Source organism: Salmo salar, chromosome ssa29 (genome assembly GCF_905237065.1).
Source record: "Salmo salar chromosome ssa29, Ssal_v3.1, whole genome shotgun sequence".
Classification (NCBI taxonomy): domain Eukaryota; kingdom Metazoa; phylum Chordata; class Actinopteri; order Salmoniformes; family Salmonidae; genus Salmo; species Salmo salar.
In genome coordinates this window covers 19,730,314-19,862,332 of record NC_059470.1, presented here as the reverse complement: position 1 = coordinate 19,862,332, position 132,019 = coordinate 19,730,314, and the positions used below count along the sequence as shown (strand labels likewise).

The following is a 132,019-nucleotide window of genomic DNA, read 5'->3' as shown; positions in this document are numbered from 1 at the left end:
CACCAGTTCTCATACTTCGGTAGCTTCTTCACCATGCCCTCCTTCTCCAGGCCAGCTAGGATGTGGGCCGACTCTTCTGCACTCCCCGTCACCACATACACATTGGCAGGCTTGCACTCATCCACCGCCCCCTTCACAAAGTCAGCCACCGCTGGGGGCAGAGAGGGGATCGAGGCCAGGGAGCGGACCCCCACAGATGCCCCCACGCCAACCCGTCTGTACCAAGACACAGGGAGGTAGAAGTGGGTGTGTTACAGAGGTTTACAGGGGAGGAACTGTATTCAAACATACTGTACCATACAGACATGATATTAGGTTGCTGGCTGATAGCAGCTGTAAGACGAGCAATACTATGATAATTTAGCAACTCGCAAGATGTGCCCCAAATGGATATCAAATTTAAATCTGGTGTTAAAATAGGCAACACAATAGGAACAACATTTAAATACCGGGTAGCAAGATGCACAATCAACCCCTTCAGTATGGTTTCAGGGATGCAATTCTATTGAGAGTAGATTACAGGAAAATGTGTCACTACATTCTTACTATTAGTGCTAGTATTAGAGCAATCCACAGGTAAATAATGCAATGGGGTAATCGACTAATGTAGTGTCACTGAGGAGTAGACTTGGGTTCTTCTCCAAACACATTCTTGGGAATTTTGTTTTACCTAAACCCCGGCAAGCACTGTGAATGTGTTACTTCTGAACATATTCTAGAATAACATTTCATTATCAGGTGTATGGTTAGAAACAAATAATACCCATACATGTTCACTATTATTTAATCATCTGCACGAGACAGACATCACTATGACCTAAAACTCAAATGACTTTTAAGAGGACAGGCCATCGACAGACCCTGACATATGCCTAACCAGCTTGGCTTTCCTGCTCTTCCTTGGGCTCCTTAATTATATAACTGAGTAGCAGGAAGTTGCCATTGGGATGCAAACTACAGCCAAGGGCAGTGCAACCTGAGACTTTAGCTCAGAGCTCTTTATAATGGTGGTGGCACGTAGGGGGGCTTTCTTTTGTTTGTTAACAGCACAGTGTTCACAAGCAAGGCTAAAACACAATCAGTTACAACATGTGTGAGAGCTCTGGCTAGCTGACTAGAAACACCAGGCGAGATGGTTGATGGTCTGACTTAAAGACAATTCTGAGGAGGATTCTATGTGTGCTCAGATGCACTCTTCAATTGAAACTTTGTTAAAAAAAAATACAAAATAACTCTTTATACTGACTTGTCTAGGAACCTCTGGAGCTGGTTTGGCTTCCTCTTCGTCTCTAGGAGCTGCATCATAATTTGACTTGCATTCCAACTCATGGCTAGGTCTACTGACTAATTTGGCTAAGAATTTAAATCACACTATTCTTCCTTGGTTGCTAGTTAAGTGAAAGACAGGTTCCGGTAAAAGGGCTGACAAAGTCTGTCCCAATTGGCTGCATTGTGGGTGTCATTAAACTTCCTGTGTAAACAACGGCCATTTCTAAAGGAAGGCTTAAAGGCTGCCCAGTGTCCTAGGTGCAAACTGAGAATATAGATTGTTGTTGATGGGAAAGTGCCCAATGTCACAGGGAACAAGTATTGTTTAAACACTGTTTAACCATTTATGTGATGAGAAGTCATCTTAGATCTTCTCCAGTTTATGAAGTCTATTATAAGTGATTCATTTCTGCATGCAGTCGACCAGATGTGTGTATTGAGAAACTTCAGACTGGGAGGGAAGGAGAGAGAGACCTTTTGCCCACAAAGTACTGAGCAGGAAAAGAGAGAGCAAGCAAGAATACAAAAAATGAACCATAAGAGGAGAACTGTTAGGCTTTCCACCCTTTCCTCTGTGTAGATTGCCATTCTCAGGAACAGGTCACTGCAAGCAGACTACTGAACATCTATTGAGTACATACTGTAGGAGCTTTTGTCCTTTCATGTTGAGCCCAATTGTTAGAGTAATCACTTGAGCGTCTGTCTATAACTTAACTCACAGTAAATAAGAATTAGGGAGCCAAGAGTGAGTGGAGGTTGGTTTCTCTTTTTCCATTAAACCAGGGATCATCAACTAGATTCAGCCAAGGGGTGATTTCTTTTCTTGAGCAGATGGTCAGGGGTCCGGAACATAATTACATATCATTTGTAGACTGCAAATTGACCGCAAGAAGCCCAAACAGATATAATATTTGACTAAAATTTCATAATTTCAAACCTTGCTTACATTTCTATACATTCTCGCTATAATACTTGGGAATTCTTGAGAACAGATTTTCAAAATGTAAATAACTTGGAGCTGATTTCCTGGTGTTTTTACAGTGTTTTATGTATGTCCAACAATGAAAATAAAAATGAATAAAATAATATATATTTTGCTCAGAAAACTTGGGGGCCAAATAAAACCACCAGTGGGCCAAATTCGGCACACATGTCGTCAGTTGGGGAACCCTGGTTTAAACTTTCTTCCTCTTTTCTTACTTTTCAAAGGTCTCCCTCTCCTCCGTTTCACCTTTGACCTTTGATAGCTTATTTCATCCTCCTGCCCTCTCTCTCTCTCTCTCTCTCTGCCGCCCCATCAGTCCTCTTTATCCATCCCCCACTTTTGACAGATTGCCATGGTAGATTTATAAGGTAAAGGGAGGACTGTGCTCAACATATAACATGTGCTCGTATGTATTGTATAAGCGCAACATGTTTCCATTTAAGGGTATGGCAAAAGTCCCAGCTTCCACTACAAGTACCATAGCAGCACTTCTGTAGAAATCTGCTTGTGTAATTTTTCAATGTAGCTCACCATACCTATGTATGATATGTTACGAATTGCATTTTATAAAAAACATTTGGGTGGTGGTATGTGCTTCAATATAAAACACTTCTTTGGGCGAATTCACTTACACCCAAGTTTTCAGTCACAATTTGCTTATACCACATAAAATGACTTGCATGATATTAATAAAAATGAAGCGTGGTTTGTTGAAATGTTGTAAGATAGGCCTAATGCACTTTTATATTCGTATGAAAGGGTTAATAGTTCCTTTTTGATAGGCTAACGTTACTTGATGAAGACATGCTGTTATAGCAACTCTGTGCTTTTGCCTTGAAACTAAAAGGTAATGAGTGTAGCCTACAGACAAGAAAATAAACCCTTTAACTGTCTGCACACACATGCTTGTGAATTGTTGCATTATTCAAGAGTGTAATATGGTTTGGTTGCATTAGATTGAACTTCACTCAACTTTCTAGAGTTTTCCCCATTAGTTAACACTATCAATGTTTCCCTTTACTGTGGGAATTGTGATCGAATCAACGCAATATTAGCCACTTTCAATGCAACATACCGAAACAAAACGAACTATACAAGATTTAGTATGCAAAACTAACTATGCAAGAGGTTTTGTTCTAGGCAAAACGCATCGGAGTAGGATTCTATTGCATTGACAGGCGACTCAGGCCCATACTCTACACAGACAAGTGTGTCAAAGCCAATCAGAGCTGCAGTAGGCCAATATATGCAAACAGACCATTGCCATATATGGATTTGTACCATTCACCAGTGGTGTAAAGTACTTAAGTACAAATACTTTAAAGTACTACTTAAGTCGTTTTTTGGGGTATTTGTACTTTACTTTACTATTTATATTTTTGCCAACTTTTACTCCACAACATTCCTAAAGAAAATAATGTACTTTTTACGCCATACATTTTTCCTGAGACCCAAAAGTACTTGTTACATTTTGAATGCTTAGCAGAACAGGAAAATGGTCCAATTCACACACTTATCAAGAGAACATCCCTGGTCACCCCTACTGCCTCTGATCTGACAGACTCACTAAACATAAATGCTTTGTTTGTAAATGATGTCGGAGTGTTGGAGAGTGCCCCTGGCTATCTGTACATTTTAAAACAAGAAAACTGTGCTGTCTGGTTTGCTTAATATAAGGAATGTGAAATTAGTTATACTTTTACTTTTGATACTTAAGTATATTTTAGCAAGTACATTTACTTTCGATACTTAAGTATATTTAAAACCAAATACTTTTAGACTTTTATTCAAGTAGTATTTTACTGGGTGACTTTCACTTAAGCCATTTTCTATTAAGGTATCTTAACTTTTACTCAAGTATGATAATTGGATACTTTTTACATCACTGCCATTCACTTTGAACTTGACTGTGTTTACAGCATGAGCGGTCGTGAGTAGATGAGCTTGTTTTAAGATAAAAGCAAGAGCTACAGTACCGTTCAAAAGTGTGGGGTCACTTAGAAATGTGCTTGTTTTTGAAAGAAAAGCAACAAAAAAATTGTCCATTAAAATAACTTCAGATTGATCACAAATCCAGTATAGACATTGTTAATGTTGTAAATGACTATTGTAGCTGGAAACGGCTGATTTTTTATGGAATATCTACATAGGCGTACAGAGGCCCATTATCAGTAACCATCACACCTGTGTTCCAATGGCATGTTGTTTTAGCTAATCCAAGTTTATCATTTTAAAAGGCTAACTGATCATTAGAAAACCCTTTTGCAATTAAACAAAGAAATCTGTTGTCCTGATTAAAGAAGCAATAAAACTGGCCTTCTTAAACTAGTTGAGTATCTGGAGCATCAGCATTTGTGGGTTTGATTACAGGCTCAAAATGGCCAGAAACAAAGACCTTTCTTCTGAAACTCGTGAGTCTATTTTTGTTCTGAGAAATGAAGGCTATTCCATGCGAGAAATTGGCAAGAAACTGAAGATCTCGTACAACGCTGTGTACTACTCCCATTACAGAACAGCGCAAACTGGCTCTAACCAGAATATAAAGAGGAGTGGGAGGCCCCGGTGCACAACTGAGCAAGAGGACAAGTACATTAGAGTGTCTGGTTTGAGAAACAGACGCCTCACAAGTCCTCAACTGGCAGCTTCATTACATTTCTTGCATGGAATAGCCTGTAGATATTCCATTAAAAATCAGCCGTTTCCAGCTACAATAGTAATTTACAACATTAACAATGTCTACACTGGATTTCTGATCAATTTGATGTTAATTTAATGGACCAAACAAGTGCTTTTCTTTCAAAAACAAGGACATTTCTAAGTGACCCCAAACTTTTCAACGGTAGTGTACATGTTGCGACTTGTGCACATTTGTACATTTCCTTTGCTAGTTAGTGAGTTATTAGCCCAGTTATAGCTAATTTGTAGTCAGCAATGGCACAAAACATGAGCACAAAACATGTGCATTTCTTGACATCTTTGAAAAGCGAGTCAGGTAAAGAGCTTTTTTTGTCTTAAAGGGGCAGTGTTGTATTTTGAGACAGGCTAAAATAAGCTAAGTAGCCAATAGGCAGAGGGTAGCATAATTTGGATGATTCTCTGTAATAATGGTATGAGAATATTTATGCATTTTATTTTGAAACAATATTTTCAGTCACATCCTTGTCTGAATGACAAGTGGATAAACAAGTTAATGTCACGCCCTGCATGTTTTTTCAAAATTCGCATGGAATGTAGGCCTACATTGAACACCACGCATTGGCCGGCTCTGTAGGCTGAACGATAGAACAACTATTTCCATGTTAAAATGTTATGGGACGCATTTTCTCCATAGTTTTTTATGGTAGGCCACTCTGGTAGGCCTACATTATGATCAAATAGCCACAGTAGCCTACTTGAACACTGTTAAAAATTACTTAAAGCGGGTACAGCCTCAGTGTTCACAGTAAATGTGCCCCGGAAGTTACACAGAATTCTCACAACGTTCAAGTTTGCACTCAGCAGAACGGAAGTTTGTTCAGTGACAACAACAACAAAAAAGAGGGAACATTGCTTGTGACTACTGTGATATTTACAGTCAATTTGAGCTGTGGACCAAGAATGTTGCTTTGCCAGCGAAAACTAAAGGTAAGGCAAGGATGTAATGTGAATTGAAAAGTAGAATTATCTTTAGCCACCACGCTCCTCAGACTCTCCTTCAGATCTCGTAGTGGGAATAGGGCCTAGTCAGGGAGAAATGCGAGAACAAAGATAGCCATGAAAATGTATAATTTCTCAACCCCTGTGGCCCTCTCTTTGGGTTCCAGCTGGGCTTTGCTTAGTCTCATTTCCACAAGGACAATGCAACACACCTCCAAAAATGTAGACCAATCACTGTGCACCACACACAGTCACACCCACACTCCCCCCAAATTGAATGTTAATAACTTGGTCCATAGTGCATTTTCAGGAACTGAGCAGAAATGCACATATCACATGCAACCTACATACAGAAAAACATATTTCATAACACATAGACATGCAGAAGTAAGGCATTGAAACTTCTATGTCAGGCGGCTACACAAATCCTGACAATCTCGAATTCACTATGATGCTGTTTCAACACACACACACACACACACACACAAATAGAACCCTCTCAAGTTTGTAAGACTGACAGTGTCATGCAGTTCACTCTGAAAAGTAAGGCAAGATGCACTCAAGACTGCTCACATACTTGTTAGTCTCTGTGTGACGTCACCAAACAGCCTAGAGAAAGAGTGGTGAAGAGAAAGTGGAATGACAGAGATTCAAAGCAATAGGATCTTGAAATTCTGTCCGTCATTTTCTATCTCAGAGGCGAACAACTTTTGAAATCTGTCCGGTCAGGTTTGTGTACCGCCAAATCGGTCAGACACAAACCAAGACGCACAAAGTTGTGTGTGCTGTGCTATATGTCTGTGGCATTTTCTATTAAGATCTTTCTTTATAGTTCAGTGACATTGGGGTCATTCCATGTCATTTCAGCAAGCCATTACACCCACCATCTCAGATTGTTTTGAAATCATTTCTGCAGTTAGAAACAGATAAGATTAGCATTCCTGAACCATTATTTTGTTGAAATTTAATTTGATTTATGAGAAATAAACTATTTGATGGCACTCAAATTGTACCTTTGAATTTATAGGATTCACATAATATTCAACAAATTATAGTACCCAACATCTGATTTGGACCAAACTTAATCCTACCATTGAGTAAGACATGAGGAATCCAATAAAATGGTCAAAAGCCTGAGATCTGAGATGGTGTGTGTCGAAATCCTCTTTCTTGTGCTTTTTGAGGTGGAATGACTACTCATTGGCTAGCTTGGACTTATTCTTTCCTCTGATCATTTTAAAACAAGACTGTCAATTTAACAACAATTGACAATCAAGTTGGAGATGAATGGCAGTGCCTTGCATAGTCTTCAATATGACTTTCCATTCAACAATGAGGATATTTAATCCTAACTTTACGGAGATGTAATCTCTAGTTTATGTGTCCTTAACATTTGGTTACAATGCATCTTTGATATTCCCTGAGTTTTCCATCATAAATGTATACCCTATCATCATAAGGATGTTTACATAGGATTGCTGCCAACAGCCATATCATGAGCGAAATTGAGATAACTGGTAAAAGTATCCTATCCACTATAGTGATATTACTAATTCATGACAACTCATTTTATACCATCATCACCATTTAATAATTTGCCTACTGCAGTTGCAACATTTTAAATGTAGCAAGGCTGGGAACAGTTCAAATAGACATCGAATACACTATGTACAGCATACTGTGCCATGGTTAGTCAATACGGAAATAATAAGTTTCAAATTGCAATATGCTAGATACTCACCTTCTGATAACTCCAAGCAAAAGACACGACATCTTGTAAAATATGAAAATTAAATAGATATCTTTACAAAAAGAGGAGAGACGTGTGCGCTTTAGGACCAGCCACAACTCATATCGTATTGGCCTATGAAAAATAACTCCTATGTTGAGGTAACCTGGTGTAGGCTAATGAGCAACGAGAGAACCTTGTACTTTGCAACACGTGTAACTTATCGGAGAGGCATACGCCTTGATCCAGGTTCTGCGCTTCGTTGTCCAAACAGCAGCCTATTGACGATGCCTGATAACTTCAATGCAAACAAATAGCCTACCGATTGCATATATACACCAAGCTAAATGTATATTTCTTTCGTCAAGTAATCCAGCAGTAGTCTTGGCTATTGATAACGCTGTCCGTTCAGCAAAGGTTAGGCTATTAAACAGGACTGTCTGAAAACAAATAGGTCTGAGTGGTGTCTCTCATGTTAAACTTGTTTGTTTTCTATAACACTGCAAACAGGAAAAACAAAGTAGATCATTTCATACAACTATCTTATCCTGTCCCTGCTCCTACTGTACATATCCACTGTTTACAGCCCATGCAACAAAAACGCCTCTACCGGCTGATGCAAGTTCTGACGTTTCTGTATCAGCCAAGACAGAACAGCCACCGTGGTGACTGGCACGTACGGCATATGGATGGAGAATCAAATGTTTTGGAAGATAGTTGTCCACTTTTGGGTTGTGCTCGAAAGGGACGTGAAGAGTCAGCTGAATAAATGCAAAGTCGTTGAAAAAGTAGTACAGCGGAAGGATGTCTCATAATGACAACTGGCTATTGAAATTCTCTTGACCCAGATGGTCTAGATGCGGGCAATCCAAAAGTGTTATTTATAATGGGCATAAAATAGTAGGCATAACTGCGTTATTACACCCGCGACATATCCAGTGCTTAGGTTTAGCAGGATTCTGTCCGAACAGGATCATCCACCTCTCTGTTTTGGCCTGTTTCGTTCCGGAACCGGTACCTCTCGTGGCATGAAAAATTATTGTAACTTTTTGCAACGTAAAGTAGATTATAATAAACGCGATCAAAGTTCATTCGAGTTGCCTCTTCGTTAACCCCCCCTCAATAAAGAATGTATTGAAAAAAATGGCTAGCTGTGGAGAGTAACCCAATAACACCGTAAGGCCTGCAGTCAAAACGCGCGGAAAATATCTCAGTGAACAAACAGCATGCAGAAAAAACAGGCCTTTCGCAATGTTTCAAATAGTCTACAATCGCGGGAAAACTCAGGTTGGAAAGCATATGGCTCCTGCTGAGAAGACTCTCAGTCTAATCTGTCAATTGTAGGTTACCAAAACAGTTGACCAACTTCCAAATATTGTTTTACAAAGTAAAACAAGAGAGAGGGAGAGTGTAAGAGGAGTGTGGCGCAGAACGGAGCACATATGCCGTCACTAGGCAGTGAGATGTGCATCATTGGGTGAGTCAGTGAAACTAGAAAGCATTTTTAGGATTATAATTTCCTCCTTATATTGTAGCATTTAATACGTCTCCACACACATAGGCTATTGATGGATTCAAGACAGGGTCGTTTTCATTGAGCTCAGTTTGTCAGTGTCAAAGTAGCCTGTCATTTACGATCATGCAGTATTATGGTGCTTTCAGGACAACTGGTTGGAAAGTCGGAGCTCTAGAAAGAGGCCAGAGTTCCCCACTTGGAATTCCGAGTTGGATGACCGTTCAAAATCAATTTTCCCAGTTAGGATATTTCCCAGTCGTCTTGAACGCAGTAAAATCAGAAGTTGGAGATTTCACAGCTCCGAGTTCCCAGTTGTTTTGCCAGCATTAAAACAAGATTATGCCGAAGTCTTCAGTCATGTAAAATGACGTAGAATTGCATGAAATGCGTTTATAAAAGACCAAACATTTCCCGGACCCTAGGTCACAGAAAAGGTTTCAACTACGCAAATGTCATGATGTGCATGCAATGATTTAGTATAACGGTTCCGGTACCTCAGAGCTCCCAATGTCATCCCCCTCTCACGCTCACTTTTTGTTCCAGCAACAAACCGATTTACAAATGAAGCACAGCATATGCCAACCTGTAAGATACATGGGCCTAACAAATTACCTAGGCTATGCCATCATGATTGACACCTGAGTTATGGACAGATAACGCCATAACCAATCTTTTTTGTTATTGTTAACCTTTAATTTCAGCAGGGGGTCATGCGGAGACCACGGTCTCTTTAGCAGATGAGCCCTGCATGAACACATCAATAAACAACAATTACACTATACATGAAAAACAAAACACGAAAAGCAAAACACAATCATATGAAATAAACATATTCTTCAGTAAAAAGGCCCTCTAACATCCACCGGAATTACCCTAGAGGCACCAACTTTAAGGACTTTAGGAGATCGTTCCCCATGAGGCGCAAAAAAACTTCAAGCAGATTTACCTAACTCGGTGGAGATTGAAGGGATCTCCAGGGTTAGCGATCCCTGAGTCCGGGTCTGGTAATTTATACATCTGAAGGTTAACAATGAGGTACTGTAAGGTATGGTGGAAGTTTATGCAAGAGGGCTTTATTAACCTAGGGCGTTATAGACAAAAAGAGCGCAGTGCATCGATCTACGAGACTTCAATGAGGGCCAGCCTACTTTCTGTTACAAAATGCAATGATGTGTACTGAGCCTATTGCCCATAATAAAGAGCAATGCGCTATGATAAACCGCGTCCAATGGTTTCAATACAGTGGCAGCTGCATTCAAATAGACCAGGGGTCCCAAATTACATTCAGCTGTCTGCCGATTTTTCCTTAAGGCCAGAACATACACTACCGTTCAAAAGTTTGGGGTCACTTAGAAATGTCCTTGTTTCTGAAAGAAAATACAATTTTTTGTCTATTAAAATAACATAAAATGTATCAGAAATACAGTGTAGACATTGTTAATGTTGTAAATTACTATTGTAGCTGGAAACAGCAGCTTTTTTATGGAATATCTACATAGGCGTACAGATTCCCATTATCAGCAACCATCACTCCTGTGTTCCAATGGCACCTTGTGTTAGCTAATCCAAGTTTATCATTTTAAAAGGCTAATTGATCATTAGAAACCCTTTTGCAATTCTGAGCACTGATGGAGGGATTGTGCGTTCCTGGTGTAACTTGGGCAGTTGTTGTTGCCATCCTGTAACTGTCCCGCAGGTGTGATGTTCGGATGTACCGATCCTGTGCAGGTGTTGTTACACGTGGTCTGCCACTGCGAGGACGATCAGCTGTCTGTCCTGTCTCCCTGTAGCACTGTCTTAGGCGTCTCACAGTACGGACATTGCATTTTATTACCCTAGCCACATCTGCAGTCCTCATGCCTCCTTGCAGCATGCCTAAGGCACGTTCACACAGATAAGCAGGGACCCTGGGCATCTTTCTTTTGGTGTTTTTCAGTCAGTAGAAAGGCCTCTTTAGTGTCCTAAGTTTTCATAACTGTGACCTTAATTGCCTACCGTCTGTAAGCTGTTAGTGTCTTAACGACCGTTCCACAGGTGCATGTTCATTAATTGTTTATGGCTCATTGAACAAGCATGGTGAAACAGTGTTTAAACCCTTTACAATGAAGATCTGTGAAGTTATTTGGATTTTTACGAATTATCTTTGAAAGACAGGGTTTTGAAAAAGGGACGTTTCTTTTTTTTCTGAGTTTAGTATTTGACATAACAGAATAATTTCAAACTTTGATTAATCTGTATTTAACTAGTCAAGTCAGTTAAGAACAAATTCTTATTTTCAATGACGGCCTAGGAACAGTGGGTTAACTGCCTTGTTCAGGGGAAGAACGACAACTTTTCACCTTGTCAGCTCGGGGATGCGATCTTGCAACCTTTCAGTTACTAGACCAACGCTCTAACCACTAGGCTACCTGCCGCCCCAGATTGGGATAAGAAGTCACATGTGCCCCTATTTATGCATGGGAATACTTGGGAAAATCACTTTGAGCTGTATTCCTGGTGATTTTAGTCTTATGTCCAACAATGAAAACTATTTGAAATAATTTTGTTCAAAAACTATCTCAAACCCTATTTTTATCCCCAATAAGACTTGAGGCTGTAATCTCACTCAAAGGTGCTTCAACAAAGTACTGAGTAAAGTGTCTGAATACTTATGTAAATGTGATATTTCAGTTTCTTATTAAATTAGCAAACATTTCTAAAATCCTGTTATTGCTTTGTCATCATGGGGTATTGTGTGTAGAGTGATGAGGGGGGAAAAACATTTAATCCATTTTAAAATAAGGCTGTAATCTAACAAAATGTGGAAAAAGTCAAGGGGTCTGAATACTTTCCGAAGGCACTGTACATGAGATTCATCTTCAGGTAATTTCTATCCGTTATACCATTATGTTTTTTTTTTTTTCAAAGTGTAGTAGGCCTGAACTGCAACCAGTTCTGTCCACAAAAGTATTGTCTCCTTTTTCAGAATCTGCAACGCATTGTCTGAGAATGATGCAAATTGCACATTTCCTGTTAATGTTTCCAAGTTAGAGACAGAAGGAGATAGGAAAACATGAAGGGGGAGGGGACATTGTATGGACAAAGAGAGAGAGACTGACAGGTGGGTAGACAGGGGTCAAAGTAAGAAAATTCCACAGTGCCTCTGGTTAAACTTCAGCCTGTAAACAGTGAAATGGCCTGCAGAATCAGCAGCCATATGCTTTTCAGGCACGTGGAGAACACCACGCACATTTTGAATTAATGCACTCACTCAACCGCCTACAGATGCAGTCCTCAGTTATCAAAGAGAACATTCAGAAATGCTGCTGCTGGCAAAAAAAGGCATTTGAAGCTCAAGTAATGGTTGCAGTGTGGGCTAATACACTCCTCTTATCTTACATTGAGAGTCCATGAGCGAGGCCTAAAGAGGCCCATCATAGGAGGTTACATGTAGGCTGATATGGGATCAACAACTGCAACAAGTAAAGTCTCAACCAGACCCTGGTCAGGCCAAGGAATGTCTGTTGTTCATTTGTTTGCATTCTCAAATCAGGTCACAGAACCAGGAAAGAAACTCAATTGTCATCTTCAAATACACATTCAAAGAGAGAAGGCAGAGAATGCTATTATGAATCTGGTTTGGTTGAAATATTTTTTTAATGTTTGCCTTTTGTTTTGAACCAAAAGGAAAACTATTGGGCTGAGAATCAAACAATAATTCTTGATGCTTGTACTTTCATAACGTGACTAATGTGTCAATAATTAAACTTGATTCAGAATTGCATTTTTTGTTTGAAGGTATACTATTTCATTGAACACGTTTATGGTACAGAACACAACTTATATTAACATGTCAGTCAACCTTTGCCACTCCCCTTTGTTTCTCTCCTAAATGCTCCCCTCCCCTTTCTCATCTGTCATCCATTGAGGAAAGACCTTTGGTCAGTATATTTCGCAATCAGGCAAAAGTGAAAAACAACTCAAGTTTGAATCACTCACTCAATCACATCAATCAATAATTAATGGTTTCGCAAACACTTCAAGGTGACTTTTGCCCTTTGGATTAAATGCATCACAAAGTCTAACAAAATGTTCTGGCCCAGGAAAGGAGAGGAAAGGAGATACACTGAGTGGACAGAACATTAGGAACACCTGCTATTTCAATGACAGAGTAACCAGGTGAAAGCTATGATCCCTTATTGATGTCACTTGTTAAATCCACTTCAATCAGTGTAGATGAAGGGGAGGAGACAGGTTAAAAAAGTATTTTTAAGCCTTGAGACAATTGAGACATGGATTGTATATGTGTGGCATTCAGAGGGTGAATGGGTAAGACAAAATACTTAAATGTCTTTGAACAGGGTATGGTAGTAGGTGCCAGGCGCATCGGTTTGACTATGTCAAGAACTGCAACGCTGCTGGCTTTTTCACACTCACCAGTTTCCCGTGTGTATTAAGAATGGGCCACCACCCAAAGGACATCCAGCCAACTTGACACAGTTATTATTATTTATTTGACTAGGCAAGAACAAATTCTTATTTTACAATGACGGCCAACCCCGACCAAATCCTCCCCTTACCTGGTCGACACTGGGCCAATTGTGCGCCGCCCTATGGGACTCCCGATCACAGCCAGTTGTGATACAGCACAGGATCAAACCAGGGTCTGTAGTGATGCCTCTAGCACTGAGATGCAGTGCCTTAGACCGCTGCGCCACTCGGAGCCTCGGAATGTGGGAAGCATTGGAGTCAACATGGGCCAGCATCCCTTTGGAATGATTTTGACACCTTGTAGAGCCCATGCCCCAACGAATTGAGGCTGTTCTGAGGTCAAAAGGGGGTGCAACTCAATATTAGGAAGGTGTTCCTAATGTTTTGTACACTCAGTGTACACGTTAAGTACATAACCAAGAGAAAATTCAAGACATTTTCAAGGAATTTCCTTGTGTGCTTGTAATGGTTTGCATCTTTCTCCTTGGACTGAAATTGATTATGAATGTCAGCCAAATTAGATAATTCCATCATTGCAACACACCATAGCAAAACAAGGACCCTCAGCCAATACAGTCCTATATGATAAGTAACTAAACTGCTGATGCTTTATTGGAGGCCTGGAGCAGAGAGGGGGTCGTAATCACTGTTGCCTGGTATACATTTCTGGTCTTGTCTCATCGTTCTGTAGGGTAAATACTGGATGTCTGCAAAACTGATATGCTCCCACAAACATGTTTGAATACACTCTTAGAAAAAATGGTTCCGAAAGGGTTCTTCAGCTGTCCCCATAGGAGAACCCTTTTAGGTTCAATGTAGAACTCTCAGTGAAAAGGGTTGTACATGGAACCCAAACAGGTTCTACCTGAAACCAAAAAGGTTTCTCCAAGGTGTTCTCCTATGTGGACAGCCTCATAACCCTTTTAGGTTCTAGATAACACTTTTTTGTCAATAACAATTGTAGCTACACTCTTAGAAAAAAAGGTTCTGGAAAAGTGGTTCTATGTTGCTTCATATATGGTACCCTTGGGTTCCTTAAAGGGTTCTATATGGAACCAATTTCAGTTCTAGAACCGTAAGGGGTGCCATATATGAAGCAAACATAGAACCCTTTTTTATAACCATCTCAAAGATGTTCCTAGAGCACAACTACTGAGCAAGCCCAGAAGCCCTAGAGCTAGACCCTCCATTCAACTGATCACTACCTACACCCTGCAAAGTCCAGAACTACTAGGCATCATCAAAAACATTGGGATATTCTACGCTCAGACCCAGCACTAGGTAATACATTTCAGCAGCCTCCAGCAGTGCTTACTGTAGAGCTAAAAACATTAAATACAGTGCAGCCTGGTTTCAGAGCATTTCTTATTATTCTGTACATAAATCCAAGACACTCCATTTAAGATTTTAGCTAATTAGCAACTTTTCAGCTACTTACTACTTTTTAGGTACTTTGCCACTACTTAGCATGTTAGCTAACCCTTCCCCTAACCCTTTTAGCTAACGTTTCCCCTAACCCTAACCTTAACCTAATTCCTAAACTTAACCCTAACCCCTAACTCCTAGCCTAGCTAGCGCTAACGTTAGCCACCTAGCTAGAATTCGTAACATATCCTACATTTTGAAAATACATAACATATACTGAACAAAAATATAAACGCAACATTTAAAGTGTTGGTCCCATGTTTCATGAGCTGAAATTAAAGGTCTCAGACATTTTCCATATCCACAAAAAGCATTTTTTCTCTCAAATGTTGTGCACACATTTGTTTACATCCCTGTTAGTAAGCATTTATCCTTTGCCAAGATAATCCATCCATCTGACATATCAAGAAGCTGATTAAACACAGGTGCACCTTGTGCTGGGGACAATAAAAGGCCACTCTAAAATGGGGCGTTTGTCACACAACACGCCACAGATGTCTCAACTTTTGAAGGAGCGTGCAATTGGCATGCTGACTGCTGGAATGTCCACCAGAGCTGTTGCCAGATAATTGAATGTTAATTTCTTTACCATAAGCCACCTCCAATGTTGTTTTAGAGAATTTGGCAGTACGTTCAAGTGGCCTCACAACTGCAGACCAAGTGTAACCATGCCAGTCCAGGATCTCCACATCTGTCTTCTTCACCTGTTGGATCGTCTGAGACCAGCCACCCGAACAGCTGATGAAACTGTGGGTTTGCACAACTGAAGAATTTCTGCACAAACTGTCAGAAACCATCTCAAGTAAGCTCATCTGCGTGCTCATCGTCCTCACCACGTTCTTGACCTGACTGCAAGACCGTAGTGTCTGTGACCAACAGATGCCTATCTGTATTCCCAGTCATGTGAAATCCATAGCTTAGAACCTAATTAATTTATTTAAATTGACTGACTTACTGATATGAACAGTAACTCTGTAAAATATTTGAAATTGTTGCATGTTGAGTTTATATTTTTGTTCAGTGTATAATACTAATTGTAATTTGTAACATATCATATGAAATGGGTGATGGACATCCACAAATTAATACATACCATACGAAACGTAACATATACTAAATGGACAGGCACGGATTTACGTACAGAGTAATACGAAATGCTCTGAGACCAGGTTGGACAGTGTCGTCAGATCCAATGTCAGCCAAAGCTCAAACAAGACCAGGTTCCTGCTTATCCACCCTGGCAATTGTGGCAATTGTACCCAATGCCAGTACACCAAATGTATGAAAAGTTTCTCGCACTGGTGGAAAAAGTACCCAAAAGTCATAGTTGAATAAAAGTAATAGAAAGTTACTCAAGTAAAATGAAAGTCACTCAGTAAAATACTACTTGAGTAAAAGTCTGAAAGTATTTGGCTTAAAATAGACTTAAGTATCAAAAGTAAATGTAATTGCTAAAATATACAGTTGAAGTCGGAAGTTTACATACACTTAGATTGGAGTCATTAACTCTTTTTCAACCACAAATTTCTTGTTAACAAACTATAGTTTTGGCAAGTTGGTTAGGACATCTACTTTGTGCATGACAAAAGTCATTTTTCCAACAATTGTTTACAGACAGATTATTTCACTTATAATTCACTGTATCACAATTCCAGTGGGTCAGAAGTTTACATACACTAAGTTGACTGTGCCTTTAAACAGCTTGGAAAATTCCAGAAAATTATGTCATGGCTTTAGAAGCTTCTGATAGGCTAATTGACATAATTTGAGTCAATTGGAGGTGTACCTGTGGATGTATTTCAAGGCCTACCTTCAAACTCAGTGCCTCTTTGCTTGACATCATGGGAAAATCTAAAGAAATCAGCCATGACCTCAGAAAAAAAATTGGAGACCTCCACAAGTCTGGTTCATCCTTGGGAGCAATTTCCAAACGCCTGAAGGTACCATGTTCCTCTGTACAAACAATAGTACGCAAGTATAAACACCATGGAACCACGCAGCCGTCATACCGCTCAGGAAGGAGACGCATTCTATCTCCTAGAGATGAATGTATTTTGGTGCGAAAAGTGCAAATCAATCCCAGAACAACAGCAAAGGACCTTGTGAAGATGCCGGAGGAAACAGGTACAAAAGTATCTATATCCACAGTAAAACGAGTCCTATATCAACATAACCTGAAAGGCCGCTCGGCAAGGAAAAAGCCACTGCTCCAAAACAGCCATAAAAAAGCCAGACTACGGTTTGCAACTGCACATGGGGACAAAGATTGTACTTTTTGGAGAAATGTCCTCTGGTCTGATGAAACAAAAATAGAACTGTTTGGCCATAATGACCATCGTTATGATTGAAGGAAAAAGGGGGAAGCTTGCAAGCCGAAGAACACCAACCTAAATGTGAAGCACGGAGGTGGCAGCATCATTTTGTGGGGGTGCTTTACTGCAGGAGGGACTGGTGTACTTCACAAAATAGATGGCTTCATGAGGGAGGAAAATTATGTGGATATATTGAAGCAACATCTCAAGACATCAGTCAGGAAGTTAAAAGCTTGGTCGCAAATGGGTCTTCCAAATGGACAATGACCCCAAGCATACTTCCAAAGTTGTAGCAAAATGGCTTAAGGACAACAAAGTCAAGGTATTGGAGTGGCCATCACAAAGCCCTGACATCAATTCCATTAGATAATATGCGGGGAGAACTGAAAAAGCGTGTGTGAGCAAGGAGGCCTACAAACCTGACTCCGTTACACCAGCTCTGTCAGGAGGAATTGGGCCAAAATTCACCCAACTTATTGTTGGAAGCTTGTGGAAGGCTACCTGAAATGTTTGACCCAAGTTAAACAATTTAAAGGCAATGCTATCAAATGCTAATTGAGTGCATGTAAACTTCTGACCCACTGGGAATGTGATGAAAGAAATAAAAGCTGAAATAAATCTCTCTCTACTATTATTCTGACATTTCACATTCTTAAAATAAAGTGGTGATCCTAACTGACCTAAGACAGGGAATTTTTACTAGGATTAAATGTCAGGAATTGCGAAAAACTGAGTTTAAATGTATTTGGCTATGGTGTATGTAAACTTCTGATTTCAACTGTACTTAAGTATCATAAGTAAATGTAATTGCTAAAATATACTTAAGTATCAAAAGTAAAAGTGTAAATCATTTCAAATTCCTTATATTAATCAAAGCAGAAGGCACCATTTCACATGTTCTCTTGATAAGTGCGTGAATTTCACCCTTTTCTACTGCTAAGCATTAAAAATGTATTTTTGGTTGTCAGGGAAAATGTATGGAGTAAAAAGTACATTATTTTCTTTAGGAATGTAGTAAAGTAAAAGTTGTCAAAAATATAAATAGTAAAGTACATATACCCCCCAAAATTACTTATGTAGTACTTTAAAGTACGGCAGTTAGCCTAGTGGTTAGAGCGTTGGGCCAGTAACCGAAAAGTTGCTGGATCAAATCCATAAAAATCTAAATTACCATAAATTGAAATTCTCGCATTGCGATCTGCCAGTGCGGGTTAATTTGTGTCGGAGAGACCTCAAGGGAGTTACACACTAGAATGTGTGAGCACCGAAGTGCCATTCAAGGTGTTGACCCCAACAGCCCAGTGGTCCTCCGTTTCATTTCCCCATAGCCTTTTTGCCAACGAGCCATGGCAGCGTTCGTGCCTACAAAAAGACGCCATTACTATTGCTTTCTATAGCAGGGGTGTCAAACTCATTAAATGGAGGGCCTAGTGTCTGCAGGTTATTAAAGCCACAATTAAACTACAAATCCCACGATGCTGCATCTTGAGCTTCAAAACTGGAAAGTACGGAACACTGAAAAGTGTTTACCTACTTTCATTTTCACTTTTTGTGCTGACTAACTGCGACTGTTTTCCGCGTTGTGTACCATTAGACATTTAGGATAATCGCGCATTCTGTCAACTATTTAATTCTTGCCTATTATTGCATTGAAACGGGTATTTTTTTGACTATCAAATAAATATATTCCCATCACACAAGATGACTTCCATAGACATTCGCCCGGAGTCCAGGAAGATGGTAGGTTGTCAATTTAAATTGTGTAATAACAAACAGAAGCCAAATGTAACCTATAATCATTCATGGCTGTAGCCTACCAATATCGTGTGTGTTTAGATAACTTACCAGCCCTGATAATCTTCAAGGCGTTTTGATAATTAGACCAACAGTAGATCCAGGTGAGGCCACATCAGGTGACCCTTACCCCGGCTATCGTAGTCAGGTGTAAAGTAGAGACAGTGGGAGTTGGGTTTGCTGCTGTGCCTTGCATACAGTTTCATTTACAAAAATAAATAAATCGTATTTCTTTGGTTTCAATTTCCTAGGTCGATGACTTCTGCACTCGGCTCACTAAAGAGGTAACTGACATATTTATTTTGATAGTCTAATAAGCACATTTTAGATGGTAATCATGACTATGTCCAACGTTGGTAACTGATGTATTTCCTGCGCGTTATAGGCAGAGACCCTGGTCACATCATTCTTCCCTCAGAAGATTGCAGAGATGGAGATGCTATTGAAGGTATGGACAGATGTTGACTATGAAAAAACACCTTTCGAAAAAACACCTTTCGATTTCAGTCCAGATACATTGACACAGTGCTATTGTAAGTAGGCAAATACGAGCTGTTTGTCAATGCTTTGTTTATAATTCATACCCCTTGAAATGGACCCCAGAAATCCTTTAGCACTGATGGCCTGGCAGCTCTGAAGTCACCTCTGGACATCCCAATGCCAGACCCAGCAAAAGAAGAGGCAAAGAGAAAGAAGAAAGAGGAGGTACAGACATTTCACTAATTCAGCATTATATCATGATTAACCCCTTGGATTACACTGGAATCATTAAAAGTAGTGTCAACCATGCAAATTGATGAATCTTGCAAATCCTTTACCCCATTCCTCTTTTCACTTTTTTTGTCAGAAAGAAGCAAAGGAAGGAAAGAAAGAGAAGGACAGCGATAAAGAAGATGAAGATGCAGGTAAAGACACAATACCACTGATGTACCACCACAGTTGGATGTTAAATTGCCGTATGCACAGATCTGGGATCATCTCCTAATTTAAAAAATGTCCTCCAGAGATTTTTTTACTTTTACTGTTGAAAAGCGATATCCCCACTTGTGCTATGTCATGACATACCTTGACCATCTTTTGAGATATACATTTTATTAAGTAAATCAGGTTAAATGAGGTGAAAATTAGACTAGAGTGACACTTTAAAGGCCCAATGCAGTCAAAAATGTGTTTTACCTGTGTTTTATATATAATTCCACACATAGGTTGAAATAATTTCAGCCTGTTTTGGTGGGATGGAGTTTTGGCCTGCCTGGTGATATCATCAGGTGGTCAATTTGGGAATAGACCAATAAGAAAGAGTTATAAACCTCTCTGCCAATAACAGCTAGTTTTCCCCTCCCTCTTCAGACCACTGCCAGACGGCCCGAGCAAAATTCTTTCTTGAGAAATAGCTTTTTGCTAAGAAGCTACTTTTGTTTTACATTCAAATGGTCAAAAATAAACAATCACAGTAAGGTACTTAATTGTTACCCAGAAATGGTTTGATATTGAGATACACCAAACATTAGGAACAACTTCCTAATATTAAGTTGCACCCCCCCTTATGCCCTCAGAACAGCCTCAATTCGTCGGGGCATGGACTCTATAAGGTGTCGAAAGCGTTCCACAGGCATGCTGGCCCATGTTGACTCCAATGCTTCCCATGCCCCTGCTTCCCACAGTTGTGTCATTGGCTGGATGTCCTTTGGGTGGTGGACCATTCTTGATACACACAGGAAACTGTTGAGCGTGAAAAACCCAGCAGCGTTGCAGTCTTGACACAAACCGGTGTGCCTGGCACCTACTACCATGCCCCGTTCAAAGGCACTTAAATATTTTGCCTTACCCATTCACCCTCTGAATGGCACACATAGACAAACCATGTCTCAATCGTTTCGAGTCTTAAAAATCCTTCTTTAACCTGTCTCCTCCCCTTCATGTACTGATTGAAGTGAATTTAACAAGTGACATCAGTAATGGATCATAGCTTTCACCTGTATTCACCTAGTCAGTCTATGTCAAGGAAAGAGTTCTTAATGTTTTGTATGCTCAGTTTAAAGTAGCTGCGTCTGAACTTTTAACCATTAGAGGGGACACTCAAATCTTAGATCAGTGCATTGGGATAGCTTCGTCCTACTCTGGGTTTTCTGATGGTGTTTTTCCCTAGGGCCTGCCTGTGGTCCGATCCCCTGCAACGAGAGAGTGGAAAGTCTTCTGAAGGAGATCAAGCCTCAGATCCAGATACTGAAGGAGAAACTCAACACCGTCAGTCAGCCTTTTGTCTCTGTTACTCTGTATTGGCCAAACTGTTATTTTACATCTAAGATTCACTAGCACATCTCTATTGCTAAATAGGTGAGAAGGCATGTGTAATTGCAAGGCAAGTGTGTATAGAAATGCATACATTCTATAATCTCTTGCTCTGGCAGGTGTCAATGTGGGTGCAACTTCAGATTCCCAAAATTGAAGATGGGAACAACTTTGGGGTAGCTGTGCAGGTCAGTCTTATGACTTTCTGAGATGAATAAGATATTATTGTCATATCTGTTTTATATATATATATATATATATATTATAGCCATTCATCAGTTATATTATGTTTGTTACCTGTGCAGGCCTATATTCATGAATGTTTTTCCACAGGAAAAAGTGTTTGAATTGTTGACCAACACTCGCACAAAGATTGAGGGATTCCAGACACAGATCTCAAAGTAAGAGACTTAGACCAAAATATCAAAATGATTTCAATTTGTTGTGTAATTACTCTTTACCTACATACTATCTAATTTGTTATGTAATCAATGTGTTAATGTGACTAACACACACCTTCATTATTTGATGTGTTGTCAGGTACTACAGTGAGAGAGGGGATGCTGTTGACAAGGCCTCAAAAGAGCCACATGTGGTTAGTATAACTCTGTGTTTTGTGTGTGTGTGTGTGCATGCATGCACATGCTCACTTTCATTGGTGTGTGTGTTAACCATATTGTGTATACTTATAACTCAAGGGAGACTACAGGCAGCTGGTGCATGAGCTGGACCAGTACCAGTACTGTGAGCTGCGCATCGTGGTTCTGGAGATCCGCAACACTTATGTAAGCCAAGATGCCTTATGTATCATTCCTTTTTTCCCTTCATTAGAGTTCAAGTGCTCAGCATCCCCATAATGTTCAACCCAGAGTTGAATAACATTTACCAGTGTGAACAAGTATTAACCTCAAGAGACCTCAAGTTGTCATTGGAAACCTTACCCTGTTAAGAAATTGATTGATTCGATAATTACAATGCCTCTCCTGCTATTTTCATTGTACTTACCTACCCTGACATCTTCCACTGTTTGATGCCCTTGTCATGAAAGGATGGTGTAAGTGATGATGATGAAATATTTCAGTGATGTAATTACCCTGCTATTTCTGTCACCCACTCACCAGGCCGTGCTGTTGGACATAATTAACAAGAACTATGACAAGATCAAGAAGCCCAGAGGGGACTGCAAAGCCCTCATCTACTGATGATCAACTGACTGTTTTATGTGCACTGGAGACGGCAATACACCTACTCCAACGCAACCATTCACTGGTTATGATACAAATCGTGTAGTGTAACATGTTAAGATGGTTGTTGGGTAACTGAATACATTCAGACAGTTCATTTAAAAACGTTTTCATTTTCATCAATGATAAAAATAACCCTGCTGTATTACACAATCATTTTTATTCAGATTTCAAAATAAAGCAGTGATAACTGACATAACATGAAGTGAGTTGTGCTTTTTTGCCTCAAGGTGAGATTTGAAAGTATTTAAATATTTTGTTTAGGAAACATGATGTGAAAAGTTTGAGACTTCACTCAATCCTGTGGTAATGTACGTCATCGTCCTGTTATCATCCAATTCGATCTTATTGGTGTTAGGAGTTATCCCATTGAATATAAAGCACCAGAAAAGCGCAAACAAAAATGATAACTTACAGTTTTTATAAAATATCAAGCAGAGACTTTTTTTTGCTGTGGAGTGGCAACCATTCTTATCTGAAGACATACATTTTTTGGTCAGTGCCTCCACACGTCATGGACATCTCTCTCACTGCTCTCTGAGTGGTGGTGAGTAGTCCCTCTCCAGGCCACCCAGGACAGCATCAGCTGGGTTGCAAATGATACCAGCCCTGGTACAGCCCCCTCCAGACCAGATATCCTAGAGCTCCCCCCAGCAGCTGGGAGGGGAACCTATGGTAAGTGAGCCAGCAGCCAGAGCAGCATGATCAGCCACAAGCCCAGCAGGGAGACACAGAGCAGGAAGAGCAGGCACCGTGGGGCCCCCTGAGGGACCTCCTAGTGCTAGGTAGGGCCTCAATATGGCATTCTCTTCAGCCAGGAGCAGGCAGCAGAGGCAGAGGGTGTCCTCGGAGACCTCCCAGCCTTGTAACAGCATGTCCGCTTTCAGGCATGAGGCCTTGCCCTCATGGAGCAAGAGTAAAGACTGCCCTGGGACACTGGTTCCCTGGCCCAGATTCAGGCCCCCATCCAGGGTAGCAGGCATTGGCTTGTAGCCGCTACCTGCTGCATTCTCCAGCAGTCAGAAGATGGTGACAGCACCACCACAGCACTCACATGACAGCTATCCGTGAGAGGTGGCGAAGGGAGAGAGGGGGATCGACGGATGGAGAAGAGGAAGATGAAGGAGCCCGTGAAGACACAGGCCCAACCCCAGCACGATCACAGGAACATCCTGAGAGAATTCAAAGCAGACTTCTACAGTAAATGTAAGATGGCTATATAGCTCGGGACAGAACTAGATGGTATAGATACTGGGTGAATATTATCTGTGTGAAATCAGGTAGCATAAACAACACATTCATTATCACAAAGCAACAGTAAGAGAGAAAGAATGTAACTTTTATGTACTCTCTCCAATATTCTATATCATGCCCATTTAATCCCCATAATACTGTTGGGTGTTGGTCTATGTCGCGACAGTCTTCTCACCTGCAGAGGTAGTGGTTTCTGTTTGCAAAGATGCTGTACTTGGACACCCACAGACTCAGCGCTGGTCCAAACAGAACCCCGCCTGACAACAGGAGGTGAAAATGGTGTCTGAATATGGCACTACCAAGCAGTCCAGCCCAAAGGTCTGTCACAACCACCAGAACTGTGTTGAGGAACATCATGACGAGCTTCCCTGGTCGGCTCTGTTCCTTAGCCACTGGTGTAGTTTACATATGTTCATTTTCAAAAATTCCATTTGATTTTGTTTTCAATCTTTCGGTCCGTTGTTTCTATTCACTTTTCTTCAGTCACATCTTTATATTCTTTCATTTTTTTATCATCCTCTTCCTACCTCTTCTTGTTGGCCGAGAGTGTACTCTGTTATGGAGTATGTACTGCAGCTTTATCTGTTCAGTGCTGTGCTGTGCACTCCTATCCTTGGTGTTCCAGTGTTCCCTCTACTTTATCTCTATACATTTAAACTCAGAAATCCTAAAAATGCCTCTGCTCAACTGTAGCCTATGCCACATTGCAAATGTTATCATGGCTTTATTATAAAGTGCCTTTCTCTTCAACAGTAAATTTTACCACACATTGAATTGCATCTTGGTGCACATATTTGTTTACAGAAAATGGTGGTGTGCCTGGGCCTATGATTTCTTAATCTGGCTCTGCACACAGGAGCAGCCTAATTGTGAAATGTTTCCAACCAGAGTTGGTACTGTACTAATACAGTACAATAGTCTTCATACCCCAGTATTGTGAAGTAAGTATAATTGTGTCATGTCACAAATGACCATATAAAATTGTTAATACATTTAGAGTAAAAGCCAGTCTTTTTTTGGCCAAGTCCTCTTTTCTAGGTCCTCCATTCAAAGGCTCAGATATCGATGTCAAAGCTTATTTGAATCCATCCCTGTTGTCTGTGTTTGTCACAAGCAACACATGCCTCACAGAGCGTTCTCTAAAACTCATTCCACCACTTAACATTCCATTATATGCTGCTCCATGTATCCCACCACTTAACATCTGCCTGTATTCATTCAGATACGAGCCCCTGGTGGTTTATCAGAGATACTTACTAATAGCCTCAGAGGCCAGTCTCCAGACAGCTCCCATCCTATATTTGTGTTAATTGTTCACTCGTTCTCCTCCCTCGCTCTCTGAGAGTGCCAAGAAATCTGACTCTAATATTAGAGTATAAACAACATTCCTGCCGTTACAATACCCCCCCACGGAACTATGATGTGACTCTATAGCAACTAATTGTCTGTTAGCTGTGGTTGGCTATGCACTAATTTAAAACTGTTGTGTTCAACAAAAAAATCCCCTCTTGCTTCTTATTGCTCAAGCAGCGACTTTTGTGAAAACCCACCTGTAAAGCAAATTACTGCAAAGACAGGTGGCTTAAGTAGTAACAATTACAGTTGTTATCAGATAACTTTTCCTGATATCAATCTGGCAATTCCCTTCATATTATTTCTGACGACTGTATTTGGCAGGTTATGTACTTCTACAAAATAACTCCGGTGAATATGTTCAAATAAATGTTTTATTGATATTGTAAAACAATTGAGATTGGAACATGAACATCGATATAAACACACAGTCAAACAACATACACACATTAATATGCGTGTACCCACTGGGCAGACGTCTAGTTTTGATTTACAATTGGTTGAGTTGTCAGCAAATGTGAATTCAACGTGAAATCAAAGCATTTCATCATTGGATTTAGGTTAAAAGTTTGGTGAAAACAATATTAAATTCCCTTAGGTTGATGACTTTTTGTAATTCCAAATCAGTTTTCTACGTTGATTCAACTTCACATAAATTGTTTAACATTTTTTAGTATGCGGAAACAATGTTGTTTCAACCAGTTTTTGCCCAGTGGGTATCCACACGTGCACACACACACATCCCCCAACCCTTCACTGTGTCTTAAACCCCAACACACATTATTCACACATTCAAATATTTGAATTGGAATTGTTGGACTCCAAAATAAGTTATTCTTACCCATGGACATTAATACCGTTAAAGTATTATATCTTATACAGAATTGTCATAAGTCTTGGTGGCTGTTCACAATTCGCCTGTAATTTATAACATTGTTTTCGTCTACATACAGTATACATTATTTGGGTGATGCTTTTTACTCAAAGCAACAAAAACATACTGTTGTTAAGAGGCTTGTTGGGGGCTCTCGGAGCAAGCATTTAGTTAGCTTTGAGCTTTAATAGGTTCTGCATAAAAGACACCAGCCCAACTTAGAAAAGGCTTTAGCCTTCTTTAGCCTATACTTGCATGAGAAGAGACATCAACTCTCCTTAACTGTCATGGTCTTAAAGTTAGATAGCATGGTTCCGTCTGCACTGTCGGTGGATGGACTAGTGCTGTGTAGGAATAACACCACCTGTCAGAAGACAATGCCTCAACTGTCTCGCTAAAATTTTGCCGTTCTCTGCAGATTGGCGAATACGGGGGGTAATAATGGCTTCTGTACCAACACAGAGAAGTAAGAAGATAGAATTGGGAGATTAACACTTCACAATCACACTATAATTATTGTTATCCAGCATTGAATCAATGAGATTTCACGGTTCGCTCTGAGCTTGTTGTTTCGCTCTCTCCCTCTTATGGTTCCGCCTCTCCCCAGAGTGATGTCACTGACTGACACGGTCAGGCTATCCCATACCTATGACATCATCACTTCCAGTCCTTCTTTCAGTCCCTCTCCCTCTCCTCATCCAGTGGGTGGGTCTGCCTGTGCTCCCAAACACGCACTGCTCCGTCCCACTGTGAAGAAAAAAAGAAAGATTGAGGGAGAGAAATAGAGAAAAATAAAGAGGGAAGTGGGAATTAGAGGGAAGAAAAGGAACAATATGTTAAATGACAGGAAAGATAAGAGAACTTACAAGCACATTGATTTAATGAGATAGGTATTCTGAATGGTCTAAATTAACTTCCTGAATTGATGCCAACCCCTCAGTGGAGTGGAGCAGAGCCAGCTAGAGAGACTTACGGAGCTGCTGATGATGTTGTCCTGGTAGGGATGCCAGCTGACATCCCTCACACACGCGTCATGCTCAGAGAGTCTGGTCACCACGCTGCCCGTCAGCACGTCATAGACTGGACACACAGACACACAGTCCTTTATACCCCTTTACAATGCTTTTGACTCCCTCTAGCACACGTGTTGGCAAACACACGTCACACACACAATATTTCTCTCTCCCACAAATACAGACCAACACACGTACACACTTTACATTCTACACAAACAGAATCAAACTATATTTCTCTCTTCAACACACACACACACGTCACCCACCAATGATCTTCCCAGTGGAGCAGCCGGTGTAGATGAACCTCTGTCCGGTGGTGAACTCCGGGGAGAAACGGCAGCGTATGAGTGTGTGCAGAACACCGTGACCCCTGTAGGTCATCACCGAGGTGTCGCCGGTCAGCTTGTGTCTCTTCAGGGCTGGGTGGACAGGCGATAGACGCACAGCAGGCAAATGACAGGTCAGTCAACACCGCCTTCTATTTACACAGTCAAATACAGCTGCCTTATGGCCAAAAATTTACAATAGGACATGTAGTAGAGGATGAATGCTCAAAAGATACTGTAGGCAATGTTCCCTCTAATTGTTCCCGGCACTGAGCAGATTTTCAGGTCTTCCAGCGCATGTTTACTGTGAACACTGAGGCTGTACCTGCTTTAAAGTTACTGTTAACAGTGGCCACGTGGGCTACTGTGGCTATTTGATCATAATGTAGGCCTACCAGAGTGGACTACCATGAAAAACAATGGAGAAAATGTATCTCATAACATTTTAACATGGAAATAGCTGTTCTATCATTCAGCCTACAGTAGCAGACTGCGTGTGGTGTTCAATGTAGGCCTACATTCCATGAGACTTTTGAAAACAACACGCAGGGCTTGACATTAACCTGTTTATCGACTTGTTCTTCAGACAAAGAGGTGACTGAAAATGTGTTGTTTGATGCAGGAAACCACTTTACTAAATAAAATGCATTATTCCCATTATTCCCATACCATTATTACAGAGAATCAGACAAATTATGCTACCCTCTGCATATTGGCTACTTAGCTTTTTCAAGCCTGTCTCAAAATTACAACACTGCCCCTTTAAGACAAAAAAAAAAGCTGTTCACCTGACTCGCTTTTCAAAGGTGTCTAGAAATACACGTTTTGTCCTCTCGTAGGAAGCAATCACTCCCCTATTGCTGACCACAAATGATCTATAACTGGGCTAATAACTCACTAACTAGCAAAGGATAAGAACAAAATGTGCACGTGGCTACATGCAGCTCTCGCTTTGATCTCAAAACAACTGCATCTACTCACGACCGCTCATGCTGTAAAACACTGTCCAGTTAAAAGTAAATGGCACAGATCCGTATATGGCAATGGTCTATTTGCATATAGGCCTACTGCAGCTCAGATTTTTACACAGAGCGGTGCGGCATAGAGTATGGGCTGTGTAGTGCATGTCAATGCAATAGAATCCTACTCCGATGCGTTCTGCATTTCTTGCATAGATAATTTTGTTTCGGGATGTTGCATTGGAAGTAGCTAATATTGCGTTGTTTCGATCACAATTTCCACAGCAAAGGGAAATGTTGATAGTGTTAACAGGGAACAATCTAGAACAGTGGTCACCAACCTTTTCTGAGTCAAGATCAGAGTCAAAATGCAAGCCAAGATCAACCGCTCAGATTTGACTTCAAAAACATAAGCCTATGCAACATTAACCAATTAAAATAAAAATTAAAAGTACTGTAGCAATGAGGTTTGTGCAGTAAGCTATTGGCCTAATACATTATCACCGCATATTAGCTTTGCTTGAATTGCCCTGCCAACGCATTGATGTTTGTGCCATTATATTTAAACATTTATGGTAGGCTATATGATCACACCGGTAATAGATCTGTTGTTGTATTACTTATGAGGCACATCTGAGTGAGCATACATTTAAATAATTAGCTTTTTATTTTACTGGGCTGATGGTGCCTGCATCTGATGGTCGGTATCAGCGGAGGGAGAGAGCAGAAGACTGAAGGTTCGGCACTCAACATCCCTTCGCTCTCCCTGACCAAAAAGGGTCAGTCTTCCAGCTGATGGCGCAACACGAGTCGCACTGCGTTATTCCTGCCTCATGCACAAATTCATGTTGTTACTCCTATGAACAGAGAACGTGAAATATTCCTCGATATTAAAAAAGATTCTAGCCGCTAATAATAACACAAGCCTATAGATACACTTCCCTACTAATTCATTACTGCTGCACTGCTTTTTTATAGCGTCGAGTGTAAATTACATTTACATTTTAGTCATTTAGCAGACGCTCTTATCCAGAGCGACTTACAGTAGTGAATGCATACATTTCATACATCTTAAGAAGACATCAGAACAATCTAGCTAAAAATCTACCGCCTACATCAAAATAGACTCCCTTTTGACATTGACTTGATCTCTGTACTGATAGGAAGACGTTGGTTCTTCACAACAGCCACCCCAGATAAGAGCATGTTTCTCTGGCAGGACCAGGAACACGAGTAACAGTCATGATAAAAACCTATCCACTAATTAAAACGGTATGAATAACATTCAAATTAGGCTAGGTGTTCTATTGGTCAATGGCCTAATAGTGGAAAAAACATAAAGAAGCTTCAAAGCTTGCCCTGAAACAACTTTAAAATGTTGAAAATACTTATCCAAAAAAAATTCTAAATAAGGTCAACCAAGAGACACGAGCATTATACTGAGGAGACAAGTCGACTCATATCCTTACAGATCTTTGCTTAAAACCATAACAGGAGTAAGCTGCTTAATTACTTACACATAGGCCTAACTAAACACATAGGCCTAACCCACTTCCGGGTTCGATCCCAGGCTGTGTCGCAGCCAACCGGGAGACCCATGAGGTGGTGCACAATTGGCCCAGCGTCGTCTGGGTTAGGGGAGGGTTTGGCTGACAGGGATGTCCTTGTCTCATCATGCTCTAGCGACTCCACGTGGCGGGCCGGGCACGCTGACTTCGGTCACCAGCTGTACAGTGTTTCCTCTGACACATTGATGCGGGTGGCTTCCGGGATATAAGAGTTGTGTGTCAAGAAGCAGTGCGGCTTGGCAGGGTCGTGTTTCGGAGTACGCATGGCTCTCAACCTTCACCTCTCCCAAGTACTTATGGGAGTTGCAGCGATGGGACAAGACTAAACTACCAATTGGATATCACGAAATTGGGGTAAAAAGTAACAAACAAAAAATATATATATATATTATATATAAAAAACACACACTTGAAGTCAGAAGTTTACATACACCTTAGCCAAATACATTTAAACTCAGTTCTGCACAATTACTGACATTCAATCCTAGGAAAAATTCCAGTTTGCATCACCACTTTATTTTAAGAATGTGAAATGTCAGAATAATAGTAGAGAGAATGATTTATTTCAGCTTTTATTTCTTTCATCACATTCCCAGTGGGTCAGAAGTTTACATACACTCAATTAGCATTTGATAGCATTGCCTTTAAATTGTTTAACTTGGGTCAAACGTTTCAGGTAGCCTTCCACAAGCTTCCAACAATAAGTTGGGTGAATTTTGGCCCATTCCTCCTCACAGTCAGGCCTCCTTGCTCGCACACGCTTTTTCAGTTCTGCCCACTATTTTTCTAGTGGGATTGAGGTCAGGGCTTTGTGATGGCCACTCCAATACCTTGACTTTGTTGCCCTTAAGCCATTTTGCCACAACTTTGGAAGTATGCTTGTGGTCATTGTCCATTTGGAAGACCCATTTGCGACCAAACTTTAACTTCCTGACTGATGTCTTGAGATGTTGATTCAATATATCCACATAATTTTCCTACCTCATGATGCCATCTATTTTGTGAAGTACACCCGTTCCTCCTGCAGCAAAGCACCCCCACAACATGATGCTGCCACCTCCGTCCTTCACGGTTGGGATGGTGTTCTTCGGCTTGCAAGCCTCCCCCTTTTTCCTCCAAACATAACAATGGTCATTATGGCCAAACAGTTCTATTTTTGTTTAATCTGACCAGAGGACATTTCTCCAAAAAGTACGATCTTTGTCCCCATGTGCAGTTGCAAACCGTAGTCTGGCTTTTTTATTGCGGTTTTGGAGCAGTGGCTTCTTCCTTACTGAGCGGCCTTTCAGGTTATGTCGATATAGGACTCGTTTTACTGTGGATATAGATACTTTTCTACTGGTTTCCTCTGGCATCTTCACAAGGTAATTTGCTGCTGTTCTGGGATTGATTTGCACTTCTCGCACCAAAGTACGTTAATCGTCTCCTTCCTGAGCGGTATGACAGCTGCGTGGTCCCATGGTGTTTATACATGCGAACTATTGTTTGTACAGATGAACGTGGTACCTTCAGGCGTTTAGAAATTGCTCCCAAAGATGAACCAGACTTTCTGAGGTCTTGGCTGATTTCTGTTAATTTTCCCATGATGTCAAGCAAAGAGGCACTGAGTTTGAAGGTAGACCTTGAAATACATCCACAGGTACACTTCCAATTGACTCAAATAATGTTAATTAGCCTATCAGAAGCTTCTAAAGCTATGACATTTTCTGGATTTTTCAAAGCTGTTTAAAGGCAGAGTAAACTTAGCGTATGTAAACTTCTGACCCACTAGAATTGTGATACAGTGAATTATAAGTGAAATAATCTGTCTAAACAATTGTTGGAAAAATGACTTGTGTCATGCACAAAGTAGATGTCCTAACCGACTTGCCAAAACTATAGTTTGTTAACAAGAAATTTGTGGAGTGGTTGAAAAAAATAGTTAATGACTCCAACCTAAGTGCATGTAAACTTCCGACTTCAACTGTGTAATAAATAGAAACAAAATGGTTGGATCGATTTAATCATGTATACTTGCATAGTATCTTATGATTGAAGATTGCAATTGGAGTGGCCCACTTGCTATCTAATGTGCAAGCTAGAAGAGGAACCAGTAATGTATAACAACCTTTTTGCCTCAAACGTCCCTAACACCCTGACCCCCTTCCCCAGGCCTCTCACCTCTCTGGGGCACCTGCTGCCAGCGGTAGTCCCAGTTCTGCTGGGTAACGGCCAGCCGCGAGGCCGCCAGGCCCTCCTTGGGGGAGAACTTCCTCACATCCCACAGCTTGATGGACTGGTCCTTGGAGTTACTGATCAGATAACGTGCATCGCCCTGCCAGATGGAGAGGGCAGATTAATGATAGATGTGTATCTTCCTGACAGAAATAGTTGTCCCTGCGGGTGATTTGTGCAGTCAACGGACACACAGAAGTTTTTGTTACCACAGAATGAGGGTAAAAATACTAATACATCCTTCCTCACTGATCGAAACCCTTTCTGATTGGTGAAACAGCACAGCATAGCTTTGACCTGTCCAGTTGTGTATAAAAAATACATTTTACCATGTACAGTGCCTTCAGAAAGTATTCACACCCATCGACTTATTCCACATTTTGTTGTGTTACAGCCTGAAATCAAAATGGATTCAATGGTTTTTTTCTCTCTCACCTACCTACACACAATACCCCATAATGACATGTTTTTAGAAATGTTTTTTTGAAGTACAGAAATGTCTAATTTACACATACAGTACCAGTCAAAAGTTGACACCTACTCATTCAAGGGTTTTTCTTAATTTTTCTACATTGTAGAATGACAGCTTTTTATTCTCTCAACCAGGTTCATGAAGAATGCTTTTCCAACAGTCTTGAAGAGTTCTCACACATGCTGAGCACTTGTTGGCTGCTTTTCCTTCACTCTGCGGGTCAACTCCTCCCAAACCATCTCAATTGGGTGGTCGGGTGATTGTGGAGGCCAGGTCATCTGATGCAGTACTCCATCACTCTCCTAGCCCTTATACAGCCTGGAGGTGTGTTTTGGGTCATTGTCCTGTTGAAAAACAAATGATCGTCCCACTAAGCGCAAACCAGATGGGATGGTGTATCGCTGCTGAATGCTGTGGTAGCCATGTTGGTTAAGTGTGCCTTGAAATCTAAATATATCACAGACGGTGTCACCAGCAAAGCACCCCCACACCATCACACCTTCTCCTCCATGCTTCACGGTGGGAACCACACATGCAGAGATCATCCGTTCACCTACTCTGTGTCTCACAAAGACACGGCAGTTGGAACTCTGGGTCTTCCTTTCCTGTGGTGGTCCTCATGAGAGCCAGTTTCATCATAGCGCTTGATGTTTTTTTGCGACTGCACTTGAAGAAACTTCCAAAGTTTTGAAATGTTCCGTATTGACTGACCATGTCTTAAAGTAATGGACTGTCATTTCTCTTTGTTATTTAAGCTGTTCTTGCCATAATATGGACTTGGTATTTTACCAAATAGGGCTATCTTCTGTATACCACCCCTACCTTGTCACAACACAACTGACTGGCTCAAACACATTAAGGAAAGAAATTCCATAAATTAACTTTTAACAAGGCACACCTGTTAATTGAAATGCATTCCAGGTGACTACCTCATGAAGCCGGTTGAGAGAATGCCAAGACTGTACAAAGCTGTCATCAAGGCAAAGGGTGGCTACTTTGACAAATCTCAAATATACAAATGTTTTGGTTACTACATGATTCCATGTGTTATTTCATGTTTTTGATTTCTTCACTATTATTCTACAATGTACAAAATAGTAAAAATAAAGAAAAACCCTGGAATGAATAGGTGTGTCCAAACTTTTGACTGGAACTGTAAGTACTCACACCCCTTTGCTATGACACTCCAAATTCAGCTCCGGTGTATCAAATTTCTTTTGATCATCGTTGAGGTGTCACTACAACTTGATTGGAGTACACCTGCGGCCAATTCAATTGTATGGACATGATTTAGAAATTAACAACTGTCTATATAGAAGGTCCTACAGTTGACAGTGCATGTCAGAGCAGAAATGATGAAGTCCAAGGAAATGTTCGTAGATCTCCTAGATAGAATTGTGGAGGCGGCATATATCTGATTCAGATATGGTCCCATGTGGCTCAGTTGGTAGAGCATGGTGCTTGCAACGCCAAGGATGTGGGCTCGATTCCCACGGGGGACCAGTACAAAATAAAAAGTATAAAAATGTATGCACTGGCTACTGTAAGTCGCTCTGGATAAAAGCATCTGATAAATGACTCAAATGTAAATGTACAATTCAGAGGGGTTGAGTTAAATGTGCAAGACACATTTCGGTTGAATGCATTCAGTTGTGCAACTGACTGGGTATCCCCTTATATCTCGTGAGGGTAAAAAACTATTTTTAGAGTGTTGAAAGTTTCCAAGAGCACAGTGGTCTCCAACATTGGCCATCTGACCAAACTCTGCAACCGGGCAAGAAGAACCTTGGTCAGGGAGGTAACCAAGAACCCAATGACCACTCTGACAGAGCTATAGAGTTCCTTGGCTGAGATGGGAGAACCTGCCAGAAGGACAACAGTCTCTACAGCATGTCACCAATCTGGGCTTTATGGGAGAGTGGCCAGACAGAAGCCACTCCTGAGAAAAAGGCACAACATCACACCTGGAGTTTGAAAAAAGGAATGTGAAAGACAGAACATAAGTCAAAATATTCTGTGGTCTGATTAGAAAAATGTTACTCTTTGGTCTGAACGCATAACGCTATGCCTGGAGAAAACCAGGCACAGCTCATCACCCGTCTAACACCATCCCTACCGTGAAGCCTGGTGGTGGCAGCATCATGCTATGGGGATGCTTTTCAGCAGCAGGGACTGGGTGATTGGTAAGGATAGAGGGAACAATGAATGGAGCCAAATACAGGCAAACCCTTGATGAGAACCTGCTTCAGAATGCAAACGACCTTGGACTGGGGCAAAGAGTTACATTCCAACAGGACAATGACCCAACTATACAGCCAAACCAACACTGGAAAGGCTTCAGAACAAAATTGTTAAAGTCCTTGAGTGGCCCAGCCAAAGCCCAGACTTGAATCCCATTGAAAATCCCATTGCTGTTCACTGCCACTCCCCATCTAACTTAACAGAGCTTTAGAAAATCTGCAAAGAAGAATGGGAGAAAATCCCAAATCCAGATTTGCAAAGCTGATACAGACACCAAAGACGACTCAAAGCTTTAATCGCTGCCAAAGGTACTTTTACAAAGTATTGACTCAGGGGTGTGAACGTGTATGTCAATGAGATATTTCTGTAATTAATTTTCAATAAATTTAGAAAAACGTGTTTTCACTTTCTCATTATGGGGTATTGTGTGTAGATGAGAAAAAAAATATGTAATCCGTGTTGAATTCAGGCTGTAACATAAAATGTGGAATAAGTCAAGGGGTATGAATACTTTCTGTGGGCACTGTACGTATTCAAATAGTGCTTTGATATGGATGATCACATACACTGTATCCTAATGTGTAGAGTGATTACAAATGCTGGACACATACACACGCAGCTAGTGTTTTTTTCTATTACCTTGCTGTGTATGAAGGTGATGCCATCTCTGTGTCCAGACAGCTGGCCCACGGGCTGGGGTCTGTCCTCCCGCAGCGTCCGCCTGTCCCACACCTTGCAGAGCGCGTCGTCGCTGCCTGAGAACAACAGCTGGGACGAGCTGTCAGCAAAAGCCACCGCATTCACGTCATCCTCGTGAGCATCAATCTAAGGAGAAGGAGAGGAGGGAAGAGAAAGGGGGGAGAAAGAGTGTGTAAAAGAGTGAGGAGGAAAGAGATAGCAGAGGTCAAGAGTGAGGTGGGTTGTGATATACACAGAGGGGTTCCAAGATAAGAGGGACGCTCTGTATCGTCAGCAAGGCGATAGTGTGATGCTTGGTGGGCAGACAGAGGGTGACCAGGGTGTAACTAAATACTCGCAGTGCCAATGTCAACAGCAACAGCAAATATGGTCTATAAGCAGACACACACACAGACCTTAAGGGTTCTCCTATTCTGTTCACGATCAAAGACGTAGAGGCAGCCATCATTTGCTCTGTGAAGAAAAAAAAGAAACGGAGAGTGAGATATGCACTGTAGGCTATTAAACGTGGCCCTAACCAACTAAAAAATATTAGAAATTGATCTGAAAATGTACAATTGGGATGAAGAAATTGGGTGCACTAACCCTCCAAGGATCTCTTTTCCGTCTGTGGAGGCAGCCAGAGAGAAGACACAGAACCTCCTCTCGTCTGGGCTAAGAGGGAAGAACAGAACATTAACCAGCCTCCTCCACTGAGACACATCTCCAATTATGGAACATCATCTACAATCCATGGAAATAATTGGCCTAAAATGGTGCTGCTCTCAAAAAGTTGAATCCTAGCTTCAGAGAAACATGCGCGTATCTCAAAGTTCAGTGCAAGTGTAGCCTCACGAGCCACCCTGATGCAGTGAACCCCTTTTACACGAATTCATATAATTTAAGTAAATGTTGAAGTTACAAAGAAGTTAGGATTTAGCCCAAACAGCAGGAAATAAAAAATCACATAAATGGAGTCCCTCAGCTTTTCATGTAATACATTATGAACTCATCTAATTGAAATGGTTCCTGTTGCTCCATTAGAGTGGCACACAAAATGAACAATGGCTGGTTGAAATGATAGCTAGTTCCAAGGTCAGGCATCCTTGTGAATGAAGAGGATTGCCGGTAGAACAGTTTATTACCCGATTGGTTAAGCTATAAGTACTATGAGGGGAAACACTAACTTGAGGTCCAGGGCGGTATGGGTTTCACTGTCTCCATCTACACTGCAGACATGAACTAGAGGGGTACAAGAGAGCACACATCAGTACAAAATACACCCCAGTGACATGACAAGAAGCCCAAAATAGATATATTCTGGTGAAGATCGTGATGGCAAAAAAAACATCAGTTTTAATGTTTAGAAATCATTTATTTCCAAATGAGTTAGAGTTGAGTTCTTTTATATTAGATCGACATAGCTGTGATAACCGACTGCGCCTCGTCTCATGTTGGTTGAAGCGCGGTCCTTCCACCTCACTATCTTCAAATTAAGTTATAATCCTACCCATTCCTTCATCTATGGTAAGGTCAGGGTGACTAAAATAGCAGCACCCCCCAGTGTGGGTGGTATCTTTGCTCTGGTGGCCTAGCCTTACTGTAATCAGACCAGCTGGAGTAGAGCACGTTGTGGGAGTCGGGGGTGAAGCATACGTCCAGCACGCTCCAGCCCACGTCCCTGGCCTTCACAGTCTGCTTCAGGTTAAAGCGCCCGCTACTGGTGTCATACAAACGGATGTTCTGGTCTAGGAAAGCCAGGGAAGGATGCATGTTTTAGAAATCAGTGGTCACTACAAATAAAAATGTGAAATTGTTTGTACATGTAAACACAGCGATGTGGTTAAGAACTAAAGGAATTTCAATCATTTCCCCAGTCTACTGTAACGGTTGTGTTCACGTCCTTACCTTGGCAGGCAGAGAGGAACATGTTGCCATCGTCACTGTACACACCACAGAACGCTTTCTGCTGGTATGTGTCCTTGTGTGTCACATGATTGGGCAGGAAACTGAGGAGAAGTGCAAACGGAACACCAATGGATTTCAGCAACAACAGGCTCCTCATCTGTCAACATTCAGGTTAATGGTCCGATAAATAAGGCTTTATTCATTACAGCTTTTAAGTGGAACAATTCATAACACATCCCCTTTCACTTGTTTCTGCAATGAGTTTACGGTGCTTAGTTTTAGTGTGTGGATGTGAGGCGTTTTGGTAATACTCACTGTGAGCGAATGCGACTACACTCTCCGTGAGAAAAACTGGAGCCTCGACATCGGCCTTGTTCCCTCTGAGAGAGTAACACAAATCAGAATCACCCTCTAGACCTGAGGAACACAGTAGACCCAACATGCTTGCCCAACAATGCTTGCCCTCACCTCTGTTAGCATGTGGGTGAAGCTTTGCCTGCCTTTCAAGTCAGATGAGGCCGTGGTCAGGAGGATCCGAGTCCGGATTTCACTCCGGTCCAACTCCTGAGTGTCTGGCTGGGAGTCCACTGACAAGACACAGGAGCAGTGAGCAAGAGACCAGTGAGGCATGCAAGTAGGTATACATTTGTAAACACACTTGTGTAACAGAAATGCCAATACTTTTTATTTTAACTGTGATGTCAAGTGCATTGGAATATCTATATGAATAGCACTATATCAGATAGAAGGAATAGCGTTATGTTTTTTGGTCATTTTTCTTCCATTGCTTGCACACAAAGTAAAAAGTAGGATTAAATGTGACTAGTGCACTCAATGAAACCCCGCTTGGTTTACCGGGAGGGTTGTAACGGTCTCCTAGACGCCCCTCCCAAGCCCCATCGCTGTCCTCGTCAGAGTCTGAATACGACTGGACGAGCTGCAGGCCTGTTGCTCCACTCCCATGGACCAGCCTCACCTGGCCCCTTCATGTACACACAAAGATGAGGAGAGGGATGGGGAAACACTTGTGCTCATTGACATGAACTAGGACTAGGCTACACATAGGACACAACTCCAGTGGAGAAAGCACTCCATTCTGCATTGGCATGATTTCCTTATAAGTGCAACGATGAAGGAAAAACTAAAGTTTTCCCCTCTGCTGAGAAGCAGTAATGTGAGTTTGTGTTGAGTATTTATTTAAACTTGGAGCAGAGTGAACTTCTTTAGTGCTAGGTCTACTCTTTGGCTACTGTATAGGCTATGGTCAGACTGTCTCCCAGTCCCAGCTTCAACTTACCTCCTCAATAGGTAAGCCAGCACTTGAGCTAAATCGACGTCCTCCTCTGCTGTTGACTGCCTGTCAACCTGCTGCCCCTCAGCCGATCTGCGACTTCTACTGCTGTTACTGTTATTACTGCTGCTGCTCTGGTTGGATTCCGATTCAGACTGGTCAGGGTTGCCGCTGGAGCCCCGACCGCCGGACATCCCAGAACTAGACTGAGAGCCCATATACCGAGAGCCTGCCAGGGAAGTCAATAATGTTGTCTATGAGAAGTGAATAATGATGACAAATGCTTTAAAGGCCCAGTGCAGTGAAAAACGTTATTTCCTGTGTTTTATATATATTTCCCACACTAAGACGAAATCGCTCCGCCATTGCCTAGTTGCAAAAATTCTGATAGTACAAGGATTCCATACACTATACTTGTTTTGTCACATAGTTCGATTCATTTCAGTTTCTCTAACACTGAAATATCTTTTCCATAACCAAAAATATTGTTTTCTCATCTGTTTGAAGCTGGTGTACAAAACTGAAAATAAAATATGCAAAAACTAAACTTAAGAACGGGAGCATAGAAATAGTGTACATAGGACAGATCTACCGCTTCTTAGACTTGCTTCCAATGAAAATGACAGATCGAGCCTTCCGAGTTGCACAGCAGTCTAAGGCGCAGTGCTAAAGTAGTCACTACAGATCCGGGTTCGATACAGGGCTGTGTCGTAGCTGGCCGCGACCGGGAGACCCATGAGGCGGCACACAATTGGCCCAGCGTTGTCCGGGTTAGGGGAGGGTTGGCCGGCTGGGATGTCCTTGTCCCATCTCGCTTTAGCAACTCCTTGTGGCGGCCAGGCGCAACCACGCTGACTTCGGTCGCCAGCTGTACGGTGTTTCCTCCGACACATTGGTGGGGCTGGCTTTTGGGTCAAGCGATTAGTGTGTTTCGGAGGACACATAACTCTCGACCTTCACCTCTCCCAAGTCCGTACAGGAGTTGCAGCGATGGGACAAGAATGTAACTACCAATTGGATATTACGAAATTGGTGAGAAAAGGGGTAACAACCACCCCCCAGGCAGCGCAGTGGTCTAAGGCACTGCATCGCAGTGCTAGCTGTGCCACCAGAGATTCTGGGTTTGAGACCAGGCTCTGTCGCAGCCGGCCGTGACCGGGAGGCCCATGGGGCGGTGCACAATTGGCCCAGCGTCGTCCGGGTTAGGGAGGGTTTGGCCGGCAGGGATATCCTTGTCTCATCGCGCACTAGCGACTCCTGTGGCTGACCGTGCTCAGTGCACGCTGACTAGGTCGCCAGGTGTACTGTGTTTCCTCCGACACATTGGTGCAGCTGGCTTCCAGGTTGGATGTGCATTGTGTCAAGAAGCAGTGCGGCTTGGTTGGGTTGTGTTTCGGAGGATGCATGGCTCTCGACCGTCACCTCTCCCGAGTCCGTATGGGAGTTGCAGCGATGAGACAAGACTGTAACTACTTCCAATTGGATACCACGAAATCGGGGAGAAAAAAGGTGTAAAAAAAAAAAAAAATACCCCCCAGTAATTTTTATGACAGATCTATAACGCAAAAAGTGACATATTACAGCTGTAAGCCTGGAGGCAAATAAAACATATGTTGCCATTCAGAGGGTGAACGGGCAAGACAAAAGATTTAAGTGCCTTTGAACGGTTTGAGTGTGTCAAGAACTCCAACGCTGCACGAAAAAAAGGCGATGCAACTCAATATTAGGAAGTTGTTCCTAATGTTTTGTACACTCGGTGTATATGGCTCTGATGCTTGCTAATTCCTCATAGAGGATGTCATCCTCCTAAGGAGAATGAACTGGCAAATCAGCTGTCTACACGCATGAATATTTTTCATGACATAAAACCACACCATTCTGTAGTTGGGTTACACCCCACACCATTCCAACACAGAAAAGCTGCTTATTAACATAGTTACTTAAAAAGGTAAAATATGCAGAAATCGCTCCGCCATTTGCTGGTTTTTAAAATTCTAATAGTTCATCTAATATCAGTTTATGTGACAAAACAAGTAACGTTGATGTCGACAAATATTGTCAAAACCGCTGTGAAATAGCTTTTCAATGCGAATTTTGTCGTGTCGCCCCAAAAAGTTACATATAGCTGCTTTAATTAACATTTTGGGGAAGGTAAACTATTTAATTCATGTTGTAATTAATTATAAGTAATATTTCATAACAATCTGGAAACACAGGATAGTTACTTTAACATTAAATCTGTTCACCTGTATGGGTGAGCTGCCTGACGTGTAAGAGATTGACCGTGTCTTCTTGACACAGACATACAACTACTATCAAAGACTTAGTTTGCTAAAAAAAAATGCAATGGCAAAAATCATCAAGCGACTTGCTCTAACGGTCGTTACAAAAAACGAGGTAACCATCGCATGAATTGTCTGACTAGCTAGCTAGTTAGCTAATACAGCTAGCCTAGCCTAAAGATACCTACACTGTTCTAAGTATAAGGTTACACGCGCTTGACAGTTATTTGTTGCTGTATATTAAGCTAAATAACTTGCCAGTTATGTTGTCACGAGTCCGTTTAAGAAAACGGTTTTTATCTGTGGATGATACGCCGTTTTCGCTGCCGATGTTTTCAAGATAATACCAGACCGAAGTTGCGAAGTCCGTGATGCGCCATGTTGTTTACAACATAGAAACTCATTATTTTTTCTATGGTTTACAATACTGGAGCAACCTGCGCGAGAACCCCAGCCCTTTTGGTGTCACATGACCTTCTCCCGCGAGAACAAGCTACCAAGTCAGTCAATTTGTGCCAGTGAAAATTGACAAGACATGTCGAAACTTGGATGTGTCGAAAATTCACCTCACGCCTACAAAACTCTACACATGGATGGCATTCTCCACAGGAAAACTCTGCAATGAGGACATCCATAAAACCGCAGGGATAGCAACACATTATAGGGATGACATAAGGTTTAGCACTTTACCTAGCACTTCCCCTTTGCTAGCCAACTGATGACTAGTATTGATTTGTTTCAAACCATGTGCAAATAACCAAATAATACAAAAACGGTGACGATTTCAAACGGGTATATAAGCAAGAAAATTATAAAATCGAATTATTTTTATATCTAAAAAATGTACTGTATTTTCTGACATGAGCTGAAGAATTGTCAGGTCATTGTTACAAAACTGGAAATATGCTAGTTTTAGGATAACATTTTGATTTCATAATCTCATATGGCTGCTATACATTTGTTTTTGATAATATTTCTTAAAAATATATATTTTTAGTTTATTATAGATATACAGTTAAAAGTCAGAAGTTTACATACACCTTAACCAAATACATTTAAACTCAGTTTTTCACAATTCCTGACATTTAATCCCAGTAAAAATTCCCTGTTTTAGGTCAGTTAGGATCACCACTTTATTTTAAGAATGTGAAATGTCAGAATAATAGTAGAGAATGATTCATTTCAGCTTTTATTTCTTTCATCACATTCTTAGTGGGTCAGAAGTTTACATACACTCAATTAGTATTTGGTAGCATTGCCTTTAAATTGTTTAATTTGGGTCAAACATTTCGGGTAGCCTTCCACAAGCTTCCCACAATAAGTTGGGTGAATTTTGGCCCATTCCTCCTGACAGAGCTGGTGTAACTGAGTCAGGTTCGTGGGCCTCCTTGCTCGCACACACTTCTTCAGTTCTGCCCACAAATTTTCTATAGGATTGAGGTCAGGGCTTTGTGATGGCCACTCCAATACCTTGACTTTGTTGTCCTTAAGCCATTTTGTCATTGTCCATTTGAAAGACCCATTTGCGACCAAGCTTTAACTTCCTGACTGTTGTCTTGAGATGTTGATTCAGTATATCCACATAATTTTTCTCCCTCATGATGCCATCTATTTTGTGAAGTGCACCAGTCCCTCCTGCAGCAAAGCACCCCCACAAAATGATGCCCCCACCCCCGTGCTTCACGGTTGGGATGGTGTTCTTCGGCTTGCAAGCCTCCCCCTTTTTCCTCCAAACATAACGATGGTCATTATGGCCAAACAGTTCTATTTTTGTTTCATCAGACTAGAGGACATTTCTCCAAAATGTACGAGCTTTGTCCCCATGTGCAGTTGCAAACCATAGTCTGGCTTTTTTTATGGCAGTTTTGGAGCAGTGGCTTCTTCCTTGCTGAGCGGCCTTTCAGGTTATGTTGATATAGGACTCGTTTTACTGTGGAAAAATATACTTTTGTACCCGTTTCCTCCAGCATCTTCACAAAGTCCTTTGCTGTTGTTCTGGGATTGATTTACACTTTTCACACCAAAGTACATTCATCTCTAGGAGACAGAACGGGTCTCCTTCCTGAGCGGTATGATGGCTGCGTGGTCCCATGGTGTTTATACTTGCGTACTATTGTTTGTACAGATGAACGTGGTACCTTCAGGCGTTTGGAAATTGCTCCCAAGAATGGACCAGAGTTGTGGAGGTCTCCAAGTTTTTTTTCTGAGGTCTTGGCTGATTTCTTTTGATTTTCCCATGATGTCAAGCAAAGAGGCACTGAGTTTGAAGGTAGGCCTTGAAATACATCCACAGGTTCACCTCCAATTGACTCAAATTATGTCAATTAGCCTATCAGAAGCTTCTAAAGCATGACATCATTTTCTGGAATTTTCAAAGCTGTTTAAAGGCACAGTCAACTTAATGTATGTAAACTTTTGACCCACTGGAATTGTGATACAGTGAATTATAAGTCAAATAATTTGTCTGTAAACAATTGTTGGAAAAAGTACTTGTGTCATGCACATTGTAGATGTCCTAACCGACCTACTTCAACTGTAGGTACACAATTATCTTAAATGTATGATTGCACAGATGATCTTTTTTTTTTTTATATGTCTTGTATTTCATTTTTGCAAGGGAATTATATACTATACTAACTCAATGGTATTAGTTTATTTGTTTTTTTCAAGGTTGGTAAGCAGGACAAGACCAACCACACCCTATGGCGATAAGAGGTTGGAAGACATTCCCATTCCCAATCATCCTATGTCTCCAGCAAAAGTGGATCCAAAAAATGCTGAATGGCAGATGTGATTATCATTCAGTGACTCTGCAAGTGGACAGGGTGGTAGTTCATTATTCTTTAGAAGTGGTTGAATACCATGTACTAGGCCTATGACACCCAAACAGCATAGCAGGACATATGAGATTATGAAATTATAAAGTCTTGTGAAAGCAAAATCAAGGGCACCAACCATAATAACTTCTCATTGTTTATTGTAATAACAAAAATAGACCATCATTTTTGTGTTAACCACTTGAATTAGATAAAGTTAAGGACATGCAGAATTTTCAATGACATTAGTCAGCTACCTTCCAGCTACTATTTCTTACAATATATGTGCACTTAGTAATTTTGCATAGTGTTCTGGGCAGTATCTTTGCAGGTACACATCCATTTTTCCTTGAACCCTCTGATGGCCAGACAGACCTAAAGATGAGGGGGAGAGGGTGAAATAGGGAAAAATAAAGAAAATATTAAATATTTCTAACATAAATATAACATATAAATACAAAATGAACAGTAAGATGTGACATTACAGCACAGAATAAAGTTGTAATAACATGGTAATGATATGGTAACAAGTTATAGTTACTCACATTGAAACGTTATTTGCCCAGATACCCCGTAATTTCAGTATAATTATATTCTTATTTTAGGGTTACACCACATACTTTGTGCCATAGTATAAGGGGTAACAATACAGAGCCCTTTTTCCAACCATCTTTTACTATTACCATGTTATTACCATTTTATTCCATGCTGTAACATAAAGTGCTACCAAATTATCTTTAAGAAGCCATTAGTACAATACATATATGCCATCAATCTGTATGATGCATGCTTTCTGGCAGAAACAACCATTACCATGAAAATTAAAAGAGAAAGAATAATGCATAAATGTGCATAAATGACTGATACCCAGCATCCCCTGCTCACCCAGTCTTTGGGCAGTCTTTTCAATCTTCCTCAGTGCAGACTGAATATCTTCTCCCTTTGGCACGAGAACCTCTATTTCCCCAACACAATAGCCAAAGTCGGCCTGGTCAAGGTCTACACGCACTCCACTTTCATCTCCTTCCCCCCCAAAAGTGAATGAACACCTCTGTGTTGTAAACTCTGCAAAGCAAACCAGATTCAGCTCCATCAGCCAGGATTCATTTCCTGTGGGGCAATTCTTTGCACCTTCAGTTTTGGGTGTGTCTTGATGGACCACTGGGTGCGTCTGGTTGGCAGTTTTTTTCTCCCCATTACCTTCTTTCATGACCTCTCTCACTTTCAATTGAATTTGGGACAGATTGGTTATCTCCTGATAGCGTGAACACAGTTCTGCCTTCTGAGGCTCACCCACTCTGTCTTCTGCCTTCGTAACTGTGGCGCATTTGAGTTCCCAACATCCCTGGCGACAACGCAACCACACATCTCTCAAGGTGAGAAGGAAGTCTGGGGTGTCAAAATACTTGTCTTGGAATTGTTTCTGACCAATACACACCGCTGGTGAGAGAAAAGTTGCAAGAAAGAGGGAAGGGTGCATAGAAAATGTATTACATATTGTTTGAATGAATAGTTTTCACTGCTGAAAAGGATGCAATTTTGTTTTTAATTTGTAAGTATACTGAGAAATGATATCAAGTAAGTATTAAAAATAAAATCTGTCCCGATAAAACTAAATTAACATTGTAGTCTACATTTGAGTTTTCTTTACCAACCTTCATCAGCAGCATTCCACTATAATTAATCTAGTAGTTAGCCCACATTATACATTCAAATGGTGTATTCTATATTGTAAGTAGCCTACATCAATCATATTTTTTTGTGTTTTTAATATAAAATCTAGAGTTATGGAGATGCCCTCTGGGCACAATGGTACAACGTGGAGGCTACACACCTCCTATCTCTTCCAATTGTTTCTGAATGTCAGCGTCACAGACAAATTTCCTCTCCACTTCCACACTCATTGTACTCTGTAATGACACAAATTTATCAGCATCAAAATGCTCACTGTGAAATAAATTAATCTAACAACTACACATGATAAATTCCATTTGGGAAATAGTATATGGTCCCAATATTGGCCTTGCTGCCGTGTGGAAACGTAGCTACGATCTGTAATAAATACAGAGCGCGTGCAGAAGTAACACTAGACTAGTACGTTAGCGTTATACATTTCATATAGGCTACCCCTCACCTCCATTTAACGACCGCTATTACCGATTCAACAGTCATGTAAAATAGGTTCAAGATTGTTGATTGAGCTTTCACTAAATCACTGACAGCCGCAAGTATTTTAGACAGGCGCAGTGTGGACACCTAGGTGCTTACTGCATTCCCGAGCATCATAGCCCGTCATAATAACGCAGAACAATTACTTTACAGAAATTGGAAAACCACTGTAGTACCGTTTTTAAACCTATAATCTATACTATTTGTATCTTTGTTATAACCGTAATCCCCCATATTTCGTGAATAATTAAACTATTGTCATGCAGTACTACACAATAAAATGTACAGTAATATAAAAGGGCTTGGTGAACATACTGTAACAAGTGTCCTAATTGGACAGGGGTCCTATTAGGCCTAATTGGAAAATGCCAATCTCATTCAATAACCTATTGATGTATTGAGAAATTTACCAGAGACCAAATAGCTCTAATCAAAGACATATATTGTCTCACCATGATTATAAGTAAATGTAAAACTTTACGCAACGGTTTGTCTAGATACATGTCCTATACATGTTGTGATTGTTTAACATTTCAATCTGTAGGCTGTTCGCTCTGCTTGTTTATTTTCATCCTAATCTGATGACCCCATAGAGGATCAGGATTTTGGGTATGCATTCTGATTCAATCTGGCTGATTGAATTCTACAAATGCTTTTTCAGATCAAGGGACATGACTCTGGAGAAGCCCTCTCATCATGCTTCATTACATTAAACTGCAGAACTGGCTCGACGAGACAAATATTAGGCTATTTGAATCAACTAATATTGTTACATAAAGGTTTTATATTGACGCCAAATGTATTCTTCCCTGCTGAATGTCAGAAATCAGCCTTGGGGGGAGCTGTCGTGTGTTTACCAGAGGGAAGAGGGGAAAGAGAGAGGGCGAATGAGGGAGGGAGAGAACAGGCGAGGGAGGGCGAGCAAGAGAAAACTTTTCAGTTTTAAAGAGCGAGAGGAAGCGTGCGCTGGAGCGACGACCATGCAGGTAAATGCATTAGCTAATTGCTCTGAAGTTAATTAAACGATATTGGCGTTTGCTTAATTGCGATTGTGTGTTTGAAAGATTGCTATGCAAATGATAGTTTCAATCGAGCGATGAATGTTGTATATCCAATGGTTCTATTCACCGGATTCGAACATTAAATTCCAAACTTTTCAACCTCCGTCCGTTTCTCTTCACCCCACCACCCCTTTTGCCGTGCGCAGTGTGCAAGTAGTCTGTTTCAAGTAGCTTAGCATTTGATTCTTTTGTCAATTATTGCACGAAGCCATCTAAAATGGTTGTTAAGATGTTCATGAATACTAAATATTTTGTATAATGAAGTAGATCATTAAAATGTGTTATCAGGTTTTGTGGAATGGTGGGGGAGTAGGGGGCGCGCCGTTTTTTACACATCTGTAAAGGGAACCCATATTCATTAATTAAATAGCTTAGTCCATGTAGGCCTCAATTTGCGCTGTTGAGCAGGCAGCGGGTGGTGTAATACTGGATCCCCGATTGGCAGCCCACAATCCGAGGGATAAGGGAAGCACTCGAGGCCGATGTTTTGGACGGAATAACTAAAGCCTACAGTGTATATATTTGTAGTAGATCGGTATACTTCCGAATGTGTAGCCATGTACACCTGGGGTTAGTTTTTTTTTTCAGACTAGTTGAGGAAGGTTGACAGCGACGGGTTAAGTTCTTGTTAGCTAGTAGGCTAAGTGCCACGACTGTTATTTTGGTCCTTTTGTTTAATTTCGCAACGTTAATGAATAGACAATGCGGTACGTAGTTTCGAGTCTCTGTTTTTAACCGTCTTTATAGTTGCAGGACAGAGTTGGTGTGTTTCTTGCATTTCATAACATAAGCTAGAAACAACTATTGCGACGTTGATAGCTTGGCTAACTAACGTTAGCTAGCTTGCTAGCTAATTGATTCAACACTTCGGCGTAGCTAATTAGGTTGGACGTTAATTAGCTAAAGAATCACGAGCATTTGGGCATTTTTATCCACACCGTTGTTATATAAAGCCTTAAACTATGTTTTATTACTCACTGCACTTTCTCAACAATAATAATCATGCAACCTTGCTGGTAAAACGATATTTTCTGGGCACGTCTAGATAATTGGTGAGGACGGAAGTGGGCAAATACAAGTGTTGGTATTTGGGATTTGTTTTTGTTCTTATCGCGCCTCGATTAATTTAGTAGTATTCAAATTTGGATCTTAATAATAGCGACAATGTAAGTCGTTAAACCTAATCACAAAATTCAATTTCTGCCGAGTAGCATTGGAAAAGGACAATACTGCATTGAGTTCTCATGGTGAGGTATGTTGGCCATTAGGCTGTTTTGTTAACGTTAGTGTGTGTATGATGTTCAAATGGCCATTATTCGCTTATTAGTTATAAAGCGACATAATATGTTTTGCATGACCCTAAATATCATGCTAGTCGCTGACAGTTTATGCTGGTCAAGGTCAATAATCAGGCCATTCACTTACATTTTAATTGAACTGGTTTAAATGTTTCTTCGTGTCACATGACATTGCAATTACATGTCAGAAATATAAAGTATTTTTATTGCACTCTGTTAATTTGTTAATTGGTAGTCCTCAGAGGAATTTAATTTGAAGTTTATTAATTGATTTGGAGCAAGTTTAATTGATACTATTTTGGGTAGGTCTAATGTAGCCTAAACAATTAGGCTATCTATTTCTGTTATCTAATAGTTAATTATCTATATTGAGGCTGAACTTGGATTACTTTCTGTTTAGGTTTATTTTTATTTCCAACATACTTACTGAAAACATCTGTACTGTATAGATTATTTTATTTTGGTTCTACCGAGAAACAGCCCTGGACATGGTCATGATTTAAAAGCAATATTTTTAATTCCACTAAAATACATTTTCATCTTGCAGGAGGAGTCTGGTGAGACAGTGTGCGGTGACAGCAACAGAGTGGCGGTGTGGTTGTGCCCCCTGTGTCAACAAGGGTTACCAGACAGGGGCTCCCTTGCTCTGCACCTGAATGATGGGCATAGTGTGCTTCCTAACTGTGTAGACAAGCTGCTGGACATTGTAAGTAGCGCAATGCAAGTTCATTCTGGACGAGTGTTTCTCTTTTTTTTACCCATGTAGACTACATCGCACGAGGCAACAACTTGACTTTTTTGTCTTTATGTTGATGTATTTAATTAATAATTCTTGGATGACGTCAAACATAATACATTATCAATTATTGTACATGCATTGTTTGTATATGTTATTGTAGGATTTTAGAACGTTTCCCAAAAGCCTCTTAAGAATAAGTTTAACTAACTTAGAATCTTTGTAAGAACATTGTTAAATCTTCGATCTGTTTCCCAAAACCATCGTTACTAAAGCTGCATTTGAAAACGCTTGTTATTTACGGACTGCCTTAGACCACTCGTAGAACAGCTAATTGCATCGTAAGCAGTTTTTTTTTTGTGTGTACCGTGCCACTTTATACACAGATCTCCACTAAACATAGAATCAAGATGTTTCTGTCTGACTGTTAACTTCACAACGAAGTTGCAAATGTCTTTAACTGTTACAAACAAGCAAAGGATAAAAATATGCTTCAAAGGAAACCAAGATGACTGCATTAAAAGATAAATAGCCTACAGTATAAGCTATGTAGACCAATATAATTCAAGAATATTTAAAAACATTTAATGTTCATTCAATTGAGTTCTATTTTGCTACTGTCTAATTTTGCCTCAATATACAGTACCAGTCAAGTTTGGACACTTACTCATTAAAGAGTTTTTCTTTATTTTTACTCTTTTCTACATTGTAGAATAATAGTGAAGACATCAAAACTATGAAGTAACACCATATGGAATCATGTAGTAACCAAAAGTGTTGAACAAATCAATATATTTGAGTTTTTCAAAGAAGCCACCCTTTGCTTAGATGACAGCTTTGCACACTCCTGGCATTCTCTCAACCAGCTTCACCTGGAATGCTTTTCCAACAGTCTTGAAGAAGTTCCCACATATGCTGAGCACTTGTTGGATGAGTTTCCTTCACTCTGCAGTCCAACTCATCCCAAACCATCTCAATTGGGTTGAGGTTGGGTGATTGTGGAGGCCAGGTCATCTGATGCAGCACTCCATCACTCTCCTTCTTGGTAAAATAGTCCTTACACAGCCTGGAGGTGTGTTGGGTCATTGTCCTGTTGAAAAACAAATGATAGTCCCACTAAGCACAAACCAGATGGGATGGCTTATCACTGCAGAATGCTGTGGTAGCCATGCTGGTTAAGTGTGCCTTGAATTCTAAATAAATCACTGACAGTGTCACCAGCAAAGCACCATCACACCACCTTCATGCTTCACAGTGGGAACTACACGTGCGTAATCATCTGCTCACAAAGACACGGCGGTTGGAACCAAAAAAGGACAGATTTCCACTGGTCTAATGTCCATTGCTTGGGTTTCTTGGCCCAAGCAAGTCTCTTCTTCTTATTGGTGTCCTTTAGTAGTGGTTTCTTTGCAGCAATTTGACCATGAAGGCGTGATTCACGCAGTCTCCTCTGAACAGTTGATGTTGATGTGTCTGTTACTTGAACTCTGAAGTATTTATTTGGGCTGCAATTTCTGAGGCTGGTAACTCCAATGAACTTATCCTCTGCAGCAGAGGTAACTCTGGGTCTTCCTTTCCTGTGGCGGTCCTCATGAGAGCCAGTTTCATCATAGCGCTTGATGGTTTTTGCGACTGCACTTGAAGGAAGTGTAAAAGTTTAGAAATTTTCCGGTTTGACTGACCTTCATGTCTTAAAGTAATGAACTGTTTCTCTTTGCTTATTTGAGCTGTTCTTGACATAATATGAACTTGGTCTTTTACCATATAGGGCTATCGTCTGTATACCACCCCTACCTGGTCACAACACAACTGACTGGCTCAAACACATTAAGAAGGAAAGAAATTCCACAAATAAACTTTTAACAAGGCACCTGTTAATTGAAATGCATTCCAGGTGACTACCTCATGAAGCTGGTTGAGAGCATGCCAAGAGTGTGCAAAGCTGTCAAGGCAAAGGGTGGCTACTTTGAAGAATCTGAAATGTAAAATATAACACTTTTTTTTGTTTACTACATGATTCCAAATGTGTTATTTCATAGTTTTGATGTCTTCATTGTAGAATAATAATGTCAAAAGTAGTGAAAATAAAGAAAAACCCCCTTGAATGAGTAGGTGTTGCCAAACTTTTGACTGGTACTGTATTTCATGATGCGTAACGTGTGCAATGTGCCAAATCTTTATTTAGTGCATTATTATACAGACCTTCCTACATGCACGCATTTTGCGTACCTACTACGCAATTCTCTGTCCATGTACGAGATCTGAGTTAAAAGTACGTAGAAATGAATAGGGCCTGGTTTTTTTTCTGGTTTTTTTCTTAATTTTAACAGAAAATGTATCACTGAATAAATGTAACATCCCGTTTCTCGAGTGGCAACACACGTACAGAGTTTGTGAATGGAGGTGAATACATCATTATTGGACGTAGCTACCCCGTGTCTGCCCCTCCTGTTTGTTGTGATGCTGAGTTTGCCGACTGTCAGCTGTATGTAAACACATGGACAAATCTCTTTTCGACTCCATGTGTTGTGGAAAGGTAAACACTAATTGTTTCAAGCAAACATAAGATGGACATTCAGTGGGCTCTGAAGTGCCAGCACTTCACTCGCATTTGCTAGTGAAAGAAATTAAATTCAAATACGAATAATAACTTGTTGCATTTGCGAGTGTGATATACATTTAATTCTGCGTCCCATTAGTTGTATTTTCCACAACATTACGAGGATCATGCAACATGAGACTAACTTATTTGTTTAATAAAATAAAAACTCCAAGAATAAAGGCCCTTTGTGTTCTTTCTAATTAGATCTTGTTAGTGATTTTTACCATCTGTGTAAATGGAATGCTGTCAAAGTATTCCAACTTCTTGTAGACTTGATTTGGTACAATTCTAAAATTGCGATCAGACTCACAAACAGCGTGCTGGGGGAAAGAGAACCCCAATTCGGCGCATTCTGTGCGCGAGTTGAATCTCCAATTTGCCGCGCGCGTCTGATACTCTAAAAAGTTGGACAGGGTTGGCGGATCATAGAATGAGTCACCAATTTATACCAAGATGCTCTCTTGTTGGACTGTAGCACTAAGCAGTGGGTTCCTGTGTCAGCAAAATTGAGTCTTAAGGTAAAATGTTAGTTTTCTTTTCTTTTACCAGGCTGCTCCCAAACAGGGGGCGAGTGGAGTGGACACCGATGTTAAGCATGATGCAGGTGAGTTTGTCCTCTGATTAACGGCACTACCTATGGTTTTGCACTGTCTTTATGAATTTGAGTTATGCATTATTTGAATAGATACAAGCACATTGACATATTGAGTAGCCTAAACAATTAGCTTGTGTTAATTGTAAACGCCTATCCCTTGAAGGTTTAGACCTTAAAGTATCAATATGCTATGACTGTATTTGTGTTGTCAGTTAATCAGGATCTGTCAGTGTTCCATGGACCAAAACATCTGCTGAAATATCTTGTCTTTCTGCTTCACATCAGATGCTGCATCATTACAACTGAAGCTTTTAGAAGTTTCAGCCTCCCTCTCAGACCCATGTCAAAATAATGAGAACTCTGAAGGACCCCAGCAGAATTACAACAGTAGGCACACTCTCATTGGGTCTGGCGACAAGGATAAAGAGATGGATAAGGAAGTCGGAGTGAAAGACCCGGAGGGAGGTGGAGTTGTCTTGGAGTCGGATCAGGAGATAGATCAGTCCACACAAACACCTGTCGACAATGAAAAGTCCACAGGAAAAAATGGTGTAATGGCTGATGGCGATGACAGCCGTCCATTCAAATGTAATGCGTGCTTAGAGGCTTTTCCTACCAGGACCACATTGTGTGTTCACTACAACTCTGCATCCCATGTGCAACGGATGAGAACAGGATCCCTAAAACAGGGTGGCGAAAATGACACCCCTGCTCCCTCAGTCCCTTTTCTGTCTCGGCCATATTTATCAAACAAGCCCTACCAGTGCGCTGTGTGTCGAGTCTCTTACAACCATGCCATTACCCTGGAGAGTCATTTGAAATCTGTTTTGCATCAGACCCGCAGCAGAAATGCAGGAGTCTCTGCCAACAGTGGAACTGGAAATTCGGGAACTAACAACATGGCTACTAACTTAGTTGTTACCTCTGGGGGCAGCACTGCACAGTTGGTTTGCACCACCAGCAGCAATTGTGTCATCCCGGCAAGCCTGACAGCAGCAGCAATGACTACCAAAGACGGAGAAACTATTCAAACTCAGCCGGCTCCCTCGCTGCTTTCCTCCCCTGTAGCCTCTGCTCAGGCAGTCTCTGCCTTTCTCACCCTCCTCACGTCCAGCCCAAGCTCTCTCTCGCACTCCCTCCTCCCCTCTCTGTTTGCGGCTGGGGCGTCCCCTGCCACAGCCACACCTCAGCTCATACCCCAGCATCAGATGCTCATGCCCTTTATCGTGAATGGGCTCCAAAGCCAGAGTCTAAACCCAGAGCTTTTGACACAGTCTGTTCCCCTTCTAGGTCTCAATGCTGCCCAGCAAGCTATCCTGGCCCAAAGACTCAGTAGCTTACAGAACCAGTGGCCAGCTGTCGGCCTCCAAGCAACCACACAAACCTGTTCAGAAGACAACCAAACAAACAAGAGCAAATTGAAGGAAGAGACGAACGAGACGACAATTGAGGAGAAAAGGTCACTTAAGGCTGAAAAGGGGAAAAATTGGCCCCTGGAATGTGATGGAGAAAGAGATATTTGTGAGGAGGATAGTGAAGGATATGCACAAGAGCTCATCAGCGCCTTAGTAAGCAAAAATAACAGGGTTGAGTCATGTAGGATAGATGGAGATAATGAAGTGAAAGATGGCACAACATACGAAGGGAACTCAGCAGATGGAAAAGGGGAGGACATTGACAAGTGTATTGACCGCTCACCGTCTGTTACCAGCAACTCAAGCCTAAGTCCTACCACTTTAAATCTTATGCTTATCCCTGATTGTACCCTTCAAAAATCTCAAGTTGGCACAAGCCCTTGTGCCTCTGTCTTGTCACCAAAATTGAGCCCCTTTAAACGCGCCTTAAATTCCTCTGATCCAACTCATCCCCATGCTAATTTGAGGGCTCGGCACTTCTCCCCAGGGCCCCCGATACTGTCAGAGTTCCAGATACAGGTTCTGCGTGCGTTTCTGGAGTCGCGTAGTGGGGCTGACGCAGCCAGTCCTCCCCGTGATGACTGTGAGTCGTTGGGCAGGGAGGTGGGGCTCACCGAGGCGGAGGTACACAAGTGGCTCACTGACGCCCGACGTGCCAAAGAAAAGCAGAAAGCTAGGGGCGCAGGGCACATGCGCAGCATTGCAGCCTACGGTAAAAGATACAACCGTCTTGATAACGAAGAGGAGGAAGGTGCCCTTACAATAAATATGCTTGAGGGAAGGGACAGCGGTGAGGCCTCTGGCAGTCACGCAATGGATCTGTCCAATAGTGGAGGAAGGAGGAAAGAGTTGGGGAGGGAGAGCCAAGGGGACTCGTGTCTGGCCTCTGATTCAGACAATGAAGAATTCTACACCTCTGTCATCGTGAGTGAGGAGGACAGCCTGAGTGGCTCCATGAGGGAGGGGCCAGGCAGCCCTGCTAAAGAGGAGGCTCTGGTAGAACTGGCAGGAGACAAGGGCTCGGGAGGAGGAAAGGTGCTGCGCTCCACCACTGTGTTTCTCTCAGACGCCGAGGATGACGATGATGACGAGGAGGCTGCATCTCAGAGAGCAAAGAGGAGAAAGAGAAAGAGGGAGTTGGAGCGGGAGGAGGTGGAGGTCAAGAAGGAGAGATTAGACCCCGACGTGGATTTGGAACTAGAGGCCCAAGCTGATCCTCCTTCCCAACTTTCTATCGCCATTGACCATCGAGGGCTTCCAAGTGGCATTCTACACTCCCTCCCTCTGTCTTTGTCCCTGGCTCCATTCTCTACTCAATTCCTTAGCCCCTATGTTCTCTCTCTCCCTCCCTCAGTGGTTGGGCTTGGAGTTGCAGAAGGAGATGGAGGCAAAGTACCTGCCTTTCCAAACCCTCCTAACATCACCCGGTTCTCTGACCCTCTCATTACATCACCACTCTCCCTTCATACCCACACCTCCCACTACATGTCTAATGGTGGAGACTGTGAGGCTGCTTTAGATCTCAGCATCAGGAAAAGCCACAGCTCAACATCTGCTTCCTCCACCTCTCTCATGGGTGACAAGACTTCAGCACAAAAGGGCCGTCTGCTTGACGGGCTAGGTCTAAGGCCCACAGCTTTTGGGTTACCTGAGGAAGGGAGACTCGGTGTGGTCAAGTTCAAACCTGAGCAAGTAGCGTCCAACAGCAGTGGCTTTGCCCGTGGCAATAACATGGCTAAGGCCAGCACTGTTTACATGCGGGCAGCAGAGAGGTTGAACACCTCCATCATTGAGAGAGAAAAGGAGCGGGAGAGGGAAAAAGAGAAGGAGAGGGACCAGAAAGGCAGGCCCAAAGCACGACGGTACAGGGACATGAGACGTTCCAGGACCATCATCCAGGCTGAGCAGCTCGATGTGCTTTATGGCTGCTATTTCAAAGATCCAAATCCTGGGAAACATGAGTTTGAGCAGATATCAGAGTGGGTCCATCTCCCAAAGAAAGTTGTACAGATCTGGTTCCAGAACATGCGGGCTAGGGAGCGCAAGGGTGAGGTTCGCTTCGTCAGTGATGGCACTCTGGCAGCTGTGGGCAAACCGCTCATCAAGTTCACCTGGCCACTGTCACAACCCATCTTCTCCAGCACCCCCAAATCAAACACCAACAGTAGCGTCTCAACTGTAGCCAATCCAGTACGGGCCCTCCCAAAGACTGAGGTGAAAGAGGAAATTGTCAAAATCAAAAACCAAGTTCCTAACAGGCCCAAGGAGGTGGCCTCTTCCATTTCCTCCGTGAGCAGCAGTGTGTCTGCAGTGCCAAAGACCAAAATGGAGGTGACAAACAATGTCACAATGGTCAAAATTGCCCCCAAAAGCATCGCTCTATCTCTCCCTGTCGTACCCAAGGAGACCCGTCCTACTCCGCCTTGCCCCCCTCCCAAATATGCACCTGAAGAGGATGTTGGGGAAAATGACTCTGATGAAGAAGTGGATGATCATAACCAAGAGAAGCCACTAGCAGGGCCTGGATCCACTAACCGCATGGTACCAAAAATGCCCTCCACTCCAATTAGCAAGTCCCTTGCTGCGACATCTCAAAAACAAAATGGGCTCAACTACTGGTCGGCCAAAGGCCCCTTTAAGATCAACAAGCTTTCTAGGGAACAGTTGGGTCTGTCAACCCCCCGTGCTCCCACAGTTGTTGGCGCCACTGCTGCCACCACTGCTCTCAATATTTCTGCTGCTGCCTCTACCGTAGCAACCACCACCACCACAACAGCAAGCGCAAGCCCTCAGACCACTGTCAGCATTGTCACCATCGCCAAGACTGCTCCATCGGAGGGAAGCTTCCTGCACCACTCCACCACCCGCAGGCCGCGCACACACCTGTCCTGTCTGCAGCTGTCCATCCTGCAGTCTTGCTATGAGACGTGCGCCCACCCTAACGCGCTGGAATGTGAAGCAGTAGGGACGGAGCTGGGGCTGCCACTCAAGGTGGTGCAGATCTGGTTCCAGAATACCCGCGCCAAGGAGAAACGCTGGAGGCTGCAGCAGGAGAAACTGGTGAGACATTTGACTGTACAGTATGCTATGCATTGGTGTGTGTGAAGTTATTTTTACTTTAAAGGCTATTTTCCCAGACACAGATTAAGCCTAGTTTTGGATTAAAAAGATATTTCAATAGAGATCTCCACTGTGCAGGATTTTTGTTCTAGGACTAGGCTTAATCTGTGTCTGGGCAACCGTCCCTAAAACTTTGCTCCTTGTCTAGAAGTGTGTATATGTACATTGAGGTAACTCACCAGTAACCTTTTTTGTTGGAGTAATGTCTTTGTCTCTCTGTCCCTCTCTCTCCCTCTTCTAGTCTCCAGTGTCGTCAGATCCCTCCAAGAAGGTTGACATGAGCTCAGGCAGCTATCTGCAGTATAATGCTCTGCGAGCCCACCGTCCTATCCTTCCCAAACCGGTTCAGCTGACGGTCCTGGAGCCATCTTCTCCCCCAGCCAGGGGCCAGCCAGCAGGTCGAGAGATGCTGAGAGGCAGGTGCGAGGCCTGCAATGCAGGCTTTGAGTCCAGAGCAGCAGCAAGATCCCATGTCTTCTCCCCTCGACATCTAGCCACTCTGAGAACCACTAACTTTGGCCAGCCGGCGACCGTCATCAACAACGGATCTGATACCGGGTCCAGTTCTGTCTCCGCCTTAGGGTCTGTTGTAGAGGACCCTCCAGCTTCCCCAACCCCACCCCCAGCCAGCAGCACCAGCTAAGGCACCCGTCGGTGCTGGTAGAGACTCGGGACCCATTGGGCTCCTTACATTTTAAGAAACAAAAATTGGGCACTGGTCTTCCAAGCTAATATTCTTTGGTTTCCGATGTTTGGAAAGGCCCGGTTGCCCCTTCTCCCTCTCCTTGGATGTCTTTCTGCCGAGTTCTTGTTTCCAAACTGGACTCATTTGGATACACTATTGTTACACTGCTTCACGCTTAATCAAAAGTTATCAAATGACTGATGAACATGTACGAGTCCCCTTTGATATTTTCCTGGTCTGCAGTTATAATCCTTGTCTCATCCTTGTCCTTAAAATTACTCTTACAATACTTGTGTATTATCCCCTGAAGACTGCTTATGCAAAACGATTAGGCCATTATATGACTGACTGCAAGATTCTTATCCTCATAAGTGCTCCTAGAAATTGAAGTTTTAATAGTGGACCAGGCACTTGTGTTTGAGACTGGGTCGGATATTACATTTCCCACAGTATACTCCTTCCCAAGTCATTTTGTTAGTCCAACTGCATCCTATAAGACTGGGACTGCTGGGATTGACTGTACATGGATAGATTTGACCAGAACAAATGAGAAGTAGCTCTGTTTTAGTGGCTTTGAACAAAAGCGGTCTTGATTTTATCTGTATCCCCAACTTTTTGTTAGGATACAGGTGGAGTGTGTTCAGTCAGAGATGGTGTATTTCACTTTTACTTGGATTTTAAAGGTACTTTTAACTGGTTGTGACTAGAATTGGGCTGTTAAACTGAACAGATTATTATCCCCTCCTGTTAGCACATTGCCTGCAGCTGAAATCGTATCATATTCCCTATATAGTGCACTACTTTTGACTAGAGCCCTATGGGACTGGAGACCAACCCACTCTGTTTTCATGACAATCCTCTACAGACGGGGGGAGAAGAGGCTGAAGAGGGCAGACTCTCATTATACAGCACTTTGATGCGTTTCACATTGTATGAAACGTTTTTATTCTTAAGCATTCTTATGCAGAGCGTATTTTTACTTAATGAAATATGCGCATGTTGGATGTCTTATGGTGAGTCACAATAATTAAATTGAAACATTGTTTTGTTGCAGTCTGTCAAAAAAAGGAATGTTTTGGCTTATTAAACTCCAAACAAAAAATGGATCAGACCTTAATGCCGTGCAAGGAGAGTCTTAGTCCAGTCACTATTGTTAAGTTATTTCCAATCTATTAATTCATTACTGGTGTGCAAGATCTATTGAATGAGTATGTGGAGCAAGAAAATTGTATGTTTCCTCCCTTTTTTCTTATTTGGTCAATGAAAATATCCACAACGGATCATTGCATAAGATTGGAACAAGTGCTATCGCTTATAACCGTCAATATACATCAACTTCCTGTGGAGGTCAAATGAAAGACTTGACTAAGAAAAGAACAGGGTTTGAATTTTTGGGGTTTAATTTATGTATTTTTTTTGTCTTGAAACATATGTGGTTGCAAGCTAATACTCGTCGTCTTTGTACTGGGTAGAAATAATGCAACTTGCCCAGAAACCAAGAGAAGGGAGTCAGTTTGGTACTCTAGTCACCTTTTGTAAGCAATAGGGACATACAAAATGTCAAGACGGAGCTAAAAAGAAGGTGCTGTTTTGAAGGACACATAAACTACTAAATATGTTTCCCTTCGGTTTTATGTTGTATATTATTGTTATTAATGTTACTATTAATAGTTTTAACAAAATGCTAAACTAAATGATTTTTTTAAAAGAAATATATTACGAAAAACTGATATTCCAAAGTTACCCTTCCTTTTGCTTTCTGTCATTTAAAAAAACCAAAAAGCAATCTTGAGGTTGGCAGAGAGCAGGAGAGATGTTCTTCATGCAAACTGTAAAGTAACTCCCATGGCTTGACACTTGAGCCAGTCCAACATTTTTACCATGAGCTACAGATTAATGCATTTCAGCCTTCACAACATGAGGAAGGCACTTTTATTAGGCTCAAAGACTAAAGGTTTTCAAATGTCCTCCATAATTACTAATCATTTTTTAATGGTGTGGAGCTGTAGCATTTGTCTAAAACAAGGACTGGGTTGCAGGGCTTCAAGTATGGGATTACCCAATGTTGCATTGTCCAAGGTAGATAAGTTTTATGGAGATCTGCTTTTTATTCTAATCATTTTTCATCGTCACTTGATTATCACAATTGTTATAACTGTACTACTTCTGCTATTGTTATCATTACTCTCATCACGGTTTTGATTATTATTGAACCATAACGGTTTTAATGATGCCTCTTTTCACAAGAAAGATGGTATTGGTATGAATATTGAACAATAATGGTGGCAGTGTGTTTTAAAAGATGTTTAGAATATTGGCGACGCTTATATTTTTCCTCACTTGTACTTTCATTTTGTGTTGGATCTCCCATTCTGTTTTCTTTTGGTATACAGAAAACAAATAAAATAAATTGAACAACAAAACCAGTCTACTTAGCAAGTTATGGGTATGTCAACCAGGTTCATTGCTTGGTAAATTAATTTCACTAGTCTCTTGTAATAGGCTACATGTTATCATAGCCAAAAGAGTTGCTGTATTTGTAAATTCATGATGAAAGTATAGCATAGCTGACTTTTTGACATGGTTGTACTCCGCTGCATGTAAGGTGTGACTAGTTATATGGTAATGAGAGTTCTGTCTCCATCAGGAACCTGGTGCCTCATTTATCAATAATATGTAGGCACAAATCTGCATAAACCATGCGTTGGATAATTTCCAAGCAGTGAGTTTTCTCAATATGAACGTTGGCTTGAGTGTACGTAAATTTACACATCGCCATGACCATTTGTTAGCACATTGCCAAGTGTAGGATGAACTGACTGGGCAGTGGTGTTGCCATGGGTGAGCCTTGGAGGGCATAGGCCCACCTACTTGGCAGCAACGGCCAGCCAATCAGAATAAGTTTTTTAAATACTCCTCAGCACCCGTCCCCCTTCAGACGATCCCGCAGGTGAAGAAGCCGGATGTGGAGGTCCTGGGCTGGCATGATTACACGTGGTCTGAGGCTGTGAGGCCGGTTGGACGTACTGCCAAATTCTCTAAAAAAACAGTTTATGGTAGAGAAATGAACATTAAATTCTCTGGCAACATCTCTGGTTGACATTCCTGTAATCAGCATGCCAATTGCACACTCCCTCAAAACTTGAGACGTGTGGCATTGTGTTGTGTGACGGAACTGCACATTTAAACAGCATGGTCAAAACATAGATGCACCTTGTGCTGGGGACAATAAATGGCCACTTTAAATCAGCTACTTGATATGCCTCACCTGTCAGGTGGATGGATTATCTTGGAAAAGGAGTAATGCTCACTAACAAGAATGTAAACAAATTTGTGCACAGAATTTGAGAGAAATAAGCTTTTTGTGTGTATGGAAATGTTCTGGGATATTTTGTTTCAGGTCATGAAACATGGGACCAACACTTCACATGTTGCGTTTATATTTTTGTTCGGTGTAATTTGATCACATCAGTGCATTTGTTACGATAATCCATATACAGTACAGTCATTTGTTAAATTAGAGGTACATGTGAAAGTGAAACCATTGTTGAAATACTACGAAAGACTGAGATAATGGGAAGTTGAATGAGAGATGGCAGATCTTGCTTGATTTGGCACATGCTGCATTTCGCAGAGAGCATGTTTTAAGAGACAGATGGGACTTTTTCTGCAGAAAGTACAGATTTGCTCATTAGATATAATTTCCCTAAACCAATCTAATAGGGTAGACCTACTTTAAGAAGGCAAACACATGCCACTCCGCTGCACATCCAGGTGGACCATTAGGACAATTAAGTTGCTTTGGCAAATATACTTCAAATGACTAGGCACCACTCATCAATAAGCATCCATCTCCAACAGCTCCCTCCTGTAGGTGTATAGGTCAACTTTGCTGTTCTGCAGAATGAACGAGTCGTGCGTTCCACCTTGCCACCTCATTCAGCAGCGTCTTTTGCGCATCACATAACCTATTACCTGCACATAAAGAGTGGAAGCCTTTTCTATTCACATAGTTAAACTCGTTTTGGGATGGTGCTTTTATGGCGATGTAGGTGCTGTCTATTGCTCCATTCATATTTGGGAACCCATTGATGCCCTCTTGACTTAATTAAAGCTGTTGTGCTATGGTGTATAAAAATGGTATGTTACAGTTCGCTTTGCTGATGATTGCATCTGAAACATTGGATCATCGAGGGATGTTTTTCAGCTCCCGCTGAAAAGTGTCGTTGCCAAAAGCCCTTGGATGGATAGCACCAGTGGTGTAAAGTACTTAAGTAAAAAATACTTTAAAGTACTAAGTAGTTTTGGGGGGTATCTGTACTTTACTTTACTACTTATATTTTTGACAACTTTAATTTTTACTTCACTACATTCCTAATGAAAATAATGTACTTTTTACTTCTTACATTTTCCCTGACTCCCAAAAGTACTACATACATTTTTTTATGCTTAGCAGGACAGGAAAATTGTCTAATTCACACACTTATCAAGAGATCATCCCTGGTCATCCTTACTGCCTCTGATTTGACAGACTCACTAAACACAAATTCTTCGTTTGTAAATGACGTCTGAGTTTTGAAGTGTGCCCCTGGCTATCCGTAAATGTAAAAAACAAGAAAATCGTGCTGTCTGGTTTGTTTAATATAAGGAATTTTAAATTATTTATACATATACTTTTACTTTTGGTACTTAAGTATATTTTAGCGATTACATTTACTTTTGATACTTAAGTAGATTTTAAACCAAATACTTTTAGTGGGTGACTCACTTTTACGTGAGTAATTTTCTAGTAAGGTATCTTTACTTTAACTCAAGTATGACAATTGGGTACTTTTTCCACCACTGGATAGCACTTTAATGTGCACCGGAATGGCATGTGTTTGCCTGTCTATAGTAGGTCTTAAATCTTCGCAAATATCTCATAAGATTGGTTTGGCAAACGATATCTGATGAGCCAATCTGTACTACAAAAAAAGCCCCACCTGTCTCCAAAAACGCGCTCTCTGCTAAATGTAGCGTGTGCCAAATCTTCCAAGACAGCAAGATCCAGCCAGCTCGCATTCGATTTCCCATTATCTCAGTCTTTAAAAAATTGTATTTCAACAATGGTTTCACTTTCACACATGCCTCTAATTCAGTGGTTCCCAGACTTTTTATAGTTCCGTACCCCTTCAAACATTCAACCTCCAGCTGCGTACCCCCTCTAGCACCAGGGTCAGCGCACTCTCAAATGTTGTTTTTTGCCATCATTGTAAGCCTGCCACATACGATACATTTATTAAACACAAGAATTAGTTTTTGTTACAACCCGGCTCGTGGGAAGTGACAAAGCGCTCTTATAGGACCAGGGCACAAATAACAATATAATAATACTCAATACTTTATCTCTTTATTTAACCATCTTTTTATATAAAACCTTATTTGTTCATCAAAAATTGTGAATTACTCACCACAGGTTAATGAGAAGGGTGTGCTTGAAAGGATGCACATACATCTGCAATGTTGGGTTGTATTGGAGAGTATCAGTCTTAAATAAGTTTCCACACACAGTCTGTGCCTGTATTTCGTTTTCATGCTTGTGAGGGCCGATAATCCACTCTCACATAGGTACGTGGTTGCAAAAGGCATGAGTGTTTTAACAGCACGATTTGCCAAGGCAGGATACTCTTAGCGCAGCTCTATCCAGAAATCTGGCAGTGGCTTCTGATTCAATTACATTTTCACAGAACTGTTGTTGCAATTTCTATGAGCCTCTCTTGTTCAGATATCGGCAAGTGGACTGGAGGCAGTGCATGAAAGGGATAATGAATCTAGTTGTTTGTGTCATATGTTTCTGGAAAGTACCTCAGGTGCTTCGCTATATCACATTTGATATTGTCCGTAAATTAATTTGCACACAAAAAATCATAAAATGATGGAAAGACCTGTGTGTTGTCTCTGTGAAAACAGAGAAGAGCTCCAACTTCTTAATCATAGCCTCAATTTTGTCCCTCAAATTGAATATAAATGTGGTGAGTCCCTGTAATCATAGATTTAAATCATTCAGGCGAGAGAAAAAATCACCCAGATAGGCCAGTCATGTGAGAAACTCGTCATCATGCAAGCAGTCAGACAAGTGAAAATGATGGTCAGTAAAGAAAACTTTAAGCTCGTTCCTCAGTTAAAAAAAAACGTCAATACTTTGCCTCTTGATAACCAGCGCACTTCTTCTGTATGTTGTAAAAGCGTTACATGGTTGCTGCCCATATCATTGCATAGTGCAGAAAATACACGAGAGTTCAGGGGCCTTGCTTTAACAAAGTTTGCCATTTTCACTGTCATGTCTAAAACGTCTTTCAAGCTGTCAGGCATTCCCCTGGCAGCAACAGCCTCTTGGTGGATGCTGCAATGTACCCAAGTGGCGTCAGAAGCAACTTCTTGCATGGGTGTTACCACTCCACTATGTCTCCCTGTCATGGCTTTTGCGCCATCAGTACAGATACCAACACATCTTGACCACCAAAGTCCATTTTATGTCACAAAGCTGTCCAGTACCTTAAAAATATCCTCTCCAGTGGTTTGCAGAAGAGGATGTCTTCCTTAATTGACCCCCCATAAACTTAACAGACATAGAGTATATCAGGAGCTGTGCCAGGCCCGCCACGTCTGTTGACTCATCCAGCTGTAATGCATAGAATTCACTGGCTTGTATGTGAAGCAGTAATTGTTTCGAAACATCTCCTGCCTTGTCACTGATGCATCGTGAAACAGTGTTGTTTGATGAAGAAATTGTCTGTATAGTTTTTTTGGCCTTTTCCCCCAGCATTGTCCCAGCCATATCCGTGGCAGCAGGAAGAATTAAGTCCTCCACAATAGTATGGGGCTTGCCTGTCCTAGCCACTCGGTAGCTCACCATATAAGACGCTTCTAGCCCCTTCTTATTAATGGTATCTGTTGCTTTTATATTTGTCTAATTACTTGAAAGTCGTCTTAATTCTCGCTCAAAAAACTCCTGTGACTTATTTTTCAAATTGGCATGTTTTGTTTCTAAATGTCTGCGTAAGAGTGAAGGTGTCATCGAGTTGTGAGATAGTACTTTTGCACATATAACACACTGTCACCGAGGAAAGGCACTGCTCCCAATATAAGTGAACCCCAAATCAATGTAGTTCTCATCATATTTGCGCCTCTTCGATGGTCCAACGTCCCTGTCTGTTGTTCGGTGCTTTCCCGGGTAAGGGCAGTAGCTCTTCGGCTGCATCAGATTCAGAACTGTCAGTGTCCATGCTAGCTGGGCTAACAACAAATGTAGAATTACTGATGCTAGCATTGGATGTGTTCATGGAAGCAGAACAACTTGTGTCGTCAACAGGTGCAGGTGTAGTAGAACTGCTGGTAGTAGCAGTACTATCAGTAGAGCTGGTATGTGTCTCTATGGATGCAGGCCTTACTTTTTTTTTAACCATTTATCAATTTTAGAGCAAACAGAATGAGCAGCAGCTACTTTTGGCTACATACATTAGTGGAATTCCCACGAGAGAGTGACGGTTAATGTGATTGGATGTTAATTATTTGACTAGGCTTCCTGTATTTGACATTGTGTTGTTATTTCGCTGAACACTAGATGGTTTAATTTGATTTTTGGCAGTGAAACGAGGCTATTCAGGCGAGAAAAAAACCTCACCAAAATGTATAGCCCTGTTGGAAAATATAAATAGACAGTTTGAAAATGTGAAAAAAAGAGTAAGTTTTCTTTTTTCTTTTAAAAATCTGAATCACATTTTTATTTGGCGTACCCCTGACGGCATTGCTCGTACCCCTTGGTTACGCGAACCCCAGTTTGGGAATACCTTTTCTAATTGAACAAAATACTTTACTTTATATGGATTATTATCTTAACAAATGTACTGATGGGGTCAAATTATACATAGCCTGTTAAGATACAGTATGTTGCATGAATTCACAAATCGAAAAATTATTTAATTATTAGGCCTACTCTCACAATTTCACACATTTTCAACACCTTTTCCCCATTCTATGTTAGACAAACAGTTTCACCACTTGGCACTGTGCATACACAAACGGTCATATTGATCAATCTCACATTTTGCTTGGAAATTATCCCACGCATGGTTTACGCACAGATTTGTGCCTACGCATGATTGATAAATGAGGCCCCTGGGCTGTTGGTGTGGATGGTAGAGCTCTCGTCTCTGGACCGCAGGATAGTACGATAGCACCCAACTACAGTATTTATGTGTACATCAGTCAGCTACACTGGTGGCAGAGGTGAAATACCTATAGGGCCTTTGTGAAAACTCATTTGGATAGGCCTGTGGGGTCTGGGCACATGGATGCAGTAGCATAAACTGATGATAGTTCTACTGCGTCTGTGAGGAGCTCTCAATATACATTGGTCGTCTGCAGTTAGATATTTACAGTTATTACACATCCAGCCATTTATTTTCTAGATTACAACCTAATCTGTAACCCAACCTGATCTGGTAGTTTAATAAAAACAAACTGTATAAATTACATGGTAAACATTTAGCTGTGCTTTATTCACAACACTTTATCTCACTACACTTTTCTTGCAGTAACATCAATCCCCACCATTTCTGAGAATCTTTGTCATTTTTATTATTTTAATATTGAAAGTGTGTATTGCTGTTAAAGATAGGTCATTGATTGAGGTGGATTTACCTGACTCGAAGGTGTCACGCTAGCAGCAAATATTTATATAACTAAACCAAGATAGACCACAGCCTGTCGTTTCCAATGGGAAAGAATTAGTCACAGTGGGCAGAACAAGCAAGGAGGTGGGAAGAGCCAAGCACGAGCAAACGAGAGCCTTTTGGCCCGTTCTAGCATGCGTCGGTTAATTTCCGTTAGGGAACACCTACTCTGTGAAGTGCGCGTGTGCAATAACTCAATTCGCCTTTGCACTCCTTCTAATTAACGTGATTTAAAACAAAATATTGGCAAAGAGTAAAGTGTACAAGACTTTGTCCACTTTGTTCATAACATATTATAGTTTTGGGAACAGAAAACTGTATTGAGATCAAACGTTTAATCGATGAGAAATGTTGCAGAATGTTCCATCTTTCCCGTTGCCGGCCACTGGGCTTTTCCTCAATACCAGATTTGGTAGTTTGTGCAAATGCCAAGCGGATGCTTCACATGTATACATCCGGTGAAATATCTGTCTCATTGTTCTATCTGTGCTAGTGGAGTAGCGGAGAATTAATGAAAATACAGTCATAGGTCGAAAGACAAATTGGGTGGGCTTTGTGATTGACATACTTCTAATCGAATCCGAGTTTGAAGTGTAAGGCGAAATTGGTAAGAACGCATAAATGTGCTGCCATATATCCAATAGACGACAACGAATGACGGTAGAAGGTGTGTCTACAATGCTTAATTGAGTAATAAGATTGCGAGTTTACGCCCGCAGTACGTAACTCCACCCCCGACTTCCATTTCTGAACTGAGGACACAGCACTCGAGAAGAGAATCTTTTATGTTATGTATATTTCTTAATGTAAATAAACTGTAACGTTAGGCTCTCCGCTGAAACTTCGATACACACACACACAACTGAAGTAGCCTTTGCAATTGTAGTAGGAACCCGTTCGGACAGTGGCTAGAGTCGAAGCTGGCCTTTTATTTCACGTTTTAACTTTCCTAAGCGGCGGTTTCCGCCGTTTTTTTTCTTTCGCCCCACTCACTCTCCCGCTGTGTGAGTAGGGGCCTGTAAAGTTGGTTTAAGCCACGAGGCGCGTCGGATAAACCGGAATTGGGAGATGGCGGAGTTCGGTAACGGAATGGACTCCGGGATGACGGAAGAATCCCTGCTGGACTCAGACCCAGGGCACCCAGAACTAGAAGACCCGGGTGTTGGCGATGAGGAACCTGGATTAGAGGAGGGAGAGGCCGCGATCGAGGACCCGGTAAGTGAAGGGCATAGTTTATGCCCAAAACCTCACTCAAGTTGAAACAATACATGTGTATTGTACGATAGAGTTGTGGGTGTGAACACGTTATTTTAAGCTGCAATCAGCTATATCTTTTTTTATTCCCGGTGGTGTCTTTTTTTTATCTCTTGGTTGATATCCGACATTGAGGCTCAGTAGAAATGTGTGGTGACATGCGTGATTTTGGCGGCCATGTTGGCGCAGCAGCGTTGGTAGTTTCTCTGCGCCAGTGCTGTCGACCTAGTGGGGGAAAATATTCGTCGCAAAAATGCAAGACGGAGATGTAGACAGGGGCGAGGGTAGGACAGGCCGCCATTAGCCGCCGGATTGCGAGTCCATCCGTAGACACTGCGAGAGCTCACGGTAAACACGCCTCCTTTCTTTTCTCATACGCTGACAGCTGCTGTAATGGAAGCGCTGATGCGCATACGGAACATGATCGTCAACTCCGTGAAAATTTAAGTGATGACTAGTAAAAAAGCTTTAATGTTTTGAGTTACTATCTATCTAACTGTTATATAGCTAAAATGCTAGCAGAAAAGTATGCGGCACTTGCTCTGTTGTAGTAGGGATGAATGGATATGGATATTTGGGCTGGATATAACGTTAGTGGGAGGGAGCCGACGAGTTAATGGTAGTTGGCTGGCTAGTTAGCTAGCTAATAATTGGGAAGTTGCAGACATGCACCTGACACGCATGTTTATTCTCCCACTAAAGGCATTGAGTGACTTGCGAAACGCAAGCATTTTTAAATATGTAATTTTGAGTATTATGAGTAGGTATTATCGCTTGATTAAATTAGTGGGTTATGGATATTACTGTGGTAGTGTGCAAAGATGCGGATTGAAAATATTCAAATTAAAGCTGTTGGCTTGCATTTAAATGTTATCTACAATGTTTCTGATTTGTATATGCATGTGTGATCGTGGTTTTTGGCATAGAATGTGTTCGAAAGCAATTCTGTCAGCACGAGACTGGGGGTGCAGTATTTTTTTTAGGGCTGGGCTTGCATCCTTCGATATTTTCAGGAGGGAAGAGACTACAGTAAATATGCGACAAAATGCAGCCAGTCATCACCGAATCAAATAAGCCATGTAGTTTCCAGGGATTTCACTGTTTCTTCTTGAAGCCTGTCGAAGCTGTTGAATTTGTCTATTGGTTATGATCAATGGGGCCATGTAAGACATCCCCAAGACCTGGAATGGATTAACCTGCAATGCAAATAGTGTCAGTAGTCCAGGATGGATTTGGAGCAACTCCCATTGCGCTGCAATGCAGCAATGTCAAGGAGGCCAGAACCCAATAAGGGATCCCACCCAACAGGATGTATGGCACCACCATCTTATTGGCCATCACTGGGGCGGTGGGGATTCTTGCTGAGCGAGCAGTCTGTGAAATGAATGGTGAAGCCTGATACAAAGACCCCGGGGCGATGGTCATGTGCTGCGAGCCTGTTCCACTCAGCAGCCAGTGCAGGAACAGGGTCATCTTAGGCTACTGAACTGCCAAGTGTGTCATGCGCTTGCACGGCATGGATGAATACAATGAAATCATTCCTTTGATACATTTTTCTTGTTTTATTCCCATGATGTCTGTCAAGGCTGCCGACTGGTGTGGTGTGTGTTTCAATTGCTGATTATTGATTATTTTTATTTTTTCAGGAGCTGGAGGCGATCAAAGCTCGGGTGCGAGAGATGGAGGAGGAAGCAGAAAAGCTGAAGGAGTTACAGAACGAGGTGGAGAAACAGATGAATCTTAGCCCTCCACCAGGTGAGTTTATTTGGGAAGAAAGAGTGATAAGGTGCCTCGGAACATGTCTCCCAAAATGACTGTTTGAGAAGACCAAATAATTTTTGTATTTGACAGAAGTTTCCAGAGCAGCTACAAGACAGAGATTCATTTAATATCAGACCCTTCCAAATATACACTACTGTTCAAACGTTTGGGGTCACTTAGAAATGTCCTTGTTTTTGAAAGGAAAGCATTTTTTTTTTGCCTATTAAAATAACATCACATTGATCAGAAATGCAGTTTAAATGTTGTAAATGACTATTGTAGCTGGAAACGGCAGGTTAAAATAAAAAAAGATAATCTACAGAGGCCTATGTAACCATCACGCCTGTGTTCCAATGGCATGGTTGTGTTAGCTAATCCAAGTTTATCATTTTAAAAGGCTAATTGATCATTAGAAAACCCTTTTGTAATTATGTTGGCACAGCTGAAAACTGTTGTGCTGATTTAAAGAAGCAATAAAACTGACCTTCAATAGACTAGTCGAGTATCTGGAGCATCAGCATTTGTGGGTTCGATTACAGGCTCAAAATGGCCAAAAACAAAGAACTTTCTTCTGGAACTCGTCAGTCTATTGTTCTGAGAAATGAAGGCTATTCTATATGAGAAATTGCCAAGAAACTGAAGATCTCGTACAATGCTGTGTACTACTACCTTCACGGAACAGGGCAAACTGGCTCTAACCAGAATAGAAAGAGGAGTGGGAGGCCCTGGTGCACAACTGAGCAAGAGGACAAGTACATTAGTGTGTAGTTTGAGAAACAGATGCCTCAAGTCCTCAACTGGCAGCTTCATTAAATAGAACCCGCAAAACGCCAGTTTCAACGTCAACAGTGAAGAGGAGACTCCGGGATGCTGGCCTTCTAGGCAGAGTTGCAAAAAAAAGCCATATCTCAGACTGGCCAATGAAAATATTAAGATGGGCAAAAGAACACAGACACTGGACAGAGGAAAATTGGGGGAAAAAAGTGTTATCTAAGTTTGAGACAAACTTAGTGTTATCTAAGTGTTATCTAAGACAAATCTAAGTTTGAGGTGTTGAGATCACAAAGAACATTCGTGAGACATTGAAAAGATGCTGGAGGAGTGCTTGATGCCATTTGTCTAGCATGGTGGAGGCAATGTGATGGTCTGGGGGTGCTTTGGTGGTGGTACAGTGTGAGATTTGTACAGGATAAAAGGGGCCTTGAAGAAGGAAGGCTATCACTCCATTTTGCAACGCCATGCCATACCCTGTGGACGGTGCTTAATTGGAGACAATTTCCTCCTACGACAGGACAATGACCCAAAGCACAGCTCCAAACTATGTTAGAACTATTTGGGGAAGAAGCTGTCAGCTGGTATTCTGTCTATAATGGACTGGCCAGCACAGTCACCAGATCTCAACCCTATTGAGCTGTTATGGGAGCAGTTTGACCGTATGGTATGTAAGAAGTGCCCATCATGCCAATCCAACTTGTGGGAGGTGCTTCAGGAAGCATGGGGTGAAATCTCTTCAGATTACCTCAACAAATTGACAACTAGAATGCCAAAGGTCTGCAAGGCTGTAATTGCTGCAAATGCAGGATTCTTTGACGAAAGCAAAGTTTGAAGGACACAATTATTTCAATTCAAAATCATTATTTATAACCTTGTCAACGTCTTGACTATTTCTTATTCATTTTGCAACTCATTTCATGTATGTTTTCATGGAAAACAAGGACATTTCTAAGTGACCCCAAACTTTTGAACGGTAGTGTATATAAATTTGTCTCAATTTTGCTCTCTCTAGCCGGTCCCGTCATCATGTCCATCGAGGAGAAAATGGAAGCCGACGCGAGATCTATCTATGTTGGAAACGTAAGGCTTCACCCCCTCCTTAACCTCAGATGGTGTTTCTATTTTGGGTGTATGTGGAATTCACCTGGTTAGGTGTTCAAGGTGATTCTATCATATGATGAGTGTAGCAGAGTTTCAAATTGACATCATGCATGATTTCACATTACTTTGAATGCAAAAACCTCAATTTGGGGTTTGGCTCTGAGTTGATTCTGTATGCGGAATTGACTAGGCACTGTGTCAGCGGTATCTCACCGTTCTCCCTCTCTGGACAGGTTGATTACGGCGCCACGGCGGAGGAGCTAGAAGCCCACTTCCACGGTTGCGGCTCCGTCAACAGAGTCACCATCCTGTGTGACAAGTTCACAGGGCATCCCAAAGGGTAAATGCCTACACCCTCATTCCCTCCATGTGCAGTAGTGCTCTTTCACTTACAGACCTGTGAGTACACTATGCAGCGTTCTTCTATCAGTCATCTAGAGTAAATAAGACGTTTACAGCCTCCACCCTAAAGATTGTGTAGACACCATTTTACTAGCTATACCCTCTCGGCATCCCAGAGGGTAATTGCCTACATTCCATGTGCGGGTTAGAGAAGTAGTGCTCTTTTATTCACAGGTACGTAAATACATTGTCCTAGTCATCTAGAGTTAAGACTTTCAGCAGGGGGGGTGTTGTCAACAAATTGCATATCTGCATTCACTTGACATCTTCATAGGTTTTCGAAAACCGATCAGAAATAAACAGCACAATGCAGAAGTGTCTATCACTTAGCAACAGCTAAGGAGGAGAAAGTGGCGCTCTCGGAAGACTGAAACCGCATTGCCCTAACTTTCTATAGAGATGACTCGGACTGCATCACAGAGGATTTCTTCACTGACATGGTGGTCTAGCTCACTCAAGTGCCCATGTCCATTTTATAGCCAAGCGCACAGGTGTACAATTCATGACTAGTATAAAAGCTTTTATCATTCCCTTTCCACTTGAAGTAATGCAATAAAACTAGCTAATATTATTCTGTTTGATTCAGGTCTCAGTAGTGTTAATTGAAAGTAACTGCTTATTCTAATAGCCTGGAGTTATTTTCTGAAGCTTCTCATTTGTGTATGAGAGAAACCAGTTAGGAGGATGATGATGATCAGGTTGCTAAACTGTTGCTCATCAAACATTTTATTCTCATTATTAGGGAATTATTGAAAAGAGGTGTCCATGATTGTTCAGTGAATTGTGCACTGTGATTTTAGTGCTTCGTGACGCTAATTATATTTCTGCTGCTGTTGCAGGTTTGCCTATATTGAGTTTTCAGACAAGGAGTCTGTGAGGACGGCCATGGCATTGGACGAGTCTCTGTTCAGAGGAAGGCAGATTAAGGTGAGGACGCAACACTGTTTCATAAACCAGGTTTCCATCCCAACCTTTTTTATGCAAGTAAAGTACATGTTGGGGGAAAAATTCCCACCTGCCATGGCAACTACAGATATTTATGTGCAAATACTGATATAATAACCATCATATTGAAGTAAACTTGGGAGTCACGTGATATGCTGTGTGGTCCTCCCTCTATGACTACAGTTTATTAGGTTACAGATGAATTAAGTTATGAACTTCCCAGGGTGGTGAAAGTGCATGGTGAGGAGTTTGATGCGCCTTTGCACGACATCATCACGCGCAGCCTTTTTTGTACGCAACAAGTCAGTTTGATGGAAACAAATCTCTGATTTGCGTATATTGTTTTTATGCAGATTTTAGAATATTTGCATGAAAATCTGTCGCCAATTGGATGGAAACCTAGCTACTGTCACGGTCAATTCCGTTTCAAATAAACGAAGGAAATGGGGAAAATCTAAATTCTGAGCAATTTATCTGTATGAACCGAATTTCAGTTTCATTTCCTACATTAACTGGGTGTTAAATGGGACTGACCCCTGTGCCCTTCTGAACTCTGTGGCCCCTGTGCTATTGTCTAACCTGTGGTTTCCTGTTTCCCCTGTCTTGATCCTGCCAGGTGGGTGTGAAGAGAACAAACAGGCCAGGTATCAGCACCACAGACCGCGGGTTTCCTCGGGCCCGCTTCCGCTCACGAGGAGGGAACTTTAACCCGTCGCGCGCACGTTACTACAGTGGCTACACACCGCCCAGAGGCAGAGGACGGGCCTTCAGGTGAGCACCCCGGGACACTCATACCCTGAGACTGAGAGACAGCTGGCCATTACCTGGGGGAGGGGAATAGTATGGAAAAGTGAGGGAGAGTTGAAGGGCAGTAGAATGAGTGCTGAGTGAGATTATGGAGGAAGTGAGGATGAGGAGAGAGGGAGATGGTGGGCAGTGAGGACACCGTAAAGCCTGAAGCCAACCCCCCCCCCCACACACACACACACTGTTTGCAGATCTTAAAGCACCGAATAGGTGTAAGCAATTTGGTAGCGCAAACACTGAAGGGGCAGGTGCTAGTGTTGGTTTTCTGACCTGGCTTCAGAATGTGCAGTGAAGAGAGAGTACTGAGGAGAGAGTGTGCTCAATTCTAAACATGCTCCTGCCCAAGACTCAGTGGGGCCATCCGGTGTCTATGGGCTGGTGGTTGAAATTGGGCATATAGAGAATCATTGAAGGTACAGTGCCTGTAGAAAGTCTACACCGGTCTAATCTTTTCACATTTTGTTGTGTTACAAAGTGGGTTTGAAATAGATTTAATAAAAATATTTAATTGATCTACACAATAGTCCATAATGTCAGTGAAAAATAAAATTCTTCACTTTTACAAAGGAATAAAAATTAAATGACAATATAGTAATTGCAGAACTAATCACCCCCTTTGTTTAGGCAAACCTAAATTAGTTCAGAATTAAAATTTTACTTGAAGGTGCTACACATGATTTTTATAAACATTTTTAAATGGTTATATTTTAGTCCTTTAGCAGATGTGCTTATCAAGAGTGACTTATATGCTGACCAAACCGCATGCACACCCGCATGGTGATTTTGTCCCCCCCAAGTTAAAAACAATTACTGAAAGAGGCAATGCCACAGAGTGACATTCTCCACAATCGCACCATCGACAAGACTAAATAAAAAGATTGCTTGACTACTCTAAAATGTTCAAGTAACGATATATGATATATTTGATACATTATGAATATGGTATTCAGGTGAGGTTATCTATGAGATTATCGGTTTACTGTTGTGCGCATTCAGTTTGCCTGAATGCGCACAACAAAAACTTTTGACCGGTACTGTAACTTCCCTATTTTTTTAACCATAAAATACAGCTCAGTACTCAAATTGTTGATTTTATACAGTCATTTTTGCTCACCTTTATCAAGGCTGTCAATTTTAGACCCCACTGTATATCTGTGTATTTACCATTTACCGAGGCGTTCTTAAATGTTTAACGAGTAGTATGATTTGATATGTTTTCTTATTTTTCTTAAAATTTTTATCCTGTTTTAGCATATAAAAAATGCTTGGAAAGATCAGAGGTTGGACCTAAGCAAGTGTTTAAATACTTCCCTACACATATAGAATATTTTTGCGCTGCTTGGTTCTAGAAGGTTTTTTACGACAAAAAGTTAATCTAATAGGTAAAAACCAACCTACACCAGAAGCAATCAGGACACGCATGTTGAAATATAAAAGCAAACTCTGAACCAATTGTATTCATTTGGGGACAGGTCGAAAAGCATTAAACATTTATGGCAGTTTAGCTAGCTGTTACTAGCTAATTTGTCCTGGGATATAAACATTGGGTTGTTTTATTATACCTGAAATGCACAAGGTCCTCTACTCTGACAATTCATCCACAGATAAAAGGGTAAACCCAATTTAGTTTTTTGTCATCTCTCCTCCTTCAGGCTTCTTTTCTTCTTTGGACTTTATATGGCGGTTGGCAACCAACTTTACGGCGCATTACCACAAAGATGAACTGAATGTGGACTTCAGTCCATCTTTCAATCACCCATGTGGGTATATGCTCCTAAAAACCAATGAGGAAATGGGAGAGGCGGGACTTGCTAAGCGCAACAAATAGAACATAGTTGTATTTTAGCACCTGGCCATGCAGACGCTCGTGAGCAGTGTGGGTGCAATGATTGAATAACACATTTATTTTGCAGCGCACGCGACACGAGCGGTGTGGTCAGCATGTTTCAGTATTGAGCGCATACATTTTTCATACATTTATTTTTTGTACTGGCCCCCGTGGGAATCAAACCCACAACCTTGGCTTTGCAAGCGCCATGCTCAACCAACTGAGCCACACGGCTTTTGGAATTTTTGCATTGTAATTTCAGAAAATGTCCATAATATCTGCTGCTAATAGTGGAAGGATAGTGTTTCATAGTGTTACTTACCCACCAGTGTTGTGACTGGCTGTGATATTCGGCTATTGATTTCTCCCGCCAGAGCAGCAGGTGTTGTCAAGATGTTCTGACTTTGTGGCTGTGTTATTTAGAGGAAATGGCTCTGTCATTTCCTGGTTTCTAAAATTCTACACTGTTCACTCAATTTCAGATTGTGTGAGAACTCGCACTGAATGGCTGTGAAATATATTTTCAATGACAAAAAATATAGTTATTAGTGTTTTGAAGCTGGTGGAACAAAACTGAAAATTGCTGTTTGGGCCACTAGTTTCAGAGACCTGTTTAAAAATATATATATCTTTATTTTTTCATAGTGAATTAGATGGTGCAATGATTCCCAACACTATTCAGTGCTTGTTTTGTCACAAACTGAAATTGAGCAAACAGCAATGTTCCCTCTAAGCTGTGCATGGGTGCGCAGCTCCCCACAGACTGCTGCGCAGAAGTAATCAGCCCGAGATTGAACTACTCAACTTTTTAGAGTTTAACCCTTAACACTATCAACGTTTTGCTCTGTGGGAGTTGTGCTTGACTCGGGAGGCCCCAATATTAGCCACTTTCGATCTAACATACCGAAACAAAACGAACTATGCAAGAGTTAGTATGCAAAACTATCTGTGCAAGAGATTTTCTTGTAAGTAGAGTGTATTGGAGTAGGATTCTATTGCAAGGGACTCCCAAGTGGCGCAGTGGTCTTAGGCACTGCAGTGCTTGAGGCGTCACTACAGACCTGGGTTTGATCCCAGGCTGTGTCACAGCCAGCTGTAACCAGGAGACCCATGAGGTGGCGCACAATTGGCTCAGCGTCGTCCGGGTTAGGGGAGGGTTTGGCTGGCCGGGATTTACTTGTCCCATCGCACTCTAGCGACTCCTTGTGGCGGGCCGGGCGCCTGCAAGCTGAATTAAGTTGCAAGCTGGATAATGTTTCCTCCGACACATTGGTGTGGCTCGCTTCCGGGTTAAGCGAGCAGTGTGTCAAGAAGCAGTGCAGCTTGGCAGGGTCGTGTTTTAGGACACATGGCTCTCGACCTTCACCTCTCCCGGGTCCGTAGGGGAGTTGCAGCGACGGGACAAGACTCACTACCAATTTGATATCACAAAATTGGGGTGAATAAAATAGATATTTAAATTAATATATGGATTCTATTGCATTGACGGGCTCGACGCAGGCCCATACTCTACACAGACCGGTGCGCCATAACCAGACCTGCAGTAGGCCTATATGCAAAGTGCCATATATGGACCTGTCCCATTCACTTTGAACTGGACTGTGTTTACAGCATGAGCGGTCATGAGTTGATGCGCTTGTTTTGAGATCAAAGCATGCGCTGCATGTAGCCACCTGTGCACGTTTTGTTCATATCCTTTACTAGTTAGTGAGATATTAGCCCAGTTATAGCCAATTTCTAGTCAACAATGGGGAATGGTTGCTTCCTACAAGAGCACAACATTTTTACATTTCTAGCCATCTTTGAGAAGTGAGTCAGGTAGAGAGCTTTTTTGTAACTCTTAAAGGGGCACTGTTGTATTTTGAGACTGTCTTGTAAAAGCGAAGTAGCCAATGGCAAAAGGTAGCATAGTTTGTCTGATTCTCCATAATAATGGTATGGGAATAATAATAATAATAATAATAATGCATTTTATTTATTTAACTAGGCAAGTCAGTTAACAATATTCTTATTTACAACACGGCCTACCCCGGGCCGATTGTGTGCCGCCCTATGGGACTCCCAATCACGGCCGGATGTGATTCAGCCTAGATTCGAAACAGGGACTGTAGTGACACCTCTTGCGCTGAGATGCAGTGCCTTAGACCGCTGCGCCACTGGAGCCCTTGCAAAGTGGTTTCTTGCCTCAAACAACACATTTTCAGTCACCTTGTCTGAAGGACAAGTGGATAAACAGGGTAATATCAAGCCCTGCATTTTTTTAAAATGTTTTCCACATCTCATGGAATGTGGGCCTACATTGAACACCACACATTGGCTGCTACTGTAGGCTGAATGATAAAACAGCTATTTCCGTGTTAAAATGTTATGGGATGCAATTTTCTGTTCTTTTTTAAAATTGTAGGCCACTTGTAGGCTTACATTATGATCCAGTAGACTACTTGGCCACTGTTAAAACTGTAACTTAAAGTGGGTACAGCCTAAGTTTTCACAGTAAATGCACAGCGGAAGTTGCATAGAATTTTCACAATGTTCAAGTTTGCGCTCAGCAGACCTGAAATGTACTCAGTGCCGGGATAAATTTGAGCATTTTATTTTTGCAACCAGGAAATGACAGGACGATTTCCACTAGATAACATAAAGTTGGATCAGTTTTCACATTTTGACAACTGTCGCTGCTCCGGCGGGAGAAATCAATAGGAGAACATCAGTGTTTCACAGCGTTGTGATTGTCTATCATTCCACTATTATTGCAGATACAGTATATTATGGAAATTTTCTGAAATTACAATACAAAAAATATTATAGATCATATGTAGCACCTTTAACTAATCACATAAGTTAGATGGACTCACTGTGAAATAATAGGGGCTGACAATTAAATGACTACCCCTTCCTCTGTCCCCAATAAATCTGTAAGGCTTATGTCAAGTATTGAATTTCAAGCACAGATTTAACTACAAAGAGCAGTGAGCTTTTCGAAAGCCTCCTAAAGAAAGGCAGTGATTGGTAGATGGGTAACAATAACAAATCAGACATTTATTATCTCTTTAAGCATGGTCAAGTTAATCATTAAGCTGTATTAAACCACCCAGACGCAGTCGTTCTTCTAAACTGAGCTGCAGGATAGGAAGGAAACTGCTTAGGGTTGTCACCATGAGGCCATTGGTGATTTTTAAGAGTTACAGATTTCAATGGCTGTGATGGGAGAAAACTGAGGATGAATCAACAACATTGTAGTGACTCCACAATAATGACCTAAATGAGAGTGAAATATTCCAAAACATGCATATGTCTGCAACTAGGCACTAAAGTAATACTGCAGAAACGCAGCAAAGTAATACTTTTTGGCTTAACTGCAAATGCAACGCAACACATCACTGTGTAAATGCCTTATTTTTAAACATGGTGGTGGCTGCATCATGGTATGGATATTTTGACATTGGCAAAGACACGGGAGTTTTGCAGGATGAAAAGAAACCTAATTGAGGTAAGCACAGGCAAAATGCTAGAGGAAAACCTGGTTCGGTCTGTTTTACACCAGACACTGGGAGAGGAATTCACCTTTCAGCATGACCATAACCTACAACACAAAGCCAGATCTACACTGGAGTTGCTTACCAAGAAGCGTGACTCTTCCTGAGTAGCTGAGTTAGACTTAAATCTGCTTGTGAAAGTCTATGGCCAGCCATGATCCTCAACACCTTGACTGAGCTTGAAGAATAAAAAAAAAAGAATGGGTAAATATTGCACAATACAGCAAAGCTCTTATGAGACTTACCCAGGTAGCCTTGTGATTAAGAGGGTTGGCAAGTAACTGAAAGGTTGCTGGTTTGAATCCCCAAGCCGACTAGGTGAAAAATCTGTGCCCTTGAGCAAGGCACAACCATAATTTCTCCTGTAAGTCACTCTCGATAAGTGTCTGCTAAATGACTAAAATGTACCCAGCTGTAATCGCTGCCAAAGGTGTTGTCCATTTCAAGGTATATTAGTGTTTTATTTTTTCATCTTTTAAAAGTTAGAATTTTGCTTTTTGACACAGTATATTGTGTAGATTGACAAATGATAATTAAAAAAAATATGTTAATCCCACTTTGTAACACAATAAAATGTGAAGAAATCCAAGGGGGGGGTATAGACTTTTTCTATAGGCATTGAACGTCTATTAGCCTGCCTGTAGTGGGAGGGGACTGAAGCGTTGGCTAGCATTGCTGAACAACATTCCAGCAATATCAGTGAAGGTGTGTATCCAGAGCACAGTGGAGGAGAAGTTCCCTTTTAGAGTGGGGTTATGGTGAGTGGAAAGGTAAGCGAGACTGGTGGAGGGAGTCAGATGGGTCAGTCAGTGTGGAGCGGTCTTGTTGCATGCACCACCTACAACCGTTTCAGAGGAGGCAGCCAAACTCTCAGTGCACGGCAGTGCGATCCTCCCAGGCTGTACATGTATGAGTGGCAGGCTCTTTGTACGACTTTGGACATTACGTACGTATACATACTGACTGTGAGTGAGCATCTCTCCCACAGTGCTGGTCATTAATGCTTAAAAAGGTGACAGGCAAAGAATGACTTGTCGGATTTAGTTTTCATTTGTTCAGTGTTAATGGTTGGATTCCATAAGGACGATTCAGATGCCATGTAAGTTTTAAATGTAATTGGGTGTCTTTAGTGTACCGTGGATGGCTTCTATAAGTTCTCTAGGTGGACACGTTAGCATTGTAGTGTACCGTGGATGGCTTCTATAAGTTCTCTAGGTGGACACGTTAGCATTGTTGCTTAAACATTCATTGGCGTGCGTGTATATTTATATAGTATTAGTTTTCCTGCTGTACTCTTCCGCTCAGTTAACTAGATGTTGTTCTAATGATTCACTGATAGGAGACGGGTGCGCTGTTCAGAGTAATATAATATATCCATCCTGTGTGTTCACCTGGTGCAGCTGCTCCAGAGCCGTCTTTTGCCTGTGACCTTTCCAAAGCAACATCCCTGCAATCTGTATTTGTTTTCAATCCATACAAAAGCCTACCCCCTATGTATGTAAAACCTGGAGTGGATCAAAGCGCTGTGCACTGGGAGTCTGGTGTGTCTCCCTGGAGTGTGTGTCCTGCTGTGTCTCTCAGTGTGAGGTGAGAGGGGGGTTCCCATGATGACTCATTGAGCGCTCACAGTGGGCCTCACGGTGGAGCTCTGTCTCTGGGCCCATGTCCTGTTCGATATGTATTGCTGAGAGACTGAGGGCTGCAGAGCAATCAAAATGAGCATCCTCATCAACTGACATGCAATGAGATTCTGACCAATGGACCAACCTTTCCATTCACCTAGACTAATGGTATCAGTTGCTCATCTGTTGTACCTTATTTGGCCCCTCTGTGGGAGCTGCTGATATGATTGTCAATCAACAATCACTGATAAAAAAAAATTGCCCTGCTAAAATATGCTATCTGCAAAGTCCTATTTAAGACAATTAGTAGAATGACGTGATTGGAAATTATTTTGGTCTTGTCAGAATCTCATGCACCATGCACACTGCTGGATGGCTCATCAGCCTGGTCTCATAGACTACACATAATATAGTAAATGTAAAACCGGACACTCAAATTAGTATGATATGTTACATTTTTAATATGGTTACATAATACATAAATCGCAAAAGTCTAGCAACCCATAGGTTGCGAGTTCAAATCTCATCACAGATCATTTTAGCTAATTAGCAACTTTTCAACTACTTAGCATGTTAGCTATAACTTTAACTGTTTTAGCTGACCTTAACCCTTTAACCTAACTCCTAAACTTAACCCCTAGCCTAGCTAACAGTATCCAGCTAGCTAACGTTAGCCACTAGCTAGAATTCGTAATATCATATATTTGCTGGTTGAGAGGCTGTCAAGGCAAAGGGTGTCTACTTTGAAGAATCTCAAATATAAAATATATTTTGATTTGATTTAACACTTTTTTTGGTTACTACATGATTCCATGTGTGTTATTTCATAGTTTTGATGTCTTTACTATTTTCTACATTGTAGAATAATAGTAAACAATTTAAGGAAAACCCTGGAATGAGTAGGTGTCCAAACTTTCGACTGGTACTGTATGTTACGAATTACATCATACGAAATGGGCGAAGAACATCCACAAATTTAATACATACGAAACATATCATACTAAATGGAGCATCTTGAATTTATGTACAGAATAAGAAATTCTCTTGAGACCAGGTTGGGCTCATACATATTACCCAGAGATGGGCTAACCAAGGAGTGGTTTGCCTACTATGGGGAGAGTGCAGGTGCTTTGTCTTGTTGCTAAAACCAACTTGATTGTTAACTACACATTAGTGCATCAAATACATAGGCTAGATGGCCACTTGGCCAGGTAGTCCCACCCACTGCCTTCACTTCCGGAATGGAGGGTTCATTCCTGCAGCCTGATTTTGACTTCAGCATTCTAACCAGTGGTTTCTGCTTTAGTGTGACCCCTGTGTTTGTGGGCACTGGATGCCTGGGTCTGACGGTGGTGGTGATGCGTGAGAATGGAAAAGCAATGTGTGATTTGATTTTGATGCTGGCTGTGTGTCTGTTTTGAGATGGTCCAGTTCAGGTTGTCAGGAGAATGGGTCAGTCAAGTCTGTCTGCATGCTGGAGCTGTATGTATGTATGTATGTATGTATGTATGTATGTATGTATGTATGTATGTCCTGTCCTATAGCATGTGAATGACTGTTCTAGTGTGTCTGTCATTCTGTTGGGAGGGTTTGTGGGGTGGGTTGGAGGCTGCTGTTCTCAGGTTCTCTCCCAACAGCGACCTCAGGAGCTGCTCTCACAGAGAGAAAGAGGAGAGAGAGAAAGAGGGAGAGCGAGTGCCTCACTGTCCCCACACCCCTACTATTATTTTTATAGTCCTGTATAATCTGAGAATTACACATTTTACTGTTGACAAAGCTGGTTTCGGCTTCTTTCTGTACTGTCAATTATTCTTAATTGAAATTGTGGTAATTCAACACTTATCAAAGGCACAATGCCATTAAGATGGTATACATTAATCTTTATGAACCCCCCCCCCCAGTCTACCTGAAGGATTGAGATCTCACCAGGCCCCCTTTCTACCTGCACACATACACACTTCACACCTAAAATTGGTGTCTGTCTTTTTAAGCCAAGAAACTCACCCTCTTTTTCTCTCTCTTTTCCAGGGGCCGAGGGCGAACAACATCGTGGTATTCCCCTTACTAATACCCCCAAACCCCCTTACTATCACCTCCTTGTCCCCATACCAAAAAAAAGAATGAAAAAAGTCCCCCAATAAAGGAAGGAACCCTGAGAAGAAAAAAGACAAAAAAAGACAAAAAAAAAATATATAAATATATCCTGGACAGACAAACTGGCCGCAGTGTGCGATTGTGTGTGAGCGTGCGTGTGCGGAGTTGGTGCGGTCACCCTGGTAAGGTATATGATGGCCGTTGGGGAGATTTGGTGGCATATCTTTTGAGATGTTATCTCAGGCTGCAGATGTGCCTCCTTTGTCTGGGTGTGAGGGTCACAGCCAACACAGCCCCCAAATGCTTACATTCGAAAAGCAAACATCGAGGATAAGTCAATCTTTTTTGCTTTTTTTTATGTACCGTACATGTGAAACTTCCAATAGCAAAAATGTTGTTTATGTTTTAGGTTGTAGTATTGGAGTTCTCATATTCCCTTGTCTCTCTGTTCTCTGACCAGTTGCCACTTACCCTGCCCCATCCTTTAACTCATCACTTTTGTTACCATCTCCCTTTGGTTCCATCCCATGCTCTCTTGTTTTCAGTATCTTCCAGCATTGGTCATTCTGACAGCGATTGCCTTTCAGTGGGTAAATAAATGTAATCTCCTTTTAGCCCATGGCATTCACCCCAAGAAAGCATGGCCAGAGCTCTGCCAACTTTACTTTTTTTTTGTGGGTCTGGTACTTTTTTTTTTCTCCTTGCACCCCTCTGCCTTTCTGTGCTGCTTCTCCTCCCATTTGTCCGTCACCTCATCTCCATGTCCTTCACCTCCTCTCCATGTCCCTCTCTCTTCTTTCTCCTCTCTCTGTATATTAGACCACTTCTTGTCGTTTCAGGTTTCAGGACCAGTGGAGGCTGACAACCCCTGCTCCGGTGGCCGCGGCGCCCCCCAATGTCTCGGCAGGGTCTCTCTCTCTCTCTGCTCCTGCTATGCACACTCACCCCATCCTGTCTGTGTGGGGGGGAGGGGGTCAGGGCGATCACAGGGCTACCGCAGGGGGCATTTACTACAACAAGCGTTGAGCTGTCTTACACACACACACACTAGGCCAACACACTTTGCAGACACTACACAACCAACCACCACACACATTTATAGAGAGAGCTAATGTCAAGATGGCAGCAGCTGTTTTAGTTGGGAGAGTGAGAAAGATGGGACCAGAGAAGGGGGGAGGGGGTACCAGGGCCCTGGCCCTGTCTCAGACAGTGGCACAGGGGCTAAAGTAATTAATTAAAAAGAGTGGAGCTTTTATTTTAAGGGGGGTGGGTTTGTGTGGAGGGGTTTGGTTTTTGGAAACAGGAGTGGGTTTAAAAAAAAAAAAGTTTAGCTTTTTTTATTTTTAACCCATAAGTCTGTAATTAGAAAAAAAAAATAAAGACTGTAAAAAATGATATGTTTGATTTTTGTCCAAGAGTTGCAAAGCATTTTGGTAAACTTAAGCGTTCAAGACCGGTTCAGAGCAACATTTTTGTGTACAGGGCGATCTGAATGGCGCAACATCAATTTCTGTGCTCTCCGTTAAGGCCCTGGTTGTTCCGCTTCACATGCCGTTCTCCGCTTTAATCTGAGATACAGCATGTGAAATTACATTTGCAATGCGTCACGTCACATTTTGTCGTATCCAGACAAAGGATCAATTTCCTCTGTGATCCTCGCCACTCCGTTTACAATACCGCATATGAAACGGGAGACTAGCGATTGTAGCAAAGGTAGTATAATCTCGCTGTGATGTTCTCGGATGGATTTAGGTCTGTCAACATGAAAAAATACAATAATACCGCCTTTTGTTGGTTACACAAGAATTATAATCATTTCGTGCATAAAACGGAAGTCGTAACGAGTCGCCAGGCATTTGAATAGCGTATATGTCGCTCAGAGGACTTTGGGCAGAACATGATGGTGCCAGATAGCTGCCAAAAATTGAAAATACCGAAATTGTTAGGCGCGTAAGAAAAGCAATGCGTGAAACGTAACCGTTAAATTGGATCTGTAAACGAATGAACATTTTTGATTTTACTTTACATCTCCCTTTACTCGTTTATAGAATTATTATACGTACAAACGTGTCAGGAATGTGGCATCTGCAAATGACATGAACCGAACGTAGCTAGGCGAAGTTAGCTAGTCAATCAAGAAACTTTAGCTTTGCAGCTTCCGGTGTCATTTTCAAAATAAGGCTAGAGCTTGTTTTAGAACGACATTGAATAACGACGTTATACCAGTAGATGGCGTAGTATAGGCTTGGGTCTTAAGCAAATTACCTATGAGAATGATACTATTAAGACACAGAAGAGCCTTGTCTAGAATAACCGCCTGAGCTGCAAAATAGAAAGTAAATATGATTTAGGCTAAACCTATTCTACTATATAAATATGCCATGCTGTTAATGGCCATATAATTGCATCATTTTATTGCTGTGGTGATCATGTAACCTAATGAATCTCACTTTTTCCAGTATTTGGGAGCAAAAACTGTAGGGCTTAAATTAGGCATTTTGTATTTGTGAATTCCACTATGTGGGCATGTTATAGCCACTTGCATTGCACAACCCCATCATGCAGAGGCTATATCAATACATGAGAAGTCAAAATATTAAGTCTTGGCTATAACCTGACCTGAGCTAAATAGCCAAGCGGTCACAAATGGTCAAGATGATCTATAACCTATTCTTATTGCCAGATCTGTTTTCCCTGTCAGCCACTGCATGTGCCTTTTTCAACTGTTTTAAGTATTTAGAGGCCTGTGAGCTAGGGTCTATAATAAGTTAAACATGAATGGAGTTCTAAAATTATTCAGCAAGACACCAGTACCCAAAATGATAGCAAAATTGCAATGCCTACAATTATTTTTTGTTGTTGAATAGGCCTACATTAAACATTGAATTATTAAAGTGATAGACTAAAGAACTTTGGATAATTTTGAATACATACATGGATTTCAATAAACATGAATAACTTCCATTCTCGATGTCGTTCCTATTGCCATTCAGACACATGACAGAATGGATGACATACTGACTGACTTGAATGAAGGAATAATTAAATGTTCAAATATGTTGGAGTGATGAGTTGCACACATCATGCATGCTCTGCACTTTATTTGGCTAGTAGACAAATAGGCCTAAACTAGGGTATAATGACTCTGGCTGCATGCCTCCAGAAGAGCATCTTCTGAAGCTGAGGGGTGCTTTTCGGGAAGGCGCATGGTGCTGCATAGAAATCACAAGCTCTTCAACTGGGAAGCAGTGTTGCGATGGAGGAAAAAGCAAATACGGAGACTACCTAAAACCACTGCAACAGAGGTATTGTAAAGTGTGGGAATAAGCTTATGCCAGATTTAGCCTACATTTAACCTCTCCCTCATTTCAAAGTCCAGATGTTCATGACCTGATCCATATAAGTCAAAATATTTTAAATTCATATTAAATCCTATCCTAATATGCTTTGGCAAGATTGAACAATGAAATACATTTTTAAATATTCTATTAAAAAAATATTTTGAGTGGCAAAGATGCCAGTGGTCATAATTCATAGATTAATAATGGATGTTTAGTGAATGTTTCATTATTCCTGGTATATACTACTGGTTATGATTGCAGACAGAGCCCAGAGAATGGGATGGTGGGATATTGAATTTGTCATATTTTGATAAAGCGCATGCATGGGGATGTCTACGTCACCCAGAGATATGCCCATGCTGTAGAGATACACCTAGCGGACTGGAACTTCACTGTTGTGGGCGCTATCTGGACTTGTGCTGGCAAACAAGTCTATTACATTAGTGACCTAAATGTGGAGTAAACTCAACTGAGGACTATTACAGAAACAAGACTTTTAACTTGAAAACGTGCAGGATACCTCTTTCCGGTTTCCTTGACTTCCGTGTTATGCTCACTCGAGTAGCACTCATCACGGGCCGTTTGGTGTACGTTGTTGGTGAGAAAACTAGGTATTATTATATGTCAGAATTGCAACAAGATTTGTTCAAGCCTAAACTGTTAGTCCATAATCGTAACATGGTGTTTGTACGTTCACAGATTACATTTCACGTCTGTTTCACGCATGGCTTTTCTTACAATCCTAGCGATATGTACATTAAACCTTTTGGCAGCTATCTAGCTCCATAAAAAAATATCAGTCTTCTGTTATGAAATGGTGCCAATTTTGTACTGTTATTCAGTATGATGTATTTTACAGTTAGGGTTAAATATAGTAAATTGTTTAATTTGCTTACTATATTTAGGAAAGCATTTCAAGCCCTATTCCACCATTTCTGTTGAAAAAGGGAAACCATGTTTTTAAAAAGTTATATTTGTACTGTGAACGTGTGCCCTTATTTTAATATTTCTGGCAGTATAAATAAGCATTACTAGGTATTGTTTATGGCCCTCATGATAAATAATATTGTATATGTCTATTTAGGCTGAAATCTTCATTTTGACATTACAATTACAGTTCTTTTGAGAAGGTAAAGTTGGCATGCTGCCGTTTTTTAAATCGCTAGCTTCTTCCTGAAAGGCAGGACTATGCTTCGTGAACATGGATAGGACAGACAAGAAACAGTGGCCTTGATCTTTTCCAGCGCTCTTATTAAGATGCAGCTGCCTAACACCCTCAGAGTTAGAATGACAATTTACACATTTTACTTCAAGGCAAATTGCGTTTATGTAAAATAAACCTGGCTGTATGTATTAAAGCAGTGAATGAGTTTTTATTAGCTTAGGAAGAAACAATGAAATACTTGGAAGTAAAGGCTCCATAAAATTCGAAATGTCTCCTGATTGTAAATGACCTACCTCAATGTGGAACTTATATGCATGTATTTGAGTTGTAGAGATGACCCAATTTTGGCAATCTATACATACTGCTGCACAGAAAATACTTTGATGTACAGTTTGATATGATCCCGTGTCTCGATCTTCTTAATGAAAATGTGGGAGAAAGTGTTTGACTATCACATACTATGCCAAAAAATGTATTCTCCTACTGTGGGCTTTAATTCCTCTCTTACATTTAAAATGTGGGTTGACTTTCTTCCTCGTGAAAAGCGCACCTATGACCTTTAACAGAAAGCCCAGGTTCGATGGTCTCCATTACTCAACTATATTTCAAACTGGACAGAGTGAATAGGGTAACTAAGGAAGTGTATGTATACATGTAAGGTGCTGTGAAACTAATTTGCTAGTTGTCTCCGCTAAAAATGGAAATATTTAATGCAATTACTGATAGTGCTGCTGCTGCAAAAAATGAAACTTTTTTATTTGTATTTTGTCTGCCACATCAGTGACTGTGGATTGTGTTATGTTTGTTAAATAAATGAACAATTTTAAATTGAAAAAAATAAAACAATCTATCCAATAGGCCCTTACATGACAAAATATGGGCGGTAGACAATGAGTTAATGTAATTCAACAATACACTTGAATTTGAGCAAGAGTGATTTCAGTATGGATAAATGTTTAACCATATTCTATTAGACCATGTTTGATTGTCCTTAAATTGCATTGTTTTAAATATAAATCCCTTGTCCAGAAAGTGTGGCTTAACCAGTCACCATTGATGCCCAACAACGAAAACATATCTGCCATGTGAATTCCAAATAGGGGGAATTTGCATATTCAAATTGTTTTGGAGCATCATCTTGAAATGCACACAGGACTGACTGTCAAACAAGGACTAATGATAATATCGAAGAAAAAAAAACATTGGGTGAAATTCTCCTTTATAACACACACGGTTTGAGCACCTACAATCACAAAACAATCCTGAAAAGCTATTCCAAGTGAATTGTCCCATCATCCTGCTTTGTGGTTTTAGGATTCCATTCGTGATCCTATCTTCTGAAAGCTGCAGGCAAAGAACAATGTTGATTAACTAACAATGCATAATCACTGCACTCCAAGTCATTGTAAAATGGTCTAACATTGAGAATCAATTGAATACAAAATTAATCAGATGGCCTGACAATGAGTACTGTTAAATGCAATGCACACAATTTGATTGTCAGATTAGTTGTAGTTCAATTAACGTTTACATGCTTTGCAAGAAAAACGAGTTCCCTAATAATCCTGTTTACATGGACACATCTGAAATCAGGCTACTGATCATCAAGGACATCAACCACCCGAGCCATGGCCTGTACACCCCCATATCATGCCAGCAGCATACCACCCTGCATCCCACTGCTGGCTTGCTTCTGAAGCTAAGCAGGGTTGGTCCTGGTCAGTCCCTGGATGGGAGACCAGATGCTGCTGGAAGTGGTGTTGGAGGCCCAGTAGGAGGCACTCTTTCCTCTGGTCTAAAAAATATCCTAATGCCCCAGGGCACTGCCCTGTGTAGGGTGCCGTCTTTTGGATGGGACGTTAAACCGGTGTCCTGACTCACTGAGGTCATTAAAGATCCCATAGCACTTATCGTAAAAGTAGGGGTGTTAACCCCGGTGTCCTGGCTAAATTCCCAATCTGGCCCTCATACCATCACGACCATCCCCAGCTACAATTGGCTCATTCATCCCCCTCCTCTCCCCTGAAACTATTCCCCAGGTCGTTGCTGTAAACGAGAATGTGTTCTCAGTCAACTTACCTGGTAAAATAACGGTTAAATAAAAATCATCCAGAGGGCGAGGTCAGTGCAGCAAAGCTGTGACCGAGAGACTGAAAAACAGCCATCACTAGCTGGCCTCCACCCAGTACCCTGCCCTGAACTTAGTCACTGTGCCATGTGACCACTAGCCGGCTACAACCTGGTTACTCAACTCTACACCTTCGAGACTGCTGCCCTATGTACACAGACATGGAACACTGGCCACTTAAAGTGTTTACATACTGTTTTACTCATTTCATATGTATATACTGTATACTAGTCCATGCCACTGACATTGCTTGTTCTAATATTTATATACTTCTTAATTGCATTCTTCTACTTTTAGAATGTTGTGAATTTTTAGATACTACTGCGCTGTTGGAGCTAGGAACATTTCACTACACCCGCAATATCTGCATGCAATCAATAAAAAAATGTTTCAATTTTAATTTGATGGCACTCTGATAAATGCATAAAATAGCCAACCAAAATAAATGTTCTACCACCGCGTCCATGTTATTTTTGTGAAGCATATTTGATTCTGAGTTCGGACATATAACGTTTGTATGTGAAAACTACTTCTAAAACACATGCATTCAATTGTTCCAAACACTTCACTCGCGCTAAAGAGGGAGGCTAGCTCAGCTAGTGCTAGCACACGCGCAGATCAAATACACCGCTGGACCGCCGATTTAAGGTGTTTACGTGTCTTAATAATTCGAAAGATTAAAACAATCGGTGTATGCTTATTTCGTTTTTGACCGTATGCATATTAAGATAAGCAGAGTAAGGTGTTTACATGACTATTGCATAATCTGCCTACTGCCATAATCAGATTAATATTGAATTATTACTGTGCATGTAAACATATTCAATGATGTCAACAAAACTCAGGCTCACCTTTTCTTTTAGTTTTCTTCTTCATTAGTTTCTTCTTCTTCTTCTTGGGCCCCGGGTTATCCGTGTCCTGAAGGGAGGGACAGAGAATGTTTATATCAACACTATCATATATTAATATCATAACACAGCAGTGGAGAATACATCTGAAGTGTGCCCATTATTCCTGGGACCACCTGTATGTAAAATATTATGCAAGCGTGACTAAGTCGCTTTGGATAAAAGCAGCTGCGAAATGGCATATGTATCTTATATGATCAATCACTGCATGTCAGCAAGGAGTGTGACCTGTAGAAGACTGGTGTGTGTCACGGTAAATGTGTCCAACTCACCTGTCCCTCTCCGCCCGTCAGGGCTGTGATGTCACTGAACCGTGTGATGCCGCTCAGCTGACCAGACATTCCCAGCATTCCTCTCTTCTTAGCACTTCTCTCATTTCTGGGGACTTGCAGACGCACCATCATCGACTCCTCAAAGTTTTTCCTAAAGGATGAAAATAAATACATGAAGGGACTCCCTCCAAATGAGAGGGCTCAAACTGCTGTAGTAATACACAGTTAAATGAGTCACAAATCAATAATCTAATTGATGATTGTGTGATCAACATGTCTGATGATGACAGCACGGACCTGTGCAGCTGCTCTCGGCTCTGTCTATCCGTCTGGAAGTCCCTGTGCTCGCGGATCTCCTCGGGAGCGTCGCTGTACTGCTGCCGGAGCTCCTGGATCACAGAGCTGCGGAGGGCGGCACGCCTCTGCTTGTCCGCCAGCTCCTTCTTTTTGTCTGCATCGGTCAGGTCTCCCTCTGTTGATCAAGTAAAGAGGTCTTATATATCACAGCCATGGTTTTGTAAAATCATTCATCACAGAGATAAGACAGCTTTGGGTGCATTTTTAATGGGGGGGGGGGATGTGTACATACGATTCAACAGAGAGGAAGATAAAAATATATATATATGTATATTTGACATTACCATAGTGCATTGGGACAATCTTGGGGGGAACATATTTCTTGCCACTAGATGGCACTTTTTTTTCAGCGCCTTCAGCCTTCTCTCCACCATCTTCATCCCCTGAGTCTTCTGATTCACTTAGCTATGGAATTTAAAAAACATTTTTTAAAGACATTCATAAGCTGTTGTGCAAACCAGATTTCATTCTGTGATAGGGAACAAAGAACACAATGAATAATAATAATATAATTAAGCAATAAGGCCCGAGGGGGATGTGGTATATGGCCAACATACCATGGCTAAGGGCTGCTCTTATGCACAATGCAGAGTGCCTGGATACAGCACTTAGCAGTGGAATATTGGCCATATATCACAAACCCCCAAGGTGCCTTATTGCTATTATGAACTGGTTACCAACATAATTAGAACAGTAACAATACATCTTTTGTCATACCTGTGGTATATGGTCTGATATACCACGGCTGTCAGCCAATCAGCATTCAGGGCTCGAACCACCTAGTTTATTATGTCTGATATACCACGACTTTCAGCCAATCAGCATCCAGGAGTCAAACTACCCAGTTTATAATTGTATTCATCTTACATTGATTGAGGGATGCCAAGAGATGAGAAGTGCTTACTTTGCTAACAAGGTTATCCGGATTGGGACGGAACTGCAATGGGTCATTTTCCCCTACAAAATATAAAATAAACAATTTACAATACAATCAAGGAATGTATATCACATGCATTCTGATTAGTACATACATTTTTCATAACAATTAAAGACTTGCTTCCTTTCCTCAATATCACATCTCACCTAAGCTCCCAGTCACTGCTGTGCGCACCAATTTATCAATCTGATATCTCAGTTTCTGGTCCAGAGGGCGCATCTTCTCCAGAACCTAGTAGAGCAACACAATAGTTAGAATATAGCAACAGAGGTCCAAGATGGCATTCATGAGCCCGACCAAGAAGACTATGCAAGAAGTCAACAGTAATTAGAATTTGGGATGATGAAAATGGGAGAGGTTGACCATGTACAGCCCCACACACTGAGTGGTACAACATGTAGTGACCAGCAATGAATGGCATCTTACTGTTCTGACGGTGACCAGTCTGTGAAGGGCGCCACTGTCTTTCACACTACCACCCTCTGATTTAAGACTGATCAGGTGAGTGACATCTTGCAGGTAAAACAGCAGCAGCTGATATCTAAGGTCAAGGAAAGACAAACCCTACAAGAGAGTGGGAAATGTACATTTGCATAAATCATTTGAGCGAGACAATGCTGCCTGTTTGAGTCCATGCCAATGTGAACTCTCAACAGCCCTTTGTGTGAATCCTATTATAGTACTTACCTTGGATGTTTGGAATTTTCCACCTTGGACCCTCTTTAACAAATCTCGAACCTGCCCTGTAACTGATGCCACCTAGGATTGAATGTGTACAGACAGACCTTAAACATCTGAGTGACTGGTAATAGATCTCAGTAAGTAGTAATAGATATGACTGATAAACAACACTACAGTAGCTATGCCACATCATTAGCAAGGAAGCTACAGAAGACAAACAGCTGGCTGAATTCTAACTACAGATCGTACACCAGATAATGTGATATAAGCAAAGAGTTTTGGTATCAATTACTGGACGTTACAGGTTTGCCTATACAAAACGTTGTCATAGATTTTTCAACTGAATCTTCAGTTGCAGGTGGTTTTAAAATTTAAAAAAATGTTTGCTCCATGAAGTAATCCAACGTGTACGCAGACATCTTGTCAATTTTAAATCTCTCATTGATCGAGACAGGGGAGTGTCATCATGACATGCAGCACTTTGGTGTGGACCCACCTGCCTCAATCAATGGGAGAAGATTTGAAATAGACAAGATGGCGGTGTACACATTGTTGGATTATTTCTTGAAGCAAAATTTGCATTTTAATAATGGAGCCTTTTCGAAATGTAAAAGAACCATCTGCAACTGGTCAGACATTTTAGACGTTTAGTATAGGTCGTTTGGCATAGGCAAGCCTGTAACGTTAACGCTCAGTAATGGATGCCACAAATCTTTGGTTATATCTCATTATCTGGTGTCAAATCTGTAGCTAGCTGTATTCTGAACCTAACCTGTTCAGTAAGACTGTTCAACAGCCGCACAGCATTGGGCCCATCACTGTCAATCAAATCCTGAAAGAAAATAGCAAATCAAAATATTACAATAAGTACTGCTTTCAAAGTTGGTAAGCCCAGGCAAACACTGTCCCATAGTTAACTAGTACAGCTAACGTTAGCTAACTACAGGATTTAGCTAACGTTACTAGCTAAGCTAATAATTAGTTAGCTATGTAACACTCTGTGTGAAGTGGCTGGATAATTGCGGTCTTTTCAATCATGAGATATGGCAGCAATAAGGTTAATAATCTTGAAACGTTTAAAGAAATATCCAAAATCTTAACATAAAGCTCAACTCACGTTTTCGCTATAAGAAGCCGCCATTTTGATTGAAAGTTGCACGTACGGAAATTGCTAAGGGACAGTGGAATCGCAAGAAAGAGTTTCGTAATTCGTATCACGTTGACTACATGTCCAAAGAATTATGGAAAATGCACTTATGCAAAATGCCCATGGTGAATAAAACTAAAAAACATAAACAACTAACACAACATAATAACCTCATATTTTGGGTTATGGACGAGTGCTGCCCCATGTACAGTGCCTTCGGGAAGTATTCAGACCCTTTGACTTTTTCCACATTTTGTTACATTACAGCCTTATTCTAAAATTGATTAAATTGTTTTTACCCGTCATCAGTCTACACACGTTACACCATAATGACAAAGCAAAAACAGGTTTTACTTTTTTGGGGGGGCTAATTTATTAAAAATAAAAAACTGATATGACATTTACATAAGTATTCAGACCTTTTACTCTGTACTTTGTTGAAGCACCTTTGACAGCAATTACAGTATCAAGTCTCGGGGTAAAAATCTGTTTCCACTTTGTCATTATGGGGTATCGTGTGTGGATTGCTGAGGATTGTTATTTATTAAATCAAGTTTAGAATAAGGCTGTAACGTAACAAAATTTGGAAAAACTCAAGGGGTCTGAATATTTTTCGAAGGCACTGTATATAGAGTCATTGAACACTGGTCACTTTAACAATGTTTACACACTGTTTTACCCACTTTATATGTATATACTGTATTGTAGTCATGGCTCATCCTATACAACTATATCTGGACTCTGATATTGCTCTTCTGATATTTCAAATATTTGTAAACTTTTTGGATTTTGTGTGTATTATTATTGTGTTGCTAGATATTGCTGCACTATTGGAGCTAGAAACATAAGCATTTCGCTGCACCTGCAATAACATGTGAGCAAGACCTTTAAACAGGTCAACACTCACAAAGCCACGGGGCCAGACGGATTACCAGGACGTGTACTCAAAGCATGCGCGGACCAACTGGCAAGTGTCTTCACTAACATTTTCAACCTCTCCTTGACTGAGTCTGTAAGACCTACATGTTTCAAGCAGACTACCATAGTCCCTGTGCCCAAGGAAGCGAAGTTAACCTGCCTAAATGATTACCACCCCGTAGCACTCATGTCTGTAGCCATGAAGTGCTTTGAAAGGCTGGTCATGGCTCACATCAACAGAATCCTCCCGGATACCCTAGACTCACTCCAATTTGCATACCGCCCCAACAGATCCACAGATGACACAATCTCAATTGCACTCCACACTGCCCTTTCCCACCAAAAGGAACACCTATGTGAGAATGCTGTTCATTGATTACAGCTCAGCGTTCAACACCATAGTGCCCACGAAGCTCATCACTAAGCTGAGGACTCTGGGACTAAACACCTCCCTCTGCAACTGGATCCTGGACTTCATGACGGGCCGCACCCAGGTGGGAAGGGTAGGCAACAACACGTCTGCCACGCTCATCCTCAACACTGGGGCCCCTCAGGGGTGTGTACTTAGTCCCCTCCTGTACTCCCTGTTCATTCACGACTGCATGGCCAAACACGACTCCAACACCATCATTAAGTTTGCTAGGACAACAATGATGAGACAGCCTATAGGGAGGAGGTCAGAGAACTGGCAGTGTGGTGCTAGGACAACAACCTCACCCTCAATGTGAGCAAGACAAAGGAACTGATTGTGGACTACAGGAAAAGGCGAACAGGCCTCCATTAACAACAACGGGGCTGTAGTGGAGTGGGTCGAGAGTTTCAAGTTCCTTGGTGTCCACATCACCAACGATCTATCATGGTCCAAACACATCAAGACAGTCGTGAAGAGGGCACTGCAAAACCTTTTCATCCTCAGGAGACTGAAAAGATTTGGAATGGGTCCCCAGAACCTCAAAAAGTTCTACAGCAGCACCACCGAGAGCATCCTGACCGGTTGCATCACTGCCTGGTATGGCAACTTCTCGGCATCTGACCGTAAGCCGCTACAGAGGGTAGTGCGTACGGCCCAGTACATCACTGGGGTCAAGCTTCCTGCAATCCAGGACCTATATAATAGGCAGTGTCAGAGGAAAGCCCATTAAATTGTCAGAGACTCCAGTCACCCAAGACATAGACTGTTTTCTCTGCTACCGCAAGCGGTACCGGAGCGCCAAGTCTAGGACCAGAAGGGTCCTTAACAGCTTCTACCCTCAAGCCATAAGACTGCTGAACAACTAATCAAATGGCCACCGTACTTACACTGACCCCCCCCCCCCCCCCATTTGTTTTTCTACTCTGCTTCTACTCACTGTTTACTGTCTATGCATAGTCACTTCACCTACGTGTACAAATTACTTCTAACCTGCACACTGTGTTACTTTTCATAAGTTTTTACTTTAGTTTATTTGGTAAATATTTTCTTAACTCTTCTTGAACTGCACTGTTGGTTAAGGGCTTGTAAGTAAGCATTTCACAGTAAGGTCTACACTTGTCGTATTCGGCGCATGTGACAAATAAAGTTTGATTTGATATATGTGTACACGACCAACAAACTTTGATTTGATTTGGTAAGGGTATAATGTATACTTATACACTGAGTGTACAAAGATTAAGAACACCTTCCTAATATTGAGTTACACCCCCTTTTGCCCTCAGAACAGCCTCAATTCATCTGGGCATGGACTCTACAAGGTGTCAAAAGTGTTCCACAGGGATGCTGGCCCATGTTGACTCCAATGCTTCCCACAGCTGTGTCTAGTTGGCTGGATGTCCTTTGGGTGTTGGATCATTCTTGATACACACAGGAAACTGTTGAGCGTGAAAAACCCAGCAGCATTGCAGTTCTTGACACAGTCATACCGGTGCACCTGGCACTTGCTACCATACCCCATTCAAAAACATTTAAATATTTTGTCTTGCCCATTCACCCTCCGAATGGTACATACAACATGAATTTCCAATTGTATCAAAGCTTAAAAATCCTTCTTTAACCGGTCTCATCTCCTTCATCTACACTGATTAAAGTGGATTTAACAAGTGACATCAACAAGGGTTCATAGCTTTCACCTGGTCAGTCTATGTCATGGAAAGAGCAGGGTTCCTAATGTTTTGAACATTCATTGTGCATAACACATACTGTATATCCACACAAATACAGATACAGTACCTTCATAAAGTATACATACCCCTTGACTTATTACACATTTTGTTGTGTTACAGCCTGAATTTAAAAAACATTCTCACCCATCTACACACAATACCCCATAATGACAAAGTGAAAACATGTTTTTAGAAATTGTTGCAATTTTGTACACTGGTGTAGTACAAGACCAATGATGTTGTAGGCAAAGTACTTCTATAGATAAGACAGTTGAGATGTACTAAGTTCATGCGGCATTTATAGGTTATATTTTTAAATAATGAATGGTTATATATTATTGACCATAGAACAGCATTACATTTTTTTCTGATTGCTGAGGCACTATCTTTGAAACTATTGGCTATTTTTGCAGAACTCTACACACTAACCACAAAACCTGACACCAAACCAGCAAAACATTATACATCTCTTGCAAAGCAAACAATTCTTGCAAAACTCTTCAAACTATTTTAAAAAATTGTGTTTTTGTGTCAATACAGTTCACACAAACTATCATTTGAATAAGCACATGAAGCACCAACTACGCACTGATAGTATAAATGAAAAGCACTTGTGTTTTTTCTTGTTCTGTGTGCAGGGCATAGCAGTTTGCAATAAAGTTGTGTCATACATGTAGTAAACACACATACACACAGGTATCCAAATGTGTAAAGTATGGATGTATGGACACTATCAATACAAATAAGGGGGGAAAGTTTTTTAGTGTTTTTTCTCAAAATGTTCCAACACTCCTCAAACAACAAAAGCGCAGTAGAAGAAAACAAAAACATTTGTGCTAGAAAAAAAAGAACAGAAACAAATTAGGCTACATCTCGCCTTCTTTGTGGGTCTGGCCTTAAGACTTCATCCACATCACATGCGGTGTTGTCTTGAGCTAGGCAGTGTGGAAAGTATCGCCTGGAGCCTGATCGATGTCTCCACAAGCCTCATCTATTGCCTGTAGAAGGGGTATGCGTTGGTGGGGCTGGCGATCATACATCTTCCAACGCCATGCAGAGAATAATTCTTCAATAGGATTCAAGAACGGAGAGTATGGGAGGAGTTTGAGCGCAATGAAAACTGGGTGACCTGTGAACCAATTGCGGACCACAGCAGCCCGGTGGAAACAAACATTGTCCCAGATGATAACGTACCTGGGCTGCTCTGGCCCCTGGTCATTAGGGATTCGTCTGTTGTGGAGGATGTCCAGAAATGTGATAATGGGTGCAGTGTTGTATGGGCCTAGGATTGCGTGATGGTGAAGGACGCCGTTTTGACTAATAGCTGCACACATTGTTATGTTGCCACCACGTTGTCCCGGGACGTTGATGATGGCAAGGTGCCCGATGATATTTTTGCCGCGCCCCCTTGTTTTTGCAAGGTTGAAACCTGCCTCGTCCACATATATTAGCTCATGATGCATTGCATCTGCTTCTAGCTCCATGACTCTCTTAAAGAGACAAGACAAAACAATGTAGCACAGTATGAAAAGACAGGGATCAGTCAATATGATGTAGAACCATACACTTCCAGATCTAGTACCAATGATAGGATAGTATAGCTTACCTGCACATATTCATATCTCAGTTGTTTTACACGGTCTGAGTTTCTTTTGAAAGGGACTCTGTACAGCTGCTTCATCCTAATTCTATAGTGTTTCAGTAGACGAGACAGTGCAGAGAGACTCACTCTGTAGACGTTTTGGAATATGGTGTTATCTGCCATTATGTGGTCCTGCAGTTCTGAGTGATGCAGTTATTTGAAGTGACTATATTTACAATGTGGGTCTCCTGCTGTGGGGTGAACAGTACTGGTTTTCTTGCAGTTCTGTAAAAACATATGAATGGTTTTAGTGATAGATCCTTCTCATTATGAAAGTACAGAACATATTACTGTACCAGTAAGACTACAGCACTTGCAGTTACTTACCGTTTCTCATTTTGAAATATCCGGATGATACCTGCAACAGTATAGCGGCTCAGATTTGGTTGAACCCGTTGCCCAGCCTCCCTCATGCTCATCCCATGGCTGACAACATGGTCAACCACAGTCGCTCTGATTTCAGCAGTTATTGTGTTCCTGACTCCCCTTCCTCTTCCTCTTCCCCGTCTTCTCCTTCTCCCTGTCCTACTTCACCTCTTCCTTCTCCTCCTCCTCTTACTTCTTCACCTCCTCGTCCTCCTCTTCCTCCTCCTCGTCCCCCTCTAGTTCTCACCCCTCTTATTCTCTGTCCAATATTGGCCTCCATTGTTGTCCAAACCAAATGTTTACCTGTGGCCTATTTATAGTGCTCAAGCTCTGATTTGTAAGTGAACTCATTATCTAAAAGTGTCAATGTGGAAAATCAATTGGCGAAATAGTGTAGCAATGTAGAGACCAATGTTTCAATTTTTGCTAGAAGTGTGTTATTAAATTGCAGTATGAGTGTAAACCAGAGAACATGCATTCAGTTTGGCACACTTGGTAAATGCATTGGCTACAAGTGTTAATGGTTTCAGAGATAGTACTTCAAGAATCACTGTTAGTGTTTAAGCATTCAGAAAAAACTGTAAATAAATATCCCAGAATGTTTCTTTAAAGATGACCATGTACAGCCACATATACATTTTTTTAATGTAAAAAACCCCCAATAATGCCAGGATGCGATCCTAAAAAAGGAGAAGTAAATTAAAGGCAAGAAACAAGGAGATAAGAAAAAACAAGCCCATGGGTGATGAGAGAGAGAGAGAGAGAGAGAGAGGTGGTGTTTAACTTAGAGGAAGTGATGGTGTGATAATCAGATGAGTACCTGTCTTTACAGTGTTTATGAGCAGAACATTGAGGGAGGAACTCACAAAACAGAAAAGGCAGTACGACGATAAACAAATTCAGAGGTAAGTCAGTCAATATCCTGGTGAGAAATGCTCATAATATATTGAAGCGCGTACAAAACCGACAGTTATGTACTGTAGGCTACGTGTTGTGCAAAAAGAGAATTTCATCATAGATGGAAATAAATCTTGACAATGTTAGTACTAGAATGTTGTTATACAATTTAAAACACTACAATAGGCCTATAGTTATCATGTAATTAATTAACAATGGACGTGATAATGAATGTGTCTGAACCCTTAACAGATGTCTCAGTGTTCTGTGATTCAAGAGTATAGCCCTCCAGTTTGTGCCACATTCACAACCTTCAGTCAGACTCCCACCCACGCTTCTACAACCGTGGCCTTGAACCCTGACCCATCGACCCCGGCACCCTTTACCAATGATATGACTCAGATGGACGGGATTCCATACAGCCAGTCGATGGGGGCTCAGGGATTGGTCAGGACGGGCAGTAACAGAATGACAGAGCAGATGATGGGATTGTCATACCTGTCCTACGCACCTTGTCACAACACACCTTCCACAGAAAATGTCGGCCAACAGAGTCACATGCTACAACAGGTATATGGATATGCCGCTTGGGTTCTGTGTTCATGAGAATGCATAATGTTGCAATTAGCATGTAGTTCAATGTTACATTTCTTTCTTGCATCCATTTTGTCTTTTTAAATTTCAAAGTTATCTCTTCCTTCCAAACCCTCTACATCCCTCCTCCCTGTCCTACAGGATTTTTCTCCCTTCCTCCTCCCCCTTCCTCCCGGCCCCCTGCGAAGCCCCCTGCAGAAGAAGGGCCTGACCAAGGACACCATGGAGTATCGACTGCGGCGGGAGAGGAACAATATTGCCGTGAGGAAGAGCCGAGACAAGGCCAGGCGGCGCATACAGCTCACCCACCAAAGGGCTCTGCAGCTGCATGAGGAGAACCACCGGCTGCAGATTCTCATAGGGCAACTCACACATGAATTGGACACTCTCAAACACATCTTGTCACAGCGTCACCTACAGCCCAGGGGTGAGAATGCAGCCAGGGAAGAGGGCTGTTGAGTGTGTTGGGGAGTGTTGTAGAGAATGACAGCAACTATGTGTGGTTCTGTATGAAAATATGCTCTTTTGTTACATTGGTGGAAATTGTACATTGTTATAAAACAATCACATAAGTGCTTTCATCTGGGAGTATCCCAAATGTTGATATAATGCAGGGTTAGTGCCTTAGTCAACAAAGGCTGTGAGTCAAAGAACACAAAGTTCCAAGTACTTTAAAAGCCTTTTGTCTTTGGTTAGATGACACAGATTTCAGTACACTTTCTACCTCCACTACCTTTTCTCTGAAATTACATGGCAAGAATGATTACCCAATCTGATTACCCAATACCTTTTATGGTTTCAAAAAGATTCATTGAATGAAGCACCACTAAGAATAAGGCAGTTGTCAAGAAATGTTAGATATCAGGCAAAAGTTATGTAATTGTGCAATTCAAACATTTTTTAAATAAAAAATATTTTATAGCTCTTTCTCAACTGTCTGTGTTAGCTGACTTACAGTAAAATCAAGGTACAAAAAGGGACCAAAATAGTATTTTGGGAACAACACTAAACATTTGTGACCACTACTGCTTGAAATGAAAATGAGTAAATTAATCCAGGCATATGCCATTTCTCCTAATAGCTGATAATATAACATAACGCATCCCAATATAATAACAATTCCACTATAGCCAGATCTCCTCCAAGTGATTGTATTGCATCTAAAATGGCTATAGTAATGGCTTTGCCTAAACCCAGTTATCTCCTGCTGTTTTTCTTCTCCAGTGTAGTATTTTATGTAAGGGCACATATAGAGATGCCCCCCCTTCACTCTGTTCACAAAGGCCGTTAAAAAAAAACACAATGACATGGTCGTTTTATGGGTAGAAAGCTGGGCCGGCCTTTGTGGGACGGGTAATATTTCAACACAGCACAGGACAGAAAACCAAAAAAGATAGCATCAGCACACAGGAGTGAGCCTTCCTGTGGCAGCGATTGCAGTCAAGGGACAGATAGATAGGAACAATTTTGGGGGGGCCACACATCTTTGATAAAGTACCATGACATGTGCTCACAGGCTTCTTTTTTTTACCTCTAGGAAATGTTATGTTTGTTAAAGAGGGAGTAAGACAATGCATAGTTAGCTGTATACTGATGCTGGTGCCTGCAATGGCTATGAGAGTGCATGTGTGTGTTGAAATTACCCTCAATGTCTCTGTGGGGCAATCTGTGGTCCCAGGACTGCTGCAATGTCTCCACAGAATGAGGAAAGACAGTATTTCACCTCATCCCAAGTTACTCAACAGCAAGCATGTTAGAAAAAGATATATAAACCCACAACTAGAAAATAAATGGAGGGGGTATTTTGCAACAGGAAATTAACAGACGATTTTCAAGCACTTATTGTCATATTGAACATCATAGACAAAGCTTAAAGGGGCAATCTGGGATTGGCACATCCATTTCTTGACTTTTAAATGAATGAAATAGCCATTGATTATTGAATAATTTCACGTATAATCGCCACATGAACTAAGTTAAACTGTCGTACCACATCAAGCCCCAAAATAAAGGCCATAAATCAATTGTTAGAGTGCTGCAGACAATGCAGCTTTTAAAAGCAATATTCCCGTGTTCGCGGAGATCTCAATAAACGGTAAACTCTGCAGATATCAGCTTACTCTGAAAATACCTCTAAATGTCAAGCGCACTACAATGCGTTTTCTGATTGAATCACGGCCATAAGCCTGTTTTAATATCGTTTGTCATTGTCGTTGTAGTTTTAAACTACGATTTTTATCACACTGTTGGCCAGTCATTGCATCCATAGCTCTGTCTGAATTTGAGAGTGGTTACATTTCTCCAGCCCCTCCATCAGCTGTTTACCAAAGCAAGCACCTGCTTGTTTTTTTTCTTTGAATCACTGATTTCCCCTTTAACATTCAAAAAGCCTGTTGTTACAAAGTTATTCAGACCCATGAGTTGTCAACAAAAACCAAGTGCTATTTGCATGTGAAAATCTCACGATGTGCATCGCTCCATTACATTTGTATTGGTGTCCCAGTACTCTTTGCTGTAAAATGCACATCTTAGTGTGGCTTTAAAAAACAGAATTAGGTTTTAAAATGGTTGATTAGTGGCACACAAATTCATTTGCCATATTTCTATATATTGCAGCAACCTTAGTAGGCCTACAATACCTAGCAACCACGTCAAGATGCTCGAACATTTTGGTGTATTGACAGTCTACATTGGTGTCAGAATTGGGATGGCGCCCCAGAGCATCCATCAAAAGCGACTTGTTAGAAGACACTTGTTAGAATGTAGCGGGGGACATGCTTTCACGAAGGAACGGGGTAATTAGGCGACATAGTGAACACACCTTGCGACATCTTCAAGAGGTTCAGACCTCTTAAGCCCTGTTTATACCCGGTTCTAACATGCATCCTTTGTCCTGATCTTGTCTATATTCTGATTGTGCCCACATTTTCAAACAGGTGTAGACGATTAAAAGATGCACATCTAATCATATGACTACGGCCCAGTACGTCACTGGGGCCGACCTCCCTGCCACCCATGACCTCTATACCAGGCGGTGTCAGAGGAAGGCCCCAAAAATTGAAAAAAACTCCAGCCACCCAAGTCATAGACTGACTCTGCTACCGCAGGACAAGTGGTACCGAAGCGCCAAGTCTGTGACTTAAAAGGCACCTGAACAGCTTCTATCCCCAAGCCACAAGACTGCTGAACAGTTAATCAAATGGCTACCCGTAAAATTGACATTGACCCCCTTAATTATTTATTTATCTTAATTATTTTGCACTGACTCCCTTGCACTGGCTGTATGCACACTCACTAGACTCTACCCATACTACACTGACACTCCAACACACACACACACACACACACACACACACACACACACACACACACACACACACACACACACACACACACACACACACACACACACACACACACACACACACACACACACACACACACACACACACATATATATATTGATGCCACACACACACTCACACATAGACACAATTTCACTGCTGCTACTCTGTTTATTATATATCCCGATGTCCCCAACACACTCACCTTAAATCTTAACACTAAACCATTAACACTTGTAGCCAGTGCATTTACCAAGTGTGCCAAACTGAATGCACGTTCTCTGGTTTACACTCAGGTTGTAATTTTATAACACACTTTTGCAAAACTGTAAACACAACTCAATGCTCTACACTCAGTTTGCAATTTAATAACACACTTCTAGCAAAACTGTAGAGAGTAAGAGGGGTGAGAGCTAGAGGAGGACGAGGAGGACAAGGAAGACGAGGACAAGGAAGTGAATAAGTAAGAGGAGGAGGAGAAGGAGGAGGAGGAGAAGGAAGAGGTGAAGTAGGACAGGGAGAAGGAGAAGACGGGGAAGAGGAAGAGTAAGAGGAGTCAGGAACACAATAACTGATGAAATCAGAGCGACTGTGGTTGACCATGTTGTCAACCATGGGATGAGCATGAGGGAGGCTGGGCAACGGGTTCAACCAAATCTGAGCCGCTATACTGTTGCAGGTATCATCCGGATACTTTGAAATATGGTCGACTGTTCACCCCAGAGCAGGAGACCTACATTGTAAATATGGTGATTGCAAATAACTGCATCAGACTCAGAGAACTGCAGGACCACATAATGGCAGATAACACCATATTCCAAAACACCAACAGAGTGAGTCTCTCTGCACTGTCTCATCTACTGAAACACAATAGAATTAGGATGAAGCAGCTGTACAGAGTCCCTTTCAAAAGAAACTCAGACCGTGTAAAACAACTGCGATATGAATATGTGCAGGTAAGCTATACTATCCTATCATTGGTACTGGATCTGGAAGTGTATGGTTCTACATCATATTGACTGATCCCTGTCTTTTCCTACTGTGCTACATTGTTTTGTCTTGTCTCTTTGAGAGAGTCATGGAGCTAGAAGCAGATGCAGTGCATCATGAGCTAATATATGTGGACGAGGCAGGTTGCAACCTTGCAAAAACAAGGGGCCGCGGCAAAAATATCATCGGGCACCGTGCCATCATCAACATCCCGGGACAACGTGGTGGCAACATAACAATGTGTGCGGCTATTAGTGAAAACGGCGTCCTTCACCATCATGCAATCCTAGGCCCATACAACACTGCACCCATTATCAAATTTCTGGACATCCTCCACAACAGACTAATCCCTAATGACCAGGGGCCAGAGCAGCCCAGGTACGTTATCATCTGGGACAATGTTTGTTTCCACCGGGCTGCTGTGGTCCGCAATTGGTTCACAGGTCACCCACTTTTCATTGTACTCAATCTCCCTCATACTCTCCGTTCTTGAATCCTATTGAAGAATTATTCTCTGCATGGCTTTGGTAGATGTATGATCGCCAGCCCCACCAACGCATACCCCTTCTACAGGCAATGGATGAGGCTTGTGGAGACATCGATCAGGGGTCAGGCCAGACCTGGATACGGCACTCCAGGCGATACTTTCCACACTGCCTAGCTCAAGACAACATAGCATGTGATGTGGATGAAGTCTAATAGACACAAAGAAGGCGAGATGTAGCCAAAAAAATTCTGTTCTTTTTTTTCTAGCACCGTTTTTATTTTCTTCTACTGCGCTTTTGTTGTTTGAGGAGTGTTGGAACATTTTGAGAAAAAACAAAACCCCCCCCTTATTTGTATTGATAGTGTGTTATGTTCGGGAATACACATCCATACTTTACACATTTGGATACCTGTGTGTATGTGTGTTTACTACATGTATGACACAACTTTATTGCAAACTGCTATGCCCTGCACACTGAAAAAGAAAAAACACAAGTGCTTTTCATTTATGCTATCAGTGTGTAGTTGGTGCTTCATGTGCTTATTCAAATGTTAGTTTGTGTGAACTGTATTGACACAAAAACACAATTTTTTTAAAGAATTTGAAGAGTTTTGCAATAATTATTTGCTTTTGCAAGAGATGTATAATGTTTTGCTGGTTTGGTTAAGGTTTGGTTAAGGTGTGTAGAGTTTTGCAAAAATATCCTAGTTTCAAAGATAGTGCCTCAGCAATTAGAAAAACTGTAAAGACTGTTTTCAAATTTTATCTCTAAACAAGTGTATTATTTTTCTTTAGGCTCCCCTAATTGTATATATTGAAAAAATTATAGATCTAACTTAATTAGATTATAATATACATCACTTTTTTTTAAATTATGAAATATTAGATCAATTTATTTCTGAATAATAATGTTAAACCACTTTATGTCACCAATTGTTTTCCAACACTTTTGGGGGCATGCAAATGAAAACATTTTTGGACAATTTAGAGTATTGTTTTTATTTTATTTTACCCCTTTTTCCCACCAATTTCGTGATTACAATCTTGTCTCATCGCTGCAACTCCCCAACGGGCTCGAGAGAGGCGAAGGTCGAGTCATGTGTCCTCCCGAAACATGAAGCCGCGCTTCTTAACACCCACTCGCTTAACCCAGAAGCCAGCTTCACCAATGTGTCAGAGGAAACACTGTTCAACTGATGACCAGAGTCAGCCTGCAGGTGCCAGGCCCACCACAAGGAATCGCTAGAGCGCGATGAGCCAAGTAAAGCCCCCCCGGCCAAACCTTCCCCTAACCCGGATGATGCTGGGCCAATTGTGCACCGCCCTATGGGACTCCCGGTCACGGACGGTTGTGACACAGCCCAAGATTGAACCCCAGCCTGTAGTGATGCCGCAACACTGCGATGCAGTGCCTTAGACAGCTGCACCACTAGCGAGGGCCCTAATGTAGTGTATTTTCATCCAAATATCAGGTTCAAATCATTTTCAGTTACCCCTCATCTTTACCAGTGAAGACTTTTGGCGTGTTCCTCTGCTTAGATGTTGCTGACCCCTGCCAGATCTTAGAATGCCTGGATAGGTATTTTACATATCAGCTAACCGCAATCTGGTGTCCAATGGCACAGTTGATGATGTGGCACGCAACCATTAGCTGATGCATGCAAACGACTGAGCAGGGGACTACGACCAGTGTTATATTTAACCCTGCAGCCTGTTACAGAGTATGCAGGCCATGGAAGAACTGGGATATTTTCAGCATCCAGTAATTGTTTACAGATCCTTGCGACATGGGGCCGTGCATTATCATGCTGAAACATCAGGTGATTGTGGCAGATGAATGGCACGGTATCTCTGTGGTTTCAAATTGACATTGATAAAATACAGTTGTGTTCATTGTTCGAAATGTATGCCTGCGCATACCATAACCCGACCGCCACCATGGGGCACTCTGTTTATAATGTTGACATCGGCACCATACACGTGGTCTGAGGCAGTGGTGGAAAAAGTACCCAATTGTGTCATTCTTAAGTAAAAGTAAAGATACCTTCATAGAAAATGACTAAAGTGAAAGTCGCCCAGTAAAATCCTACTTGAGTAGAAGTCTAAAAGGATTTTGTTTTACATATACTTAAGTATCAAAAGTAAATGTAATTGCTAAAATGTACTTAAGTATCAAAAGTAAAAGTATAAATCATTTCAAATTCCTTATATTAAGCAAACCAGACGTCACCATTTATTTTTAAATTTTTTAAATTTATGAATAGCCATGGGTACGCTCCAACACTCAGACATCATCTACGAATGAAGCATGTGTTTAGTGAGTCCGCCAGATCAGAGGCAGTAGGGATGACCGGGAATGTGCTCTTGATAAGTGTGTGAATTAGACAATGTTCCTGTCCTGCTAAGCATTCAAAATGTAACGAATACTTTCGGGTGTCAGGGAAAATATATGGAGTAAAAAGTACATAATTTTCTTTAGGAATGTAGTGAAGTGAAAGTAAAAGTAAAAGTTGTCGAATATATAAATAGTAAAGTAAAGTACAGATACCCCCCAAAAACGATTTAAGTAGTACTTTCAAGTATTTTTCCTTAAGTACTTTACACCACTGGTCTGCGGTTTTGAGGCCGGCGGGATGTACTGCCAAATTCTTTAAAACAAGATTAAATTCTGGAATTGTGTTGTGTGACAAAACAGCACATTTTATAGTGGCTTTTTATTGTCCCCAGCATCTGTGTAATGATCATGCTGTTTAATCAGCTTCTTGATATGCCAAACCTGTCAAGTGGATGGATTATCTTGGCAAAGGAGAAATGCTCACTTACAGGGATGGAAACAATTTTGTGCTCAACATTTTAGAGTATTTTTGTGTTTATGGAACATTTCTGGGATTTTTAATTTCAGCTCATGAAACATGGGACCAACACTTTACATGTTGCGTTTATATTTTTATTCAGTGTAGTACAACTCATAATGTGCGCTTTTTCAACCTTGAGAATAATCTATGATTTATGGCCCCACCATGCGGCAGATGGCTTAATTTACAGTGGAAGAGGGGACGTCTCCTCAACGATTTCACCCGATTTCTCACGAGTCTGAATGTCCCTTCCCCCATTGCAGTTTTCCACCCCCTTTGTCCCAGAGAGGATCTGTTCGACTATGGCTGTCACCCTTCCCCTTTAAGATGGTGTCGGGAATAATAATGTATTATTTAATTACTTAACACTTTCTTTCATGTCGGCGGACATACACTTGGGTCGCGCAACAACATTAGAAATCAGGGACCATAGAAGTCGAGCATGTCAATATAGCCCAAAAATTGCTTCATTAGGTGTCTATGTTGAAACTGCGTTTTCTTATCTGACAAGACTTTAGTTTCCAGTGCTTCTTCATACAATACTACCCTGGGACAGTAGCCTATGCCACAGGAGGATGGAATAATCGACAGCCGACAGAGAGAAGACGCATAGGAAGAGTAAAGGGAATGCGGTGAAAATCCAACTCAATTCGGAACACTGTTCCCTTTATCCCCTGCAATGTTTTGGCTTTACCAAAACGGACGTTTGAAAGTGACAGTAGGCAATCGTTAACCTACCGGATGTATTATAATATCTGACGACTATAATAATACTGGAAAGGGGTAAGTCATTTTGCTGCTACTGTCCCCATGCCACACAAACTGTGACAATATTGTATATTTACAGAATAATGTGTTTTGCTGTCTGTCTGCCCGGGGCAGGTGCGTGCGTGCACTTGTGTCAGTGACCTAATGTGACACCACCATTTCAGTGTAGGCTTGTCATTTATTCATCCTACAGGTTGAATCAACGTTGTTTCCACGTCATTTTAATGAAATTACGTTGAACCAACGTGTAATAGACGTTGAATTGACGTCTTTGCCCAGTGGGATCGTACATTGTTACCTGAATGTTCTTTTTCTGGTGGTTTGTGTGCTGCTTTATGTTACCTCTATTAAAATATGCGTTTGCTCTTTTCCTTCCATGCAGTACTGTTCCCTGTCTGAAAAGCCTCTTATGTAACTGGAATTCCTTTAGCAGAACTTCCTGGCCTTGTAGCAGCCTAGAACATTAACAGAATGGACCATGTGCACTTGTGGCTGATAGTGCTGGCTTCAAACAACATGTCCAAATACCTTGTTTAGATCTTGGGCAATAGCATACAGCTGTATAACTATTCCCTACACGTGTATAGCCATGCTACAAATAAACACTACCTGTGTGATTCACCCAGCAATAGAATGTGTATATCCACCAATGTAATAATAAGCTTAACATGATTTAATGTGCTCCCTCTATTATGGGATTGGAGATGTAATTTGCCAGGGTTTATGATTATGCACTATAAAAGTAAAAAACCAACAAAAAAAAGGACTGTTTAAGTCTGTAAATAAATAAGAATGAAGATCCATTCACTCACTGAACAATTGTTGTTATTTCATCATATTCTGCAGCAGTGTAGCTAATAATATATTTGGGAGAAAGTAGTGATGGTCAGTGTCATTATTTTTGAAATGTTTTCCCTCCACAGATATTTCCCATATTTCCCACTCCATCTGAGGATTGACCACAACCTCTCTGACCCTCAGTCATGACATCCCCTGAGTCCCCCCTACCCTCCCCTTCTCCCTGTCCGCCTCCCCCCCTCCCCTCTTCTCCCACTCCCTCGTCTCCCGCTCCCTCCTCCTCCCTCCCGCTTCCCCCTTCCCTGCCTCCCACGGGGGGAGGTGATGGTCCTGGCCCTAGGGAGGAAGAAACAGAGGATGCTCATCTGTCTCTCCCTCTTGCCCAATCTCTTCCTGGCCTTCCTTCTCTCCTCGGATCCCCTGCTCACCCTCGCCTCGCCCCACCACTGCCGCCTCCCGGGACCTTCGCCTGCCCCGCAGGTCCTCAACGCCTCCCTGCCCTGGGAGAAAGGGGGCAGAGTTGGGAACAGCGGGGGGCTGTCTCAGTGCAAGCAGTATATCAACGGTACCCAGTCCGGGGTGGAGAACTGTGAGGCTGGCTGGGACTACAATGTCACAGAAGGATTGAGAATTAACATTGTTACTGAGGTACCTCAGGGAACATTGTCGGTCTCATTGTTTTCTTGATTAGTTTGTATTTCCCGGTCTCAGAATCCAAATGACATAATGCATTACTGAGTAGATTCTGATAAGAAGTGAAGCACTGCTACCCTTACACGGTAAAACATGCCTTCGCCATTACCACTGCTTTGATTAAAAATGTCATAAACAGTCACAGCACTCTCAGTGTCAGAAAACATGATCCAATGCTTTGCAGCAGTAATGATGTGTGTACTTATTATAAAATGTCTTATGACGCTAATGTCTTTAGCAGAACTGTTGTCCACCACACCCACAATTGTCCATGGAGGGCTTTAGCTCTCACTTGGCTCACTGTGGACTCTCTCTCTATTTGTTTTGAATTCCATGCGTGACGCGGGTGGGAAACCTGGTGCTTCTGTAAGCTGTTCTGTCGGCCTGTTTCCCTCTGTGGTTAGCTAGACATACACCGGTCTCAAGGAGTCATTGTAATTTAAGAGGCAGACTACTGCAGCGGTTTCACCATGTGCTTGTAGACAGCAGGAATATCATCTAGTCTCTCTGTTCATAGACAGAAGGCTCGATTCAGCGGTTGATTTCAGAGTGTATTTTTACCTTTAGTCATGATTGACCAGTATAACGCCACTATGCTGCTTCAGCAACTTCTCACAGAAGCCAGAACAGCCCTGACCAGTCTCCACCATTAATCAATAAGGCTTCAGTAGAAATACTGAACTAAACATCTTTAAGCAAATGCCTTGTAACACCATTTTGTAGTAGAATTGTCAGGGCAGACGTCTATATGCTCCTTTGACATTGAGGTTTTAGTATAAGAGGGAAGAAATGGAAGGCATAGGTCTCGGGCCAAGGGTATTATAATGCTTTTGATTCATGTTCATAACTGGTTTGGGCAGTTTGTGAACTTGTTTGTGTGCAAGTTTGGCATTTCTTATTTTTTCCAAGCACGTCATCCATATGAATGCTATCGACCATGCTCTCATTTGTGAGGTAACTATACTGAACAAAAATATAAATGCAACATGCAACATTTTCAAAGATTTTGCTAAATTACAGTTAATAATAGGAAATCAGTCAATTTAAATAAATTCATTATGCCCCTCTATGGATTTCACATGACTGGGCAGGGGTGCAGTCATGGGTGGGCCTGGGAGGGCATAGGCCCAGCCAATCAGAATGAGTTTTTCCCAAAAAAGGGCTTTATTGCAGACAGAAATAGTCCTGGGCTGGCGTGGTTACACGTGGTCTGCGGTTGTGAGGCCGGTTGGACATACTGACAAATTCTCTAAAACGATGTTGGAGGCGGCTTATGGTAGAGAAATTAACATTAAATTAACTGGAAACAGCTCTGGTGGACATTCCTGCAGTCAGCATGCCAATTGCACACTCCCTCAAAACTTGAGACATCTGTGGAATTGTGTTGTGTGACAATACTGCATATTTTAGAGTGGCATTTTATTGTCCCCAGCACAAAGTGCACCTGTGTAATGATCATGCCGTTTAATCAGCTTTTTGATATACCACACCTGTCAGGTGGATGGATTATCTTGACAAAGGATAAAATGCTCACTAACAGGGATGTAAATAAATTTGGCAACAACATTTGAGAAAAATACGCTTTTTGTGCGTATGGAACATTTCTGGGGTCTTGAAACAAGGGACCAGAACTTTACATGTTGCGTTTATATTTTTGTTCAGTGTATATAGTTCAGCCATGCCGAACCAGGGATAGGATGAGTGATAGTATGTGACAGGCTTTTCATGCGTCCCTGCATTGGGTCCTATTACATAAGGTATTGTTAGCAGCAGCTTCCTGACTCTGCCCAGAAATGATGCTATCTCATTGTAATCACTTAGCTTTCAACAGTAGCAAATGCACCAACGGAGCACTTCAGATGTAATAACAAAGCCATGCTCAAGTTATTTCTAACAAAATGGAAATGATTGAAATAACATTTCAATATAGTGTAGTTTGGTTGAAATTAGTTGTTTTCTATTACCTGGAACAGTGTCCTATTGATGGAATGATTGTGCGTAACAAAACATATGTCTACCTCCCTCTCTTCTCTTTCTGTAATCTTTTGTTGGTTCTCCACCTCCTTCCTTCTCTCTCCTCTCCCAGTGGGATTTGGTGTGTGGTCAGTACTGGCTGGTCCCAGTCGAGGAGGTGTCCTTCATCCTGGGTGTTCTGACAGGATGCCTGGGACTGGGCTTTGCTGCTGACAGGTAAGATGATACTAGAAATACAGAGGAAAAGGTGAGGGTTAGACTAGGGGGGTGAGACCTCTTGAGGATTGAGAGTCAGATGAAGCCAATTGAATAAAAAAAAAACAAGAATGACGCTTTCGGCGACAGTTTCACCGACTCAGGCCTAGACTGCACTTGAATCCAGACAATGATCCTGAAAATGTGGTGGAATGAACATGGTTTGAGGATATTTGTAGTCTCAGTCCTGATAAAGTCTGGGAATATACAATAGGTGTCCATAATATGTATTTTACTATGTATTTACATGGTCATTACAAAACATTTAATCTAAAATGACCCTGGTTCATTACTAGCTTAATCCAGGAATGTTTATGAGGCCTACTCCTGGCTTTAATTTAAATGAAACCGGCCCATGGTGTTCGGAGGCCTCTGCTTATCCCCTAAGATCTTTGTATTTTCTCTTCTTTGTTTTTTTCTCAGACTGGGCAGGTTGAAGACACTGCTCACCTCGCTAACCCTCTCGGTGGTATTTGGCGTGCTTGTGTGCGTCTCTACCTCCCCCCCTATCTTTATTGTCATGCGCTTTTGCCTGGCTGCCGCTAGTGCTGGTGTCTACCTCACGCTTTACATCACACGTGAGTACTATCCAGATACTGATGCCATAGTACAGTGGTTCCCAAACTGCGCGAAGGGTCGGAAGAGGGGGGTGCGGGCCTCCCCCCCAAAGGAACTCAGTCCGGCTTTAAATGTACTCTTGAAAGTTGGAGTAGTAGAATGCACAAGGTGCGATTTCAAAATTGGATAGTTCTTCTTGTCATGTAAGTCATTGCATTGTGCCTTCACAAAGTATTCAGACCCCTTGACTTTTTCCACATTTTATTAGGTTACAGCCTTAATCTAAAATTGATTAAATAGTTTTTTTTCCCCTCATCAATCTACACACCATACTCCATAATGACAAAGAAAAAACAGGATTTAGAATTCAAAATAAATAATAATAATAAATAAATAAGGAAATATCACATTTACATAATTATTCAGACCCTTTACTCAGTAATTTGTTGAAGCACCTTTGGCAGCGATTACAGCCTCGAGTCTTCTTGGGTATGAGACTTGTCCCGAAGCCACTCCTGTGTTGTCTTGGCTGTGTGCTTAGGGTTGTTGTCCTGTTGGAAGGTGAACCTTCGCCACAGTCTGAGGTCCTGAGCGCTCTGGAGCATGTTTTCATCAAGGATCTCTCTGTACTTTGCTCCGTTCATCTTTGCCTCGATCTTGACTAGTCTTCCAGTTCCTGCCGCTGAAAAACATCCCCACAGCATGATGCTGCCACCACCATGCTTCACCGTAGGGATGGTGCCAGGTTTCCTCCAGAAGTGACGCTTGGCATTCAGGCCAAAGAGTTCAATCTTGGTTTCATCAGACCAGAGAATTTTGCGTCTCATCATCTGAGAATCTTTAGGTGCCTTTTGGCAAACTCCAAGCGGGCTGTCATGTGCCTTTTACTGAGGAGTGGCTTCTGTCTGGCCACTCTACCATAAAGGCCTGATTGGTGGAGTGCTGCAGAGATGGTTGTCCTTCCGGAAGGTTCTCCCATCTCCACAAAGAAACTCTAGAGCTCTATCAGAGTGACCATCAGGTTCTTGGTCACCTCCCTGACCAAGGCCCTTCTCCCCCGATTGCTCAGGTTGGCCGGGTGGCCAGCTCTAGGATGAGTCTTGGTGGTTCCAAACTTCTTCCATTTAAGAATGATGGAGGCCACTGTGTTCTTGGGGATCTTCAATGCTGCAGAAATGTTTTGGTAACCTTCCCCAGATCTGTGCCTTGATACAATCCTGTCTCTGAGCTTTACGGAAAATTCTTTCGACCTCATGGCTTGGTTTTTGCTCTGACATGCACTGTCAACTGTGGGACCTTATTTTGACAGGTGTGTGCCTTTCCAAATCATGTCCAATCAATTTGTAAAAACATCTCAAGTATGATCAATGGAAACAGGATGCACCTGAACTCAATTTCGAGTCTCATAGCAAAGGGTGAAACGTATGTAAATAAGGTATTTCTGTGTTTTATTTTTAATAAATACGTTTTCGCTTTGTTATTATCGGGTATTGTGTGTAGATTACTGAGGTTTTTATTTAATCCATTTTAGAATAACACTGTTACATAACAAAATGTGGAAAAGTCAAGAGGTCTGAATACTTTCCGAAGGCACTGTACCTTAGAGAGCTATTCATAACTTGTCAGAAATATCCAGATCAACTAGCCCATGTCAGCTAACATTTTTTTATCTCGGTTTTTTAGCCCATAGATCATTTTTTTGTCACTCAAATATCACGACTACACATTAGACATGTTGAAATGTATAGAATTGCAAGAAAAATAGCTTTAAAACTGCAAAATTGTATTTGCACCCCATGGGGGGCCCGCGAGTGAATGTTTGGGAACCCCTGCCATAGTACACAAGGCTCTGAATAATAGAATCAAAACACTACTGCACCTTAAAACTATTTTGAGAATTGACCAAAGTTCAAACCTACTAATTGTACAACATTATTGTGTCTGTAATCATTCATTGTTCTGTTTGTTTGATTGACAGGTCTTGAACTCTGTGATCCCTCACTACGTCTGCTAGTCACCATGGTGGCAGGTCTCACTACGGTTTCTGGGGAGCTGCTGTTGCTGGGTGTTGCTCTGTCTTGCCAGTCCTGGAGGGGCTTACTCGGAGCTGGGGCTGCACCACTCTCTCTGTTCCTCACCTATGGGTGAGTGTGTCTGCTGTGTTGGAGGACAGAACCCTATGCACAAGGGAATGGGGAATATAGTAGTAATTTGATTAAAGACCTAAATGCAAACTAACTTGTTGAGAGAATTGTATTGATTTAAAGCCCCATGTTTCATTCAGCAATTAGCTCAAGTCAGAATACATTAGCATTTGTCTTCAAGGTGCAGTGTTCCTTACATTTACATTTTAGCAGACACTCTTATCCAGAGTGACTTACAGGAGCAATTAGGGTTAATTGCCTTGCTTAAGGGAATTTCGGCAGATTTTTCACCTAGTTGGCTCGGGGATTCAAACCAGCAGCCTTTCAGTTACTAGCTCAACGCTCTTAACCACTAGGCTACCTGCCGCCTTTTGTTTAACAGCATTTATTTTTATTGCAAATAGCAAATTTAACACAGAGAAAAACATAAAATGCAGTCTGTCAGTTGGTAGAGCATGGTGCTTGCAACGCCAGGATAGTGGGTTCGATTCTGTAGTGGGCACGCGTGACTGTAAAAGTCTCTTTCAGATAAAAGTGTCCTTTAAGTGGCACATTCTTTTTTTTCATTCTAATATAACAACATTGCCGTTTCAGGAGAGAGAATATAGTAATATGGAAGCTAGGAATTTACATGAATATGTCTGTTTTGTTTCAGTATTCCAGGAGTATTTCCTGAGTCTCCTCGCTGGCTCCTTCTCTCTGAGAGATCAGCTGATCTGAATTCCTTCAGTGAAAGAAGAGATAGAGAGAGAGATGACGAGAGCTTCACGGGTGTGTGGGAACCATTTTGTCTTTCTGCATCGGTCTTTTCATGAGATTTGCTGTCTGCTGTTTGAAAACGTCTCTGCTGATGCCTCCAATGTGACATGGTGGTGTGACATTGTTGTCATTATTGCAGAGTTGGACTCGGAGCCGTCTCCCTCTACTTACCCCCACCTGTCCTTCCCAGAGCTTGTACACAGCAGGAACATCTGGAAAAACATGTGTGTGCTCGGCTTCACCTCGTAAGTCACCTAACTGTGTCGTTTGAAGTTAGCCCTCACACGTTTGGTCACACTTTAAAGCTGGAATCCTTAGTTGCAACATCCATTTTTGGACTTATAAATTAATTGCAAACAAAATGTATGTAAACACACACGGTGTAGTCTCAAAAGATGGTTACAACTATAATTTTGATATCATGGATGGTCAGTCCTTGCATCCATAGCTCCGTCTATGAATTTGAGAGTGGTTACATTTCCCCAGGCCCATCCCTTAGCTTTTTTACCAACACAAAGGCTGCTTTGTTATTGTTTCAATTTATGATTTTAGCCTTAAATAGTTGCACGCATAGTAGTATTAGTAGTACTACAGTAGTTACATGAAAGTTTAACTTCTTTGTTTAATTACATGTAACTACTCAGTAACTGCACCGGTAACTCATTTCAAGTAGTAACAACATTCTGGTAACCAAACATAGTAGTATCAGTATGTATGCCACATATAGCGTATGCATTACATACAAACAACCTAATGTAAAGGTTTGCCCTTGCTTCTATCAACATTGTACTGGTAAGCACACATAGGATTATAGTAGTTGCCAAACAGACCTTGATTTTCCATCTCCATCTCTCTCCTGTTGTCTGTCAGGTTCATTTCCCATGGCATTAGTCATTGTTACAGCTCATTTCGGGGTGATGTCAGAGGCACTGCCCCCAGCTTCTATTGGACCTATCTGCTGTCCGTCTGTGCGGGAGGAGGGGCCTGGCTGTTGTTATGGGCAACAGTGAACAGGTGTGGTCGCCGTGGTATCCTGCTCCTCGCCATGACAATGACAGGGCTGGCATCTCTGATTCTCCTCGGACTGATGGAGTGTAAGTTGGTGCTCAAGGTGGAAGTTGCCTTTAATAGATGTAATGTCCCCTGTTCCCTCTAAGCTGCGTGCGTAGAGAAATGAACATCCAATTCTCTGGCAACAGCTCTGTTGGACATTCCTGCAGTCAGCATGCCAACTGCACGCTCCCTCAAAACTTGAGACTTCTGTGGCATTGTGTTGTGTGACAAAACTGTACATTTTAGAGTGTGCGTTTATTGTCCCCAGCACCAAGGTGCACCTGTGTAATGATCATGCTGTTTAATCAGATTCTTGATATGCCACACCTGTCAGGTGGATGGATTATCTTGGCAAAAGAAAAATGCTCACTAACAGGGATGTAAACAAATTTGTGCACAAAATTTGAGAGAAATAAGCTTTTTGTGCATATGTAATATTTCTGGGCTCTTTTATTTCAGCTCATGAAACATGGGACCAACACTTTACATGTTGCATTTATATTTTTGTTCAGTATAGTTACGACTCCGTAAGTTTTCAATGGAAATTCATTACTGGAAGCACAGATCCTCTTTGCATGGTGTCACCTTGTGGCTGAATGGTGGTATATCAGTTCATGTAGGACACTGCAATGGCAGTAAAGTCAAAGCCATGTCTCAGTTTCAGCTGTAATCACAAGCCAGTCAGAGTCTGGGGAGTTCAGTGCTAAGTTAACTCTCCCTCCTGTCTCTCTATTAGATCTAAGTGAGGCAGCCATCACTGTGTTCTCAGTGATGGGACTTTTCTCCTCCCAGGCGGCTGCCTCTCTCTGTGTCCTCTTCACTGCAGAGATTATGCCCACCATCATCAGGTAAGGACCAACAACTCATTGACTGTCATATGAGTCTTCCTGATCTAGGCTTGTTCTTTGAATTAGGCGTATTATTAGGCCTTAAAGGCATGCTAGACTTCAATGTCAATGGGTGTCATTTCAGGCTTGGTTCTCGTATTATCTCTCTTCCCTGGCCCTTCCTCTTTTGGAGATCACTGACTTTTGACCTTACCCTCTTGTCCAGGGGCAGTGGCGTGGGCATGGTGTTGGCCCTGGGCTGCGTGGGCCGCCTCACCTCGCCCCTCATGGACCTGCGCAACCACTACGGCTACTTCCTGCACCACGTGGTGTACTCCTCCCTGGCCCTGCTGGCCGTGCTCTCCATCCTGCTGCTGCCCGAGAGCAAGAGGAAACCGCTGCCCCAAACGCTGGCCGATGGGGAGCAGTACCGACGCCCCCCGCTGGGCCGGAGGAGGAGGGACAACGTTCCCCTGCTGGCCACCCCCAACCCAGAGACCTAGCAGCCCAAACGTCACACATCAGTCATAACGCCAGCCCAGAGTGTCACCAGGTCCATGCTGCAGAAAGGAAGATGGGTGAAAATGAAGAGGGAGAAGTGCTGTCTGGTTAAGATGGTTGTGTAGAGCCAGTGAAGGGAGATGGTAGAATCAACCACACACTCTACTCTTCCTAACATATCATTTTCTAGTCATTCCTAACACAGGAGTGTGGGTGGGGCGGCCATACGTTGTTCGTCTGTCTCCATTTCTGCCAATGAAGTGAGTGTGTGTGTGTACGTGAATGTGTGTATGCGCACGCGTATGTGTGGCCCTGGTCGGATGGCGGCGTGGAGAGTGCTCGTCATGCAGTGACCTGTCCCCCCCACCTTTCCTATAAGGCCTGTGTGTCAGGGAAGGGCATCAGCTGCTTCGTGCTCATGCTCCAGAACGCCCACCTTTGATGTGTGTATGATCTGACAGAGCATGCATGGCATCACACACAGCTCACAGAGGCAGATCTACTGTCCTGTAAATACCATAAACCTAGTTTCTTTAACTTAATGAATGCTGGCTTATCTGTTGATAAAAAACAGTAGGAGTTTTGTTACATAGTGCTGGATCTTGGAAGAGTGCTTTTGTACTGTGCAAAAGCATGGCACTTAGCCAAGATGATCGAGCACATCTGTCTACTGCTCTTAAAGGCAATGGGGGAAATAACATTGATTGATTGAAGATGAATTGAGTAACGTTATAATTGAGGGTAGTTAGAGGAAACTTTGTGAGCTTGCATCAAATAAATTGTAATAGTTGCCCTCCTACAATCAGTTGATAAAAAAGAGAGAAAAATACATTTTAATGTACTGTAGTTCCTGAAACTTGATTGGATGTGCTACAATTATATGAATTACATTTTCAGATGTGGCCTGGAGCCAATACTGTTTATGGATCATTAATCTTGATGGTCTGGTCTGGGCTCTCAGACCCACCTTACTGTAGGCTCCTCTGAAGACATAGGAAGAGATGATAGAAAGAGTGCCTGTGCATTCAGAGCTGAAAACCTTGTGTAAATAGACATGTATGGTAGAGAATGGATGGACACATCTTTACACTCCCATATGTTTTTATTTAGACAGTGAAGCTAAAACTTTTCAATTGGCTTTATACTCCAGAATTTTGAGATCAAATGTTTCATATGAGGCGATAGTAGATAATGTCACCTTTTATTTAAGGTTATTTTCATACATGTCTGTTTTACCGTTTAGAAATTAAAACTAGTCCCCCCCATATGAAGGTGTCATAGGTATTTGGACAAATTAACTTATAGTATATTACATTTAGTCAAAGGTTTAGTATTTGACCCCATATTTGTAGCACGCAATGAATACACCGAGCTGATAACTATACAAACTTGTTGGATGCATTTGCAGTTTGTTTTGGTTGTGTTTTCGGATTATGTTGTACCCAATAGAAATGAATGGTAGATAATGTATAGTGACTTTCGCTGGATCTATTCCACAGCCTTCTCTGAGCGGAGGGCAGAGGTGTGGGCTAGGCAGGATGGGGTTTGAAGTTAGGGAGGGAAAAATACACTTACCTACCGAAACACCTCCCTCTGCCGGTCATGGGTAGTTTCTTTACAATGCACTCGACAATTAGATTATTAATATTGATATTATTGATGATGAAAATAACTATTAATAACTTGACAATAGTAATAAAATGTTAGACAATGCTGTTTGCTTAAGATTATCTGTTAAGTAATCCAGCAATGTAATTATGTAAATAACTTTAACCTGATTTAATTGAAAATAAAATGTTAAGTAAACAATGGGCTGTTATGTGTCTTGTCTGTGTATTGATGTCATCAGAAAGCTAACAGCCCCACATCATATTGATCTTGTACATGGCCTTTAACATTGTATCATTGACTTTTTGTTTTGTATACCCCCCCCTTGTCCAGAGACAAGCTGGCTGCTGTTTACTTCTATTTCTCTGCAAGGGCGAGTAATGTTTAGTGAGCTGTTCTCTCATTTGTGTCTGGAAGTAGCTAGCATGTTAGCTTGGGTGCTTGACTGCTGTTAGGACAGAACGCTTAGATCAACCCTTAAAGAGATGCGTGGGGCTAAAGCTTAAGAGGGTGTGAACGATGCTGAATGAGTGTAGACAAAGAGCTCTCCAATAGTAGTACCAAACAATTCAAAGGCCGTTTTCTCAAAAGCGAGTTTACAAGTTAATCAACTTTCAAAGCAAAATTACTTTCCCATTGTTCCTCAATAAAAGTCTCTACTTTTATCCAATGTAAAAAACAAAATTTCAAATGTTGCTACATAAGACCGATTTGAGCTGGTCGTCACATATTTTATTGGCGTTTCCCTTTTTTTGTGCAAGAAAAAAATAAAACATGCCACCTGGTGGCAGACAAGCCACACAACATCCATAAACAACAGATTCATACAATAAGAAGTAAAACGCTAACATACAATTGACAGCTTAAGAAGGAGCAATAATAGTGATACAGTTGATTCGGGTCCTTTACGACACCAGCTAGGTTGTGATTGTGAGCTTGGGTTAGGAAAACTAAATTAAATGGGTGCATCGTTCCGGACGTGTACAGGCTTCTAATATATACAGCATATCCGTCACACTTGTGTCCTAACCCAAGCTCACAATCACAACCTAGCTGGTGTCGTAAAGGACCCGAATCAACTGTATCACTATTATTGCTCCTTCTTAAGCTGTCAATTGTATGTTAGCGTTTTACTTCTTATTGTATGAATCTGTTGTTTATGGATGTTGTGTGGCTTGTCTGCCACCAGGTGGCATGTTTTATTTTTTTCTTGCACCAAAAAAAGGAAAACGTAAATAAAATATGTGACGACCAGCTCAAATCGGTCTTATGTAGCAACATTTGAAATTGTGTTTTTTTACATTGTATAAAAGTAGAGACTTTTATTTGTCTACAATCAGTGGAGGCTACTGAGGGGAGGACAGCTCATTATAATGGCTGGAATGGGGTGAATGGAATCAAACCATGTGTTTGATGTATTTGGTGTACAAAAGCTGAAGAACATACACACATCCAGGTACTTTCCGTATGTGCTGGAGTTGTAGGCAAACTCATGGAAAACAGAAAGGAAAACGCTGCACACTGCTGCTCATGCTCCCAGGTGATATTTATTTACAACAACATTTCCACCCTTAGGTCTTCATCAGGCATCCATATCCCAGGCGGGGGTGGAAGGTCCTATATATAGGGGCAGTACTCAGTGACATCACTTCTTGAAACAGGAGGTAAAAAATGTATAACGTAGTTTCACAATATTAACATTCAATGTATCAAAAAACATGATCATACACAGGAAATGTGATCAACCTTTACCGTATTATACATACACATACAATATTCAATTAGGATTTAAAAAAAAACACAATTTGGACATATTGAAACTATAAAATGGTTTCAAGTCAAACGTCACATTAAGGCCAAGAGGAGAGTGTGTGTTGAGCCTGTGGATCCAGAAAGATTCCCTTTGAAGAAGTTTCTTCTCAATGTCCTCTCCCATGCGTGACATCTTGACCATTTCTATTCCAATGTATCTCAGAGAACTAATGGGATGTCCAGCTTGTACAAAATGAACAACAACCAGATGTTTTGTCTCACCTGTCCTTATATTGCAGCGGTGCTCACTGATTTACATTTACATTTAAGTCATTTAGCAGACGCTCTTATCCAGAGCGACTTACAAATTGGTGCATTCACCTTATGATATCCAGTGGAACAACCACTTTACAATAGTACATCTATATCTTTTTTGGGGGGGGGTTAGAAGGATTACTTTATCCTATCCTAGGTATTCCTTAAAGAGGTGGGGTTTCAGGTGTCTCCGGAAGGTGGTGATTGACTCCGCTGTCCTGGCGTCGTGAGGGAGCTTGTTCCACCATAGGGGTGCCAGAGCAGCGAACAGTTTTGACTGGGCTGTGTCTTAAGGCTTCTACGGGTTTTCCCTATGTAAGACATTTCGAAATGTAAATAACATTGGTGGACATGCAGGTAATCATGCCTTTGATCTTAAATCTTTGTCCTGTGTGGGGGTGGGTAAATTAGTTGCATTTGTACGTGAATCTGCATTGAGCACATTGGCCACATTTGTAATTACCCTCCGGAACCTTGTCCAAAAAAGTTTCCCTTTTCTCTGGTGGGTAATCAGATTTAACCACAATATCTCCATTGTTTGGGGGTCTTTTAAAGACCATACATGGGGGATATTTAAAAATGGGTTTCAATTGTGGGTCAGTATCAATAATGTACCAGTGCTTCCTAATAATATCCTTAAATGCCTTCCCCAATGATGAGTATTGGGTAAAACATGTTCTGCTTTTTCTTTGACTTTAATTGATACCATTCCACCTATTCCGCTCCAGCCATTACCACGAGCTCGTCCTCCCCAATTCAGGTGCCACCAATGTTCTGTGGTCTACATCCGACCCAGATAAGGCAAATGACACAGAAAATATCCTGCATTCCTGGACACTGTCCCAGATACTAGTCACAACACACTTTGGGAATAGTCAGTCCATGGCCCAGGAATGGCCCCTTTGGCTAATGGATGAATGGATGGATGAAAGGGTAATCCAATGGATTTAGGGGTTAGGCAGGGGCAATGGCTACTGTGTCCTTGGCCTTGTAGGGCTGGGCAGCTAGGGGTATAAATCTGACCTCTACCATGTGTCACATCTAACAGCCTCCTCTGGATCTGGGATGAGTACTGGATGTTAGCATGTCTTGCCTGCTCCATTGCATGTGCCTATCCTTTCACCTTCATCACTGTCTCATTATTTGCCCTTATCTCCCTCCCTTTACAGAGGTCACTCAATGCTATGTCTGTCAAACTCTCCCTTCATCCATCCATCTACTAGTCAATCACTGGCACATTACTGTCATCTAGCATGTATTGCTTCGTCTGTCGTGTTTTCCAGAGAAAGCCCTGACAAAACATATGGATCAGGCTCTATGGTTTAAACAGGGTAACCTAAAGCTACTTCAACAAGAGAACTTCCCAGTTAGCGTTTCTTTATTTGGAGTAATACTAGCTGAAATGTAAACATCATCCCGTAACCTGTTGTGTGGATCTCCTGCTGACTCGGGAGTTCCAGTACGTCTGAACTCTACTACCATGGGAACACTGTGAGGACAGAGACAGAATGGAAAGGTCAGTGGTTCAGCATCTGTGTCTTTCATATGGAGTAATTCCTGTAACACACTCTTAGAACAAAAGGGTTCTTCGTTTGTTCCCATAGGAGAACCCTTTTTGATTCCAGGTAGAAGCCTTTGGTACTTAACAATATTCTACTTAAAATCCTTAAGTGGTGAAACAGTTCCATGTTAAACCTTTTATTAGTGAAAGGATTCTACATGGAACAAAAGTAATTATTTTCAGAGGCTTATCTTATGGGGACAATTGAAGAACCATTTATGGTTCTAGTTAGCACCTTATTTTCTAAGAGTGTATGGGGCTCATATTGTGTTGTAATTGCATTGTTAACTGTTACTGGGTGTCTGGGGGTAAGGAATGTTGTATGTACACTACCGTTTTAAAGTTTGGGGTCACTTAGACATTTCCTTGTTTTTGAAAGAAAAGCAATTTTTTTGCCCATTAATATAACATAAAATTGATCAGAAATACAGTGTAGACATTGTTAATGTTGTAAATGACTATTGAAGCAGGAAACGGCAGATTTTTTTATGGAATATCTACATAGGCGAACAGAGACCCATTATCAGTAACCATCACTCCTGTGTTCCAATGGCACGTTGTGTTAGCTAATCCAAGTTTATCATTTTAAAAGGCTAATTGTTCATTAGAAAACCCTTTTGCAATTATGTTAGCACAGCTGAAACTGTTGTATTGATTAAAGAAGCAATAAAACTGGCCTTCTTTAGACTAGTTGAGTATCTGGAGCATGAGTATTTGTGCCCAAACAATTTGAGCTTCTACTTTTAAAAATCCACCTTTCCAGAAACAAGTCTCTTACCGTCACCTTCTGCCCCCAGCTGTGCCCTGAACACAATATGTGAATTGATTGCCCCCCATCTGTCTTCAGAGCTCGTGCTGTTAGGTGACCTAAGCTTGATGCCCTCAATCTCACACAAATTATTAATGAACCTACCAGGTACAACCCCAAATCCATAAACTCAGGCACCCTCATAGATATCATCCTAACCAACCTGCCCTCCAAATACACCTCTGCTGTCTTCAACCAGGATCTCAGTGATCACTGCCTCATTACTTGCGTACGTAATGGTCTTCAGGTCAAACGACCACCCCTCATCACTGTCAAATGCTCCCTAAAACACTTCAGCGAGCAGGCCTTTCTAATCAACCTGGCCCAGGTATCCTGGAAGGATATTGACCTCATTCCGTCAGTAGAAGATGCTTGGTTATTCTTTAAAAGTGCTTTCCTCACAATCTTAAATAAGCATGCCTCATTCAAAATATGTAGAACCAGGAACAGATATAGCCCGTGGTTCACTCCAGACCTGACTGCCTTTGACCAGCACAAAATCATCCTGTGGCGTATGGCATTAGCATCAAATAGCCCCTGCGATATGCAACTTTTCAGGGAAGTTAGGAACAAATATACACAGGCAGTTAGGAAAGAAAAGTCTAGCTTTTTCAAACAGAAATTTGCATCCTGCAGCACAAACTCCAAAAAGTTCTGGGACACTGTAAAGTCCATGGAGAATAAGAGCACCTCCTCTCAGCTGCCCACTGCATTGAGGCTAGGAAACACTGTCACCACCGATAAATCCACTATAATTGAGAATTTCAATAAGCATTTCTCTACGGCTGGCCATGGTTTCCACCTGGCCACCCCTACCCTGGTCAACAGCCCTCCACCCCCCACAGAAACTTGCCCAAGCCTCCCCCATTTCTCCTTTACCCAAATCTAGATAGCTGATGTTCTAAAAGAGCTGCAAAATCTGGACCCCTACAAATCAGCAGGGCTAGACAATCTGGACCCTCTCTTTCTAAAATTATCAGCCCAAATTGTTGCAAACCCTATTACTAGCCTGTTCAACCTCTCTTTCGTATCGTCTGAGATCCCCAAAGATTGGAAAGCTGCCGGGGTCACCCCCCTCTTCAAAGGGGGAGACACTCTAGACCCAAACTGCTACAGACCTATATCTATCCTACCCTGCCTTTCTAAGGCAGATCACCGACCATTTCGAATCCCACCGTACCTTCTCCGCTATGCAATCTGGTTTCCGAGCTGGTCATGGGTGCACCTCAGCCACTCTCAAGGTCCTAAAGGATATCATAACCGCCATCGATAAGAGACAATACTGTGCAGCTGTTTTCATCAACCTGGCCAAGGCTTTCGACTCTGTCAATCACCACATTCTTATCGGCAGACTCAACAGCCTTGGTTTCTCAAATGACTGCCTCGCCTGGTTCACCAACTACTTCTCAGACAGTTTAGTGTGTCAAATCGGAGGTCCTGTTGTCCGGACCTCTGGCAGTCTCTATGGGGGTGCCACAGGATTCAATTCTTGGGCCGACTCTTTTCTCTGTATACATCAATGATGTCGCTCTTGCTGCTGGTGATTCTCTGATACACCTCTACGCAGATGACACCATTCTGTGTACTTCTGGCCCTTCTTTGGACACTGTGTTAACTAACCTCCAGACGAGCTTCAATGCCATACAACTCTCCTTCCGTGGCCTCCAACTGCTCTTAAATGCAAGTAAAACTAAACGCATGCTCTTCAACCGATCGCTGCCCGCACCTGCCCGCCCGTCCAGCATCACTACTATGGACGGTTCTGACTTAGAATATGTGGACAACTACAAATACCTAGGTCTGGTTAGACTGTAAACTCTCCTTCTAGACTCACATTAAGCATCTCCAATCCAAAATTAAATCTAGAATCAGCTTCCTATTTTGTAACAAAGCATCCTTCACTCATGCTGCCAAACTTACCCCCGTAAAACTGACTATCCTGCCGATCCTTGACTTCGGCGATGTCATTTACAAAATAGCCTCCAACACTCTACTCAGCAAATTGGATGCAGTCTACCACAGTGCCTTCCGTTTTGTCACCAAAGCCCCATATACTACCCACCACTGCGACCTGTATGCTCTCGTTGGCTGGCCCTCGCTTCATATTCGTCGCCAAACCCACTGGCTCCAGGTCATCTATAAGACTTTGCTAGGTGAAGCCCCGCCTTATCTCAGCTCACTTGTCACCATAGCAACACCCACCCGTAGCTCGCGCTCCAGCAGGTATATTTCACTGGTCACCCCCAAAGCCAATTCCTCCTTTGGCCGCCTTTCCTTCCAGTTCTCTGCTGCCAATGACTGGAACGAATTGCAAAAATCACTGAAGCTGGAGACCCATATCTCCCTCACTAACTTTAAGCACCAGCTGTCAGAGCAGCTCACAGATCACTGCACCTGTACATAGCCCATCCGTAAATAGCCCATCCAACTACCTCATCCCCATACTGTTATTCCTTTTTAGTTGCTCCTTTGCACCCCAGCATCACTACTTGCACATTCATCTTCTGCACATCTATCACTCCAGTGTTTAATTGCTAAATTGTAATTATTTCGCCACTATGGCCTATTTATTGCCTTACCTCCCTTATCTTGCCTCATTTGCAACCACTGTATATAGACTTTTTCTCTATTGTGTTATTGACTGTATGTTTGTTTACTCCATGTGTAACTCTGTGTTGTTGTTTGTGTCGCACTGCTTTGTTTTATCTTGGCCAGGTCGCAGTTGTAAATGAGAACTTGTTCTCAACTAGCCTACCTGGTTAAATAAAGGTGAAATATATTTTTTTAAACATTTGTGGGTTCGATTACAGGCTCAAAATGGCCAAAAACAAAGAACGTTCTTCTGAAACTCGTCAGTCTACTCTTGTTCTGAGAAATTAAGGCTATTACATGCAAGAAATTGCAAAGAAACTGAATATCTCGTACAACACTGTGTACTACTCCCTTCACAGAACAGTGCAAACTGGCTATAACCAGAATAGAAAGAGGAGTGGGAGGCCACGGTGCACAACTGAGCAAGAGGACAAGTACATTAGAGTGTCTTGTTTGAGAAACAGACGCCTCACAAGTCCTCAACTGGCAGCTTCATTAAATAGTACCCGCAAAACACCACTCTCAACATCAACAGTGAAGAGGCGACTCCGGGATGCTGGCCTAGGCAGACTGGCCAATAAAAAGAAAATATTAAGATGTGCAAAAGAACACAGACACTGGACAGAGGAACTCTGCCAAGAAGGCCAGCATCCCGGAGTCGCCTCTTCACTGTTGACGATGATACTGATGTTTTGCAGGTACTATTTAATGAAGCTGCCAGTTGAGTACTTGTGAGGCATCTGTTTCTCAAACTAGATACTCTAATGTACTTGTATTCTTGCTCAGTTGTGCACCGGGGCCTCCCACTCCTCTTTCTATTCTGATTAGAACCAGTTTGCTCTGTCCTTGAAGGGAGTAGTACACAGCGTGGACGAGATCTTCAGTTTCTTGACAATTTCTCGCAATTTCTCGGAATAGCCTTCATTTTTCAGAACAAGATTCGACTGACGAGTTTTAGAAGAAAGTTCTTTGTTTCTGGCCATTTTGAGCCTGTAATCAAACCCACAAATGCTGATGCTCTAGATACTCAACTAGTCTAAAGAAGGCCAGTTTTATTGCTTCTTTAATCAAAACAACAGTTTTCAGCTGTGCTAACATAATTGCAAAAGGGTTTTCTAATGATCAATTAGCCTTTTAAAATGATAAACTTGGATTAGCTAACACAACTTGCCATTGGAACACAGGAGTGATGGTTACTTACTCTGTACGCCTATGTAGATATTCCTTTAAAAATCAGCTGTTTCCAGCTACAATAGTCATTTACAACATTAACAATGTCTACACTTGTCAGTAACTGCTAGGAGTGGTGGTAGGAGTCAGGCGCAGAGAGCAGAGGTAAGGAAATTTGTGTTTATTCCATAAAACACAAAACGGTCGACGCCAACACAACCGGCGTGAAAAATGCAAAGTGCCCAGAACAACAGGTACACAGCATGCATATAAAATAACACTTGTCGATCGCCAGCACATCCAATAACAAAAACACACTCTGACACAAAATAATACCGCACAAACCTGGGCGGGCTAAACAGGCTTAAATAACCATAAATCAAGAGAACCAAATGGGGAACAGGTGCAAACAATAAGACATACCAAACGAAAAGGAAAAAGGGATCAGCGGCGGCTAGTAGGCCGGTGACGACGACCGCCGAGCGCCGCCCGAGCAGGCAGGGGAGCCACCTTCGGTGGGATTCGTGACAACACTGTATTTCTGATCAATTTGATGTTATTTTAAAGGACAAAAAATGTGTTTTTCTTTGAAAAACAAGGACATTTCTAAGTGACCCCAAACTTTTGAACGGTAATGTATATGTAGGAAAAATGTATTTTTTTTCTCTGTTCTATATTTCGTCTCAATTCTATTTCCCATAACCTGTTTATTACTTCTGTTAAACCGCAATAAATCTGAGGTAATGCTTTTACCTTATATATATAAATATTGATGAAGCTACTGGTCCTCTGATATGTATTATACTATTGGAACAGTCTACCAGTGTATGGGTGACTCCAGATGTTTCCCATGCCCAGGAGCATGTGTCAGCTCCCCATTATCTTACGTCAGATTGCACGGCAATTCCGCCTTCACTGTAATAGTTAATGGTTACCTGGACAGTCTGCAGTGACCTTATCTTGCACTGACTCTATGTACACTCACAAGACTATACTGTACAGTGCATTCAGAAAGTATTCAGACCCTTTCCCTTTTTACACATTTTGTTAAGTTATAGCCTTATTCTAAAATGGATTAAATGAACGTTTTTCCCCCCCCTCACAATACCCCATAATGACAAAGTGAAAACAGGTATTTCGAAATTTTAGAAATGTATTAAAGATAAAAAACAGAGATACCTTATTTACATAAGTATTCAGATCCTTTGCTATGAGACTCGAAATTAAGCTCAGGTGCATCCTGTTTCCATTGATCATCCTTGAGATGTTCACATGTGGTAAATTCAATTGATTGGATGTGATTTGGAAAGACACACACACACTATCCAAGGTCCCTCAGTCGACAGTGTCATGTCAGAGCAAAAACTAAGCCATGAGGTCGAAGGAATTGTCTGTAGAGGCCCGAGACAGGATTGTGTAGAGGCACAGATCTGAGGAAGGGTACCAAAAAAGGTCTGCAGCATTGAAGGTCCCCAAGAACACAGTGGCCTCCATCATTCTTAAATGGAAGAAGTTTGGAACCATCAAGACTCTTCCTAGAGCTGGCCACCCAGCTAAACTGAGCAATTGGGGGAGAAGGGCCTTGATCAGGAAGGTGACCAAGAACCTGATGGTCACTCTGACAGAGCTCTAGAGTTATTCTGTGTAGATGGGAGAACCTTCCAGAAGTCACTCCTCAGTAAATGGCATAGGATAACCCACTTGGAGTTTGCCAAAAGGCACCTAAAGGACTTAGACCATAAGAAACAAGATTCTCTGGTCTGATGAAACCAAGATTGAACTCTCTGGCCTGAATGTCAAGTGTCACGTCTGGAGGAAACCTGGCACCATCCCTACGGTGAAGCATTGTGGTGATAGCATCATGCTGTGGGGATGTTTTTCAGCAGCAGGGATTGGCAGACTAGCCAGGATCGAGGGAAAGATGAATGGAGCAAAGTACAGAGAGATCCTTGATGAAAACCTGCCCCAGAGCAGTAAGGGGTCTGAATATTTATGTAAATGTCATATTTCCGTTTTTTCTTTTTGTAAAAATTTGCTAACATTTAAAAAAAATCCTGTTTTTGCATTGTCATTATGGGGTATTATGTGTAGATTGATGAGGGAAAAAAACAATGTAATCAATTTTAGAATAAGACTGTAATGTAACATAATGTGGAAAAAGTCAAGGGGTCTGAATACTTTCCAAATGCACTTTATATACACATTATATACACACTAACACTACACAGGCACTGACACTCTCACACAAAACCCACACACATTCACATACATTACATACATACGCACACACACACGACATACCGACACAACACAAACACACTATACACGCATACCGACACAACACAAACACACATACACACACACGTGTAAAATGACACAAAACACACGCAAACACACACTTTTACACTCATAATATGCTGCTGCTACTCTGTTCTTTATTCTAGTCTTATTAATATCTATCCTGATGCCTAGTCACTTTACCCTGCCTTCATGCACATATCTACCTCAAATTCATCATATCCCTCCATGCACATTGATCTGGTACTGGTACTGGTACTGGTACCTGATCAATACTCTTGTGTTAGTATTTTTCTTTTTATTATAATAATTGTATTCGGCACATGTGACAAATCAAATGCAATTAGATTTCATTTGACTCCTTGGCAATAGGATGGTGATTGTGTAGTCATGACATTTGACTGTTGGTTGATGTTAGCTCCCTGGCAATAGGATGGTGATTGTGTAGTCATGACATTTGACTGTTGGTTGATGTTAGCTCCCTGGCAATAGGATGGTGATTGTGAAGTCATGACCAGGATCATGGAACAGAAATAGAGCAGTCAGAAAAAGTGGGTAGTGTCAAGTATCAGGTCAATATATTCACCAGTTATGCTAACACTCACAATCACACTGTATGTAAACTAGGCTTAGGGAATACATACTTTTTTCTCTCAATATATTTTGAAAACATATTTGAAATGTGCAATTGCAGCATTGTTCGTTTTTTGGAAAGGTAATACATACTTTATAAGGAAATGCAATCTCAACCCTCACACACAGATACGATATGTAGTCTACTGTAAATCAAATGAAAATGAGGCAACTCGCTGGCAAGTATGATACAGTATGATGGGGTTATAATGAATTGTAATTGCTGTCATAAGCATGTAAATGATCCTGACTAAATAACTGCCATTCTGAGTCCATTGGATAATTAATTCAAGATCAGCATTGACGTTCCCATCCTCAGCTACTTGTCATACCAACCAGCTGCTTCTCTTGTAGTGAATGCTTCTAAAAAATGATTTCCTGTCCATGACCTTGACAATTAGGCAGGTGGTAGGATTCATTTGTGACCGAATACTTATAGCACCTGCGGCTCTAGTCAATCCGAAGCGTTACAGATTCCCTGATAGAAATGTGAAGGAGATTTCCGATTGAGCCGACGTATGCAGCGTTTACCGTGAATGCAGTCTCCGCTAAAGTGGAAACATTGCCTTTAAAATGTCAATCAAGCTGTAAAACTGAATTTCCACGACGTGTATTGAATAGACCCCACAATGTATGCTACTTCACAAGCTGTCCGAATCAATCAAACAAAGGCACTCAGCAGGAATGCCACTGGGTTATTTTTGTACTCAAGGACAAAGGGAGGGAAACAATGTGGCGTAAACAATACCCCTGGGTCTTTCCACGAAATGAGTCCCTTTTGCGTAGTGTAACGTGGTGAAAAAAAAAGTTTGATATTACCTAATTTTAACATTCTGTCATGAAGAGCAGATGTTCAACTAATAACAAAACATGTTTTCTATACTATAGTAAGTGCCTATTAAGTGCCAAATAAAGTAACAGGGTTGATCAACCTAAGTTCCCAATAAAGCAACAGGGTTGACCGCAACAGCTTGACATAACAGGGTTGAGGATTTCATCTTAAATCAGCCATAAATCCCTTTGTGACAGTGGGAATGGAAGCTTGTCGCTGCAACAGAGAGGGGCAATTGAATGTAAGCTTCACACACATTTTTTGTATAGCCTGTCTATTTATGGGTAACAGGGTTGACATGTTATGTTCAACCCACTCAGTTTTCCACCACAAAACACCAGCAAATGGCCAAAAAGAGTAGAACCAGCTCAGCTTTTTTTACACTAGAATTTCACTATTAGAAGTTAAGTTTATTTTGAAAAAAATATTATAAAATATGTTTCTCCATATTAAAATGAGAGTTCAGTTCACATAACAGAGTTGACCTTAAAATGGGGGACAGGTTTTTT

General features: G+C 41.6%; 10 protein-coding genes across 18 annotated transcripts in view; 5 read left to right on the top strand and 5 right to left on the bottom strand.

Annotated features, from left to right (window-relative positions):
• Positions 1-10,193, bottom strand: part of LOC106590260 (phosphoenolpyruvate carboxykinase 2 (mitochondrial)) — an 18,568-nt gene extending 8,375 nt beyond the window's left edge. The window contains exons 1-2 of one of the 2 annotated variants that reach the window (XM_014181075.2): positions 10,082-10,193; positions 4-216 (exon numbers count right to left, since the gene is read on the bottom strand). In XM_014181075.2, coding sequence (XP_014036550.2) covers positions 4-216; positions 10,082-10,152 — 284 coding nt within the window. In that variant the 5' untranslated portion in view covers positions 10,153-10,193. Of the gene's footprint in view, positions 1-3; positions 217-7,631; positions 8,223-10,081 lie in introns of those variants that run through there. The other variant, XM_014181076.2, reaches the window with a different exon arrangement.
• An 8,593-nt stretch (positions 10,194-18,786) lies between these two features.
• On the top strand, positions 18,787-22,871 carry LOC106590261 (proteasome activator complex subunit 1). The gene is made up of 11 exons (XM_014181079.2): positions 18,787-19,082; positions 19,388-19,420; positions 19,522-19,584; positions 19,740-19,841; positions 19,984-20,041; positions 21,286-21,383; positions 21,548-21,616; positions 21,762-21,829; positions 21,969-22,023; positions 22,127-22,213; positions 22,550-22,871. The coding sequence occupies exons 1-11, from the start codon at positions 19,044-19,046 to the stop codon at positions 22,628-22,630; spliced, it is 753 nt and encodes a 250-aa protein (XP_014036554.2). The 5' UTR covers positions 18,787-19,043; the 3' UTR covers positions 22,631-22,871.
• Positions 22,872-23,143: 272 nt separating this feature from the next.
• Positions 23,144-24,280, bottom strand: LOC106590238 (fat storage-inducing transmembrane protein 1). The gene is given in 6 exon segments (XM_014181038.2): positions 23,144-23,344; positions 23,346-23,435; positions 23,437-23,692; positions 23,694-23,765; positions 23,767-23,844; positions 24,102-24,280. Coding segments are annotated over 6 exon segments (876 nt in total).
• A 1,355-nt stretch (positions 24,281-25,635) lies between these two features.
• Positions 25,636-41,561, bottom strand: dcaf11 (ddb1 and cul4 associated factor 11). 2 transcript variants are annotated; one of them, XM_014181081.2, is made up of 15 exons: positions 41,367-41,561; positions 38,833-39,055; positions 38,391-38,518; positions 38,004-38,122; positions 37,851-37,915; positions 37,536-37,636; positions 37,229-37,375; positions 36,815-36,869; positions 36,234-36,302; positions 36,044-36,101; positions 35,589-35,774; positions 32,183-32,336; positions 27,436-27,588; positions 27,127-27,233; positions 25,636-26,900 (listed from the first exon to the last, which is right to left on the bottom strand). In XM_014181081.2, the coding sequence occupies exons 2-15, from the start codon at positions 39,042-39,044 to the stop codon at positions 26,829-26,831; spliced, it is 1,626 nt and encodes a 541-aa protein (XP_014036556.1). In that variant the 5' UTR covers positions 39,045-39,055; positions 41,367-41,561; the 3' UTR covers positions 25,636-26,828. The 2 variants fall into 2 exon arrangements, with proteins under 2 accessions (XP_014036556.1, XP_014036557.1); XM_014181082.1 differs by lacking the exon at positions 41,367-41,561 and adding an exon at positions 41,073-41,360.
• A 2,507-nt stretch (positions 41,562-44,068) lies between these two features.
• thtpa (thiamine triphosphatase) lies at positions 44,069-46,180 on the bottom strand. 3 transcript variants are annotated; one of them, XM_045710523.1, is made up of 5 exons: positions 46,059-46,172; positions 45,759-45,834; positions 45,125-45,364; positions 44,810-44,989; positions 44,069-44,299 (listed from the first exon to the last, which is right to left on the bottom strand). In XM_045710523.1, the coding sequence occupies exons 1-5, from the start codon at positions 46,062-46,064 to the stop codon at positions 44,199-44,201; spliced, it is 603 nt and encodes a 200-aa protein (XP_045566479.1). In that variant the 5' UTR covers positions 46,065-46,172; the 3' UTR covers positions 44,069-44,198. The 3 variants fall into 3 exon arrangements, with proteins under 3 accessions (XP_045566479.1, XP_045566477.1, XP_045566478.1); XM_045710521.1 differs by having other exon boundaries at positions 44,810-45,364; positions 46,059-46,180; XM_045710522.1 differs by having other exon boundaries at positions 44,810-45,364; positions 45,762-45,834; positions 46,059-46,180.
• Positions 46,181-46,913: 733 nt separating this feature from the next.
• zfhx2 (zinc finger homeobox 2) lies at positions 46,914-60,028 on the top strand. 2 transcript variants are annotated; one of them, XM_014181083.2, is made up of 5 exons: positions 46,914-47,079; positions 49,000-49,158; positions 52,340-52,394; positions 52,671-56,860; positions 57,162-60,028. In XM_014181083.2, exons 1-5 carry the CDS (start codon positions 46,981-46,983, stop codon positions 57,561-57,563), a joined length of 4,905 nt encoding a protein of 1,634 aa, XP_014036558.2. In that variant the 5' UTR covers positions 46,914-46,980; the 3' UTR covers positions 57,564-60,028. The 2 variants fall into 2 exon arrangements, with proteins under 2 accessions (XP_014036558.2, XP_045566476.1); XM_045710520.1 differs by lacking the exon at positions 46,914-47,079 and adding an exon at positions 47,284-48,406.
• A 6,786-nt stretch (positions 60,029-66,814) lies between these two features.
• pabpn1 (poly(A) binding protein, nuclear 1) lies at positions 66,815-83,838 on the top strand. 3 transcript variants are annotated; one of them, XM_045710505.1, is made up of 8 exons: positions 66,815-67,255; positions 67,287-67,534; positions 69,220-69,328; positions 71,121-71,188; positions 71,443-71,549; positions 72,451-72,538; positions 73,173-73,327; positions 83,283-83,838. In XM_045710505.1, the coding sequence occupies exons 2-8, from the start codon at positions 67,388-67,390 to the stop codon at positions 83,467-83,469; spliced, it is 861 nt and encodes a 286-aa protein (XP_045566461.1). In that variant the 5' UTR covers positions 66,815-67,255; positions 67,287-67,387; the 3' UTR covers positions 83,470-83,838.
• Positions 83,839-87,681: 3,843 nt separating this feature from the next.
• On the bottom strand, positions 87,682-93,517 carry ngdn (neuroguidin, EIF4E binding protein). The gene is made up of 11 exons (XM_014181085.2): positions 93,350-93,517; positions 93,005-93,064; positions 92,239-92,310; positions 91,978-92,115; positions 91,698-91,782; positions 91,519-91,571; positions 90,899-91,019; positions 90,555-90,729; positions 90,258-90,408; positions 89,929-89,995; positions 87,682-88,293 (listed from the first exon to the last, which is right to left on the bottom strand). Exons 1-11 carry the CDS (start codon positions 93,371-93,373, stop codon positions 88,280-88,282), a joined length of 960 nt encoding a protein of 319 aa, XP_014036560.1. The 5' UTR covers positions 93,374-93,517; the 3' UTR covers positions 87,682-88,279.
• Positions 93,518-99,197: 5,680 nt separating this feature from the next.
• cebp1 (CCAAT/enhancer binding protein (C/EBP) 1) lies at positions 99,198-100,864 on the top strand. Of its 2 annotated transcripts, none has more exons than XM_014181042.2 (3): positions 99,198-99,349; positions 99,594-99,911; positions 100,077-100,864. In XM_014181042.2, the coding sequence occupies exons 2-3, from the start codon at positions 99,594-99,596 to the stop codon at positions 100,392-100,394; spliced, it is 636 nt and encodes a 211-aa protein (XP_014036517.2). In that variant the 5' UTR covers positions 99,198-99,349; the 3' UTR covers positions 100,395-100,864. The 2 variants fall into 2 exon arrangements, with proteins under 2 accessions (XP_014036517.2, XP_014036518.1); XM_014181043.2 differs by having other exon boundaries at positions 99,207-99,349; positions 99,619-99,911.
• A 7,011-nt stretch (positions 100,865-107,875) lies between these two features.
• On the top strand, positions 107,876-119,750 carry LOC106590265 (solute carrier family 22 member 17). The gene is made up of 10 exons (XM_014181088.2): positions 107,876-108,394; positions 109,303-109,825; positions 111,957-112,060; positions 112,523-112,677; positions 114,636-114,801; positions 115,457-115,572; positions 115,700-115,805; positions 116,431-116,654; positions 117,350-117,461; positions 117,667-119,750. The coding sequence occupies exons 2-10, from the start codon at positions 109,502-109,504 to the stop codon at positions 117,941-117,943; spliced, it is 1,584 nt and encodes a 527-aa protein (XP_014036563.2). The 5' UTR covers positions 107,876-108,394; positions 109,303-109,501; the 3' UTR covers positions 117,944-119,750.
• Positions 119,751-132,019: the final 12,269 nt, after the last annotated feature.

Coding starts and splice junctions, on each gene's coding strand:
- pabpn1 (XM_045710505.1), top strand. CDS start 67,388: ATGGCGGAGTTCGGTAACGGAATGGACTCCGGGATGACGGAAGAATCC. Junction 69,329..71,120: donor GAATCTTAGCCCTCCACCAG/GTGAGTTTATTT, acceptor TGCTCTCTCTAG/CCGGTCCCGTCATCATGTCC. Junction 72,539..73,172: donor TCAGAGGAAGGCAGATTAAG/GTGAGGACGCAA, acceptor TGATCCTGCCAG/GTGGGTGTGAAGAGAACAAA.
- LOC106590261 (XM_014181079.2), top strand. CDS start 19,044: ATGACTTCCATAGACATTCGCCCGGAGTCCAGGAAGATG. Junction 19,585..19,739: donor AGATGGAGATGCTATTGAAG/GTATGGACAGAT, acceptor AATGGACCCCAG/AAATCCTTTAGCACTGATGG. Junction 22,024..22,126: donor CCTCAAAAGAGCCACATGTG/GTTAGTATAACT, acceptor TTATAACTCAAG/GGAGACTACAGGCAGCTGGT.
- thtpa (XM_045710521.1), bottom strand. Junction 45,365..45,758: donor ACAATTGGAAGAGATAGGAG/GTGTGTAGCCTC, acceptor TTCTCTCACCAG/CGGTGTGTATTGGTCAGAAA. Junction 44,300..44,809: donor AAAGACTGCCCAAAGACTGG/GTGAGCAGGGGA, acceptor CCTCATCTTTAG/GTCTGTCTGGCCATCAGAGG.
- ngdn (XM_014181085.2), bottom strand. CDS start 93,373: ATGGCGGCTTCTTATAGCGAAAAC. Junction 92,311..93,004: donor TGAACAGTCTTACTGAACAG/GTTAGGTTCAGA, acceptor ATTCAATCCTAG/GTGGCATCAGTTACAGGGCA. Junction 90,730..90,898: donor GATTGTCCCAATGCACTATG/GTAATGTCAAAT, acceptor CTTGATCAACAG/AGGGAGACCTGACCGATGCA.
- LOC106590265 (XM_014181088.2), top strand. CDS start 109,502: ATGGTCCTGGCCCTAGGGAGGAAGAAACAGAGGATGCTCATCTGTCTC. Junction 115,806..116,430: donor TGTGTGCTCGGCTTCACCTC/GTAAGTCACCTA, acceptor GTTGTCTGTCAG/GTTCATTTCCCATGGCATTA. Junction 116,655..117,349: donor TCTCCTCGGACTGATGGAGT/GTAAGTTGGTGC, acceptor TCTCTCTATTAG/ATCTAAGTGAGGCAGCCATC.
- dcaf11 (XM_014181081.2), bottom strand. CDS start 39,044: ATGGGCTCTCAGTCTAGTTCTGGGATGTCCGGCGGTCGGGGCTCCAGC. Junction 37,916..38,003: donor TCACCCACATGCTAACAGAG/GTGAGGGCAAGC, acceptor TTACTCTCTCAG/AGGGAACAAGGCCGATGTCG. Junction 27,234..27,435: donor CTCCACTGGGAAGATCATTG/GTGGGTGACGTG, acceptor CTGTGTGTCCAG/TCTATGACGTGCTGACGGGC.
- cebp1 (XM_014181042.2), top strand. CDS start 99,594: ATGTCTCAGTGTTCTGTGATTCAAGAGTATAGCCCTCCAGTTTGTGCC. Junction 99,912..100,076: donor AGAGTCACATGCTACAACAG/GTATATGGATAT, acceptor CCTGTCCTACAG/GATTTTTCTCCCTTCCTCCT.
- zfhx2 (XM_014181083.2), top strand. CDS start 46,981: ATGAGGGAGGGAGAGAACAGGCGAGGGAGGGCGAGCAAGAGAAAACTT. Junction 47,080..48,999: donor CTGGAGCGACGACCATGCAG/GTAAATGCATTA, acceptor TTCATCTTGCAG/GAGGAGTCTGGTGAGACAGT. Junction 52,395..52,670: donor CGATGTTAAGCATGATGCAG/GTGAGTTTGTCC, acceptor GCTTCACATCAG/ATGCTGCATCATTACAACTG.